General features: G+C 38.2%; 3 protein-coding genes and 3 non-coding genes across 11 annotated transcripts; 2 read left to right on the top strand and 4 right to left on the bottom strand.

Moving 5' to 3' along the window:
• Positions 1–48,406: 48,406 nt before the first annotated feature.
• On the top strand, positions 48,407–64,636 carry LOC141605896 (uncharacterized). Of its 6 annotated transcripts, none has more exons than XM_074424824.1 (8): positions 48,416–48,595; positions 61,190–61,441; positions 61,577–61,644; positions 62,180–62,252; positions 62,539–62,630; positions 62,728–62,835; positions 63,549–63,648; positions 64,317–64,636. In XM_074424824.1, the coding sequence occupies exons 2-8, from the start codon at positions 61,358–61,360 to the stop codon at positions 64,491–64,493; spliced, it is 702 nt and encodes a 233-aa protein (XP_074280925.1). In that variant the 5' UTR covers positions 48,416–48,595; positions 61,190–61,357; the 3' UTR covers positions 64,494–64,636. The 6 variants fall into 6 exon arrangements, with proteins under 6 accessions (XP_074280921.1, XP_074280925.1, XP_074280924.1 ...); XM_074424823.1 differs by having other exon boundaries at positions 61,162–61,441; XM_074424821.1 differs by having other exon boundaries at positions 61,157–61,441.
• On the bottom strand, positions 54,852–56,621 carry LOC141608153 (uncharacterized). The gene is made up of 2 exons (XM_074427513.1): positions 55,840–56,621; positions 54,852–55,500 (listed from the first exon to the last, which is right to left on the bottom strand). Exons 1-2 carry the CDS (start codon positions 56,619–56,621, stop codon positions 54,852–54,854), a joined length of 1,431 nt encoding a protein of 476 aa, XP_074283614.1.
• A 592-nt stretch (positions 64,637–65,228) lies between the features above and the next one.
• On the top strand, positions 65,229–69,556 carry LOC141605897 (CDPK-related kinase 1-like). The gene is made up of 6 exons (XM_074424826.1): positions 65,229–67,201; positions 67,735–67,843; positions 68,101–68,179; positions 68,319–68,615; positions 69,062–69,174; positions 69,428–69,556. The coding sequence occupies exons 1-6, from the start codon at positions 67,179–67,181 to the stop codon at positions 69,551–69,553; spliced, it is 747 nt and encodes a 248-aa protein (XP_074280927.1). The 5' UTR covers positions 65,229–67,178; the 3' UTR covers positions 69,554–69,556.
• A 9,490-nt stretch (positions 69,557–79,046) lies between these two features.
• On the bottom strand, positions 79,047–79,153 carry LOC141609871 (small nucleolar RNA R71). Its single transcript, XR_012527779.1, has one exon. It is a non-coding gene; the product is annotated as a small nucleolar RNA R71 (small nucleolar RNA).
• A 42,925-nt stretch (positions 79,154–122,078) lies between these two features.
• Positions 122,079–122,185, bottom strand: LOC141610123 (small nucleolar RNA R71). The gene has a single exon (XR_012528018.1). It is a non-coding gene; the product is annotated as a small nucleolar RNA R71 (small nucleolar RNA).
• A 13,996-nt stretch (positions 122,186–136,181) lies between these two features.
• Positions 136,182–136,288, bottom strand: LOC141610389 (small nucleolar RNA R71). Its single transcript, XR_012528299.1, has one exon. It is a non-coding gene; the product is annotated as a small nucleolar RNA R71 (small nucleolar RNA).
• Positions 136,289–144,179: the final 7,891 nt, after the last annotated feature.

The following is a 144,179-nucleotide window of genomic DNA, read 5'->3' as shown; positions in this document are numbered from 1 at the left end:
AGGAACCAATTCCTTCAATCCCGGCTGCGGTGAATATTCCTGAGGAACCTAGGAGGTCGGGAAGAGTCTCTATTCCTCCAGACAGATACATTGGTATGGTCGAGGAACATGACATAGATGACGTTCTACTCTTAACGAGTAGTGAACCCGTAACCTATAAAGGTGCCATGACTAGTTCTGACTCAAAGCTATGGCTTGAGGCCATGCAATCCGAGATGGACTCCATGTATGAGAACAACGTGTGGGATATTGTTGACTTACCTGCTAAGGTTCGTCCCCTTTAATGCAAATGGCTTTACAAGATAAAGCATTCTGTGGAAGGTCAACAAGATATCTACAAAGCACGACTAGTTGCTAAAGGTTTCACCCAAGTGCCAGGTTTGCACTACGATGAGATTTTTGCACCCGTAGTCATGCTGCGTTCCATTCGGATTATCTTAGCGATCGCCGCTTTTCATGACTATGAAATTTGGCAAATGGATGTGAAAACCGCCTTCTTAAACGGCTTTTTGGAGGAAGAGTTGTACATGGTACAACCCGAAGGTTTCATCGATCCACAACATCCTAAGAAAGTGTGCAAGCTTAAGCGTTCCATTTATGGACTTAAGCAAGCATCTCGGAGTTGGAATCATCGCTTCGACCAAGTGATTAAAGAAAATGGATTTACTCGATCGGTCGAGGAACCATGTCTTTATATCAAGTCGAGTGGGAGCAAGATTGTCTTCCTAATATTGTATGTCGATGACATACTCCTGATTGGGAATGACATACCTCTCTTAACTTCGGTGAAAGTATGGTTGAAAAACCACTTCCAGATGAAAGATCTGGGTGAGGCGCAAAGAATTCTAGGCATCCGTATCTATCGAGATAGATCACGACGGATGTTATCTCTCAGCCAGAGTCTTACATAGACAAAGTCCTAGAGAGATTCAAAGCATGACTAACTCCAAGAAGGGGTTTCTTCCTATGGCTCCAGGGGTGCATTTGAGCAAGTCTCGGTCACCGGAGACACCGGAAGAGAAAGAGCGCATGACACGGATTCCTTATGCCTCGGCTATAGGATCAATCATGTATGCCATGATATGCACACGTCCGGACGTGGCATATGCATTGAGTATGACAAGTCGATTCCAACAGCATCCAGGTGAATCACATTGGATGGTTGTCAAGAACATTCTTAAGTACCTACGGAGGACTAAAGATTGGGCATTGACTTATGGAGGCGAACAAAAGCTATGCGCAACCGATTCTGCAGATGCTAGCTTCCAAACGGATCGTGATGACTCGAAATCTCGGACTGGATTCGTTTTTACTCTTAATGGCGTTGCGATCGGTGGAAGAGTTCAAAACAAATGTTATAAAGAGATTCTACGACCGAGTCCGAGTACTATGCCGCGTACGAAGCTACAAAGGAAGCGATATGGATGCGTCAATTCTTACATGGACTATCTGTAGTGCCTAGTTCGAATGACCCGATCACCATCTATTGCGACAATAGAGATGCCATCTTCCAAGCTAAGGAGCCAAAGTCTAGCAACAAGTCTAGACATGTACAACGGAAAGCTCATCTAATCCGAGATTACGTGGAGCAAAAGGAAGTAGTGATAGAAAAGATTGCTACGATGATAACATAGCAGATCCTCTCACTAAACCATTACGACAAGATAAGCATGAAGGGCATGTTAATTCCATGGGAATTAAACGTGTTCCTAAGTTTTAGTACTCTTTTATGGATTAGATTCATCCTCTTTTGTACTCTATACGACATCATCGTTTTGATATTTTATATATATTTTGTTTTTCATGTGGATTTGTACGACAAATTTTGAACACCACAAAGTGAACTGAACAAGCATTATATTTTTGGTCCTTAATTACCCACGTGAGCTGATAACTCAAGGTAATTATTTTGTGACGTTGGTTGATGGTGGGTTCAACGAGCCATAAGTCAACAGGTTGACTGACCAATCACAGAGGCGATTTATACGGATATCTCGTAGGACACAATTGTGACATCAACGTGGAGTCCTAAATGTTTTCCAACATTCGATGCCCGGTCGTGGATAGGACCTCCATGGTGATCCTAAGAGTCGATTCTTTTGACTATCGACTGTCTCTTGAGACTAAGGCAGATTTTGGGTGACTTTGGTTTCTTTCTCACGGTCATCCGTAACAGGGGGCCAAGTAGATTGTTTCTGGGTCATTTCATGCTGTGCTTAGATCGGAAGGAGTTCGAGTTGAAGGAAATATTCAGCCTTTATCAGGTACTCGATATTTCTCAGGGCCACTCGAGGAGTCAGAATCGAAATGCATGGCCATGCTCGGATACGGATTCGTTTTATCGGTTAAGTTACTCTCTAGTCGGGGAAACCACTCTAGATACGGATCGATTGTAAAATACGACCTTTGCGGATCCGGATCCGCAAATTGTTTTACATTGAGTGGGAGAAATTTTAAATGAATATGAGAATCGGTTATCGCACATACACTTGTACGGACAAGTGGGAGTTTGTTGAGGCTTGTGTCCTCCAGTTAGTGCGGATAACGTCATTGCACATACACTTGTACGGACAAGTGGGAGCTTGTTGGGGCTGGTGTCCTTTACAGTTAGTGCAAGGACTTATAAATCTCTAAAAGGATCAAAGGGTATACTTTTGTATCATAATCAGTTGGTCCACGTTTATCAATAACGGTTGGCTTGCTAGATAAGTTTGACGTTATTGTCATACAGATGGCGGTGATCAACTGGTCCCTAAAAGTCACACCTATAGGATATGTTTGAGAGATGTGACGGTATGAAAATACAGTCATGTAGATGCCAAATTTGACTAACCAGTTAGTCTGAGTTATTTGACTAATAATTAGTCAAAATGTGATGTTGAGATATTTTATTTAATACGGATTAAATAATAATGGCTAAGGCGAATTAAGCAGTTAATTCGTAAATTGAATATAAGCGATTTATATTTAATTAAATGTATATTGAATATAATTATACAATATCGTCTTTGTCGGACATGTATTAATGTTTCAACTAATCCGTATTATTAGTTGATGCTTTAATAACCGATAACCGATGACGATTTATGATAAAACCGTGTCATATACATTTAGCGCATTTCGGGTCGTACCATGAGTTAAAAATAAGAGAAAGTGGAAAGCCCACTCTCCCCATCTAAAGCTCTCGGCCGAACCATACAAAGAGAGAGCCTCTCCTCTTTTGTAACCTAATTGTCATTTGCAAAACAAATTAGGGTTTTGAGAAAATTGCCTCTCAAAATTCGGATCTCACATCCAACTAAAACTCACAATACAATCCTCTCAATATTGCAAGGCAATTAGAGGATTCATTCTAGCACAAGGGCATTTCTCGGACAATCTTGGGTGCAACAATTAGGAGGAGATCTACTTTGATCTCTCATAGCCGAATTGCACTAGGACCGGAGGTTATTACTTAATCTTTATCGTTTCATTATGTTTTTCGTTTATGACTATTAATCACGTATAAAATTTGCGTTATAATCCTTCAATTTATGGGTTTTATACGGATATTACCCTTCACATCTTTCCAAGCTGCATCAACAAAAATAAACATTGGGCTACACTTACTTGCAAAACCAATAAACGAAAACCAATTTCCATTCAGGCATTCTTGTAATCCTAATCAAAGAGGTCAGAACAAGAGGAAGGCCCATATTTCTTCTCCTGTCGAGTAATAATGCTAGTTAAAGCCAAAGAAATCTCAGAATCATAATCCTCATATTCCCATCATATTAAAAGTTGCATCGCCAAAGCTGACTTTATTTCTAGCGATCCAAACTGCTGCAATGAGACTCATAAAAGAATTAATCAAGAAATCGCTTTCCCTTCAAGTTGAAAGAAAAGAAATCCAATTATGCACCCATTGTTTAAAGGCAATGTTAGTATGTTACTATCCTAGTCTATTTAAATGCCCAAATAACTCGCTTGCCATAGTCATCTGACAGTTTGGCAATCTTTGAATAGGTGATAAGAATCAATAGAAGAATCATCCGAGCATAATTTACACCGTATATCAATATCAATTTTCCTCTTAATAAGTTCGGATCCCACTGAAAGCGTAGCAGTAAGAATTTTCCACAATAAGATTTTCCACTTTTGCGGACAAGGTAAGTTTAATAATTTTTTCTTTATAAAATCCTTACCACCATCAAAAAGATAATGAATTTTGCTCTTAGAGTATAACACAACTAAAATACTTTGTCAAGTCTCTAATAATGAAAAAAAATTGACTCCTAAAAGCAAGGATGTAATACCAGGAGGGGACAGGAGGAATGTAGACCTCCTCATTCCCGTATTTAATAGAAAAATTACATGCCCCTAGTTGTCGCGGGTAAAAGTAAATCCACTTGCTACAGATTTGAATACCTAATATGTCGGCTACTTTATTTCACCATACTTATATCCCAATTATTCTATACCACAAATAACCATTTTCTTATTTTTATCTTTTTTATACAAATACAATCCTTTATTATCTACTATGAGAATAAAGATCCTCAAAAATTAATCCCTCCAAAATTCTCCAATTTAAATATGAAAATTAATTAGATTTTCAATTAATAAACTAACTAATATTTCATTTAAAAAATAACAATTTTTTCATCAACTTATAATATTTTCATCACTACACTTTAAAATTTAACCTTTTAACTAAAATGAAATAAAATTGGTATAAATAAAATTATAACTATACATAACCATAAACTGTTATTGAATTTCGTGACAAAAAAAGAATTTATGAAAAAAATTTAAGAAAAAAATTAAAAATAAAATCACTAGATTTGAGATAATTAAAATATTTTCATAAAAATACACATTTCATGAAATTATTTAATTATTCTGATTAATTTTTAGATTAACTTTTTTTCTCAAGTCAAAATATAATTCAATGAGGAGAAATATGAAAATGAATGACATATTAATCTAAAATGTATAAGTTATACTGTAAAAAGTAAAAAACTTTATATATACTGCGAATATGCGGGCCGGGATTTATATTGGTTAAGATGAGTGTGAATGTTATGTCTAGTGGTTAAAACTTGGGTGAAATTCCCAGAAGACCCAGGTTCAAGCCTCCCCAAGAGCAAAATCTTGTGGAGCATTCTTGGCCCGAGTCCATGCCTAATAGACTTCGAGTCTGTCGCCCTCTGGTGGCTTACCTGGTATACGTGGTTTGCAGGCTATCACGTACACCATAATAATTTATAAGCAAATAAAACAACAGACTTACTAGCCAATCGAGGAATCCACTCGAGTACTATACCTACGCATTTAGATGTTCCTTTTAGTGAGCCACGTCCTATTATTAGGGAAGACATATTTGGTATTGCTACTTCCCGTGTAATAGTTAGTAGTCAATTTACGAGGTTGCCCCTCATTTACACCCAAAAAAAAAATCTTATCTTTATTAATTCAGGTGCATTTCCTAATCAGAGAACGCGTCACGTCATCATGCACAACATTTCTTTTCTTTTTTTTTCTTTTTTTTTGGAAATTCCGTCATTGGTGGGAACCGCCTTTGTGAAGAAGAATTTATTTCTTAAAATGGTCAGCCAATACAAACATGCTACAATTTCCGACTTAGAAATAGTTTTAGTGAAATAATTTAATAAAATCAGAATCAATAAAATTAATTACATATACTCGGAATAAATTACATAATTAATATTAAAAGTACATAACTACGAGAATAAATTACATATTATTACGGGAATGAATTACATATATTATACATAATTACGGGAATGATTAACATACTGAATTACATATAATTCGTACGAATTACATAAATTTATAAAATTAATTATTACAAATAATGTGAATAAATTACATCATTTGTGAAACTAAATCTTTTAAAAAAATAATCCTCTCAGATCTGGCGATAAAGTCGTTCATCACCGAGGATTTATTTACTTAGAGCAAAAATTACGGCAACTTTACTATTAGCTACACACTTCGAATTCGGAAGGTAACAATGATAGGCTATCGAGTAATTTCTACTACGACAAGTAAGTTTTCGAGTCTACATTAATATCGTCATGTTAAATACACTTCAACCGTACAATCTGCAAATAAGTGTTGATTAAATTCAAAAATATATTAATCAGAAAATAAGAACTGCATGAACATCAGCGAAACAGTTATGCTGAAATAATGTCATATGTAGTTAATTCAGTGATGGGGAACAGTTACAGAACATTGCAAGTAGTGGATTAGTGAATTAATGGCAAAGGTGGATAAGTTAGGGTTACAAGTAGAGGTTATTTTGCATTATAAATAGGACATCAAACAACCAGTTTAACTCACACCATAAAAAAATTGCAAAGCATAAAAAAAACATAAGCTAAAGAGATAATAGCACAATTCCAGAGTATTCCCATCTCGACCATCACCAAAGAAACGACGAGGACTGATAAGGGTAAAGTCGTATCACCTAATCAAAGTAAATCTATCTCAGTACTAACAAAATAGCTAGTGGTAAGATAGGTATCGAATCCATAGAGAGGCGGTAATATTCAGTTTGCTAATATTTAGATCGTCTTAAAGTAACAATTTCTTGGGGTTTGTTTGGTTTGTTTTCTAACAACTAATAACAAGTGAAATAAAGATGAATAACAATAATATTAAGAAGCCTAGGGAATAGGTTCACTAGGTCAATTATCCGGGGGTGTATCTTAATCAACTTATAGAACGAATTAACAAACTAAATCGGTGAATAAGGCCTTTAAACAAAGATTAAATGTGACGATGTAAACATGTGATAGAAACAATTAGACAAAATTATATCATCCTAGTTTATCATGTTACAAATACTTTTTATGCATGGCTCCCTTCATTCCCTAGACAAAAGAAACTACTCTAACATAATGTAAATGCAAACTAATTTAATGACATATGAAATGATAAAGATAAACATACTAACTAGTGATGAATAACAAAATAATATTGGAAATAAGATTACCTTAACAATTGGGAATGAACATGGAAATGAAGAACAAATGGAAATAACTTGAAATCTAAATTGTATATAACTTGAATTAAAATTGTTTATAACAAAATGGAAATGCTAAAAGGAAATCTAATCTAACCTAAACTAAGAACTAAAATGGGAGTATAAAAGTGGTGTAGAAAGTAGGTAAGAAGTGTCTAAGAAGTGTCGACCAAAGCTTCTATTTATAGGAGTGAAGGGAGTAACGGAAATAAGCTACAGGGGGTAACCCCGATCGGGGCCGTGACTTTTTCTCATTTTTCTCTTAAATTCGTCTTAACTTTGCACTTATTGATGCGGAATCCGATGCTTGTTTCTTAATCCGTCCGTCTAAGGCATCCTAACTATCATTTGGCATCCAATGCTTACATATGGCTTGGGCTTTTACTTGTATTTCATTTCCTTATATATCCACCGACTAAGATTGGTTTCTTCTTGCTCGGGTTTCCAAATTTCTTCCCAAAATGCCCCTATACTTCCCGGAACTCCTTTGTATGATCAAGAATTGATCTCATTAGCCACGTGAACTCTTGTACTTGCTACTTTGACGGGAAAAAGTTATTAAAAGCTTAATTTTCTACAAAACACAATGGAAAACAAGCAAACACAACTAGAACACGGAATTAGCTCACAAACACTAACATTAGTGCAAATGACATGAAAAATAGAGCTAAAATAGGGGGTCAAAATGTATATAAAATGGACCTATCAAACTCTCCCAAGCTAAACCCTTGCTTGTCCTCAAGCAAGCACACAATACAATGTATGATAAGGACAAGGGTATGAGCAACAATAATCTCATCAAATGCAATTCCCGTTAAGTAACTTTAGAGCACAATGAATCAAATCCCGAAACAACATGGGCATAGGGAAAATGCGACAACATGGATGAGATTTATATGACGGCGTAGCATGATTTCAAATGAACTTTTCGGCCCTTGCATGATCTTTTGACTTTGGACTCTCACGGTACACTCAAGCTCTTTTATATGTGAAAAGATATTTATATGAGTAGCACTCACCTATCCTCGACTCATGAGAGTGTGCCCGCAATCTAATATGGTAGTCATTTCAAATCACAAGTCAAAAACAATCAAAATGCAAGCATGTAAAAGAAGCCAATAGGTAGAAGAAGGCAATATATAATGGGTAAGAAAGGGGAACATATGAATTATGGTATGTGGAGCTAAGTCAAGCTAGCAACAACCAAGTGAAAGGATGCCCAATCTCAAAACTAAATCCAATATTTTAATACAAGTCATAAGAACATTCTCCAAAAGATGATAATAAAACATGAGAATTTTCTTAATTTCCACTTCTTCTTCTTTTTCTTAATACAATTCATGCTTCTTTTTCTTCTTTTTCATTCATGTCATTTTTTCATTTTTCTTTCTTTTCTTTCTTCTTTTTTCTCTCTTTTTTTTCACAACTCTTTTTTCACTTTTTTTCTTTCATTAACCAATTCCGGAAACTAGCAAATCCGACATCACCAAGCTCACAAAGACCAAAAATTAAGTAAATTCCAAATGAGCACCCTAACACCAATGACATAGCTACTAGCTTAACAAGGTAGGCAAGTATGATGTAGCTAGATAAGATGTAAAACATGTGTGAGAAGGTGCTAGAAATGGGCAATAATGTCTATGTGAATGGCTTCAAATGCGAGCATGTAATGAAAGTAATGCTCATAGAGATGAAATTAAAACCATACTTGTGCGTCATTGATATAACACACACCATAAGGAGACCTACACTCACCTAAGAGAGACCGGATATGGATGCATCGGTCTAAGGAGGTCCTACCTTACCATCTTGTGGCTTGCCAAAAGTCAAGATCAAGCCTATTTGGTTCAAATTTTATCCCTCACCCACTATGTCAGGACATCCCCATGTATGCAAAATCCGTCAAAAGCGCGACTCATTAGCTTTAAAAAGCTACAAAATGGGAAATGCAAAGAGGAAAGATATTATGCGTAAGACAAAAGAGTGGACACAACACACACTTTTCATGAAAATTTTCAAAGTTTTAGGTTTTTAGATTTCCCATAACTAGACTCACTAAACCCCTCCTCCAAGCTAGAACAACACATTGTCCTCAATGTGTAAAACAAATAAGGACACCCAACAAGGGGAGATAGGGTGACACATGCGAAAAATAAAGAAGGACAAGAAATCATACTAAAGTGTAGAAGCCTCCCCCAAGCTTGCTTGAAAACGGGGTAAAGTCCAATCCAAGTAGCAAAGTACCTGCGAAAGACAAGCTACTACAAACTAAAGCAAACTAAATGTCTTATTGTCCTAATGATTACATCAAAACTAAATGAAATTGCAATTGTAGATTGTCTTAAAAAGCATAAGTAAAATAATTTTTCCTAAATGAATATCCATCGTCCTTTAAAAAACATGTTAACGCCCTTAGAAGTTGATCATATTCCCGCGCATGAGCAAAACACAAGCATAGGTAAGCAATTGATAAGATATAAGCATGAAAGATCAAAGGAAAGAAAGGATTAATCTTATCAAATTGCCCATGAGAGATTTCAAATAGAACCACCGTACTCCCCTCGTCGGCAAGAGAAGGAGCATCTTGTTTAAGACCATAAAATAACTGTTAGTGCACAAATTATAATCATAAACGGTCTCAAATTGGTGGTATGAAAACTCTAAGTGGTAGGACTCATTAAAAATACGGGGTTCATCCCACTTAACCTTTATATTAGCATCACTAAGTCCCCCATCAACTTCGAATTTGTCTACTACATCCCATGTAAAAGGATTTACAAAGGTTGCAAATGACTCGGGCAAAACCTTATCCGTTTCACTATGGTCGGGCTCAAGCTTATCCATGACACGTGTGTCAACTACCTCCTCCACGAAATGGTAAATTGGAAAGACAATAGGGGCTTTTCAATAATGAAAGTCGGTTCATCATCATCGTCATCCAATAAATCAAAATGGTTAGGGTCAAAAGATTCACATTGGGAGGTTGGGAAAGCATGAGAAGAGGAAATAATCTCACATTGGCTTGCTTCCTTTTGAGAAGATTGTTCCAAACGAGCTTGAAGCACTTTTAGCTCCTCTTGGATACGCCACACATCGAATTGGCGCACTAACTCTCGACATTCGGTGACCATGGAATCTAAGAAATTCCAAAGTTCCGGTCCAATCATGTTGTAGAGACTCCCATTACTCAACTTTAGAGTCAATCCACGGGTCTCGGAATCCATGCCACCAAGCACGAAATGACCCAAGTAATCCCCATCAAGGACATGTCCAAGGAAGATGAGACCATCACAAATGAATGTAGTACATAGGGGTCGAATCCACAGAGAGACGGTAGTTGTTAATTAGTTGTTATGGAGTGAAATTTATCAAGGTCGATTATCGTATAATTGGTTGGTTTGGATGATGGAAGAAAATAATGATAAAGAAATAGTTTAAGAGGTCGGGTCACACATGCAAATTATGTAAATGCTTAAATTAAACATAGGAGTTGATGAATCGTTAATTGTTTAGGCTTAGAGACACCCACTTCACGATATTAGTGTCAACCATAGACCGAGTCCTAGAGAAACGCTCGTTTATGACTAGGTCGTCCTACTACACATGCTTAGTCTAATCCGATTCCGTGCCTCTCAACTTATAGAACGAATTAACAAACTTAATCAATGAATAAGGCCTTTAAACAAAGATTAAACGTGGTGGTGCAAACATGTGATAGAAACAATTAGACAATATTATATCATCCTAGTTTATCATGTTACAAATGCTTTTTATTCATGGCTCCCTTCATTCCCTAGACAAGGTAGACTATTCTAACATAATGTAAATGTAAACTAAACTAATGACAATTGAAATGATAAACATAATGAAATTAGGAATAGAATTACCTTGAAATGGAAATGGAAATGGAATTGAAGAACAATGCAAATATAAATAACTTGAAATGGAAATTGTAATATAAATTAAAATGCATAAAGGAAATTGTTTATAGTAAATCTAATCTAAACTAAACTAAGAACATGAAAATAGTGTAGAAAATACTAAGAAAAATAGGTGTGTATTGTGTCCACCCTTTTTGTCTTATGCATAATGTCTTTCCTCTTTGCATTTCCCATTTTGTAGCTTTTTAAAGCTAATGAATCGCGCTTTTGACGGGTTTTGCGTACATGGGAATGTCTTGACATAGTAGGTGGAAGATGAAATTTGAACCAAATAGGCTTGATCTTGACTTTTGGCAAGCCACAAGATGGTAAGGTAGAGCCTCCTTCGACCGATGCATCCATATCCGGTCTCTCTTAGGTGAGTCTAGGTCTCCTTATGGTGTGTGTTATATCAAAACGCACAAGTATGGTTTTTATTTCATCTCTTTTGTGAGCGTTACTTTCATTACATGCTTGCATTTGAAGCCATTCACATATACATTATTGCCCATTTCTAGCCTCTTCTTACACATATTTTACATCTTATCTCGCTACATCATACTTGCCTAGCTTGTTAAGCTAGTAGCTATGTCATTGGTGTTACGGTGCTCATTTGGTATTGGCTTAATTTTTGATCTTTGTGAGCTTGGTTATGCCGGATTTGCTAGTTTCCGGAATTGGTTAATGAAAGAAAAGAAGTGAAAAAAGAGTTGTGAAAAAAAAAGAGAAAAATGAAGAAAGAAAATAAAGAAAAATGAAAAAATGACATGAATGAAAAAGAAGAAAAAGAAGCATGAATTGTATTAAGAAAAAGAAGAAGAAGTGAAAATTAAGAAAATTCTCATGTTTAATTATCATGTTTTGGAGAATGTTCTTATGACTTGTATTGAAATATTGGGTTTAGTTTTGGGATTGAACATCCTTTCACTTGGTTGTTGCTAGCTTGACTTAGCTCCACATACCATAATTCATATGTTCTCCTTTCTTACCCATTACATATTGCCTTCTTCTACCCATTGGCTTCTTTTTCATGCTTGCATTTTGATTGTTTTTTACTAGGGATTTGAAATGACTACCATATTAGATTGCGGGCACATTCTCATGAGTCGAGGATAGGTGAGTGCTACTCATATAAATATCCTTTCACATATAAAAGAGCTTGAGTGTACCGTGAGAGTACAAAGTCATAAGATCATGCAAGAGTCAAAACGTCCATTTGAAGTTATTCATGCTACGCCGTCATATAAATTTCATCCATGTTGTTGCATTTTCCCTATGCCCACGTTGTTTCGGGATTTGATTCATTAAGCTTTAAAGATTCCTTGACGGGAATTGCATTTGGAAGGGATGGTTGTTGCTCTTACCCCTGTCCTTATCATACATTGTATTTTGTGCTTGCTTGAGGACAAGTAAAAGTTTAGCTAGGGGAGATTGATAGGTCCATTTTATATACATTTTAACCCCCTAATTTAGCTCTATTTTACATGTCATTTGCACTAATGTTAGTGTTTGTGAGCTAATTCCGTATTCTAGTTGTGTTTGCTTGTTTTTCATTGTGTTTTGTAGGAAATTAAGCTTTTAGTAGGTTTTTCCCGTCAAATTAGCAATTACCCAAGTTCACGAGGATAATGAGAGCAAGTCTTTACCATGAAAAGGTGTTTCGGGAAGTATAGGGACATTTTGGGAAGAAATTTGGAAACCCGAGCAAGAAGAAACCAATCTTAGTAGGTGGATGACACGGCTATCGCAACCCTATCAAAGATAAAACCTAACGGTCTCAACTAAAATGTAGCAGAGGCAGTCGAGTATCGAATCCACAGGGAGGTAATGTAATTATCAGCTGTCTAATTCTAGTCCTAAAGTAACAATTGGGGGGTTTGTTGAATTGATTTCTAAACTACAAGATTTAGAGGGAAGAGAAATAAAAGTAAAGAGCAGTAAAACAAGATAAAAGGTTTAAACTATCAAGAGAGAAGGGACATGTCGGGATTTCGGTTCACTGCGGTAGTCCAGTGACTCAGCTGTAAATGATTCAGACGAACTAATGTGAGACGGATGTTGAAAGGTCCTTTCGGTCCACTTTCTATCCTAAATTACCACTAACTTAACTTTCATCCTCATTAGGGTAGTCTACTGTTCATAGCAGGCCTATTTAGTCCAATCTTTCGATCCAGGATTAATTTTAGCCAGATTAAAGGGTGACATAGAAGCGTGCACTCAACTAAGTCGAATAAATACAATTAAATTGCTATGGTGACAGGGTCTCATAATTAATTCATCTAATTCATTCACTACATCGTCACATTTCTACCACAGATCCCCTAATCCGAACATGAAAGGGGTTTAGCTACTCATATCGCTAGTTAAACTAACAGCAAACAATTTTCCAGCAGTAAACATAATGAAATAACCAATAAATCGCATAAAGAGAAATTAGGACAAAAGGAATAATAAGAAAAACAAATAATTAAAGCAACAAAAGGTTAATTATTATTAAAGGAAGAGAAGGAATTACAATCAATGCGATTCCGGCGTAAAGAACGATCGAATCCGAGCAATAATGATTCCAGAACAAAGTTACAGTGAATGTAAAAAGTACGTAGCAAAGTTTACAGTAGCCAAGTTTTTTATAAGATGTAAAGATATCCTTAACCTAGTTAACATAGGTTTTAAATAGAAAAGCAAACAAAGTTTAGCGAAATAATTAACTCACGGGCTGATTAAGCCCATTAACCATCGAAACCACTCGATCGAGTGGATTAAAACCACTCGATCGAGTGGATTAAAACCACTCGATCGACCAACTCTTCAGCAAAATCCACTCGATCGACCAAATAGTTACTCGATCGAGTGAATGGTCTTTCTGCAACTTAAGGATCGAGTACAAAGTACTCGATCGACCACTTCTGGGATGTAGAAACCACTCGATCGAGTGGAAAAACTGCTCGATCGAGTGCTTCATCTTCAGTTCAGCTCAAGTCCTCGCCTAAATGCCTCGTAATGCGTGCCACGACGCTTCCAAATGCAGTATCTCACTCTGGAACAATCCCGTCTCCTCTAAATGCATGCAAAAGGACGAAAAAGGGTACGATTCCACTACTTTCGCGTTCATTTCTACAAAATGGACATAACGAACCAAAGTAGCCAATTCGGGGCAAAATACCATAAAAATAGTATGAAAATGCATAGAAATACGTGCTGAAATAGGCTAAAAAGACTATACATTAAGCACGTATCAAATCTCCCCAAACCGAACCTTTACTCGCCCTCGAGTAAACTCAAAACTATACACTAACGGAACGGAAAAATAACTCAGAGCTAGCTTAACTTGTCTACTTGAACCAGTTAAAACTAAGCAGTCAATACGCAAACGAATTATAAACTGTTCAGAAATATAGCCAACCTATCGACCTTGCAAGACCAACAAAATTGGACTCTCTCGTGGTCACTCTTCTCTCATGAAGCAAAGGGTGAATGTTATATGTAAGCGAGAGAAGAAAAGACAGTCACTCACCTAACTGCGACCTACATAGCGTGCATGCAACAAAAATGAAAGACAATTCAAGTACTAATGCACACATTCCAACCAATAATGTCCGTCACAGCCGAGGGCTTACAAATAGTTTGGGAATAGTGAGGTTCAGGTGAGAAAGGGCAAAACATGTTATGGTAATGTGGAGGTAAAAGCGTCAAGCTAGTTCCTAACAGGACCATAGTAAACTATCCGAATTTCAACTGACTGAAAAACTAAGTACAAGTGCCCTTCAATTGGCACAAAGCTCACTAAACTCAAACACAATCTCCTCAAAAATATAGAATAAAACGGAAGAGTCAGACGGTCACAAACTTCCTTTCTTTAATACCGTCTGAAAGAACTAACTGAAACAAATCATTTTTTTCAAACTTCTCTTTTTTTTTCTTTCTTTTTTTTTCTTTTGTTCCACGTTTTTCAGCTTCTTTCATTTTTTCATTCCTTTTTTTTTCTTCTTTCTTTCACGTTTTTCTCTTTTTTTTCAATACTATTTTTTTTCTTCTCCTCCTTCCATAATACTTACACCAACTCCGAAACAAGAAACATGGACCAAACTGCAATAGAAAATATACCACAAAAGAACATACTAACTAGCTTGACTAGGCAGGCTTAGTTTGGGATGTAGCTAATGGGTCAAAAAGGCAAATTTGGCTAATGTGGGGTTAAATGGGTGAAGAATATAAGGAAAGGGAAATTTGCAAGGCCCTCCCTGCATGTGACACCAACCACAAACCCGAATATGTGCATTTGACTCGAAATTGAATGTCCTAAATGTGCAAAAAAAAACGAACATGCTATGCAAGGAGTACTACTCAAAATTCCTAATGAACTGGTCATGAATGTCACCAGTTATGGGCTCTAATATCTCAGAATTTTTTTTAAGTAGGTTGCCAATTTATAGGTCAAGTCTAAACAGTCAGCTATATTTGAACAGAAACTCGTAGACTATGCGTATGACAAAGCTAATAACTATCAATAAAAGTGCAAAGCTCAAGCAAAAAGACAAGTTATAGTGCATTATCATCACGGAAATCGACCGTTCCGACTCAACCTATATGCAAAAATAAACGTGAAATTTTTTTAATTTTTTGAAATTTTCTATTTTCTATATTTTTTTTTTTTTTTTTGATTTTTGATTTTTTGGATTTTTGATGGAAAAGAAAGAACAATGCGAGCTGAAAAGTAAACGTGAATGCAAAAACAGATGCAGATGCAGACTCAAAAGGATGCAATACCCTCCCCAAACCAAAACGGACAACGCCCTCGTTGTCCTCCAGCATACACCAGCAGATATATACAGGGGAACGGGAATATACAACCAACAAAATAAAAACAATGAAATAAAGGAGACAAAATAAAAGAGTGAAAGATACATACAAAATACGAATTTCCCCAAACCAGCCAGAAAACTGGGGAAGTGAGTAGACCAGTAGCTACTCGTCGTCGTCGTCGTCACTACTCTCACGGCCAACCTCCGCCCTGTACTCCGGGTCCTCCTCCTCCTCTCTCCTCCTCCGCTCCTCAGCGTGAGCTCTCTCCACTGCCACCTCTGGGTCCTCGTCCTCCTCCTCCTCCTCTGACGCCGGGTACCCCTCAGCTGGGTACCTGAAGAAGGAAGGGTGTGGCCAACCCTCCGGGATCGGTCTGTGTCGCCGCAAGTGGTACTCGTACAGAGGGTGTAAGGCAAGGGCCATGTCCCTCTCCATACGAGCCTGACGCTCTGCAATCTCACGCAACAAACCGTAAACGGCGCCCCCTTGGTCCAGGACCGCGGGCGCCACAAAAGGAGGAGGTAGTCTGAAAGTAGCCGGTAAGACCGGCTCAGTCTGGTCAGTGGGAGGTGGAGTAGGAGTGGTAGTAGTAGTGGGAGTAGGGGTCGGATCGGGAGTAGCCGTGGAAGGCTGGGTACTCCCTGAAGGTGTAGACCCCTCTCCAGTCTCAAGTCGCCGCTTCTTGGCGGCAGGTGCATTAGGAGTAGGTCTGGGTGGAAGGTGAAGGAGAGGTAGTGGTGGCAGACGGTGGCCCTTTGCGACAGTAGGCAAGGGCTCAAGACGGGGAGAGTCGACGGGGTAAGTCAACGGACAAGGAGCCGTCTATCTTCCAAGTCCGGTAGTGCGGGGTGAGCCAATCCGTGAGAGCATGGCGTCCGGACTCGCAGCCTCTCTCCGGCCGAGGTATCGCAAGTCACGAGGCCAAACGGGGAAAAGGCGACGGGCAAGAATGGTGGCTATGCCACCGCAGGCAATGGTCCCCGCCTCCTTCTTCCTCTGGCTCAGAAGGTACTGGGCGGTCAAATAGGCAATGTTGAGGGTGAAGGGGCCCTCGCAGTCGACGTTCAGGTAACCGCCCAGGATGGAGAGTTCGTTGTTGGTAATATTGTTCGGCTCCTTTCGGCCGAAGATAGTGCTCCCCATCAGTCTAAGGAAAACACGGACAGGGGGTAGGTGGACCTGGTGGAGCTTTCGCTCTTGACAAGTGGTCTGGGCCAGACACCGCCAAAGCTGACGGTAGACCTTCCTCGGGGCAGCAGTCAAGCCCGAAGAGGAAAGGTCAAGTAACCTACCAAACTCCCCTAGTGTCATCGGAAAGGTCCGGTTAAACAACCGGAAGGACACTGAAAGACTCTCGGGGTCAGCCTCGTAGGCTCCGGGGGAGAAGGTAAAAGAGCTGAGAAACTCGAGACTCAGCTCTAAAAAGGTACGGCCTCTCATAGTGATGAGGCCAGGCATCCCCGTGACCCGTAATAACTCACAAACCGACTCGTAAATGCCGAGTCTCTCTAGTGCCGTTTTCTCTAGAAAACGGGAAGGTACATGCACACACTTAAGCAGGTTATAAAACTTCGTACGGTGTAAAGCGTTGACGAATAATACTGCGGATAATCAGGTGAGGGTCGAGGGAGGTGTCCCCTCGGACCGTAAAGGTGATGAAGTAGAAGCGACGGCGGTTGTAGAAGTGCTAGGAGCGGAAGTAGAGGTAACGGGAGCTGGCGTAGCTCGAGATCATCTACGACCCGGCCCCGGAACTCAAGGCGAAGCTCGTGAAGCGACGGTGTGAGGAACAGGGCTACTCGAAGGCAATTTGCGGCTGGCGAGTCCGCCACAGTGTAAAAACGGGGGTGGTGCAGAGGTAGTGGCTCGTGGTCACCGCCGAAGAGGAACTAGCGGCGGTGCTAGGCAATGTGGTGGTGACCATAGAGGAAGAGGTAGCTGAATCGTGCTAGCGGTGAGCTATTGGAGTAAAAACCGTCCATGCAGCTGAAACAAGGAAAACTGGGGCTGCAATGGTCACTAAAGTAGAGACAAGTGGCAACAAAGCAGGGCCACTGTCTCACTCAAGACGGATTTGGAGGACGAACTAGTGGATGGTAAGGAACTGGAATCCATCCTGCAATGAAATTAAGGGAGGCCGGGGTATGATGAGAAAATAGCGCTAACCGTGGCTAAAACAAAGATGTAAAACCAAAGATGTTACAAAAGATATGAACCCCCTACCAGTCGAAGAATTCGACTTTACAGCACATAAATCCAGCAATTCCTCAAAAAATTTCGAAATTCAGCATGTAAGCAGCAGTAGGGGACGGGATAGCAGTTAACAACAGTAACTAGCAAGCAATTTGACGAATCGCGAAAATTTCGCACAAAACTCGAATTAAACATGCTAAGCATTGACAGGGGTGTGAGAATCAGTCTACAACAGCAGCAAGCTAGCGATAATAAATCTAATTTGACGAATCACAGCAGCAATAGCCAAACTGACAGTCGAAAATTTCGACTGTTCTTGACCCATATCACAAAAGTCATGTAAAATTCAAAAAAGGCATGTGATAAACAGCGAGGAATTACGATTGATCATCAAGCAAGAAGAATAAGGGCAATAAACTCAATTAAAGTCGAAAAATCGACCTACAATGGATATTCAAACCCTAAATTCAATTTTTACCTCATAAAATTCCAAATAGTCGAAATCAAGATACAAAGAAGGTAAAAGAATCGCTTACTTGATGAGAATGATCCTACAATTGCAATTAATCTTCAAATAAACAAGCAACAATAGTGATTTTTCAGTCGATAAACCGCAAACCCGAAAACCCTTTTAAAACCGAGATAAACAACACAAATGAGGGGGAAAATAAGGGGCTTTTGAAGATTAATAAGCAAACAAGGAAATGTAGGAAACGAATTTGGTGATTAGGCAAGAAATAAAGGGGATTTGGGAGAGTTTGAATCGTAATTAGGGTTTGATAGACGAAAATTTAGGGGAAAATGAAGTTTAGAACGAAACAAAAGAGTTTAAGGCAAAATACTCCCTGTATACTGTTCATTTCACTCGATCGAGTGGTTTTAAACCACTCGATCGAGCACTTTTATGCTCCAGTCACTCGATCGAGTAGAATTCTACTCGATCGAGAAGTCTCCCTTTTTGTTCTACTCGATCGACCTGTAGAAGTGCTCGATCGAACAAATTTTCACTCGATCGAGTACAAAAAGTACTCGATCGAGGACTTTTCTCGCGTAAGCTCTTGAATTTTCGTCTTTTCTCCCTTGGAATGCGTGAAACTTCCCCAAACCTGCATAAGAACACACGCAAAAATTTCCCAATATACCAAATACGCATAAGAACAGTCTATACTCTTACGTCTATGCTAAAAACTGTCTAAACTAATTGTCCTAATCAAAAGTAATAAAACAAATTCAACGAAAATTCAAAAATTATCTATTACAAGGTGTTACACGGGGCATTTCCCCGTTTAATTCCCAACAAATTTCAGTAGCCCCTTGGTGGGCTCCTGACTGGAGGACGTCATCTCAGCAACATTGACTGTCCTCTTCAGCTTCCACGAGCATGAATTATCACTTTAAACGGTAGGAGGGGAGTAGTTCACATCCACGTAAGCGCGAACTTTCCTCGTCCTTGCTCCTTTATCACCAGCTTTAGCGTCATCATCTTCAATTTGATTGATAATAATTACACCATGTCCTTTGACAACTCCTTCATTGCTTTCATCTGTACCTGCAGCAAGGAAAACAGACGAACTTTCCTCCTTTTTGCTCTCAATCTGAAGCGGAGGGGTAACAAAAGCAGCACAATTCTCCAAATTTTCATCTGGAGTGTCAATAATAGGATCAATAGAAGAGAGAGCATTGCAAGGCTGGGCTTGCATGGGAGCTCTCCGGAACTTAGACTGATGAAAAATCAGCTCCTCATCCCCTACCTGAAAGGTTAAAGTCTTCCTCCCGACGTCTATAACTGCACGGGCAGTAGACAAAAATGGTCTCCCTAAAATGATAGGGGTGTGTGTATCTTCGGGGATGTCTAAGACAACAAAATCAACGGGAATAAAGAACTTCCCGATCTGAACAGGTACGTCTTCCACTACACCTAATGGTCGTGATAAACTACGGTCGGCCATCTGGACAGTCATGTTGGTGCAACTCAGCTTTGTCAAACCAAATCTCTTAGCCAGAGACAACGGTAAGACACTCACGCTAGCGCCTAAATTGCATAGCGCGTTATCAATCAAATGCATACCGATATGACACGGAATTGAAAAACTACCCGGGTCTGATTGCTTAGGGGGTAACTTGTTTTGAAATAGGGTTGACCCCACCTCAGTCAAAGCTACGGTCTCACTATCATTAATAGTCCTCTTACGCGCTAAAATTTCTTTCATAAACTTTAAATAAGAGGGTACCTTTGTCAGCAATTCAGTGAACGGCACAGTGATTTCCAAGCTCTTCAGAAGTTCGACAAATTTGCCGAATTGTTGATTAGCTTTTGTATTCTGCAGCCGCCTCGGGAAGGGAACCGTGATAGGTATCTCGAGTCCCTTGTTTCTCGCTTCCAATGTATCTTCCGGTGCAAGTTCTGTATCCTTTGGATGCTTCTTACCTCTCGAACGAGGTCTTTCCAGTGATATCTCGCTTAAACGAGCACTAGCAGGCTCTCGAATAAGCTTCCCGTCTTCAATACTACTCGATCGACCAATTTCTTTACTCGATCGAGCATTTTCTCTCTCAGAATCAGTCGATCGAGTAAAATTCCCACTCGATCGACCAACTCCACTCTCTACTTCACTCGATCGAGCAGCAAAACCACTCGATCGACCTGTTTCTTCATCATTTCTACTCGATCGACCACCTGAGATCAGTCGATCGAGCACTTTCTTAGCTGTCAGCTCGTTATTTTAGCCTGAACACTGTTCATCATCAGTTTTGGACTTCCTCGAGTCTGATTTCAACACTTCTGATCCCTCATAAGAAAGACCGCTTCTCAATTCTATCAGATTTACCGTCTCATGTGGATTCTTCTCATTTTGAGTCGGTAAATGACCCTGCTTTCTTGAGGATTGATTTGCGGCCAGTTGGGCAACTTGAGTTTCAAGTGCCTTAATGGACGCGTCCTTTTGTTGATCACTTGAGTTTTTTTGTTGATCACTCAGCTGAAACTGCTTTGTAAGGGCTTGCATCATGGACTTAAGCTCACCAATTTCACTCACCGCGCCGGATGATGATGCACCATGGTTAGGAGGATTGAAAGACGGAGGCTTCTGAAAGCCTTGTTGATTCTTGTGTGGGGGAATATACGGCTGCTGCTGGTGCGGAGGAGCGGTAGGATTGAGCACATTCTGACTAGTCCACCTCAAATTGGGGTGGACATTCGGCTCATAATAACTGTTGTTCTGCCTGTAGTGTTGAAAGGCAGCACATGACTCATAGGAATTGGGACAATTATCTGAAACATGCCCCTCTCCTCCACATCTCTTGCAGTTGAAGGGACCATCTGAAACAGCATTTACATGGTAAATTCCTCCCTTCGAGGCTCCTCCCAGCTCATATTTATCAAACCTCGCCGTGAGAGCCTCTAAAGCAGCTACAGAAGGAGATTCAGCACTCCTCATTTGATTTCCTCTCGAATTCCCATATTCAGCCTTATGAGTGGCCAGATCATCAATGATCTTCCACCCCTTAGTCTCTCCCATATTCTCAGCAAATCGGCCACTAGCTGCAGCATCCAAGATAGCCCTCTGATCATCATACAGCCCGTTATAGAACTGATTGCATAAGCTCCATTTTTCAAACCCATGGTGCGGTATGGTTCGCACCAGCTTCTTTAAACGGACCCATGCCTCATGGAAGTTCTCATCCGGCCCTTGTTTAAAGCTCGTGATCTGAGCTCTAATTGCATTGGTCTTGGAGGCAGAGAAGTACTTCTTGTAAAACGCCAGAGCCAGCGAATTCCAATCAGTTATGCCATGAGCAGCTCGGTCCAGATCTCTATACCACTCCCTTGCAGCATCACGTAGGGAGAATATAAACATAGTATCCTTGACCTGATCAGGGGTCACGCCAGTGGGTGGGGGTATGGAGCAGCAATAATCGATAAAGGTCTCCATGTGCTGAGCTGCGTCTTCAGTTGCAGCTCCCCCGAATTGGTTTCTCTCAACCAAGTTGATATAAGCAGGTTTCGGCTCAAATTTCCTGTCTTCCCCTGGTAATGCGAACCCTTTGTAAAGATTCGCAGCTGTGGGTTCAGAGTGACTAGCTATGCTTGCTTCTTCAGCCATAACTGGAAAGTCCGGAGAAGTGACGGTTTCAACTGAAGAAGTGGAAACAGGAGAAGAATGTGGATCCTCCTCAAATAGCTCGTTTTCAAAGTAATTTGACAGAGTACTCAGCTCTTCCTCTGTCGGCAATACCCTTGATGATCATCTCAACTCACGCAAGGATTTCTCAATCTCAGGATAGAACGGTACTAGTTCACCACCCTGTGACCTGCGCATAAGAAGAAATTACAAAAAAGAATATAAGAAAAGTTTAAGGAACGGATGTCCCTTAAACTATGAAAGACTAAAATTAAAACAACTAGTAATTTAAACAATTGCCTCCCCGACAACGGCGCCAAAATTTGACACGGCTATCGCAACCCTATCAAAGATAAAACCTAACGGTCTCAACTAAAATGTAGCAGAGGCAGTCAAGTATCGAATCCACAGGGAGGTAATGTAATTATCAGCTGTCTAATTCTAGTCCTAAAGTAACAATTGGGGGGTTTGTTGAATTGATTTCTAAACTACAAGATTTAGAGGGAAGAGAAATAAAAGTAAAGAGCAGTAAAACAAGATAAAAGGTTTAAACTATCAAGAGAGAAGGGACATGTCGGGATTTCGGTTCACTGCGGTAGTCCAGTGACTCAGCTGTAAATGATTCAGACGAACTAATGTGAGACGGATGTTGAAAGGTCCTTTCGGTCCACTTTCTATCCTAAATTACCACTAACTTAACTTTCATCCTCATTAGGGTAGTCTACTGTTCATAGCAGGCCTATTTAGTCCAATCTTTCGATCCAGGATTAATTTTAGCCAGATTAAAGGGTGACATAGAAGCGTGCACTCAACTAAGTCGAATAAATACAATTAAATTGCTATGGTGACAGGGTCTCACAATTAATTCATCTAATTCATTCACTACATCGTCACATTTCTACCACAGATCCCCTAATCCGAACATGAAAGGGGTTTAGCTACTCATATCGCTAATTAAACTAACAGCAAATAATTTTCCAGCAGTAAACATAATGAAATAACCAATAAATCGCATAAAGAGAAATTAGGACAAAAGGAATAATAAGAAAAACAAATAATTAAAGCAACAAAAAGGTTAATTATTATTAAAGGAAGAGAAGGAATTACAATCAATGCGATTCCGGCGTAAAGAACGATCGAATCCGAGCAATAATGATTCCAGAACAAAGTTACAGTGAATGTAAAAAGTACGTAGCAAAGTTTACAGTAGCCAAGTTTTTTATAAGATGAAAAGATATCCTTAACCTAGTTAACATAGGTTTTAAATAGAAAAGCAAACAAAGTTTAGCGAAATAATTAACACACGGGCTGATTAAGCCCATTAACCATCGAAACCACTCGATCGAGTGGATTAAAACCACTCGATCGACCAACTCTTCAGCAAAATCCACTCGATCGACCAAATAGTTACTCGATCGAGTGAATGGTCTTTCTGCAACTTAAGGATCGAGTACAAAGTACTCGATCGACCACTTCTGGGATGTAGAAACCACTCGATCGAGTGGAAAAACTGCTCGATCGAGTGCTTCATCTTCAGTTCAGCTCAAGTCCTCGCCTAAATGCCTCGTAATGCGTGCCACGACGCTTCCAAATGCAGTATCTCACTCTGGAACAATCCCGTCTCCTCTAAATGCATGCAAAAGGACGAAAAAGGGTACGATTCCACTACTTTCGCGTTCATTTCTACAAAATGGACATAACGAACCAAAGTAGCCAATTCGGGGCAAAATACCATAAAAATAGTATGAAAATGCATAGAAATACGTGCTGAAATAGGCTAAAAAGACTATACATTAGGCACGTATCAGTTGATATGTAAAGAAATGAAATACAAGTAAAAGCCCAAGCCATATGCAAGCATTAGATGCCAAATGATGCTTAGGATGCCTTAGACGTACGCATTAAGAAACAAGCATTGGATTCCGCATCAACAATAAGTGCAAAGTTAAGACGAATTTAAGAGAAAAATGAGAAAAAGTCCCGGCCCCGATCGGGGTTATTCCATGTAGCTTATTTCCGTTACTCCCTTCACTCCTATAAATAAAAGCTTTGGTCGACACTTCTTAGACACTTCTTACATACTTTCTACACCACTTTTATACTTTCATTTTAGTTCTTAGTTTAGGTTAGATTAGATTTCGTTTTAGCATTTCCAATTTGTTATAAATAATTTTAATTCAAGTTATATACTCCCTCCTATTCAATATAAACTTCCCTATTTCCTTTTCCGTCTATTCACAATAACCTCCATATTTCCTTTTTTAGTAAGTGTTTGTGTGGTCCAAATTTAATTATATGGTGGGGTAGTGTATTTATGTGGTCCAAATTTATTTATATGGTGGGGTAGTGTGTTTTCTTAATTTTTGTGTCAAAATGAAATGGGAGGTTTATTGTGAATAGGAGGGAGTACAATTTACATATCAAGTTATTTATATTTGCATTGTTCTTCAATTCCATTTCAATTTCAAGGTAATTCTATTCTTATTTTCATTATGTTCATCATTTCAATTGTCATTAGTTTAGTTTACATTTACATTATGCTAGAGTAGTCTACCTTGTTTAGGGAATGAAGGGAGCTATGCATAAAAAGTATTTGTAACATGATAAACTAGGATGTTATAATATCATTTCATTGTTTCTATCACATGTTTTCGTTACGTTTAATCTTTGTTTAAAGGCCTTATTCATTGATTAAGTTTGTAATTCGTTCTATAAGTCGAGAGACACGGAATCGGATTAGACTAAGCATGTGTAGTAGGACGACCTAGTCATAACAGAGAGTTTCTCTAGGACCCGGTCTATGGTTGACACTAATATTGTGAGGTGGGTGTCTCAAAGCCTAAACAACGATTCATCAACTCCTATGTTCAATTTAAGCATTTACATAATTTGCATGTGTGACTCGACTTCCCTAGACTTCTTTTATCATATACTCCCTCCTATTCACAATGAACTTCCCCTTTTATTTTGACACAAAAATTAAGGAAACACACTACCCCCACCATATAAATAAATTTGGACCATACAAATATACTACTCCACCATACAATTAAATTTGGACCACACAAACACTTACCAAAAAAGGAAATAGAGAAGTTATTGTGAATAGACAGAAAAGGAAATAGGGAAGTTTATATTGAATAGGAGGGAGTAGTTTACATCTTAATATTTTCTAATCATCAAACCAACCAACAAACCAATTCAAATGTAATCGACCTTGATAAAATTCACCCCATAACAACTAATTTATAACTCTCGTCTCTCTGTGTATTCGACCCCTACGTACTATAATTTGTGTCTAGGGTATTTATTTTTGCATAGGTGTGCGATAGTCTATCAAATTTTGATAGGCTATCGCACACCTATGCAAAGATAATATTTATACCCTAGCAAAACAAATGAATGTAGTACGTAGGGGTCGAACCACAGAGAGACGGGAGTTGTTAATTAGTTGTTATGGATTGAACTTTTATCTCGGTAGGTTAACGGTTGATTGATTGGTTTGGTTTGATGTAATGATAAAACAATAATCAAGAAAATGTTTAGGGAGGTCGGGTCACACATGATAATTATGTAAATGCTCATGTCAAGTAAGGAAGTTAATTTTACGATAAATGTTTAGGCTTAAAGACACCCACCTTACGATATTAGTGTCAACCATAGACCGAGTCCTAGAGAAACTCTCGTTTATGACTAGGTCGTCCTACTACATATGCTTAGTCTAATCCGATTCCGTGCCTCTCGACTTATAGAATGAATTAACAAACTTAATCTACGATTACGGCCAATAACCAAAGATTAAACGTTGTGGCGTAAACATGCGATAAAGACAATTAGACAGTATTAACTTATCCTCATTTTGACATTTACATATTACTTAAACATGCATGGCTCCCCTTACTCCTTAGACAAATGAGACTACTCTAACATAATGTAAATGCAAACTAAACTAATGACAAATTAAATGATAAACATAATGAAAATTTGAATAGGATTACCTTGCAATGGAAATGAGAATAGAACTTGGAAGAACAATACTTGAAATGTAAATTTTAAATAAACTTGAATGGAAATTATATTGAAATGCTTAAGATAAAATGTTTGTAACATAAAACTAAAAGTTCTAATCTAAACTAAACTAAAGACTAAACTATCCTAAGACTTAGAGAGAATATTATGTGAAAAATGTATATGGAATGGTGTGTCAAAGTGTTGAAGTCTACACCCTTTATATTGGAAATGAGGAGTGAAACTTAGAGTAAATACAAGGGATCAACCCAAATATTTTCTCTTAATTGCTTGATTAATTACCAAAGGAATCCTAAGTGAGCCACTAATTCCATCTTAATTCACTTGGTTAAATGTAATATTAACATCCAAAGCTTCACTAAGCATCCAAAGTTTCCACTTTAATTGGACTTCAAATCTTGGGTTGGACTTTGCATAAGACCTTATTTTGCATTTCTCATTTTAATCCATATCTTTAAGCATACAAATCCATATAACCTCTCTTGGTTGGTGCATCATGCTCTTCTATTTAGCCTTGTTTCTAGTGTTTGCAAAATATGTAGAATTATGCTCCTAAAAACTCAAATACCTATAAAAAATGACAAACCATGCAAACACAATTAGAATGCAATATTAGCTCAATAACACTAAGATTAGTGCAAATTAGCATGTAAAATAGAGCTAAAATATGGGGTTAGAGTGTATATAAAATGGAGTTATCAAATTCGCCCAAGCTAAACTCTTGCTTGTCCCTAAGCAAGAAACCATATCCCATCAATTGCAATATCCCAAAACAAGCTATGCATAATGACTTAAATACCCGAAACAACATGGGCAAGGGAATAAAGCAAGAACATGGATGAAATTTACATGACGGCGTAGCACGGAAGACTTTGAATGAACCTTTAAGCTCTTGCATGATCTTTTGACAAATGGACTCTCACGATGCACTCAAACTCATTTGTATGTAAAAGGACATTTTTGTGTGAAAACACTCACTTATCCTCGACTCATGAGAATGTGCCCGCAATCTAATATGGTAAACATTTGAAAACTACAAGCCAAAAGCAATCATATGCAAGCATGAAAAAGAAGCCAAATGGGTAAGAAGAAGGCAATATGTAATGGGTAAGAAAGGGAAACAAATTAATTATGGATTGTGGAGCTAATGTCAAGCTAGCAACAACCAAATGTAAGGATGCTCAATCCCAATTCTAATCCTAAATTACAATACAAATCATAAATAAACTCTCTAAAATATGTGAATAATACATGAGAGTTTCTCAAATCAACTTCTTCTTCTCCTTTCTTTTCAAATCATACTTCTTTTTTCATTTTCTTTCATGCTTTTTCCATTTCTTTTTTTTTCATTCTTTTTCATTTTTTTTCATTTCAATTCTTCATTTTTTTCATCATTTTTTCTTTTTTTTGCTTGAGCATTAAGACCAAGCTCACATGATATTCCAAACTTTGAACCAAATCCCAATTAATCACCCAAACAAAGCTACTAGCTTGACAAGGTAGGCAATTTGTGTATATGTAGTTAGGGATCAATTTTGTGTGAAGGGGTTCAAAGAGACAATTTTAATCATGTGAATGGCTCCAAAATGCTAACAACATATGAATGCATGCTTATAAAGAGATGAAATGAAATACAATACTTGTGCATTTTGATAAAAACACACATCATAAGGAGACACCTACACTCACCTAAGAGAGACCGGATATGGATGCATCGGTCTAAAGAGGCTCTAGCTTACCAATTTTGTAGCTCGCTAGTAGTCAAGATCAAGCCTATTCGGTTCATTTTCCATCTCCCACCTACTATGTCAAGACATCCCCATGTAGCAATTATCCATCAAATTAGAATAAATTATTAGCTATAAGCTATCATTAGTATAAGCAAGAGGGCAAAAAACACATTTTTATGACCAAAGTAGGCTATAAGCAAGCAAAAACAACACAAGTTTCTCAAAATTTTCACATTTTTCCTAAATGCAACTACACTACAATGCAAATGCAATCTCCCCCCAAGCTAAACACAACATTGTCCTCAATGTGCCAACATGTAAACCACCCAACTAAACCATAAAAATGGCTTAAAGCACACAAACAAGAAGGATAAGGGGTCATATTTAATGGGTTGCGAGAAAATAAACTAAAATGCAAAGAAAAGAACACTTACTAGACTTTCTATCCTCCCCCCAAGCTAGCATGTATACGGGGGACTCTTCCATTCATCAATAATTCAAGAAAAGGGGCCAAAAATTAAAAGTTTGATGAAGGAATGATGTTTGCAAGTGATTTGGCAAGCCAAATCACTTGCAAACATCATTCCTTCATCAAACTTTCAATTTTTGGCCCTTTTCTTGAATTTTTGGGCAATAATTCCGTTGGGAGTTTTCTGCCAATTATGCAGTTTGGGCAATAATTGAGAGGAAACATCTAACTGAATAACCGTCAGGAGGTATCATCCTGACGGAATTTCCGTCAGGAAAGTCAACAAACATTTTGTTGACTTTCCTGACGAAAATTCCGTCAGATGTATTCTATCAATTATTGACTGAGTGATTGATTTATTAAGGCTACCTCTGACGGAATTTCCGTCAGGATTTCTACAGTTACTGACGGATTTTCCGTCAGGATATATTGGCGCCTTTGTTTTTTTTAACGCTCCAGTAACCTCTGAAGTATGGTGACAGATATTCCATCAGGATGACGCTTGTGACGGAATATCCGTCACTTTTCCGTCAGTAGTACTAAAAATCTGACAGTTTAATATTTCCGTCAGAATTACCGTCAGTTTCCCGCGTTATTTTTTGTAGTGCATGCTTGCATTTGAAGCCATTCACATAGACATTATTGCCCATTTCTAGCCCCTTCTCACACATGTTTTACATCTTATCTAGCTACATCATACTTGCCTACCTTGTTAAGCTAGTAGCTATGTCATTGGTGTTAGGGTGCTCATTTGGGATTTGCTTAATTTTTGATCTTTGTGAGCTTGGTTATGCCGGATTTGCTAGTTTCCGGAATTATAATGAAAGAAAAGAAGTGAAAAAAGAGTTGTGAAAAAAAATGAGAAAGAAAATTGAAAAATTGTTAAGATTTGATAGGTTATCGCACACCTATGCAAAGATAATATTTATACCCTACCAAAACAAATGAATGTAGTACGTAGGCGTTGAACCACAGAGAGACGGGAGTTGTTAATTAGTTGTTATGGATTGAACTTTTATCTCGATAGGTTAACGGTTGATTGATTGGTTTTCTTTGATGTAATGATAACCAATAATAAATAAAATGTCTAGGGAGGTTGGGTCACACGTGCTAATTATGGAAATGCCCATGTCAAGTTAGGAAGTTGATTTTACGACAAATGTTTAGGCTTAGAGACACTCACCTCACGATATTAGTGTCAACCATAGAACGGGTCCTAGAAAAACTCTCGTTTATGACTAGGTCATCCTACTACACATGCTTAGTCTAATCTGATTCCGTGCCTCTCGACTTATAGAACGAATTAACAAACTTAATCAATGAATAAAGTCTTTAAACAAAGATTAAACGTGGTGGTGCAAACATGTGATAAAAACAATTAGAAAATATTATACTCCCTCCATTCAACTCCACTTTGCAACTTTGGTTTTTACACGGATATTAAGGAGCGGATTAAAAAAAGTATTAAAAATACATGGGGAAAGAGAAAGAAGAGGTTAAAAATATTAAAAAAACATAAAGGTGGGGTTTTATGGTGTGTTAGTGTGGGGTTTGGGTGGCATTTTTTGTAAATAAAGATTTTCAACAAGGATAGAATTGTCATTTTTTTAGCCAAATAAGGAAACCTGTAAAGTGGAGTTGAATGGACGGAAATGGAATACATGTAAAGTTGAGTTGAATGGAGGGAGTAACATTCTAGTTTAGCATGTTACAAATACTTTTTATGCATGGCTCCCTTCATTCTCTAGACAAAAGAAACTACTCTAACATAATGTAAATGCAAACTAATCTAATGGCATATGAAATGATAAAGATAAACATACTAACTAGTGATGAATAACAAAACAATATTGGAAATAAGATTACCTTAGCAATTGGGAATGAACTTGGAAATGAAGAACAAATGGAAATAACTTGAAATGTAAATTGTATATAACTTGATTTAAAATTGTTTATAACAAAATGGAAATGCTAAAAGGAAATCTAATCTAACCTAAACTAAGAACTAAAATAGGAGTATAAAAGTGGTGTAGAAAGTAGGTAAGAAGTGTCTTTAAAGTGTCGACCAAAGCTTCTATTTATAGGAGGAAGGGAGTAACGGAAATAAGCTACAGGGGGGTAACCCCGATCGGGGTCGTGACTTTTCTCATTTTTCTCTTAAATTCGTCTTAACTTTGCACTTATTTTTGATGCGGAATCCAATGCTTGTTTCTTAATGCGTCTGTCTAAGGCATCCTAAGCATCATTTGGCATCCAATGCTTGCATATTGCTTGGGCTTTTACTTGTATTTCATTTCTTTACATATCCGCCAACTAAGATTGGTTTCTTCTTGCACGGTTTCTAAATTTCTTCCCAATATGCCCCTATACTTCCCGGAACTCCTTTGTATGATCAAGAATTGATCTCATTAGCCTCGTGAACTCTTGTACTTGCTACTTTGACGGGAAAAAGTTACTAAAAGCTTAATTTCCTACAAAACACAATGGAAAACAAGCAAACAGAACTAGAACACGGAATTAGCTCACAAACACTAACATTAGTGCAAATGACATGTAAAACAGAGCTAAAATAGGGGGTCAAAATGTATATAAAATGGACCTATCAATTAACGAATAACGATTAATGTACCTTAACAATTAATGAGGAAAGATTGTAGATCCAAAAGTAATGTTAGCCGACTAAACTAAGAGTATTTTTGAGTTCAGAATATAATAAAAGCGTAACCTAATTGTTCTTCCGAGTTTATAATATATAATACAAATAAGACGTATTTTAGGAAAATTCTAGAAAACAATCAGACAAAAAAGGATCCTCGATCGAGCCTGGTGATACTCGATCGAGGACACCTTACGCGATCGAGCCCAGTGCTACTCGATCGAGGAATCCGGTTCCTCAGCTCATCTTCGTCTTAACTTCTCTTCTTATCTTCAAGTCTCCTCGTTTATCATGTCATGCCTCGTGTATTACGCTATGCCATATCCCTAATGTTCATCTTTATTTGATTCACCTTGTAATGCGTCATTTCTGAATTAAAACACAAAGTAGCGGCAGTATCGACATTTCACTATAAAAGGCATATAAATAACATAATAAGCACGGAAACAGTATGAAAATCAACATGAAAGGAGTCATAAAAGTGTATATAAAAGTGATACATCAAGGACAGAGCAACTAACTAACTGTTCGGGTTATGAGATTATGGCAGAAAAAGTCAGAGTCTAAGCAAAATGACGTGCAAGGAGTTGAACTGATTCTAATCGACGAAAATATAAGTATCCTTATTTTTAAGGTTGTTTTGATTATTGGACAAACGTTGAAAAAACATTGAATTAAATAAAAAAGATGTATAAATTAATGCAAATTTATAACAAGTCTTTAAAATGCACGAGTGAATTAATTAGTCAATGCACGAGTAAACAAAAAATTCTGGAAAAAAAAATGGAGCGTTTGTTTCATCCTAACTGACGTTTGTAGTAATTATGATGAAATTGCAATGAAGTACTAGATGTAGTTTAAAAAGTAGTGGGGCATTCTGGACTAAACTGAACTAAGTAGTTATTTTTAAAGTAGTACTAAAGAGGAAGCACAACAATTATGTAACACTGATTTTTCAATCAAACAATTCTCAGAAAATTCTTTTATTAACTACAAATCAATAAAACGAATATGCAATACTTGAACATAGGTGAGGTTGGTAAGCATTTAAGGTTCAAGCAAAGAGACAAGCAACAATAATCTGTCAAGAGTTGCACTTATTTTGTATCATCAACTTGGGAAGCATTAAAATATTGGTGGGTTAAACATGGAAATTGGGAATTCAACAAGAACAAAAAAAAGGGGGAAGACAGTAGGCAACGGACACAGAAAACAGTATGTTTCTTATATTTTTTCTATGAATTCAGAAATGGGTTACAATGTGTTATTGATAACTTAACTTCATGTATCTTTTATCAACAATATGCATGCTTCCATAGATCCAATGACTGATCATATATCCTGCAAGTTAATAAAACAAATTAATTAGTATAAAGTTCATGAGGAATACTTAAAAAAAGAAGTTAAAAAAATATCAATTATGGAACTTAACTTTACCTAGAATTTGGAAGCAAATTCATAATGTTTCTGCAATAAGTCACATTAAGAAATGTGAGTACATTATCTTTGCAGAAAGGGTAATACACAAATGAAAGGTATATTACAAAAAGTAAATCATAAAGGATACTTAACTTTTAACATATGAACATGTCGATATACGATCTGCAAATAAGTGAGGAACAATTGTTAGTCTAATTTTTTAATATTAGATTTGCGCTGACAATTCAAAGTTAAATAAGTTGATAAATTTAACAGCTTGATTGTTAAATTTTGATTGACTCAGGTGAAATACAAGTGTGATAGGGTCTAGAATGACCCAGGTTGTGTTGTGTCAGGTGGGACCAGCTTGATTTGGGTCAGGTGGGACCAGGTTGTGTTGGGTTAGGTGGCACCAGGTTGGGTTGGGTCATGTGGGACCTTGTTGGGTTGGGTCAAGTCAACCTATGTTTGATTGGGTTGGGTCAGGGTAACCCATGGTTGGGTTGGGTTGGGTCGGGTTAACCCATGTTGGTTTGGGTTGATTCAGGTTGAACTGACATGGGATGGATCATCTTAAGACAGGTTGGGTTGGGTCAGGTCAACTCATGTTGGGTGGGGTTGAGGCAAGTCAGGTTCAATTAGGCAAACCCATTTGGGGGTTGGTGAGGTCAGTTGTGATACAGGTTGATTTGCGTCATGACACAATTGGGGGTGATTCAGTTTGGGTAAGGTCCTACCCAAATTGGGTTGTTTAGGTCAAACACAATTTAGGATGGGTTAGGTCAGACTGGATTGGGTTGGGTCAGGTCAAACATAATTTTGTTGGGTCAGGCGACGTAGAATTGGGTTAGGTCAGACTCAATTGGATTCGTACACGGTTTTAATTTCTAGACGGATTAAAATTCTCTACATTGTTCTATAGATTAAGTTAAACAAAAATTAATAATGCAATTTAAATTTAAAAACTCCATTTTGATTTTAACCAATAATAATTGAATAAAAATGGTGAAAGTAATATTAAAAATTACAAAAAATTGAATAACTAATTTATGCAGATAAATTTACAAATTTTTCATATTCATTCATTGAAAACACCAAAAGACGTCTCAAAATACGATTACTACGAAAGTATGGAATCTCAATCAATTGATCTAGGGTTTTTATTAGTAAACACACCATTACACAGCATAATTTTTGACATGTTTTAAAAAAAAATCTCAAATAGCATCGATGTCTATTTTTGTGTGTTTAAAACCATAGATCTATGCCTTTTAACTTGAAAAACATGCAACTTCTTAATTCACAATTATATACGAGTAAAACTAATACAAATAGTAATGTTGTTTAACATAAAATTTTCCAATTCGTCATATTCAATCTTTAATAACACTACTCATTTTTTATCTTAACATTTTCCATCTTTTACATCACTATTATAATATATCTACTATATTATGAACCAAATCGCAATAAATATTAACAAAAAATGATTTAGAATTGTTATAGCAAATGTAAATATAATAAACTCATAGATCTAATAAAATATTATGCTAAAAATTCAATTAATGAAACTTAAACAATTTTACACAAATATGTGAACGCTATCAAGGAATGAAAAGGAAAAATCATGATTTGCATGTCGATTTTTTAATTACCATGTTTAACTCAAATCCGATAAAAGTTATTACATTCAACAATATAAACAAACTAATAACACTGAAGTCGTATCACCTAATCAAAGTAAATCTATCTTAGTACTAACAAAATAGTTAGTGGTATGACAAGATATCGAATCCACAGGTAGGCTGTAATATTCAGTTTGCTAATATTTAGATCGTCTTAAAGTAACAATTTCTTGGGCTTTGTTTGGGTTGTTTTCTAACAACTAATAGCAAGTAAAATAAAGATGAATAACAATAATATTAAGAAGTCTAGGATGCATGCCGGTTCACTAGGTCAATTATACGGGGTGTATCTTAGTCAATTGTTAGGTCAATCAAACTATCTAAGGTCACAAGATTGATTAATTCTATTATGCCCTTTAGATTAAGTTTAACATGGAATCACTATAATTAAACACAACCTATCTAATTATCGGAGCCTATATTAATCCTAACCCGATCAGTGAAAGTATTAATTCGCTACACTAATTATAGATTCAGGCCTTTAAATCAAATAACTGAAATAAGAACAATAATCAAACGATAGTTTAAACGATATTGTTTACAATCATTTAGTAACCCCCCTTCTAATCAACCTAGATCCCCTTTATCCTAGATGAAAGATTTAGCTACTCATACTAATGAGATTAACAACAACAAAGGTAGATGAAAGCATGATTAAAGATATAAAATAAGAACAATTGAATAAAAGCATAAACTTGGTTAATAATTAACGAAGAACGATTAATGTACCTTACCAATTAATGAGGAAAGATTGTAAATCCAAAAGTAATGTTAGCCGACTAAACTAAGATTTTTTTGCCGTATGAAAGTTATATAAAGCGTAACCTAATTGTCCTCATGGGTTTAGAATATATAATACAAATAAGACGTATTTTAGGAAAATACGGAAAACAATTAGACATAAGGATCCTCGATCGAGGACACTTACTCGATCGAGCCCACTGTTACTCGATCGAGAACTCAAGTTCCCCAGCTTGTCTTCATCTTAGCTTCTCTTCTTATCTTCAAGTCTCCTCGTTTCTTGTGCCATGCCTCGTGTATTCAGCTATGCCACATCCGCAATGCTCATCTTTACTTGATTCACCTCATAATGCATCATTTCTCCATTAAAACATAAAGTAGCGGCAGTATCGATATTTCACTATAAAAGGCATATAAATGACATAATAAGCACGGAAACAGTATCAAAACAAACATGAAAGGAGATATAAAAGTGAGTATGAAAGTGATACATCACAAACATATTAGAATAAATAAAAATCATGTAAATATTCAGAGTAAATAACATAAATAAAGTGATGAAGAGCAAAATTACCATGAATAGAAAATCATTTGCTTTACGAAACTAAGAACCACACTTGGAAACCTTCACCATCTTCATTGATGATCATCTACATGTGGGAAAAGGAGAGAGGAGAAGCCATTGTTGATAATCTGCAAGAGGGAGCACGAGGGAGACGACGGGATTGTGTGATTTTTAGTGAGAGACGAAGGATTTTAGTCAGAGAGTGAGTAAGAGAGAAACAAGGAGGCGGTGTAGTGAAATTTAGATGGAAAATTTAGGGTTTGGAGGGGTGTCAACGAGTATATATAGTTCGTCTTAAATTTTAGTGTTTTATTTACATTTGGGCTGGACGTCCAACTAAGATGGCTTGAGCCCAATTAGTAAGTGTGTAAGTCCAATTGTGATATCGTGTGGCCCTTTTATGTATGTTCGGGATTTATTTACATACGGCCCACGCCTTTAACGATTTGAAAAAGTACAAAAAAAAATTCTAATTTGTGATTCAGATATGCGTACATCTACTACGAATCCTAATTTAGTCTATCATGAAATTTTCAATTTTTAAAATAATTTGCATATGTTGAAGTAGATTATTAAATTATATTTCTTTATTCGAGCTGTAAAGTTTTTTATGTATGCAAATTGTATTTACAACAGTATATTACGTTATTTCTTCTTAAACCATTGTATTTGAATACGTATTTGAAACAAGTGTAAACATTAATCATGTAGATCGCTGATTTAGAACTATTAAATAACTAGTTTAGATCCCGCGCATTTAATTATTAGAAAAAAAATTAACTATAAAACTATTCGAAAAATTGAATAATGTCATAAAATGTATATACTTATAAACAAAATTAATGAAATTGTAATTTTTTTATTAGCATATCATATAGTTACGATTTAACATACAAAGAAAGAAGTTTTTATCACAAAAATCTTAGAGACAAATTTTAAATAAGAGATTATATCAAATTAGGAAAGTAAATAAGATATTTGATCAAAATAGGAAATATAGTTTAGGCGGAAAAACTGAAACCTTTCCTATTCTTTTAGTAAATAGGGGATTTTTACAACAATGATTGAGAATTCCCCTTGTTATACGAAGTATATTTTTACATTATATTTTACAATGACATTATTCATTTAGGCGTAACATATATTTAATTATAGCAATGATTTAGGTGTGACATATATTTAGTTATAGCAATAATTTTAGAGTATATTTTTTACTCCTTCTTACAGTATATTTTACAGTGACATTATTCATTTAGGCGTAACATGTATTAAATTATAACAATGATTTAGGTGTTACATATATTATATTTAATTATAGCAATGATTTTAGAGTATATTTTTATAGGTTATAATGTTAGGCGGGAAAAAACGTAGAGACACCTATTCATTTAGTAAATAGGGGATTACAATAAAAATGCAAAAAAAAAAAAAAAAAAATTATCAAAAAACATTCATACCAACCTAAATACATACCCGTGTAATTTTGCACGGGTTTAATATTAATAATAATTTGTAAGTGAATGAACATAAAACACAAAAATGAGACAAATAATCAGCTGACGCATAAAGTCGCACCCGAACAAATTATTTCCAATTTATTTCCCCACGGAAAAATGCATCTCTTAACTAACGCTTTTGATGTCCACTAATTGTTAGAAAAGAACGTCTCACCATAAGAAAGAAAAAAGGTCCATGTTAAAGTTGGCCCAATAGAAATTTAATTTACATATACCGTTAACCTTAAGAACGGCGTTATCTTTTAGTTTATTTTCTCTTTCTTCTCTCTACTAACTGCAAAAATACAAAAACAATGGTAGTGGTTCACTTCTTCATCAGCATTTAGTGGCCAGTGATGCGGCAAAAAATGTGAGTATCTCTACGCGTTCTCTATCTGTATGCATGTATGTCTTCTTGATTTAGTTGGTTATTTGTTAATCAATATATCAATGGTTTTAAGTTAACAAATGATGATTTATGCATGAAAAATATCAATTTTAAGTGGATGTGTGATACCCCGCGATAACGCGGAAAATATAACTAATAAATTAAAGCGGAAATTAATGAGGTTTTAAAAACTGTTTATTTCTAGTTAAATATTAACACGCGGGAGCCACTAATGAAATGAAACAAATACAACAATAGGCAAACTTAGGTTATTACAACCCAAGTCTAGAAAGCGGGGAAAAGATATCCCACGAATAAACAGATATGGGGTTTCTAAACTAGCAAACTAAGGTCCAAGGGTTTAGTTCTCGCTAGCCCACACGTCTTCCCCACGTAAGCATCTTCACAACCTGTCATTCATGTAAACATGAACCCACAGTCAGTGGGGAGTAACTCAAGGTTCTCCCATTCACAATATGTCGAAATGCAAGTAAACAAACACTTAATTAAACATATTGATCATGCAACATATTTGAATAGTAAAGAATAAGGGAATATAATGGATAATCATGATGAGATAGGCATAATGCATTAGAATAAATATGCAAACAAGAAGGTAGAATAACCAAGTCAATCAACTCATATTGACACGACTCACAAGTGTAAGACATAAACAAAGTGTAGACGGAGTATCCGACTCAGAGGTTACCTTTAAAGCATGTCCGAGATACTACACACAAGACTACATACTAGACTCCAACCTCCTAGTAGGACGATGATCATAATACGGTCCTAGTCTAAACCTGGATCCAGACTCTCGGGATGGACGTCACCCGATTCGACATGCGGTGTCCTATCCGCATCCAAGACTCGAAACATGGCACACAGACCGTAACCAAAGGTCCGAAGAGGCGGAAGGATAACCCAATCCGGAAACATGGCACACATATCCGTAACCAAAGGTCCGAAAGGGCAAATAAGGAATGTCAAGTCGTCACACAATGTAAAACGTCACACTTGAGTCACAATAAGAGTAAGAATGATTACACAAATATAAACACGATAGAATGTCATATATCACGGAATCACTAATGTCACATTCATACTTATGGCTTGCATCTCACCATAAGTACGGATGAGAACATCAATCCCGACGATCATATCGCAACTAGAGGGCTTATAGCTCACCTCTAGTATCCGATAGGACCAAGACTCTCACAACCGAGCAATGCAAGACATAATGAAGAATATGACTCTTATAAGTACTTATTTATAGTAAATATCTCATGCTTGTATTATGTTAACAAATATTCTACTTTACAATTTAACATGCCGGTTAAATAAAATATAATACGTGATAATGAATAATTTACGTCAGGTGAAATCTACGGAATAAAATGTGACCAACTCAAGTGACTCGTTTATGAGCCCAACAAATAAGCTATAAGAGGCCCAATAAATTAATCCATTTAGGTCCAACATGTAAAACACAATTAATCCATCATATAGGGCATATTAAACCCCACAAATAGAACATAACAAGCCCAATCATTGAATTATAAGGAATCCAACAAAATAAATATGTGAAGGAACAATATTAACGATTTACGTTATATAAAATATGAGAGGGAAAATAATTATTTCAAATAAACCGAACTTGCGCCAAGAGCACTCATATCACGGCTCAATGGACCGTTTGACAGCCCTAAACACGACACAACAAGCAGCCATACCCGACCCCAATCAATCCCGGTTACTACCCAAAACAGCCACCATTCAATTCACCACTAGCTACCAAAGACCCGTCCAAACAGCCACCCAAACATCGCCCAATCAGGCAGCCACGAGCAGCCCAACAACAGGTCGTGGCAGCCTGTGTTACAGCCCCCAAAACCGAGGTAAGCCTAGACCAAAATATGGTTTTTCAAGCGGGACAACTCGAGTATACATGTGACGATGTTACACTAAGAGGGCAAGCATATAAACAGTCCCGACAGGTTACCATATCCGTCCCAAAACGACTTGTAATACGACCTCTAAAACGGAGCCCAAAATAGGTCGTGTCATGTTACCCATGACCACCACTTCGACCACTAAAACCGCCATTTCGACTACCGAAAAGCATCCCCAAAAGGGCTACATAAAGCGGCACCACCAAGGCACAAAACGGTCTCAACAACAGCACGTAACCCGTCTATCACGGCTCCAACAACAACACCCAAACAACCCTCACTACCCTTACTCCGACTGCCCAAAACAGAGGACCAAACCGTCCCAAAACAGTCCATTTCAGACACTAATATAAGACGAAAGCTTACCATACACATGAGACAAGTAAAGAACCAATCTTTATCAGAAAAAGAACATACAAAACGACCCATAAGACGGAAATTTCGACATTTGTCGAGTAACCTATCACCGTTACTTTTAACTTCTCGAATTTCCGAGTAAAAACGTCAAAAATGGCACGAGCTACTCTCCGGGCTTTAAGCTTGACAACTAGAAGGAAGAAAAACGGGTCATTTGAGTCAAAAACCGAGTTGTCTTTAAGACGACATTTTCGAAACCTTAACCAAAACCGAGACTTTCTTAACTAGAAAGGAGGAGGAAGAAGAGAGGAAGAGAATGGTGTGAAAATTAGAAAATTTGGTAGAGAATGGGGGAAGAAATCTGGGTTTGAAGGGTCGACTAACATGGAGGTGTACGGCTCTGTGTTTGTTGTTGTTGCTGCTGTCTCATTCGAAAGAGAAGGAGAAGAAAAAGGAAGGAGAGATGAAGGGGGTGGGGGTACACGTGAATAATAATAATAATAATAATAATAATAATAATAATAATAATAATAATAATAATAATAATAATAATAATAATAATAATAATAATAATAATAATAATAATAATAATAATCTTTCTCCTCCATTACAACTTCATCTTCCTCCTCCTCCATTACAACAATAACCATGAAGCCTTCCCCAGTTTCAATCATTTTTTCCTTACCAAATAAATAAAAAATCCAAACACCTATACTCCATACACAAATTAAAACCAATACGCATTGATCCAACCTTAATTAATATCTCCTCCATTTTACTTCTAATTATTTCCCCTTAATGAAAGTACCCCTCTTTCCATTAATTCCCGTCTTTATTGAATCTGCACACCAAAAAACCGTAAAAATCAAATCAATGGCAAGAATGGGTAGTGGCTATACTTTATTTTGTAGATTGTTTTTTGTAGAACATGAAAATAATAATTGAAATCAATGGCAACCGTAAAAATCAAACTCCATTTTGTAGAACATGTGATTTAGAGGTATTTATTTGGCAAATGTATTGGTTTTTAATAATTTGGCTATGTGTGTTTGGTGGGACTTGTAGATGTTCACTATGATTTAGTAATCAATGGCGCATGAAAAAAGATGGGTACTGGATTTAATCGAAATGACAAGCTTTGATAAATGTCGTTAATGGTGTTTTTGAGAGGTAAAATAGAGTAAAGGAGAAGAAGGTGGGTTTACTTAGTTTGGAGTATGAAAAAAAATTATAAGAAAGGTAACCTATTTAATAAAAGAACAAGGGCAAAATCGTCATAAATTTAATGTTTTAAACAAAAAAATTTGAAATTTGACAGAAATGTCGCCGGAATCCGATATTGGGTGCAATTTATAAACTGAGCTATTAACTTGGGTGTAATTTATAAAAAAAAATTGACGTGGGAGTAAATGTAAAAAAGTGCATTTGACGTGGGTGTAATTGATAATTTACTCTAATAATATTAATAATAAAAGAATTATATAAAATATATAATAATATATAAAAGAGATATTTAAAGGTAGGGTGTAAGAGGGTAGGTGAGTGTGTTGTCGATAGGATAGGTCGAGAAAAGATTAGTCTCACAAGTGGAAATGTGACGGTCTATAGCTAGACGGAAATTAAGACGGGAATTATTATTATTATTATTATGGTCATTATTATTGTCCGACCAAATATATACATACATATATTCTTATATAAATTATGCCTTAAAAATATAATTTAATAATACGTCTTTTTATATAAATGAGCTTTTATATATTACTTTTATAAAAATCGTGTTTGACATAAAATTAATTAAATTGAATAATTCAAAAATACAGAATAAAGTAATCAAACGGTTTAATAAATTTTAAATGTCAAAATGGGAAATTCGCGGGTGTTACAGGATGACTTTAGGGTTTTAATTGAATTGAACTTCAAAATTCTTAATTTTAAGTGAGAATACTTTTTGATGGGGCATATTCTGCACCCGCTGACCAAGTCAACATACTGAGCAAGGTCAAAGATATCCACAAGCAAGTCAACGACTTAGACAGCCTAACCGACGCAGCCTGTCGGCTGTCTCTTGGGTCCGGCCGGCAACTAGCCATAGGGGCACACATCCGCGAACTCATATCCAAGACCCCTCGGCGGCGAGTCAACAGGGCCCGCCGGCCTGCCATGGGTCCCTCGGCCGAGGGTAGATCAGTCTTTCCACCTGCTAGCCACTTGGCCACTACGTGACAAAAGGTGAAAGTCTATAAATACTCCTCAACTCTCATTGAGGAAATGATCCACAATTTAACCTAAGAATCACTATTCATCTGGTAATATCTTCCTTATCTCTCTACAAAATATACTTCGCCAAGTAACAACAACTTATCTCTCTAAGTTTACTGACTTGAGCGTCGGAGTGAGTTCGCTCGGTCCAAAGCCGAGCCCTCAGTTTGTTCATTGTTTCAGGAGACCGAAAGGAGGATTCAACCAAAGACGTCATTCTACAAGCACGGGTGGTAACAAATAACTGCTCTGGAATTACACCCGGAACACTTTTAACTCCTTACTTTAAAACTATTGTTTTTTAGGTAAAAAAATTTGTTCTTTAATCTGGATATATGATTGATTCTTTTCACTCTGATTAGAAGATTGTCACAAATAATTTATTGACCCTGTCATTTGATACAAGTGAAAATGATTTATTATTCTATGTGGATAATTGAAGGTTTCAATTTGACTACTACCAGACACGACAATGTTTGTTTGTTGCTCTGAACTCCAGTTTTTATGGTTGTTAATTGATGGTTATAAGATAAATGCTGCTATTTTTATATGAGTATTAATAACTCCTTTTATGCTGAAATCATAAGGTTTTAGTCTAATTATTATAGTTTTTGTTTTTTTGTTAAGGACATAGATTTTCAGCTTGGAAACTAACCTTTTAGGTTTGATTGCTTGCATATCAAATTTGATAATTAGCTTGGAAAATTGGTATCAATAACAAAAATGAGTGGTTACTAGAAGCTAATGACAATTTATGTTGATTTTTTTGCTGGTCTTTTATTATTAGATTGACAAGTTAAGGATATTCTGGTAGTTCGTTGATGTCTTTTATGCCAGGAAATCTATCTTACGAGCTATGTATACAAGCTAAGGTGGGTCAATACGAGTTGGAATTGTGATCAGATCGGAACTACCGACGCGCTTGAGGGGATATCAGCTCATGGCTGCATTATCTGGGGTATATATATTTGTGTCAAGGAAAATGGTCTAGTGTGGGTTCATTTCCATCAGATTTATCTTGTACCGAGCCAGAGTCGTAGTAGAAAATCCATCACGTACTACACAATGACATTGATCAGCTATTCAACTCATTTCGCTTCCAAATACACGCCCATGTTAGAAAGGACGATGAAGACCGGCAAGAACGTCGAGGTGTAACGATAAATAGCAAGAAAGAAACAATAAGCAATAATCTATTACGATAGTTATTTTGATCAAGGGTGAACAAATTAATAGGATGGAGTTTGTAAGGTTTAGGATTTTTCTTCAACTTAGTCCACCGTATCACAATTATTGATAATTGTTATCATGAAAATGTGCAACTTAATGTGTTGTTCGTTGATCTTTTAATTGAATTAAACACTTGGCGTAAAATGTTTGTAAGTTAATGTTCGGGTTAATGCAGAATAAAATCGTTATTGTTAGAACGGATGATTATCGATTACCGCGGCAAAAAATTAATCTAAGTCAGAAAATGATTTTTTTTTCCTCAAAAAAAAAAAAATATTTTCGTCCGGAAAAAAAAACAATTTTTTTTTTAAAAAAAAAATCCGGACGAAAAACATTTTCGTCCAAACGTGGGTGGACGAAAAATATTTTCAACCGGAAAAAATAATTTTTTGTTTTTTGTTTTTAAAAAAAAACTTTTTTGGATGAAAATATTTTTAAAATCGTTCCTAACTTGATCGTTGTTACTGTATGTTTAAAACCGTTTTAATCGAAAAGTTCGTAAATTAAATTACGATTTTTTCCGAAAAACCGTCTTTTTTTGTTTTAGAAAGATTAGGGAAAGAGATAAGGGGAAGTTAATGGGGGCAAAATTGAAAAAATGTGTTAATTGTCGACGATCAATATCAATATCAATATATATATATACTTAAAAGAGGAACTTTTCGAGCGATTTCATTGGCTATTGCTTTTGTTCAATAAATTATGTTTATAAAAAAAATACATTAAAATAATTATTGTTAAGTCTCCTACTCCAAAATAATAATCAACAGAATTATATTACGTTTTTTTAATTATAATGGCTAATAGAAAAGTTATCTATTTTATCTAAGTGAATAAAAAAATATAGGACAGAGTCTTTTAATCAATGCCTACATTTAGTTTATTCCAATCTTATCTATATTAATACAAAAGACAATACTCAACCAAAGTTGGCTGGTGTGAGTGGTAAGGGCTCTCATCTCTTAAACAAGTGGTCAGGGGTTCGATTCCTGACTCTTGCGAATGAAAAAGCCAAACTTGGGAGGGGTCAACCCATTAAATTGTCTTTAGTACCCCGAAGGAGATTGCCCCAGCTGTCGGTAGGGGATACTCCTGGTCAACACCAAAAAAAAAAAAAAGACAATACTCAATCCTCCGCGCGCCACGTCATTAATGCAGTTTTTTTTTTTTGGAAAATTCATGTTATGGTGGGACCCGTGAGTGTGCAATGTATTTATTTTTTTAGATTTCCGTCTTTTCAAACATGCGATAAATTCCGTCTTACAACAAATTCTATGAAATAATTTTATGAAAAAATTCTATGAATTAATATTATGAAATAATTTTATACATTCCGTGTAAATAAAATTAATAACATATACGCAGAATGAATTACAAATGCGAGTAAAGGAAACTGAATTACATAATTTTTAAAACAAAATTACATAATAATAAAATTACATAATTTCAAGAAGGAATAACATTTATATACGGGATCAAACATAAAACACAACATATGTTAAAGTTGATTATATTAGATTATACTAGTTTTAAACCCGTGCAAAATCGCACGGGTATGTATTTGGGCCGGTATTAATGTTTTTGGATGTATTTTTTTTTTTTTTTGTATTTCTATTGTACTTATCCAGTTGGTCTAAATCAGCGATCTACATAATTAATGTTTAAACTTGTTACAAATACGTGTTCACATGCAATGGTTTAAGAGGAAATAACAAAGGATATTTTTTTTAAAAAAAATATATCGTACTATCTAGTTTTTAAAAATTATGCATGTAATTTATTCGCATTATATGTAATTCAATCCCGTAATTAAATGTAATTCCTTCTCGTAATTATGTAATTTTATTATTATTATTTTTTTTTTAAAATTATTTAATTCATTTATTTGTAATTAGTTTCATTTATTCCGATTTGTAATTCATTCCGCTTATATGCCATTAATTTTATTTATTCGGAATGTATAAAATTATTTCATAATATTTGTTCTAAGACGGAATTTGTCGCATGTTTGTATAGCCGGAATTCTGAAGAAATAAATACATTGCACACTAACGGGTCCCGCCATAACATGTATTTCCCAAAAAAAAAGATTGAATTAATGACGTGGCACGCCCTGGATTGAGTATTGTCTTCTGAATTAATAAAGATAAGATTTCTTTTATCCAGATGTAAAGTTTTTTATGTATGCAATTTTTATTTACAAGAGTAGATTACGTTATTTCCTTATAAATCAGTGTATGTGAACACGCGTTTGTAACAAATTTAAACATAAATTATGTAGATCGTAGATTTAGACCAACTAGATAAGTACAATAAAAATACAAAAACAAATATACATCCAAAAACATTAATACTGACCAAAATACATAGCCGTGCAATATTTTACACGAGTTTAAAACTAGTATAAGATAATTGCAAAATCTACTCCATGTATGTATAAATACTCATAACTTGACGATCATTATTGTAATTGTGGTCTTTCATGGCCTCACAATTTACGCTTTTGATTGGTTTTCTCTTGTGATTGTTTCCATGCACTTGCCACTGAAGTACACATAGCTTTATCATATTGTTAGCCATAGTATATGTTACCTATAGTTACGCAATTTCACTACATTTTAATAAAACGACACTACGACACTCTGAATGTTAATTAAATCGAAACATTGGTAACAATGACAACATTCAAGGAGAGCCAAAAGGGTGTTGTGGAAGTGGAATATGTCATGGTGTTCACTTGCCAAAAGAAAGACCAGAGCTTCTCAGTATGCAGCAATCCTAGCGATTATTTATGGTTCGACACAGCACACACAACAGATAACGCTAACTAGCAGTTTGCTAAGGAATTCTGGGTTGCTTCATCCCCAGTTGTCGCTCCTCATAATTTGCATTGTTTATTATATATTTATGTCTTTCATGATCTGATTTTTAACGAGTAACTTTTTATGTAGGATGTAAAGATTATTAAAGGGACGAAAGCGGGAAAACGAGAAGGTGCAATTGTCAAAGATTCAAAATTAAAAGTAAAGTCTATGTAAATCGTAAGGTTTTTGTTTCAATTTATTGATTGATTGAGTTAACCATGTAAATTGTAGATGCTTTGTGTGCATTTATGGTGTACTTCATACTATTTGACCACTCTTTCCTTTTTTTTTTTTTTTTTTTTCGCATGCATCCTAATTCTAGATCGAAATTTTAAGATCGAAATTTCAGAAATCGACGTATTTTGTGCAAAAAAACGTATGATAGTCATATAAATTAATTCATCAGACAAGAATGATTGTAAAGAAATTTAAAGCTATCATAATTTATCTAAACCAAAGCACTAAACCAAATCAAAGTGGTAATCAGTGATATACTGAACTTAAAACTATGAGCTAAAGTGTTCACAAGTCGCCTAAACCAATTTTTTTTAAAAAAAGTTGTTTATCTTTCAAAAAAACAAAAAAAAAAAACTGTTGAACGAAGCTAGCCTTGGCCAATTAGTATAATAATTGTTAATATATAGAATTACGAGTACAAAAATAGATAGTAAAAATGACCATGGATTCGCTTTATAATTTTGCAATCAAATGCGTCGGGCGTGAGATTTTAATTAAAGTCTTCTTAGTTTATAACACGGAGGAGAGATAGATGCCTTATGAATATTAGTAATTGATATTGTTAACTCCTTGGTTTGTTTGGTACACAACTTATATACGCACATGCAACTCATATCAAGAGTCTATTTTAATTAAAGTCTTTAGATTTTAATTAAAGTCTTCTTAGCATATGTACATCTTCATATTTGGTATCAAGAGTCATAGTTTCACAAACTAATTGAGAGAAGAATTTGTATTTGTTTTGCTTTAGGATTACTGTAAAATTTTAAATTAATCAAAAACTTATCATATAACCGTGTCTCATAATCAATATTATTATATTGGTTCCGAAAAGTGGCATTTAGCCATTAAATATGTACAATTAGCTTTTATCTTTATCAACGTAAATTTGAGATTAAGTATTTTTTTTGGTACAAAAATTCGAAATAAAGTATGAGGGTTCATCTGTGTATATTTCATTAAATTTCAACCTCATATAAAATTTTATCCATTAAGAATCCTCTCTAAAAAAACGGAGAAGACAAAAAAAGAAAATACTCGTCTGAAAATTTTGAGAATCCTATTCTACTAGAAACATAGATTTATATACATATCATGGATGAATATCAAACACTTAATTTAATTGAAAACTTGAGAATAGCTATAGTGAGTTGGCAGTGAAAAATAATGAGAGATGGAAAATTGAAGAAGAAATGGTTATTATTGGGTAAGGCAGTTTTACACTAATATAGTTGTAAAACGGATTTGAACACAATCGCATTAGTGGTGATAGTTGTTATTGAAAGATCCTGTTTTATTATAACTTTGTGTAAAACCGTCTTACACAAATATTTTTATTGTTGAAATGGTCTTATAAGAACAGAAGAGCTTCATAATCTGTATTTTATTTGCACATGTTTTAGCATAACATTGGTTCTATTAAAAGAAAAACTATTTTAAATGATGTTCATTGTAACGACACTACCTCCAATTCGGAATTCATGCGAATGACTTTAACAATTCATAAACATATATTCTTGAAAAGAAATCTCTTAGTAAGCATTTCGAAATCATTGTTTAGATATTACCCGGGCAACGCCCGGGCATGAAATCTAGTAATTAGTAAAAGTGTCGACGATCTTTAGCACGACTCTCACACTACAAAAAGAATCAATGCTAGCGACGGATTTTTTGCGATGGAATCAAAATCCATCGCTAATAGTCACTTTGCGACGGAAGATCTTATATGCGACGGACTTTGCTACGACCATCTGTTGGCGGGGAAAAATTTCAATGGCGCCAAATGGTTGCGATGGATTAATTTAATTAATTTTCAAAGTACCATTGAACTGGAGAAAAAGGATTGTACATCGGATGTACTACATCATATTTAATGACTTTTTGAGTTTTTGTGTATTTTTTTTGAGTACTGTAGAGTTTATAAATTACATTTTAGTTTTATGATGTTAAAAATCAATTTTTTTGAGCTTATATGTAATTATTTTGAGTTATAATGTAACTTTTTGAGATTAAAGTTTAAATGAATAAACTCAAAAACTTTAAAATAAGACTAAAAAATTTTAGATTAAAACTCAAAAACTTTATCTTAATGCTAAAAAACTATACCATCTAATGTACTACATCAGATGTATAATCCACTTATTGATTAAACTGCTCTAATGATTTGCTTAATTTTTTTTATTTTTTGAGATTGCGACCATCTAACTAATAATAAAATATTAAAATGTAAATTACACTATCCATGGCAAAATGACTTAGTCCGTCGCACAAATAAAATAAAACCCCATCCACCCCCTAAATCATCCACCCCCAAATCAATCTCAAATACCCAAATACGTTCTCCCAAATAAACCCCAAATCAATCGACGGAATTCACTTTCTCCTCCACCGTCATCAACCGCTGCGCCCTCCGCCTTCGGTCATCCTCCGCTGTCGTCTACCACGGTACTTCTTCTTTTCTGTTTTCCTTCCCGGGTTTTCCCTTTCTATTTCCCCCAAATCCATCCCACCATTCATTTGTCTATTGTCATGTTACTGCTCGTTTTTAGTTTTTTTTTTAGACAAAAGTTGCTCGTTTTTAGTTGCTTATAAACTTGTTTGGGTTTTCATCCATTAATTTTAATTATCACCCCTAATCTCAATCAATTATTTATATAGTTTCTACTTCGATGCCTACTAATGGTTTTTCTTTTCTGTTTTCCTTTTCGTTTGAGGGAATACATTAAAATGTTATGTTAGTCAAAAGTAGGAAAATTATGATGTTATGCTAGTCTAATTGATATATCTTGTTGAATCAAACCTATCATTTGCATCAAACAAGGGTATTGTAAGTTTTATGGTTTCCGTTATTCTACCTGTTGCGTTAGTTACTAGCATTCTCATCTTCGCGCGTCTATGGATAGCTCGCATCAGTGGTTGGTAGTGTCTTTTGCATAGGCTCCAATTCAGTTTCTACTTCGATGCCAAGCTGACTTTTTCTAGCAATGACATTCCTAGAATGGGGTCATTTACTTGCCAATTAAACTTCATCAGTAACTAGTTGTTTAAGTTCTTTCCGCAAGTTACGGAATTAGTCTTGAATGATTAGTAACTAGTTGTGGTCTTCGACTAACTCATATATTCTCCAAAACAAACAATTTTGCATTTACAAATTCCAACTGCTACTTCTGAATAAGTTGTAGACAAAAGAAGATAAAGTCGACGTATGACCCGAGACATGACACAGCGAAGCCATTGCGTTTTGTCAGCTGTGTCCTTTGAGGAATGCTTCTCTTCATACTAAGAAACATAACTGCTTATACTTTAATACTTTATAACTATTGAATTATAAACTTTTGAAATTCATTGTTCTCAATTATAAATTATATCAAACTCTTTCGTTATTAAGTCTTTTGTAAAACGGTCTTTGAAGTATGTTTGGAGCACCATTATAGTTGATGGTTAAAGGGTCGCTTGTTATGTCAAATAGTTATTAACTAAACAGATTAGCTCCAACATAAAAGTATACAAATTTTAATTGTCAAATTTATAGTAAAGTAAGTATACATTCAAGCTCTTTTTTTCCCTGTGTAAACTTGAACTCCGTTGCCAAAATTGTAAATCTGCAACTAACTTGGTGGTTTTATAGTGCCTTACTCAGTTACTCTTAACTACTACAGAGTACTACATTGTCTACCTATATGTTTTATACTATGTGATCAATCCTTATAAAAATTGATTTCATTCTGTTTTCTTCCTCAATCATAGTTATGGAATATCATTATCAAAATACTAGTTTTATTACTACATCCAAAAGCAATAATAATAATAATAATAATAATAATAATAATAATAATAATAATAATATTAACATTATTCTAATTAAGTCGTCATAGTTTTTAAGTTTTAGCGGAACACCAAAATTTCACTACTAATTTGACATCTTTTGGGTAATGAATTTCCGCACCCCCACCATTAAAATCCTAGATACGCCACTAATGGCTGGTGAAGCTTCAATAATAGGACATTGGGAGTTGTTAACATGGGGCCTCATAATTAATGGTATTTGATTCTTCATGCTGGCGTTGCCACTTCATTTGCGTAGAAGCAAACCCAACTTTAGAGACCCAAGAACCAAATTCTTTCTCAGTTAATAGAGTCGAGGCTAACAGTCCATGTATGTATTCACCTAGAATTTCGGACCCTGAATCTTTCGGTCTACTACTGCTGATTCTGGATTACTGGTGGAGGCATACTTTTCAGAGTGGATCATACTTACTATGTTATGGTGGTAGGAGATGATACATTGGTATCGATGAGAAGTATGGTTGTGGTTGGGTTTAGGCGAGGAGTTGTTCAAGGGTGGTTGTTGTTGACTCATTAAACTGATTGAGTTGGTTTTTGTTGTCGAAATTGGGGGTCAGAGGCTAGAGGCAACAAGAACGCGGCCTGGTTATGCCGCCGTTGGTCGGAGGTACTGATGAGAGGTGACTGAGCATTGGGTTTGGGTATTGACCTGGGTTTACTAATTAATCTTGCCATTTTTATCACATTTTCACAGTTTTATTTAGCATTGTGTTTGCGTCTTGGCCTGGGTTTGGGAATAGGGAAAATGAGGGTTTTTTACAACTGTTTTTTTTTTTTCTAATATCCATGATCTTATTTTCAATTTATTTTTTGTAATCAATTGTAAAGGTTGCACCTTTCTTCTTTCCACCCTTTGTTGCTGCTCCTTTACTCATTTCCCCCCTTTTTGATTGTAATGAAAGATAATTAGAAGATAATGGAGGAAATTTTAATTAAGAGTGTAAATAATGATGGAAAAAAATTTAAGGAGAGAGGAGAAAGAGGGAAGATTTCAGGAACACAAATAGAGGAGGACGAAGATGAAGTAAAAAACAAAAGAAGCAAAAGTGGGACCTTTAAATGCACTTAACCGGCTATCTCAGGTTAAAAAAAATAATGGTGTTCTATTAGAAGATGAAGGCTGTAATCGCAATTCTATTATACTAATTATTTATTAAAGTATGTTATTTATTTGTTGCTTTGACATTTGTTGATTATATTATTGCTTAGATTTGTAATGAAGAGGCAAGGGCGAGAATGGATGTATGAGAGGCTCGATGTTAATAAAAGACTTAGAATTGAGTATGCTAATGGTGTTAGAGAATTTATTAGTCATGCTAAAGAACAAGATTCTTCTCAAAGGAATAACGGGAAAATGAGGTGTCCATGCGCCATGTGCAACAACACAAAGTTTTTAAATGAGGCTCAAGTTAAATCACACTTGCTTAAGAAAGGGTTCTGTGTTAACTATTATAATTGGGTGTGTCACGGGGAGGATTTTCCAATTGATGAACCTGATATTCCTACGAACCCTTATCAAGATATGGTAAATGATGCATTACGTGATAGAGTGGACACTATAAGGGAGGAGGCCCTTAATGCTATAGAAGTAGACGAAACTCCAAATCCTGAAGTACAAGCTTTCTTTGAAATGTTAAAGAAAGCAGAAGAGCGTGTGTGTGAGGGGAGCGATGTGTCTGTATTACAAGCTGCTTCTAGATTGTTAAGTTTGAAATGTGAATTCAACTTGCCTCATAAATGTGTTGATAGTTTCATTAGTTTCGTCAGTGATATCCTTCCAAAGAATAATCTTATGGCCACAAACTTCTATGAAACCAAAAAATTGCTAAAAGCCCTTGAACTTCCCCATGAGAAAATTGATGTTTGTTCTTATGGGTGTATGCTTTTTTGGGAGGAAGACAAGCATCTTGTTAAATGTAAAAAATGTGGGCAAGATAGATACAAACCCAAGACAAATTCAAAGGGTAAACAAGTTGCACATAAAGTTTTAAATTATTTCCCAATCACACATAGACTACAAAAGATTTATGCGACAAAGCATATAGCCAAGGAAATGAGATGGCACGCAGAGAATCCCCGTGCAAGTGGTAGTCCTAGAGCTGGCAAAACCCGATCCGACTAGACAAAACCGATCCGACTCACCCGAGATCGAACCCGCCTGGCACCCGAAAATACAAAAAAATCACAACACCTGAAACCGACCCAGTCCGATCTGACATAACCCGATTCTTAATAACATCCGATAACCGATATAACCCGGACCTCATGACACCGAAGCCGACTAAATCCGACACGGAAAAAACCCGACCCGAGTAAGACTCGACTAACCGTTACAAACCCGAATAAGTCTATGTCTAAGACGACTACTAACGTTAAATTTCTAAATTAAGAGTTTTGTGGTGTAATTTGTTTTTATCGTTTGTCATGTGAATGTGTCTAAAATATACGAGTCGACTCGAACTTTACTAGTGTTAACATTTAGTTTATTTTAACTCTTAGATCTATGATTTTGACTAAATTTATTATTCAATTTTAATTGTGCATATTTAAATACTTTATTTTTGTTGGATGTGAGAGATTAATGTAATAATGTTATACCAAAAGACATAACTATTTAATTTGCATTTTCCTAATTTGTAGTCTAACGTGTGTTTGTGGAATTGTGGGAAAAAGCCACTTATCCACAACTCTTAGAACCATTTTGCATAAATAGAAAATGGAGAATGTGGCCTAAGTGGGTGATTAGTGACTTAATTAATACTATTTCTTATATTTTCCACTTTTTTAGCTAGAACATTGGGTGATCGACAATCACAGATATTTGAGTAAGACGGTTTTATACAAATTTATTTAATATTGGTATATATTAAAGTTTATTTGACTACAGTCTTACTCTTTTAGACCGAAACGAATACGAGCTGAGCTAAACTTTACTGAACTTAATAGAACAAAACTGAACCAAAAGAAGTTGGACGAAATTGAATCGAACATAATTGAGCTAAATTGAACTCATTGTAACTAAACTAAACTTAATTGAGTTAAACTGAACTAAATGTAGGTGGACTAAATAGAATTGAACTTGATTGAGTTAAATTAAACTGAGCTAAACTTAATTGAGCTAAATCGAGGTGCATTGAACTAATTGTAGTTCAACTAAATTTAATTGAGCTAAATCGAGCTAAATTGAACTGATTGTAACTGAACTGAACATAATTGAGCTAAATTGAACTAAATGTAGGTGGATTGAATTGAATTGAACTTGATTGAGCTAAGTTAAACGGGGTTGAACTTGATTGAGCTAAATCGAATCAAATTGAGCTGATTGTAACTAAAGTGAACTTAATTGAGATATATTGAGCTAAATTGAATTGATTGTAGTTGTACAGAACTTAATTGAGCTAAACTAAACTAAATGTAGTTGGACTGAATAGTATTGAACTTGATTGAGCTAAATTAAACTGAGTTTAATTGAGCTAAATTGAACTTAACTTAAGTAAATCTAAATTTGCATTTAACTTAGCTAAACGTAATTTAACTTGGACTTAACTTAAACTTAAAACTTTACTTCAATTAAATTAAGATAACAAACTTAATTAACCTAAGATAATTCAGCTTAACTTAACTTAATTTAATTCTTAAAATTTAACTTAAATAAATTTAATTTACTTATAAGCTACATTTTCAGGTTCAGGTCAAATCGAGTTCGGTTAACTATAGTTAGTTTCATTCAAATTTACGTGAATTCAACTTCGATTGATTTTGAACTTGAATTCACAATCAAGTCAAAATATAATTCCCATACCCTCTCATTCAATATTATATAAATAAGATACTTAGTTTATAAATTCATAATCAATCCACCAATGCTAAATAGTCTTAAATTAAAAATTTGAAAATAATATCTTATATATTTTTTAAAAAACTATGTACACTATCGTATAATATTAAAGAACGACCTAAAAATTGACAAATTAAGACCCGTTAATTTAGACCTGGCAAACAAGTCAATCAAGACCTCGAGTTGGAAGTCGAGTTCTAGATCCGGGTTATTCAGGTCGGGTTTGGGTCGGGTCGATTTTGTCTGGTCTACCCGATAAGAGTTAGTATTTATTTTTTTTGACCCGAAATGAACCGCTACATGATTTCTAGCCGAACTGACCCGATCCATAACGAACCGTCACCTGACAAGTGTTCCACATTTCGACCCGATACCCGAGGTCAGTCATAACCCGAAATAATCCGACCAGATCCGATCCGACCCAAAAATGTTCACGACTCGAATCAATCCGACATCACAGTAACCCGAACCTGAAATAACTCGACTCGAATCCGACTCGACCCACCCGATTGCCACCTCTAAGTGGTACACTGGCTCACCCCAGTGACGCCGAGTCTTGGAAGCATTTTGATGCACTACACCCGGATTTTGCAAGCGAACCTAGAAATGTACGACTAGGGCTATGCACAGATGAATTTGCACCCTTTGGTCAATTTGGCAAGGCGTACTCTGATAGCCAAATGATATGGTTATTTATGATAGTTAGGATTGCTGCAAAGAAATAAATTTGATGATGTTAGATTTCTGCAAATAAGAATAAAGCTGTTCAATTTCACAGAATTGATAGGCTTAGCTAGAATAAGAAATGGAGCAACTGTAAATATAGAAAAGTTGCCTGACTTCTTACCAAAAAGTGACAGAGGATTAAGGAAGGAAAATGATGTAAATTGCATTCATAATCTTGCTTCATTACACTTAACTATTTATAGGAAGGAAATACTTGGGGAATAAGTAAATTAACCAACTAAATAAGGCCTTCTAATTATTCTGAGTTGCCAGCTCCACAAACTGCCAAATTCATGTAGTACTAATTTCATGTGCAATTCCAACGGATTCATTCCCTCCCATAGATGTCATTAGAGCTTCCTTGGTGACTAATCCTTCATGACTCAGCACTTTCATGTGATTATCCATATGCTCATCCTCCTGGGCCCCTCCTTTTACCTTCTTACAGTTATTTCCCTCCATATTTAAATGTGACAGTTTGGCGCCATCCTTTCCAGTACTGATGCTCATTGCTGCAGGTTCTTGGCTTGCATCATTACCCCTCCCTTCTAAAGATCCTTGTTCCCAAGGATTAAATTTAGGATAGGTTTGCAGTAAGTCATATAGGAACTCCCAGGTGGTATCCTCTATTTCAGAGTCACTCCACTTAACAAGCACCTTAGTAGCTGAGACCCTTCCTCTTTGAACAGTTTTCTTAGCTAGGATCAGCTCTGGCTCCTTTAATGCACCTGGTTCAATTGGTTCAATTGGAAAGCTGGGTTCTTCAGGAACAGACCCATAACACCTCTTCAATAAGGACACATGGAAGGTATGATGGATTCTTGCCTTAGGAGGTAGTTCAAGCTTATAGGCTACTGCACCAACCTTACTCAGAATTTTATATGGACCATAGTACTTTCTGGCCAGCTTTTGATTACTTCTATGGGAAATTGATACTTGCCTGTGGGGCTGTAACTTTAAGTATACAAAATTCCCTGGCTCAAATTCTCTCACTCCTCTTCTTATCAGCTAATTGCCTCATTCTATTCTGTGCCCTTGCCAAATTCAATTTAATAGTCTGTAATGCTTCCTCTCTGTTAATTAGACATCTCTCTACAGCTTCGACTTTGCTGTCTCCTGGCAAGTATGGGATGTGTATGGGTGGGGGTTGGCCATACAAAACCTCATAGGGAGACGTTTTCAGACTTGTATGATATGATGTGTTGTACCAGTTGCAGCCCATTTACACCAATCTGTTGGGGTTTCATGGCAGAAACATCTCAAATAGGTTTCAAGGCACCTGTTAATCACCTCAGTCTGCCCATCTGATTGAGGGTGGTATGCAGTGGACATGCTAAGGTTCACTCCTTGAACAGCAAAGAGTTCTTGCCAAAAATTACTCAGGAAAATGGTATCTCTGTTAGACACTATGCTTTGGGGCATCCCATGTAACTTGTAGACAAAATCAAAGTATGCCTGAGCCACTATTGCAGCTGAATATGGGTGCTTGAGTGGTATAAAGTGAGTTGACTTAGATAACCTATCCACCACTACCAGTATTGAATCGTTCCCCATGGATTTTGGCAGCCCATCAATAAAATCCATGCTCACCTCAGTCCATAGGGCATTAGGGATAGGCAAAGGCTGCAACTTGTCAGGGTAGGCTGCAGCGTCATATTTACATTGCTGGCAAGTGTGGCAGTTATGTATATAGCCTTGCACATCCTTCTTCATTCCCTTCCAGTAGAACCTTTGCCTAATCCTTTGGCATGTAGCCTCAATCCCTGAATGGCCAGCCTGTAGATTATCATGCATCAAGGAAATAATTAGAGTTGGTAGCTGGTCATGATTCCCAACTACTAATTTCCCCTTCCTCTTCAACTGTCCCTTAACCCAAGTATAATGTTTGTGGGAATTGGGATCTCTCATTAAATCAGCAATTAAGCTCACCAGGTGTGGATCTTCCTTCCAAGATTGTTGCAGCATTTCAAACAAATTGGTACTGATTGTACTAATTTGTAGTGATCCTGGACAAGGCATCAGCCACAGTGTTTTCCTTTCCCTTCTTGTATAATATCTCATAATCATAGCCTAATAACTTCGCCAGCCATTTCTGTTGTAAGGAGTTTGTTATTCTTTGATCCAACAAGTACTTGAGGCTTTGGTGATCAGTTTTAATTATAAATTTCCTCTCTACCAAGTACTAACTCCACTTAGTGACAGCATGTATAATGGCAAGTAACTCTTTTTCATAAATGGACATGGCTTGATGCTTAACGACAAGGATTTGCTGATATATGCTATGGGATGGTTATCTTGCTTAAGCACTGCCCCAATTCCTTCTCCAGAGGCATCTGTTTCTATGACAAAGGGTTTAGAAAAGTTAGGCATGGCCAATACTGGTGCTGAAGTCATGGCTTCCTTCAATTTTTCAAACGCCAGTTCAGCTTCCTCACTCCATAAAAATGCATCCTTCTTTAGTAAGTTGGTTAGAGGCTTACTAATAAGGCCATACCCCCTTAAAAACCTTATGTAGTATCTGGTGAGTCCCAAAAAGCCTCTTAGTTTCTTAACACTCGTAGGAGTTGGCCATTCCCTTACTGTAGCGATTTTTGCAGGGTCTGTGGCGACTCCTTCTTTGGTTATAATATGCCCAAGGTACTCCAATCTTTCAGCCCCAAAGCAACACTTGCTGGCCTTGGCATACAAAGTGTTTGCCTTCATAAGTTCAAGGACCAATTGTAGATGCTTGAGGTGCTCCTTCCATCCTGGACTATAGATGAGGATATCGTCAAAAAATACTAGAACAAATTTCCTCAAGTAGGGCTCAAAAACCTTGTTCATTAAGCTTTGGAAGGTGGATGGGGCATTGGTTAGGCCAAATGGCATGACTAAGTACTCGTAATGCCCATTGTGAGTCTTAACGACAGTCTTATAAACATCTTCAGGGGTCATCCTAATCTGATGAAAACCAGCCCTGAGATCTATTTTGGAATAGAATTGAGATCCATGTAACTCATCCAAGAGCTCGTCAATTAATGGAATAGGGAATTTGTCCTTAACTGTGTTTTTGTTAAGGGCCCTATAGTCTACACACATCCTCCATGACCCGTCCTTCTTCTTTACCAACACCACCGGTGAGGCATAGGGACTAGTGCTGTACCTTATGACTCCATTCTCCATGAGCTCCTTGGTCAGAGACTCAATGACATCCTTCTGTACCATGTACCATGGGGAACCGGTAAGGCCTGATATTCACAGGTTCTGCTCCATTTTTCAGCATTATCCTATGGTCATGCCCCTCTCTTAATGGTGGTAGACCCTTAGGCTCCTCAAAGACTTGTGAGAACTGTTGTATCAAGGCCTGGATTTCCTGGGTACTATCCCCATGTGCCAACTGTAATGAGAAAAATTCAACTGTGGGTGTATTTGGTTGCACCAAAGCTAACTGAGCTGCAGTCTCCAAATCCTTCCCCATCTGTTTCTGTAATTTCATGGCAGCTGGCTGGGATCCCTTTAAGACATGTTTCCTCCCCTCAAATTTAAACTCCATGGTTAATTGCTTGAAATCCCATGTAATAGGTCCAAGGGTCTCAAGCCACTGTATTCCCAAAACTGTATCACAACTTCCCAAAGGAATGACATAAAAGTCTGCCCAAAATTCGGTATTCCTAATTCTCCATTTAAGGCTATGAATTGCATGAGAACACATTAATTTGCCACCATTTGCAACAGAAATATTGAAGCTTGGAATTGCTTCCATTCTTAGTCCTAGCCTCCTAGCCATGCTAGCATCAAGGAAGTTATGTGAACTCCCACTATCCACCAGTATACTCAAGGTTCTCTTCCCTATTTGACCAGGAATCCTCATTGTTTGACAGTGAGATTTTCCTGCCAAAGCATGATTGGATATTTGAGCAATTTGAGGCTCCTCCACCTCTTCTTCTGGCTCCCCGTCTCCTTCATCCTGATCTTCCTCGAAGTCTTCTTCTAATACAAAGAGTTGCCTTTTGTTTTTACACACATGTTGAGGAGTGAACTTCTCATCACAATAAAAACACAGGCCTTTGGATTTCTTTTCTTCCATCTCAGCATTAAAAGGTCTGTACTTTGGAACGGGTAATTTTTGTGAAGGGGAAAAAGGTGACTTTTTGTAAGGGGTAAATGGTGTTTTTTGTGAAGGGGTATTTTTTGGTGAAGGTAACAGGGGTGGTTTGATGTTATTGTGGGGAGTCGGGTTCTTGTAGCTGGTTGTAGACTGCAATGAAAGTGCTGTCTCCTGTAACTTTGCTAGACCGTATGCTTCTGGTATTGTTTTGGGTTTTAGCAACCTCACCATCGCAGCTATGTTACCCTTGAGTCCAGTTACAAAACAACTTAAAGCATAATCAGGTTGAAGGTTAAGTTTGCTTAATAGTATGTCAAAAGCATCATGATAGGACTGCACAGGTCCAGATTGTTTGAACACTAGTAATTCAGACATAGGGTCCTCATATTCATTCCCAAATCTAGCCTTAATAACCAATATCTTCTATTTCAGTACCATCAAAAGTAGGGAACTTTATGGTAGGTGATCTTACCATGGTACTCATGTCAGTGAAATTCCTTCCTCCTGGTTGTAAGGATAGAGTTGATAGAGTTTGTACCAAGGTTGCCACTTGCTCCTTCAACTGTTGGACATCTGCGTGAAGTTCTTGATCTTCCATGGTGTTTTTTCTTTTTGTATTTTTGGTATAAAGGAAAAATGAAGAGTTGAATATTTTTGTGTTTTTCTTGGGGGTTTTTCTCAAGTTTTCTCTAATTTTGGGATTGTAGTATGCACAAGTGTGGAGGATCTAAGCTCTGATAGCCAAATGATATGGTTATTTATGATAGTTAGGATTGCTGCAAAGAAATAAATTTGATGATGTTAGATTTCTACAAATAAGAATAAAGCTGTTCAATTTCACAGAATTGATAGGCTTAGCTAGAATAAGAAATGGAGCAACTGTAATTATAGAAAAGTTGCCTGACTTCTTACCAAAAAGTGACCGAGGATTAAGGAAGGAAAATGATGTAAATTTCATTCATAATCTTGCTTCATTACACTTAACTATTTATAGGAAGGAAATACTTGGGGAATAAGTAAATTAACCAACTAAACAAGGCCTTCTAATTATTCTGAGTTGCCAGCTCCACAAACTGCCAAATTCATGTAGTACTAATTCCATGTGCAATTCCAACGGATTCATTCCCTCCCATAGATGTCATTAGAGCTTCCTTGGTGACTAATCCTTCATGACTCAGCACTTTCATGTGATTATCCATATGCTCATCCTCCTGGGCCCCTCCTTTTACCTTCTTATTGTTATTTTCCTCCATATTTAAATGTGACAGTTTGGCGCCATCCTTTCCAGTACTGATGCTCATTGCTGCAGGTTCTTGGCTTGCATCAGATTAGCATCCCACATTTTTACACAAAAGATAAAAAGTAGGAGTAAATAATTGCAGAAATTTTGTTAGGTTAACATGATTCTAGCACGAAGCACAACGCGAGCTGCACGGTTAGTAATCCCACACTACTTGTCCACCACCACGCCAGCAACCTCCTCTGGCATCCTTGGAACATCTCATTGAGCAAGATTTTGGGTTTAGCAGATCATGTGAGTGGAGGCGAGGGGAGTCACGTGCGTGGGCTTCCGGTGAGGTATAAGAGCACGGCGGCCCTGACTGACGTGGCTGACAAGGTTACTAATATGCAGCCTGTAAATTTTCCCTTTGACTATTCGACGATGCCTTCTAATGCTGCCGAGTTCGTTTTCTTGGCCTCTTTGGTGTGGCACATGAATTCTGGAATCCTAGATATTTTAGCAGATTATGTGCCTCATGAAATTACCCTTAATTTTACCAAGATTAATTTGACTGCACTGTCTATTATTGTCTTAAAAGACTTGGTCATTTAAGGAAGAAACCTATCCATGAAAAGTCTTTTTTTCCTTCTCTTCTAGGTGTTGTCTCTCTCTCTCTCTCTCTCTCTCTCTCTCTCTCTGTGTGTGTTTTATCAATAAGTTTGTTGTATTGCTGCACTCTAAGATATAATAATTTCAGACTTCTATTTTGTAAGCTTAGTAGTTGTGTATTGATGCTATGATACATTATCAGTATATGTGCCCCCAGCTCATTGTATGAAGAGGAAGGTCCTCCAGGAAAGCTTTGAATTTCACAAATTTACCGTTTCATTCACATTTTTTCTTCTCTTTCTGCTCTGCTTGAGTTTATTTCTTCTCCTCGATTTCATGGCTAGGCTGAGGGGAAGGTTAGTTGGAAAGTTGTGCAAGCTAATGTTGAGCTACCAGTTGTAGTTGTTGGGGTAGTTTTGTCTTTTGACTCCGTTGCTGGTTATGTTTAGTGATGTAATAGATGCTTTATGATCTGAATCAAAATCTGTTTCGTTGGATTTGAGCGATATTTAGATAGGGATGTTTTATGTAAATAAGGAATTTTGTTAATGCAATTGGTTTTATTAGCGAACCTTCTAAAGGGCATATCACTAATAGCAGTACTGGCATTGCATTCTCAGTTACTGCTTCGTTTTATTGCTGTTAATTGCCTGCTTTATATTTGAACGGAAATAAAAGGATAGTATGTGAAGTTGCTTTCAACCTCGCAAGGATTTAAGCAAGACACACGATTCAACCTCGCAAGGAAGAATTAACACTATAAACTCGCAAGTTTAAAGTGAAGGGTTGCTCGCTTTTTAATGTGCTTTCGCAAGTATACATATATTAGTTGTATATTTGGGAGTGTGAACTATCATAAAATACGTACTGTGTCTTGGAATGGGGCTGAGCAAAACTGAGATAAATTTTAGAAGGCTACTTGCATCGGCACCTCGGCAGCAAAATCAGGCAAAACTAATCCATGTATGTAAGTTCGAAGAACTTTCTCTTTATTCCCGCCCTCTCAAATCTCATCTCTTTCTCTTATAACATGTCGATATACTATTACATCATTGCCACTTCTGTATGGGTACTTATATCTTGAGGACAATGATGCAGTATGTAGCCACACTTAGAGAATTGTTAGAACAGCTCACTGAAGAGACTACTCTAGATGGCTTACCCAGGTGTGCACTATTTACTTCTCAGTTTTTGATCAATTTATAAATTTTTTTTATGCAATGCTAAATGGTGTCAATAGTTTTAGCCCAATGTGATGAAAATGTGGAATTCAGGGGTGTGGTTGTCTGGAGCAGTTGCTATATGCCGCAATCTAGCTTTTCTATTTCCCACTTTACCTGCATGACCATCTTATGTAGTAGGCTCTTGTTGAGAGTAGACTTTTCAACTGCCAAAGGCTGTGGGTTTTCTTCTTGTTAATTAGCATGAATGTTGGTGAATTAGAGAATTGGGATTGGGATAGATAGTGAAATAGCTAGAACTACATCTACATTTAGTTCGGTTATTATTTTCTGGGCAGCACAGTCAAATTTCTAGTGTCGTGGTTCTGTTCTGTTCGAAAGTATTTCCAGTAGTTTGTACGCGTGTCAGCTTGTGCACTGTGTACTGCTCTGTTAGAGTTTTATCCTGATTGGTGTGACTTTGTTGCTTTGTTGTCTCATGAGTCCTGATATTATTTCTTGTATGAGTTTTTATTTGTAGGGTCTCAAAAGCTAAGGTGAATGATTATTCTGAGAAGATAGAATCTATCGCTTCACAATTAGCTTCACCGGTGGTGAGTTTTTTGTTAATGCATTCTAATTTACAATTCACCAAGTTAACACTGGTTTTGTTGTGTTCAACCATAGTAACTACTAATTACTGCCAACAAACGCTGATTAGGAACTATGTGTCCTTCTACACTTATCTTACCATCTTTCAATTATCCTTTTATCGTTGTGGATGGAGAACTCAGAGTTGATTTGCATCTCTATCATAGATATAGGGCTCTTATAGTGTGACTCTGGATTGGTCTTGATGGATTGATTCAGTTTCATGATAACTTTGTACATCAATGGTAGGAAATCTTTGTAGAGACAACAACTGAGGAAATCCCTACACATATCGAAGAGGAAAAAGTAGTATCCCCACCTGGACTAAGGAAGAGGCCTGTGTAAGTTAGCACATGAATAACTTTAGTGGCGTTATATGTGCTTGTCAAGTCCGTTGAAGGTAAAGGTAAAGTAACCTGAGGAGTTTGATGAATGCAGGCCATCCTCGTTTGTAGAAGATAAATCTCATGATAATAATATTGGTGACCAATCCTCAAAGCATGTCAAATTGGATGCGGCTGCACATTCGCATATTGATAAGCACAGGTATTTGCATTTACAACTATAAATTATTGGTCTGCTTCAAGTTGTGTTTTTTGTTTCCCTAAATGCACCATTTGCATTAGCCAATAATTGAGAGGGGAGAAACAAGGTGGGTAACATCTGAGAACTTATACCATCAGTCTCTGCATTTTGTCCTATTTTGTCCAATTCTATTATCAAATTTTGCCCCAGGACGGAAAATTGCATTTTGTCCTATTTTTGTGTGGAAAAATATCAAATTCTATTATTTTTATATAGTAATAGTAATACTCTCTCCAACCGTTTGGTTCTTCACACTTTCCTCTTTGGGGTGTTTCCACATATTCTTTAGGATTTTTTTTTGGGGGGTAAATTCTATGCAAAGCAATGATTAAACTAGCTCCACTCGATTCACCCATTCAGCCCTTCTTTATCCCAACCGAAAAATAGGTTCCACCATTGAACTAACATGCCTCTTTTGAATCAGAAGAATCATGCATTGAAACTTTAGCAGCTCTCCATTCAATCACAAGCTAGAGTAGTAAACTAGTTACTAGTTTCTGATAACGATCTAGTTTTTGGTGAAAGTTTTATTAGTTGCGTCGTTTATGTTCTTCAAAGAAAATGTAGAAGCCATGTAAGAATTTTCTTTTAATAATTATAGCACTTAATTGAATTTGTTGTTTGTACTTCAGCAATGTATTGTGTCACGAAACCTCACCTCACTTTTTCTACAGAAAGCTTCAAGAAGACTTGACTGATGAAATGGTTCAAATGGCTCGGCAGCTAAAAGAAAATAGCCTTATGATGAATCGCTCAGTGAAAAATGCTGAGAAGGTATGATGAACGGTTGTTCCTCGGAACTGTCTTGACCTCTTTAAGTGTTTGTATCTGATAGATAGATACACGATGGATTATTTTGCTTTTTTCAGTTGTACCTACCTCCCCTTCTCTTCTATACTTTAGGCAATCGTCTTGCATTCCAAACTTGGTGCTTTAAAATTTATTCCCGGCTCAAATTGATTAGCTTTCAAGACGATTAATCTTACCTATGATTGGATCAAGTTTTGCTCTGAAAATATGACTCAAATGCTTTAATTCAAAACCATGCTGAAGCAGCCATCTTACACCCTTAGACACAATTCACAAAGTCACAACTTAAATGTTTATAAGTGGATATATGTGATTTGTGAACTTTTCTGAATTGTTGATATATTGTGACGCAGTATGTCTAGGTGCGTTGCTTTGACAATGCAGTGCCATATCCCTGAAGTCGTGTCAGAATAATGTTTCCTAAGTGATGAAACATAAGCACAAATTTATATGAATCGGCTTTTATCTGGGTAACTGAACCATAATCCCTGTAATAAAATGAGGAATATATAAGGATGGGTTTGGTCTCACTTATAAAACTGTCTCATATGTGGTTTTGTACATGTCTGTCTAAAGTGTGTACAGTTAATAATTATATTGTTTCTTGTCATTGCCGTCCTGGATGAGTACAGATACTTGATTCGACCGAGCAGGCAATTGAGCACAGCTTGGCAAGCACAAGCCACGTCAATGTTCGGGCAACAAATGTGTTTTCGCAAAGTTCAAAGACGTCTTGTTTTACATGGCTTGCTATGCTTGTCATGGTGATGGTGTTCATGATGGTAGCTCTCCTTATCAGAATCACCTAAGCTTGCACTTGTTATCTAATGGTGGACATTGCCAACTATGTATAGACTAATTTATGTAGAAATATTGAACAAATTTTGTATGATGCATAATCTGGTAATGTTGTTTTTGAGTCCATGAAAATATAGCGCTTCCCTTTTACTCTTAGCTAGTTTTAATCCCGTGCAAAAAATTGCGCGGGGTCGATTTTTAGATTATGATATACGAAATATGTATTTAATACTCTACAATTTAGTTTTACGCAAAGTAATATCAATCATATATAATGGGATGTTTGTAAGTTATCCAATTTAGTGGATAACGATACTGTTAATCAGAGTATTATTCCACTGCCACATAATGATATTCCAGATATCCTCCTTTGGGGGTTGTCCTTGGTTAGTGCAAAGTTTGTTTAAATTGGTTGGCCCTTTGAAGCTTGAATTAAAAAGGAAAATTAAATTTTGACTTTTGTGCCTTGAGGTTTCGACTTTATTTTTGGTGAACTAAAACATGTAACAGTCAATTTTTATCTTAATTAATTATATTTTCAGTAAAGTCAAGTCCAAAATTGGATATTAAACTACAATTGGTCTCCATTGTGACGGGTTACCACTTATGGTGAATGTTTTGTGAGATAAAATGGTAACAAAATGGGTTAGTGGAGAAAGGGGGCCACATAAATAGTGTTGCAGAGAGAGAAATAATAAACATAAAGGTATGAAGTTTGAATCCATGGGGAGGAGTGGGTATGAGATTCCAACGGGTTATAATGGATTTAGAATCCATTCCAAAATCCTCCAATCAAACATTGGAATCGATCAAATCCATTTCAATCCATTCCAATGATGCCAACTAAACACCCCCTGAAAATATTATGTAGGTCACTAAAGTGGAAAATAGTCTAAAGTTTAAGGCACCAAAGTGGATTTATACAAACCTCAAAACAATAAAGTGAAATTTTTATTTTTTTATAAAACTGATTAAATTATTAAATTAATTTTCTTATGCTTTGCTTTACTTTACAGGACCTTCTTAACTTTAGATGTCATGCGTACTAGAAACTTTTGTTCCATGTTTCAAGATTGGAAAACCCGAGCCATTGTTCGACACAATTTTAACAAATATTTTAAAATCAACCCAAAACGACAAATAATTTTAAAATCAAACCCAAATGTAAACATTCGCCCAGTTGTTTGAAACAAATTCCCGCCTAATTCTAAAACTGCAAAAATCACAATTTCCCCCCAATTTCCAGGTCTCTTTCTCTCCGTTACTATCATATACGAAGTCGATTTCATTCAATTACTGAAAATTTACTTATGATTTCAGCTTGTTAGAGGAATTAGGGTTAGGTTACGAGCTACGACGAGAATGTATTACGGAAAACCCGATTCATTGAACCATAGACTGAAAAACCATGTTTGGATGACCGTTGTAAATAGGGAAATTTTATAACAAGAGTGAAAAACCATCCAAATCCAACACTTTTTTTTGTGGGTGACGGTACATACTGCATACCACCTCTTCGTTGTAACTTACAACGATTATAAGCAAGATTAATTGTTAGGGGAATTAAGGCACTTGTCTGAAACAGTGGAAATGGACTGTGGACAAAATTAGTATGGTGTATGATTTTAGGATGCGCTTGTTAGATTTGCTGCGACTTAATCCGGCAGGTTCTCTACCTCGCTTATTTGAATTCACGACTTTTATCGCTTTCATGGATAATGGGTTTAGTGTGCTTAGATTATACTCCTCTCCGTCCTAATCATTGTTTACCTTCAATAAAAATATCAGCCGCCAAAAATAAAAAAAGGTAAACAAATGATCGGGGTAGGAGAATTAGGTTATATCCTCGATATATGATGTAGTTAGGCAAAAAGGAGCAGATGCTTTTATGAAATTCTTCAGTTTTATGGATGTTTATGAATTATAATAGGGTTGATGTCCTCCAAATACCTGTGTAAGGCGGTTTACAGAAGAATAGTCGTAAAAACACATTCTATGTTATTGCATTTTAGTTCAGTAGCCAGTAACAATATGAAACCATTCAAAAAAGTTGAGAAACATAACCTGGATGTACAGTGTGTCTGCTTCATTGAAACCGCAACGCCACCATCCATTCTAGATTTACTGTCTGTTTGTGTTGTACATTCTGCTCTTTGAGTTCATTTAGCGTTAAGTGGGACATTCTTTGAGTCGTCATTCATCCTGGATTATTGACAATCTGAGCTTAGTCGAGTTGGGATTTTTCCTAACTATGATCCGTTTCAGGGTTTGACAAGATTGCATCTTAGGCTCTCTGGCCAACAATGGGTTTATGTTGTGAACCAACTGTCTCGAAAGCTCGAACAAGCAGTGCCACTCTTCCTAAAGATTGCTTCTTAGGCAAAGATTTGGCAAAAACAATGGAGAGAGTAATAGTCAATCAATGCGATTATGACACAGTTTTGATTATGGGTCACCCATAGACATCCTTTCCCTATTGTCGGATTTGTAACTCTTAGGCAAAGATTGCATCTTACGCTCAGTTTTCTCGGATTTGTAAGACTCTTACACGGCGTCTCTTCTCGTACATTTTGGATGGCATGAGCTACTTAAACTTGACAAGTGACACCAGTATATAACTATATATGGGCAGACTTTCTAACTACGGAGTATGTGATAATCAGATTCCGCACGTTTGAACCACATTGTTGCTTAAGATGGAAGATTTTCTCCATGGAAGGTATGCTGTGAAGGTTACTTCGTTGTTAACCATTGTATGATGACACACAATGAGTTCAGAGATGTTATAATGAACAATCTTTGCCTTAATTCTGTCTCAATTTGTTACATTCTTTTCTGGGTTTTTTAGCTTCTGTCCATGTTTTCCTCATATAAGTATTTTGTTAATCTGTCAACTGTTAGGTTACAGATTAAAGACGTATAGAAGACAGTTAGAATATTGAAGCTGTTTGATCAAATTTTGTGACAGCATTGTTGCCTCAATGAATGTCAGCTAGTTTAGTCGGGCAACTCACTAAGCGGTTGGTTGCATTATGATTAGATCTGAATGTATTTTAAGGTAAACGGGAAGGGGTCCTCGTCTTTTCTCTACTAACTTTGTAAATTCATTTGAGTTTCTTAGACGTAGAATATAGTTGCATTGAGAATTGCATTTTAAAGGAAAAATCAAAGGACTCACAGGCCACAACCACAATTAATTAAAGAACATGGAAGGCTTACATTACTCGTTACTTTGGCCTGTGTGTTATTCAGAGGTGGGAAGTATCCGGAAGACGACGCAAAGGCGGTTATGGTTCAGATTCTCAGTGTGGTTGCCTACTGTCATCTTCAAGGTGTAGTCCACCGAGATCTCAAGCCAGAGGTAATTGGGCCACACTTTGGTGTACTCTGTTTTCTTTTTCCTAGGCAGTTCCAAATAGCTCCAATGTATATGATTACCTTGTCTGGAGGTTGTTTTGACTTGACATTGGGATTGTTATTCAGTGATGATAATGAATATTTCTTTCATTTTGTCTTTCTTCCCTTGTTTACTCTTGTATCTATTATCTAACAGTCATAACTCATGTATAGATTTTTGATTTTCTTCCTTGATCCTGATTCATGAATCCTTCACTGCAGAACTTTCTATTTACGTCCAACGATGATCATTCCCCTTTAAAAGCCATTGACTTTGGGCTGTCCGACTATGTCAAGTCAGGTATGTTCACTACCTTGAAGTCCTGCACAACGCATTTGGAAACTACAGAGTATTTAAAAGCATTGGCCAGCTCAAACTTGACACTTCTTATCGGTTGAATGGGCTTATAATCGTTACGTCATCTCCGTGTTTTCTGCAGATGAGAGATTAAATGTTATGGTAGGAAGTGCATATTACGTGGCTCCTGAAGTCCTCCACAGGTCTTATGGAACTGAGGCAGACATGTGGAGCATTGGGGTGATTGCTTATATTCTTCTATGTGGAAGCCGACCCTTCTGGGCCCGCACAGAGTTTGGGATATTCCGGGCTATTTTAAAGGCGGACCCCACTTTTGATGAAGCCCCTTGGCCATCATTATCACCAGAGGCAAAAGACTTTGTCAAGAGATTGCTAAACAAAGATTACCGCAAGAGATTAATGGCTGCTCAGGCACTCAGTAAGTGCGAAATATATTATTATTTTTTTCATTATGTTGTCTTATGCTATGTTACTTCGACTCTCTTCACTTCTCCACTCTGGAATTTCTCAAAAATCCGAAAAGAGAGACACGTTTTCAAAGCAGAGGTTAAGACACATATGCAGCAACATTTTATACGATATTATTTAATGATTATAAGACTTAGTTCTCGAACATCTCCCCATTTCACTTGGAGAACAAAAATATATTTCAGATTTTCAACTACATTCCCCCACCGCTGTCCTTTTTAAGGGAAGGTTCATTGACGAACGAGAGTCCAACACTTGGATGCGTACTGTATTCCACACCCGAGCCCGAGTGACATAGGTCTTATGTTGTTTAAATCATATTTTGCGATAAGCCGCTGTACTTTTTATTTTTGAAATTGAGTAGTCTGAGTATCATTCTGCATTATATTTGTGTAGGTCATCCATGGCTTTCTGGTTTTCTAGACATCAAGATCCCACAAGATATGATAGTGTACAGGCTTGTAAGAGCTTATATATGTTCATCTTCTCTACGTAAAGTAGCTCTAGGGGTATGCAAAACTTTCTACTGATTGTATTAGTGTAAATTGAGTCGAGTAATAACACTTCGTTGACAGGCCCTTGAAAAGACATTAACAGTACCACAACTAACGTATCTTAAGAAGCAATTCCAGTTGCTGTCTCCTAGCAAAAATGGTTACATATCACTGCAGAATTTTAAGATAGTAAGTTCTGATTTTGGTTGGGGTCTTGCTCTTCGTTTTTATGGAACCCATTCTAATGCTTGGTTGCTTGATTCTATAGGCAGTGGTAAGGAATGCTATCGAGGCTATAAAGGACTCTAAGGTTATTGAATATGTCAACATGGTATATATTTTTTTCCATACATCTTTTACCCTGTTAACAATGGCATATATTTTTTTTTTCTAAAAGGGGTGGTTAAAAAAAACTGTATTGTTATACAAGACTTAAAGCTTTTTTTTTGGGTTTTTTTTATTGTTTTTATCTTGAAAATTGCTAATGTAACACACAAAGTTCCACAAATTTTCGAATGAGACCGTCTTACAGCTTACAACTGCCTTTATAGTCGCTTATGCACCACATTTATTGTTATCATTCAGTGAGGAATATGATTAAATGGCTATCTAGGGGTCGTTGTACGCCGTATAACTATAATAGGAGGCGACCTAAAAAAAGTTTAGTTTTTACGGTCCCTGAGAACCTCGGATGCTACAACATGCATATGCCCGTGCATGTGTGTCTTACCCCGTAAGTTCCACCAAGTCTTCTTGAACTGTTATCCTCCAAATATTTAGTGTAATGTAGGCCTATATGTGATGCAGGTTAGCTCACTTCAGTATAGGGAAATAGATTTCGAAGAATTTTGTGCGGCAGCGATTAGTGTGCATCAGTTAGAAGCAATGGATACGTGGGAGCAACATGCACGACGTGCTTACGAGCTGTTTGAGAAGGATGGAAACAGACTAATACTGATTGAAGAGTTTGCTTCGGTAATCTTCAATTTTTGGTTGTTTTTCCCAAGTCTTTGACAGTGTTGGCATTAAAAAATAACCTTGAGCTTACATCAGACCATCAGTAGCTGAAAGAATCTTTTCAGTCACTTTGCTTTTCTCTTGTGGTGGTGCCTACAATGTGGGACTTACATCAGACGTCGTCTCTGTGTTGTTATAACACTTAACAGAGGGTCATAGGGTAAGTGTATGTATGATACATTTAACCCCCTACCCCTTCTTAGGCGGGATGCAGGAGTCCTGAAAGCATTGGGGCATTATATTTCTCATCACTGATATCACATTTCTTGTAATAGAACCTCAATGGTTGCCATTTGCCATTAAAATGAATTCTAACACTAACCCAAGGCTCCCACCAGGAACTTGGACTCAGCCCAGCAGTGCCCGTCCACGTGGTTCTTCAAGATTGAATTCGACATTCAGATGGGAAGCTCAGTTTTCTCGGATTTGTAAGACTCTTACACGGCGTCTCTTCTCGTACATTTCAGAAGGCGTGAGCTACTTAAGCTTGACAAGTGACACCAGTAAATATGGTCAGAATTTCTAACTACGCTATCATCAGATTCCGCACGTTTGTACCATCTTTGCTTAAGATGGAAGATTTTCTCCATGGAAGCTATGCCGCGAAGGTTACTTCATTATTAACCATTGTATAATGACACACAATGAGTTCAGATGTTATAATGAACAATCTTTGCCTATATATCCGTCTCAGTTTGTTATTTGTTTCTGGGTTTCTTTATTTTCCTCATATAAGTACCTCTGTCAACCTGTCAACTGTTTGTGGAGATGATTATCGATCAGAACTGTACAGGTGACAGAAGACACTTAGAATACTGAGATTTGTTTGATCAAATTTTATTAAAACGCCTCAGCAATTCAAAAGCTCATGGACCTTTCTCAACTAGTTTAATCGGGAAAGTTACTAAGCGGTTCTGCTATTACTAGACCCGAATATATTACTACTATACTTATACTCTATCTACACAGAATAAGTAATGGTCAGAAAAAAAACTTGTTTGTTTTCCTGGGTTACCGCTACCATTCAAAAAGAAAAACAACTCGATATCTTGATAAAAAAATCGAAAGGCAAAGCCAATTCAAGGAACAGTTTGAGTTTTCAAATGAATGAAAGAATAAAAAAAAAAAGAAAAAACAAATCTATACTTATACTCTATCCACAATGAAAGAAAGCAACATCGAAAGGTTACAAACAATGAGGAAGAAGGATTACATTAATCGTAATTTTCAAATCAATACAATAAAGAATCATATCATATCTAAACTAAATTGAGTTTAGACTAAAGAAGAATACAAAATCTGACTAATTAATCAAATCAATACAACTGTAAGCAACAGTCATCTATATCATCATTAAACCCTAAAATTCCAAATCATCAAGGCTAAAATCGTCAACGTCGAATTGAATCAAGAGCTTATGAAGATCATCGTCGACATGAAAATCCAACAAACTGTGACAATCGGCTACATTACCGGAATTAACTACTTGGAGTTGAGCAGTGTCAACATCATCAAGATTGAAACAATCATCATAATCAATCAAGGGCATATGATGAGAATCATCTAAGTGCTGTAATCCCATCTCCAACATCATACGATCGATTTGACCGTTATACCCCTCAGCCTCTATTTGATTACCAGAATTAACAACCACATCATCAAGATTCAAACTTTCATCATATAATAGACTATCCCACATCCCATCATACTCAGAAGCCTCGGTTTGATTAACCGTTTCGCCCACATCTTCGACCCTCCCCTCATACCCAAAATTACCAAAATTCAAAGACTCAGTAACTTGAGTTACCGTTATAGTAATTTTGGGAAGCCATGACAGCAGCCTCCTTGGTGAAATTAATCCTGTCATTCACATTCTGGATCTTTCCCTCCAAAATCCCCGCTAATTTCTTCAAATCCTCGATACCCAAATCCTTAATAAACTCGTTATTATAACCCCTTTTAACCTTATTATGATGATGATTCAATTCTGTCTTTTTCTCACCATAATACCTAGTAATTAATTCGTTGGGGGCATCGGGTTTAGAACACCAGAATTGAGGGACGTTAGGTTGATCAGCCTCGTAGAAGATGAGAAGTAAATTAGTATCACAAAGGATAGAAAGCTCTTTATCTTTCTTAAACACCGTCGATTTCCGCTCCTTGAAACCCTTCTTCTCCTTGATCGCTTTGAAAACCATCTTTGATCTTTTTAGTTGTTGTTTTTTTTGTTTGTGTTGAAATTGGTAGTGAAATTGTGATGAACAGTAATTGTAATTGTAGATTGATGGAGGGAAGCAAGTCTGTCTGTATATTATAGTTGAATTTGAGATTGAATTGAAGTCGGTTATTAGGGTTAAACGGTAATAATAAGGCGGGAGTGGGAGGAAAGAAGCGCGCTCTTTGTTTTGACAATTACTGTACAGCTGTACCTGTTAATTAAGTCGGTTGATTCGTATTACCCTTTCTGGGTTTATTGCTTACATTGGGCTTAACACTTATTTTAAACCATGTTCTTTGACCTGTTTATAATTAAAAGAGTTTTTTGATAACTGCTACCACAAGTAACTCATTTCTTACCAACTGCAACCAACATAATTTTTTTTTTAAAAACTGTTACCAAAATTGTTGGTTCGGTTTAATGCTAACTACCCAATGAGGACGAAACTCCTATTTGCGCGTGAAAAGACCATAACACCCTTATTTACACTCCCTCACTCATGTCATCCTATTACCCAAAGTTTATCCCCCTTTTAACCTAATCAAAAACAAAACCGTTTAAAATTCCACATTTGCTCCCAATCAAAATCAGGAAAATCATCTACATTTCTTCCCCAAATGAGCTAAATCCCAGATTATTTAGGGTTTACATAAAATCAAAAGAAGCAAATGTGTTCCAATCTCAGGTACGTTGTTATATTCTTCCCCAAATTCCAGATTATTACGGATTATTTAGGGTTTGCAGTTTATCATTTTTAATTGTAATGTCTGTTGGATTCACCTTTGTTTAATTTCATTGTTTATACTGGGGATTCTGAAAACCTCATTGTTTATTCACATTGTGTATTAGATTGCTTCTCTGTCTTATTTTTATATTCTTAAAGCTTTTTGATTTCCTAAATAAGGTTATTCTATAATCCTTCTTTCTAGGAACTTCATATCTGCACTTTGTTTAATAATCAATAAATTTTGTACTTTTTAGGTTTATTTGTGTTTGAGTCACTCTTGTATGTGTACTTTGTAGGAAGGCACCTCCTTTTAATGTAGATGTCAGGCTTCATGTTGGTGGACGGTTTGAGAAACATAATGGGATAAGTGAATATATTGGGGGGAATCTTATATTGATGACTGATATTCCGAGCAATAAATTGACTTATTGTATGTTAGTAAATGAAGCAAAAAAGTGGTTGGGGATGATGTGAGCATCTTTATATGGTATAAAAGACATGGGATGTCTATGACCATTGGGAGGAACATTATATTGGGTGACAGTGATATGCATGCTTTGTTAAAGTCCAGGGATAAGGATAACAAGTTGGATTGCTTTGTCACTTTAAGGGTTATGCCTTTTGCAACTACCCTCTTTCCCAACACCAATCCCACTGTCACTTCATCAAAACATTATCCCACTTCCACTTCATCAAAACTTGGGCCTTTAAAAAAGCTATCCTCTACAGTAAAGCCCAATCCCATCCCAATAAGAAAGAGTCCAAGGCAGCAAAGGCCCACTGCTTTTAATGAAACTGAAGTGATCACCCCCTTGACATACCAGCATTACAAGTTATTCACCAAAAGCCTTCAAAATATCCCATTTAGGAGACCTGAGCTTGGTGGATCTGGTGTTGAGCAGCCTGAGGTTGGTGGATATTTTATTGAGTAACCCGAGCTTGGTGGATCTGCTGTTGAGGAGCGTGAGGTTGGTGGAGTTGGTGTTGAGCATCCTGAGGTTGGTGGAGCTGGTGTTGAGCAGCCTGAGGTTGGTGGAGCTGGAGGTGGGTAGATATGGTTGTGGTGAGAAGGGTAAGAAGCAAGTGAATAAGAAGGGTAAGAAGCAGGTCAGTGGTAAAAAGCAGGTGGCTGTTAAAAATAAGGGTAAGAATCAAGTTGTTGGCAAGAAACAAGGCAAGGTTTCAAATAAAAAGGCTACTAGAAAGAAGGTGTTGGTAGAGGAAGAAGAGGTTGATTCCTCAAGTGAAGAAAGTGATGAGGAGTCTGACCTAGCAGATTCAGATTTTATGGCTGATGAGGAAGATTTTGTAGCTGAAGATCTGTTTGAAAGCAGAGAAGAGGAGGAAGGAAACAACAAGAGCAATGCTGACTTTCTAGAGGAATTAGAAGAAGATTTGGAGTTGTCTGATGATTTGAAAAGTCTTGAGGGTTCAGATGATGAGGGAGATGGTGGTAGAGTCTTTAACCCTAACACTAATTTCAAGAAAAATGTGCATTTAGAGGTTGGATTGAAGCTCTCTTCTGCTGATATACTCAGGCAAGCTCTGAGAGCACATGCTATTGGGAACAAGTATGAGTACTATTTTTTACATAATGGTGGAGCAAAGGTGACAGCTGATTGCAAATACAAGTGCAAATGCCCATGGGACACGGTCAGAAGTAAGATTAGGTGTGTTTGTAAAAAGTATTTATGTCCATTTAGGTTTTATGCCACTGGAACAAATAATAGGGAGTTCATTGTGATTAGGTCAATGAATCTGACTCACAAATGCTCATTTAAAGGTGTCAATAGTAAGGTTTCTTCTGAGTATTTGGCTGAGAAGTACCTTGAGGAGTGGAGGGAAAACCCTGGTTGGGAATTGGATAAGTTTGTGAAAAATGTTACATGAACTTTGGGGGTCAAAATCATTTATCACCAGGCTTGGTTAACTAGGGCTAGGGCCAGATTGATGATAAATGGTGATGGTGCTGAAGAATATGGTAGGGTGTGGGAATATGCTAATGCATTGAGGACCTATAATCTAGGTTCCACAGTTATTATTGTTGTGGATAATGTGGAAAATCCACCCCCATTTTTCAGAGGATGTATGTGTGCTTTAAGGCTTGCAAAGTTGGATTATTGGTTGGTTGTAGGCCTGTGATTGGGGTTGATGGTTGCCATCTTAAGGGCTCATACCCAGGAATGATTTTAGTTGCTGTGAGTATGGATGCTAACAATAACATATATCCTGTGGCATGGGCTGTGGTAGAGGTAGAAAATAATCAAAGCTGGACTTGGTTTTTGACCCTACTCATGGAAGATCTGGTGAAAGTTGATGGTGGAGGACTGACTATTATGTCAGACATGCAAAAGGTATGTCCCTCATTCTTATATATCCTATACCTTTTCATGTTATACTAGGAACTGATACACTTTAACATTTAAACTGATATATTTTATGGGGTGAACAGGGTTTATTGGAGGCTTTGAATAAGGTCACTCCAAAGGCTGAAATTAGATTTTGTGTGAGGCATATATGGGCTAAGTTTAAGCTTCAGTGGCCTGGTGGATTGTTCAAGGAGTCATTCTGAAGGGCAGCAAGAACTACTTCAGAGGTTGAGTTTAAAAGGGAGTTGGCTGGAATCAAGTTCCTGAATGTTGATGCATATACATACCTGAATGCAATACCACCCAAGCACTGGTCAAGACATGCATTCCCAACAACCAGCAAGTCCAATCTGTTGTTGAATAACATGTGTGAGTCCTTCAATACAGTCTTAAAACCCGCAAGAGATAAGCCTATCATCAGTCTAATGGAATGGATAAGAAGATATGTCATGAAGAGACATTATGAGAAAAGGATGGGAATTCAAAGCTATGTGGATAGATTGATGCCATTTGTGATAAAGTATTTGAAGTGGGTGGAAAATGAAACAAGATTCTGCTTCTCTATTCCCTCTTTCAGTGGTGAGTTTGAGGTTGATCATAAAGGGAAGTAGAAGGCTGTGAACCTGGCTTTAAAAACATGTAGTTGTAAGAGTTGGCAGCTAACTGGCATTCCATGTCCACATGCAAATTTTTGCATAAGAGAGCAAAAAGACGAGGTGCTTGACTATGTTGATGAGTTTTATACCAAAGATAAATATCTCAAAGCCTTTCAGCACCCTATAGCAGCCATGCCTGGTTATGAAGACTGGGAGAAAGTTGACCTCACACCCCCTGCACCACCACCATATAAGAAGCTACCTGGAAGGCCTAAACTGAAAAAGAGGAGAAGAGAAGCAGGGGAGGGGAGCAGTGGACAAACCAAGAGACTGAAGCAGACTAAGACCTGTAGCAAATGTGGAATGAATGGCCATAACATGAAGACTTGTAAGAATCCTCCTATGATAACAGTGAAGGAGAAGGTGGTAGTCACAAGGGGAAAGAGTAAATCAGCTTGGAGTGCTAAGGTGAGAGAGGGGTTGCAAGAAGGAAGGCCAAGAAGGCACATGATGCTACAGTGGTGAAAGGACTATTTGGCCCTTCAATTAGTCAGCCACAACCTTTTCAAGAGAGTCAGGCTAGTGTCAACAATGCTCCATCTAATGCTCCACCTACTGGAAATCCAAGGAGAAAGCTAGGTTTTGAGGATTAGTAATGTGTTGTATTTTGATGAACAATTATGTCAAGTCTTTAATTTTCTTTAACTTATGTTTGTAAGACAATTTTTCTTATGTTCGTAAGACATTTTCTTCTTTTCTTAAGTAATTTGAAGACCCTTTGTTCAACTCATTCTTGCTGTCAATTTCTGTCTGTTGGTGTTACTGTTGGTGTTGCTGATGTTGCTGATCAGAGATATGCAAAAGAAGATTGGTTGTTGTGTGTTGTGAAGTTCTGTCAAATTTTATCAAATTTTCCTGTCAATTTCTGCCAGTTTTTTTGAATTTAACCTATCAGTTTTTATCAATTTTTTCATGGTCAATTTCAGCAGTGTATAACAAAATGCATTAGAAAAAAAATGAGGTACATGATACACCACTTTTATATATACTTTTATAACTCCTTTCATACCATTTTATGTACCGTTTTCGTGCCTTTATGTCTTTTATATGCCCTTTTATAGTGAATAGTCGATACTGCCGCTATTTTATGTTTTAATGCAGAAATGATGCATTACGAGGATAATCGAGCTAAGATGAGCATAGCGGATATGGCATAGTGGAATACACGGAGTATGGCACGAGGAACGAGGTAGCTTGAAGGCTAGAAGTGAAGGAAAGAAGAAATCAACCTGTGAAGTTGGTTCCCCGATCGAGTCCCCTGAGGCTCGATCGAGTAATCGTCCTCGATCGAGTCCTGCTAGGCTCGATCGAGGAACCTCTCTGGCAGATTTATTTCCGGATTTTCCTAAAACAGTTATTTTGTATTATAAATTCTAAACTCGTATGTTATTATTAGGGTACGCTTTATTTTGCTTAGAACGGCTGAAAACTCTCTAGCTTAGAATTCCAGTTCTTAATCTTTCCTTGTTGCTACGATATTAATGATTCCTCAATAATTATTCATTCCAGTTTATGCTCTTAATTAATTGTTTTTATTTCATATTGTTAATTATGTCTTCAATTATCATGATTGCTATTGTTACATTAGTTATGAGTAGCTAAATTCCTTATCTAGGATGAAGGTGATCTATGTAAATTAGAAAGGGGATTATTAATTGATTGCTAGTAATATCGTAAAAGTTATCATTTGATTATTGTTCTTCTTCTAGTTAATTAACTTAGGTTTGAGTTGTTAATTAGTGTAGCGAATTAGTCCTTTCACCGACAGGGTTAGAATTAATATAGGCTGCGATAATCAAATAGATTGTATCTAATTATAGCGATTGCATGTTAGAATCGATCTAAAGGACATAAACAGAATTAATCAATATTGTGACCTTAGATAACTTGATAGACCTAGCAATTGATTATGAGACCCCATATAATTGACCTAGTGAACCGGAAATCCTAGACTCTTTATATTATTGTTATAAACCCCTTTAATTACTCGTTATTAGTTGATTAGATAACAAACAAACCAAAACCCCCAAGAAAACGGTTACCTTCAGACGATCTAAATATTAGCAAACTGATTATTACTGCCTCCCTGTGGATTCGATACCTGTCTTACCGCTAGCTATTTGTTAGTAACTGAGATAGATTTATTTTGACTAAGGTGATACGACTTTAGCCCTATCAAATTTGGCGCCGTTGCGGGGGAGGCAACAATGGTTTAGATTGTTTCTGTTTATTTTGTCCTTTTGTCTCAGGGAACCTAGTTCCTTGAGACCGTTCTCACACTTTTCTTGCTAGTTTCGTGTATGCCCAGGTCGACTAGGTCCGAGATTATTCCTTTTGATCCTGAACCAGAGAAGACTTTTCGCTGCAGATGGAAATTTCAGTAAGAAGTGGGTCAAGTAGAAGACTTGAGTATACTTGACGTCGAGACGGCGAGCTTAGAATTTTCGGCCGATCAGTCCTACGAAGAGGACGAAGTTCCCGAACTTAAAATTCCTGTCGAAATTCCCACTCCTAAGATTACCATCATGCCTACTCTAGCCAGTCACTCCAAGCCTACCTTGGCTTCCATCCCACAAGGATTCAAGCTGCCCACTACTGCTAATGGAACTTTTGAAATCCGTCTATCTTACATCAATTTGGTGGAACGAAATTTATTTGGAGGGACAGCTGCTGAGGATCCTGCGACACATATAGAGAAATTTGTCACTTATTGTTGTTTTATCCCTTTAACAGCTGGAGTGACACAAGATCAGATAAAGCAGGTGCTTTTTCCATTTTCTCTGAAAGATGGAGCCGCAGAATGGTTGAGGGATTTAGACATGGAGGGTGAAGGCATTACTGACTGGAATACTTTAGCTCTTGCTTTCTATATGAGGTATTTCCCACCTCAGAAGACTAATGCGCTGAGAAGTCAAATTACTAGTTTCAAGCAAGGAGCTACTGAAGATTTGAATGAAGCTTGGATTCGCTTCAAACATTTGGTCCGATCAGTTCCCCATCATGGTTTCCCAAAGTGGTTTCTTTGCAACCAGTTTTATAACGGGTTGTATGACGATCATCGTGCCTTGTTGGATTCCTCAGCAAATGGGAGGTTTCAGGACAACACCAATGATGCTACTGCGTGGAAGTTAATTTATCAGATTGCCACTCATACTGCTAAGTATGGAAATCCTAGAGGAAGCACGCGGGGAACTGGTGGAGATAGTTCTCTTGTGGCACAATTAGAGGCTATTAATGCTGAACTTGCTGAGATGAAGACTACCCAATCATTAGGTAATAGAGAGAGAGAGAGAGTTCATGTTATGAGTCAACAACAAGAGGAGTCATGTGCTAGATGTGTTTTAGACGGTCACAATGCAGTTTAGTGTTTGAGCACATTGGAGCAGGTTAATGCTTTTCAGTTTTACAGACAAGGTACACCCTTCTCCAACTTTTAAAATGAAAGAACGAAGGAACATCCTTTCCTTCAATGGTCTAGTCATAATGTGCAAAACCCACAACAACAACAAGCGCAAAAGAACACACATATCCCTCCCAACAACCGTGGTAATCAGCCACACGGAGGATATCAAAGGCAATTTCAAGGAGGTCAACAGTTTAACAATAAATATCAACAACCTCCTCAACAAAATACTCAACAAACTCCTCAACAAGCTCCAAATAGTGAGATGGCAGAGTTGCGCAATCTTTTGCAACAAACTTTGTCAATGCAGCAAAAGCAGACGGCTCAAATTTCTGAGCTGATTGCCCATAATAAGATGCTAGATAATCAGGTGGTTCAGATGGCACTTCAAAATCCATCAAAACAGGCCGGAGGTCTACCTCCTCAAGGTAAAAAAGCTCACGAACAAGCTAATGTCATTCAATTAAGAAGCGGTACCACGTATACAAATCCGGATCTGCAAAGCCATGATAATGAAGTGCCCACTAATGATGATGAGGTACCTTATATGCATACTAAAGGATTGGGCAATTTAGAGCTTAGTGATGATGAAAAAGAAGCTGACGAAGTTGAAACACGAGCTGAAGATAAAAGCGATAAGAACGAAACAGACGAACCTGCTAAGGTTCCTCGATCGAGTCCACCCAGGCTCGATCGAGGAACTTCTGTGCTCGACCGAGTCCTACCAAGGCTCGATCGAGGATCCTTTCTGGCAGCCGACGGTGTTTCGAAAGTTGATAATAAAGCCAAGCAAGCCGAGCCCATTACCATAGCACTACCTTTTCCTCATCGCCAGAAGAAGTCTAAGCTAGACAAGCAGTTTGGTAAGTTTATGGAGGCCGTGAAGAACTTGCAGGTAAGTGTTCCTTTCACTGAATTAATTACTCAAGTGCCGGCTTATGCAAAGTTTATGAAGGAGATTTTGACAAGGAAGAGATCCTTTGATGCGGTGGAAACTATTGCTTACACTCAGAAGTGCAGTACCATGTTGCCAATTAATTCACCACCTAAATTAAAGGACCCAGGAAGTTTTTCTATCCCTTGTCATATTGGTCATCTTGCTATTAGTAAAGCTCTTTGTGATTTAGGAGCTAGCGTTAGCATCATGCCTTATTCTATTTGCAAGAAATTAAATATGGGTCAGCTGACAGTTACTAATATGACTTTACAGATGGCTGATAGATCTGTTAAGCACCCGCTGGGGATGTTGGAGGATGTTCCCGTTCGAATTGGGAAATTCTTCATTCCCATAGATTTCGTTGTCTTAGACATGGTTGAGGACAAACAAATCCCCATCATCTTAGGAAGACCATTCCTTCACACGGTGGCGGCGGTTATAGATGTTAGGCAAGAGAGACTGACTTTAGCTGTGGGGGATGATACTATTGTTTTTAACTTAGAAAAAGCGTTAAAACATCCCATGATAGAAGAAACTTGTCATAGTATAGATGTTTTCGACTTTATTATTGATGAGTGCCTTTCTGTGTGTTTGGACATGGATCCTCTGGAGATTGCCCTGATTTCTGATCCAGCTGATCAGACGGGTTTATGGAGTCCAGCAGTTTATGAGATTGAGAGGCTTCTAACTGGAGAGGAATGCCCCCATCAAAAGGTATACAGTTTGGGTATCGCACCTAAGGTAACTGAGGTAAAGAATCCTGAACTAAAACCTCTTCCCTCTCATCTTAAATATGAATTTCTTGATGACTGTGAGATGAACCCAGTAATTGTCAATGCTAGCCTAACTGAAGGTCAACTATCTGCTTTGTTGATTGTTTTGAGAACTCATAAGAAAGCCATTGGGTATAGCATTGATGATTTACAGGGCATTAGTCCTGACTTTTGCATGTATCGTATTCACTTGGAAGAAGGCCACAAGCCTAGTGCACAAGGTCATAGACGACTAAATCCTCCAATGCAGGAGGTGGTAAGAAAAGAGGTACAGAAATTACTTGATGCTGGCATTATTTACTCTATATCTGACTCTAAATGGGCCAGTCCTGTCCAAGTTGTACCCAAGAAGGGAGGTACCACAGTAGTAAAGAATGATAAAGATGAATTAATTGCTACTAGACTTGTTACAGGGTGGAGGATGTGTATTGACTATAGGAAGTTGAACGTAGCTACCAAGAAAGACCATTTCCCACTTCCTTATATCGATCAAATGTTAGAGAGATTAGCATGCCATATCTATTTCTATTACCTAGATGGCTACTCCAGTTTCTTTCAGATACCAATTCATCCCGACGATCAGGAAAAGACCATTTTCACATGTCCTTATGGTGTATTTGTTATAGGAGGATGCCCTTTGGTTTATGTAATGCCCCAGCTACCTTTCAGCGTTTTATGATGGCCATATTTTCTGATTACATAGAGTCTATTATGGAAGTCTTTATGGATGATTTTAGTGTTTATGGTACTGACTTTGATGTTTGCTTGAGAAACTTGACTAAGGTTTTGCAGCGCTGTGAGGAGAGAAATCTTGTGCTCAATTGGGAGAAGTGCCACTTCATGGTTACTGAAGGGGTTGTACTCAGTCACTTGGTGTCAGGTAAGGGTATTCAAGTGGACAAAGCTAAGGTTGAGGTAATTGAGCAACTCCCATACCCGGTTAATGTTAAAAGTGTGCGTAGTTTTCTTGGTCATGCAGAGTTCTATCGCCGCTTTATTAAGGATTTCTCTAAAATTGCTCAACCTCTAACTCAGCTTCTTCATAAAGATACACCTTTTATCTTTACTGATGAGTGTGTTAAGTCTTTTGACAGGATTAAACAAGCTCTTATCTCGGCTCCCATAATCCGCTCACCGGATTGGAGCCTTCCTTTTGAGATTATGTGTGACGCCAGTGACTATGCAGTTGGAGCCATTTTGGGTCAGAGAAAGGACAAGGTGTTACCTGCCATTTACTATGCAAGCAAGACTGTTGATGATGCACAGATTAACTATGCTACTACGGAGAAAGAGCTTCTTGCAGTTGTCTATTCTTTAGACAGATTTCGAGCTTATCTTGTTGGTTCTAAAGTTATTGTTCATACTGACCATGCAACTTTAAAATATCTTTTAACTAAACAAGAGGCTAAACCATGACTTATTAGATGGATTTTACTATTGCAAGAATTTGATTTAGAAATTCGTGATAAGTCTGGTGCTGAGAATGTTGTTGCAGATCATTTGTCCAGATTGAGATTTTCAGGAAGAGAGATTTTGCCCATTGGTGACTCTTTTCCGGATGACCATCTTCTAGCTGTAGCTGCAAATACTTCATGGTTTGCCGATTATGCCAATTACTTGGTAGGAGGTATGCTTCCTCTTGACTTATCTTATCAGCAGAAGAAGAGATTTATGCATGATGTGAAGCGATATTTCTGGGACGATCTATATCTGTTCCAGGAGTGCGCAGACGGTATCTACAAACGATGTATTCCAGAGGGTGAGGTACATGCCATCCTTTCTCATTGTGACTCTTCTTCCTATGGTGGTCATCATGGTCCTTCTAGGACATTTGCTAAGGTAATGCAATCGAGTTTTTATTGGCCTACTATCTTGAAAGATACTACTACTTTTGTCCGTTCTTGTGATGCGTGTCAGAGAACTGGCAATATTTCGCAAAGGCATGAGATGCCTCAAACTGGAATCTCAGAAGTGGAGATTTTTGATGTTTGGGGCATTGATTACCAAGGGCCATTCCCTACTTCTCATGCGAATCAATACATATTAGTAGCTATAGATTATGTTTCTAAATGGGTGGAGGCAATTACCACTCCCACTTGTGATGCTAAATCTGTTGTTAAGATGTTTCAGAAAATTATCTTTCCACGGTTTGGAGTGCCTCACGCGTTGATAAGTGATGGAGGCAAGCATTTCAATGAGCGTCATCTTAATTCTTTATTGAAGAAATATGGCGTTACACACAACATAGGATTTGCATATCATCCTCAAACCAGTGGACAAGTGGAGGTTTCCAACAGAGAATTGAAATAGATCTTAGAGAAGGTAGTGAGCAAGAATAGAAAATATTGGAGTCGGAAGCTTGATGACACCTTATGGGCTTACCGTACTTCATACAAGACACCGATTGGAGCATCACCTTACCGTCTAGTCTATGGCAAATCTTGCCATTTACCCGTGGAGCTTGAATATAAGGCTATGTGGGCCATAAAAGAGCTGAATATGGATCCCTCACTGGCGGGTGAGAAACGATTGATGCAAATGAATGAGCTCGATGAATTTCGACTGCATGCCTATGATATTGCTCAAGTGTACAAGGAGCAAACGAAGAAGTGGCATGACAAGCATATTTTGCAAAGAGAATTTCATGTCGGTGAAAAGGTATTACTATTTAACTCTCGTTTGCGCTTGTTTCCAGGTAAGATAAGGAGTAGATGGTCTGGACCGTTCACTGTAGTTGATGTGAACAAATTTGGGCCAGTTACACTGCAAACTGACAAAGGTGAGACCTTCAAAGTGAATGGGCAACGATTGAAAATCTACTACGAAGGAGCTCACGTTGGGGTAATAGAGGCCGTTGACCTCTTTACCATTGATTCCTCTCACCTATGAGGTAATATGGTCGTGCGGGACCGCTTAAACCAGCGCTACCGAGAGGCAGCTCGGAAATTGTAAAAAATTATTTTGTAATTAGGATTTCAATTTAATTGTCATTTTATTATTTTATTAGTTTTCTCGAGTTTTGAGAAAAGTGAGGGAGGGAATTTCATATGCTTCAAGGATATTTTGTGCAGGATGTGACGGAATTTGAAGCTAGGAATCACAACAACGAAAAAGGAGGCAACCAGCAGGTTCCTCGATCGAGTCAAGCCAGGCTCGATCGAGGCACCAACGTGCTCGATCGAGTGCACCAACGTGCTCGATCGAGGCATCAAGTGGATAATTAAAATCGTGTTAAAACAAAAGTTGACATGCTGGGATTTTGGTTCCTCGATCGAGTCTACCCAGGCTCGATCGAGGCACCAATATAGACCGGGTTCCGCGTTTCGAACCGGCCGGTTTTCTCCTTTAATTGCTTCTAATATTTCCCAATCTTTCCTATAATCCGTCACTCTTGTTTGCTTATTTTCGACTGCTCTTCTCGTTTCTCTCTCAATTTATCCACATTCATCATCTCAATCTCCAATTAATCTTGTGTTTCGTTGCATATTTAGTGATTACATCAATCTATTGTGCTTATTTTCAAATTTTCATTGCTATATTTGGTAAGGTAAGTCCCGATTTATGCCTCTTTTGGTCCGAAAATCTGAACTTTTGTGCTCAAATCTTGTGTTTATTGCCTTGAATCTTCCATTGTGCATATACAATTGCTATTTCCTTGCTTATTAGCCCTTTATTTGATGAATTAAATACCTAATTTGCTAATTTGGGAATTAGGGTTCTTCAAAATCCGGGTTCGATTTTTGCATTAAATTGGATAGAAATTGTGTTCTTATGCTTGGATTCTTCACTAATTGACATATAATTGCAATTCCCTTACTTTCTAGATGGTTTCTATGTGTTTTTCGACCTAAAATCGAATTTCTTCGACCCGTATATGCTGAAAACGGGACTGTTTTCCTATAACAGTCGGGTTGTGATTTTATACTTGTATTCTTTGCAGGTAATGTTGACTAGTGGGCAAGGTAATAAAAGGCCACGGGAGAGGCGCACTCCCGTTCGTCAGCCGGAGGTGGTAGAGTCTTCCGAGGAGGAAGATGAGTTATCAACGATCGACGAATTCCCTTTTATCGAGTTTCGTGACAAAGAGCAGCGAGATAAGTTCGAGTTCTTGATGTCTAAAACTATGAATGCCACTCGGTGTGTGGATCGGAAAATCTTGCGTACTTTAAAGATTGATGAGATTATGTTTGGTATGTTTGTCGAAATTGGTTTGCAGGGCTTCTTTCTGTTGCACGAGTTATCATATCGTGCCTTGACCCTTGAATTTTTGAGTTCATATGCTTACTTTCCATCAGACCATCTTATCCGCTTTAGATTGCTTAATGAGGAGCGGTCTTTGACTTTTGACCGTCTTTCTGAAATTTTGGGAATTGATAAGCATACCGAGGGTGATTTGTATAATGGTTCTGGGATGTCTGCAGTCCGATTCTTTCCATTGTTTACGGGTTATGCGGACGCAGACGTGAGTAGTATGTCTTTACTTGATGTTCAGCATGTTTGTCTTCGGCTTTTCTTACGGTATCTGAGTTATTTGCTTTATGGGAGACATGATAGGAGCAAGGCCTCTTCTTTGGAGGTCTTGATATTAGCTAGCTACCTCAACCCGTTTCAGGAAGCTACTTTTCAGTTTTCTCCCCCTGCACTCGTTTGCCAGGCCTTTGACCGCATGACTGGGCGGTATGCTGATTTAGATTGCGGTGCTATCAATACTAGAATTGCTAGAGTCTTGTGTGATTTTGAGGGGAATGACCCTTATGAGCCGATGGATGACCATGAGCCATTAGTAGATGATGACCACCTCCATTATGACATCTCTTACATTGACATTCGGGGCGGGAAGGATCATTATTGGAAGGATCATTATTGGAATGATCGATTACCGGCCATTCCGCCTCTTGAGAAGAGTACAGCCCGAGTGAGACCTGCCCCACTCACCTATCTCATTCCTGAGGAGCTTCTGGTTACTTTTCCTAGCTCTAGTACTACTACTACCACTGGTGGGCATCGGAGACGTCGTCAGCCTACCACTCACTTGCCTGGTTCTTTCTAGCCCACTCCTCCTCCCCCTCCTCCTACATCCTTTCCTTCCCATGGTTATCATTTTGACCCGGTCCTTGCGAGAGAGGTGAGGTTCCATGAAGGCGTAAACACCGCTTTGACTGAGCGGCGTTTGTGGGAGTAGATGGAGGCTGTTAATCTTACTGCGGGAGGGGGGGGGGGGGGGGGCAATACACGGGCACTTCTACGAGCTACTACACCACAGCTGGTGACGATAGCCGTGTTTTCCACCTTTACGGTGTCACCCCTGCTGAGTTTAGGCAGTTTAGTACTGAGTATGGTGCTCTGGGCCGTCCCTTTTACACTCCTGTTCGCCCTCACCAGCCTACCAGTGTCTTTCCAGAGGATATGGGTGTTCCTTTATCGCAGCGAGGGCAGTTTGGTCAGTTTGCAGCTTCTACTTCTGCTGCAGCAGCTTTTCCTGGTGGTGGCCATTCTAGAGGCCGTGGTCGACGAGGTGGCCGTGCTAGAGGCCATGGGGGTCGAGTTCCGGACCCTAAGCTGTTGGCCATGTATGCAGAGATTGATGGCTTTGATGAAGCCGATCTTGATGATGATGATGGTGGTGCACAGTAGTGACAGCTGGTCACCACCTCCCTCACTTTTCCAGCTGGTTTGGGGGAGACGTTGCTACACAGCTGGTATTATCTTTCTTTGTTTTTATTTATTTTATTGCATTTCTTATTTTCCCTTCTTCCCTGTGTTAGTAGTGTCCCATAGGTTGGTGGATTTTCTGTGTGATTGCTATGCTGTAGGCGTCACAATGGGGACACTGTGACATTTAGGTTTGGGGGAGAGTATTTATTTCTGTTGTGTGTTTATTTATCGTTCTGTGTGTTATAAAAACAAAAATCCATAAAAATTAAAATTTTTATAAAATATAAAAACATGTTTTTATTATTTAGAGTCGAGTCTTGGTGAATTGATTAGCCATGTTGATAATTTGCTTTGTCTTTGTATTTGAATCCCGTTTAGCTATCCATGTACATTGTTTTGACCTATTAGCTATGATAAACAAAGCTCTTAACTCAAGTCTTGATCGTCACAATATGCCTTATGCCGAGTAAATTTGACTATATTTTGTTGGTAAACCACTTAAATTTCTGAGGTCTTTAGAGCTTCCTAGGCCGGGAACATTAATAAACCGGTCTTATTTGTTATTCAGGCTGAAGAATGTGGTCTCCTTGTGGAATATGTAATATCAAACTGCATAATCGTGACATTAGTTTCTTAGCTTTTTGCGCATTCATATGATTGAGTGCATGAGGAAAGACAGTTCTTATTGTTCAAATATGCCATACATTACCCTGTTTTGTTAGCCCGTTTGAACCATGTAGCCATCTCATATCCCATTTCTTAGCTACATTCCAGAATTTGACTACCTTTTCAGGACAGTCGTAGTTGCTTGGGTCTTATATTATTTTAGCTACTTTGGTTGGGTTGGGACTTATATGTCATGTGGGTAGTAGCTTTTATTTTTATAAGCAATTGTGTGATCTCCTATGTTGAAAAAAAAATATTATGAAGCAAAAAAAAAAAAAAAAAAGAGGAAGAAAAAGAAAAAAAAATTGCTTCATCGAGTTTTGTTAGGAGATCATGAGTGGTAATTACTAGAGTCTAATGCACTTTTGGAGAGTCTTTTCATTCTCTCATATGTTGTCAAAGTTGAGATGATTTCTCTAGTTGAATGGTTGTATTGTTTATTATTAGATTTGGCTATTGGTCTAGCGCTGCGACTACCTTCTTAGCCTCACATATCCATACATGCTTTTGCACAAGCCACTTCTATACCCATGCCTCTTTACCACCATTTTGTCCTTGATACATGTACTTTGTCTATGTTGTGAGTGCGCGTTAGTTGGAGAAATTACTATCACATTAGATTGCATGCATGTTTCATAAGTTGAGTGAGTATCTTTATTTTTTTCTATCTTACATATATCTCACCCCTTATGAGTTCATGAGTGAAACCGCGAGAATCCAACAGAATTGTCTTGCAAGGTTGAAAAGCATTTGGCTGAGTCTCGGTATCATGTTACATCTTGAGTTGAGCTGCGTTAATCTATTGCCCGTACCTTTGGATTTGTTTTATTGGTACACTTTTTGGTCATTGCTTTGTTATAGATATGGTTAGCTGGGATTTGTATGTACCTAGACATTTGCTCTGAGTTATTCATTCACCATGTGTTTCTTAGTCTTTTGTGTGGTTTGATTGCTTTGCTTGAGGACAAGCAAAGGTTTGGTTTGGGGGAGTTTGATACACCACTTTTATATATACTTTTATAACTCCTTTCATACCATTTTATGTACCGTTTTCGTGCCTTTATGTCTTTTATATGCGCTTTTATAGTGAATTGTCGATACTGCCGCTATTTTATGTTTTAATACAGAAATGACGCATTACGAGGATAATCGAGCTAAGATGAGCATAGCGGATATGGCATAGTGGAATACACGGAGCATGGCATGAGGAACGAGGTAGCTTGAAGGCTAGAAGTGAAGGAAAGAAGAAATCAACCTGTGAAGTTGGTTCCTCGATCGAGTCCCCTGAGGCTCGATCGAGTAATCGTCCTCGATCGAGTCCTGCTAGGCTCGATCGAGGAACCTCTCTGGCAGATTTATTTCCGGATTTTCCTAAAACAGTTATTTTGTATTATAAATTCTAAACTCGTATGTTATTATTAGGGTATGCTTTATTTTGCTTAGAACGGCTGAAAACTCTCTAGCTTAGAATTCCAGTTCTTAATCTTTCCTTGTTGCTACGGTATTAATCATTCCTCAATAACTATTCATTCCAGTTTATGCTCTTAATTAATTGTTCTTATTTCATATTGTTAATTATGTCTTCAATTATCATGATTGCTATTGTTACATTAGTTATGAGTAGCTAAATTCCTCATCTAGGATGAAGGGGATCTAGGTAAATTAGAAAGGGGATTATTAATTGATTGCTAGTAATATCGTAAAAGTTATCGTTTGATTATTGTTCTTCTTCTAGTTAATTAACTTAGGCCCGAGTTGTTAATTAGTGTAGCGAATTAGTCCTTTCACCGACAGGGTTATAATTAATATAGGCTGCGATAATCAAATAGATTGTATCTAATTATAGCGATTGCATGTTAGAATCGATCTAAAGGACATAAACAGAATTAATCAATCTTGTGACCTTAGATAACTTGATAGACCTAGCAATTGATTAAGAGACCCCATATAATTGACCTAGTGAACCAGAAATGTAACACCCCCGTACACCGGGAGGCCTTACCAAGGACCATTCCAGTATATGAAGGTGTTACCATCTTGGTTACCCGAGGTAGTAGATCAAATTGACAATAAAAGAACATTTATAATATATATTTAAGTACTCTTTACAACCATATACACAACCGATTATAAGAATGACATGTTGGAGCTTGTGTCCTCCAGTTAGTGCGGATAACGTCATTGCACATACACTTGTACGGACAAGTGGGAGCTTGTTGGGGTTGGTGTCCTTAACAGTTAGTGCAAGGACTTATAAATCTCTATAAGGATCAAAAGGGTATACTTTTGTATCATAATCAGTTGATCCACGTTTATCAATAACGGTTGGCTTGCTAGATAAGTTTGACGTTATTGTCATACAGATGGCGGTGATCAACTGGTCCCTAAAAGTCACACCTATAGGATACGTTTGAGTGATGTGACGGTATGAAAATACAGTCATGTAGATGCCAAATTTGACTAACCAGTTAGTCTGAGTTATTTGACTAATAATTAGTCAAAATGTGATGTTGAGATATTATATTTAATACGGATTAAATATCATGGGCTAAAGGCGAATTAACCAGTTAATTCGCAAAATTAAATATAAGCGTTTTATATTTAATTAAATGTATATTGAATATAATTATACAATACTGTTTTGTCGGACATGTATTAATAATTCAACTAACCCGCATTATTAGTTGATGCCTTAATTTCCGATAACCGATAACAGTTTATAATGAAACCGCGTCGTATACACTTAGCGAGCTATGGACCGGATCACGAGTTTAAGTGAAGAGGAAATGAAAAGCCCATTTCTCTCTTACTCACTCGGTTTGGCCGAGCACTACATAGACAAAAGGAGAGCTTCTCCTCTTGTCTAACCTAACAATTCATTTGCTAAAAATTATTAGGGTTTTGGGAATTGTGCCTCCCGAATCCCGGATCTCTCATCCAACACAAACTCACAAAACAATCCCCTCGATATTGCAAGGCAATTAGGGGATTCTCTCTAGCACAAGGGCATATCTCGGACTATCTTGGGTGCATCGTTTAGGAGGAGGTCTGCTTTGATCTCTCATTGCCTTTTGCACTAGGACCGAAGGTTATTTCTAATCTTTATCGTTTCCTTGTTATTTTCGTTTTATGACTATAAACTACATATAAATTTTGCGTTATAATCCTATAAAGAAAGGGTTTTATACGGATATTACCCTACAAGTGGTATCAGAACGAGGCCACGTAAATTTTTATATGTGTTTTTCATCAAACGATTGTTGAATCGATAATTTTTGGTTAAAAAAAAATGTCACGGCTCAATTTTTTTTACTCGGCAGAATTTTTTGTTTTTGCTGCGTTTTTTTTTGTTGCTTTGTGCCTTGGGATCCGTGTCAAGTTTACACGGTGATGTTTGTCTTTTGTTTCGTGTTCTTTTTCGATCTTTGCATATTGTATTGTAATCGATATTCATTGCAATATGTTAAAGATCGATCAAAATGATTGAATAAAATTTCGTGTGGCTAATTTTTTTTAGAAAACCGTGTGGCCTTCTTTTTACACGGCCTGTTTTGTGTTTTTTTTGCATCGTTATGCGTGCCACAAAATTTTGTTAGATCAATCGATCTCTTGTTTTCAATCGTTCTTCACATGTTGTAATTTTAACCGATAATTATTGCAATATGTTGAAGATTAACAATTGTAATTTGATTTCTATACGGATTAGATTAAAATTGCAATTGTGTTTTTTTTTCTTCAAACCGTTTTGTTTGAACTCTTGTTGCTCTCGGTTTTAGCCGATTTTTTTTTTTGGCCTTAAAGGCTCTCGGCTTTTCAGCATTCAATAAAAAAAAAAAATTTTTTTTTTTTGGCCACTGGTACTGTTCACGTACAGCAGTACAGAAGAAAAAAAAAAAATTTTTCTGTTTTTTTTTTCGGCCCCCTTTTAATGCATAAAACGGTTTTTATGCTCTCGCTTGTTAGTGAAACGGTTCACCCACGTAAATTAAAGTTACTTTAAAACGATTTATTGTAACGGATTATCTCGGATTAAAATTAACTTGACTAAAGCGGTTTTGTCATGTAATTTTAATTATCTTTGGTGGTTTGGATAAAAATTTAACATAATTACGGAATTATGTCACGAATATATTTAATTTTTAGTTGATGCATTTTAATTTATCGTTCTTGTTTATATTTTGAATGTTTTGAATGCCTTTTAATTACGTATTTAATTATTTTGCAAACAGTTGTAACTTAGTGTGGCCTTAGTAGAACGTGTTACCGTAATGATGGAACACGGTCTTGGTTGTATTTTGAGATCTCGTATCTCCATTTTATTTCTTTTAATTACAGTTTTTATTTAGAATGTAAATAGGTTTATATTTGTAAATTTTAAATTGTAATTTTTGAGAAGACTAAAGATGGAGACCGGATGCTCACTCCCGCTACATGGACAAAGATGGAACACCAAGACAAGCTTTTCGGGTCCAACGGTGGATTCCAAAGTTGTATTTTGTTCTTTTTACTAGGATAGGCCACACTAGGAAATTTTATTTACGTATTGCATTCATTTATTTATTTTATTGTAACGATAGTATGCATCATATTCCGCCTAAAAACCAAACCACCTAATAATTGCATGAAAACTGACACATATAGAGGTCACGAGTTAGTTTTCTTTGACATTCGCATGTCACACGTTTTTAAGCCATCACCCAAATTAATTCATTCACGCAAACGCTAGTTATCCGTTCACTTAATATGAATTATAATTTAGTTGATGGGATCTTCCTCGTATAAACAAAAATTGAGACTAGTCTTTATAGGTCAAACTCCAATGAGTCCCTTCTTCGTCGGTAGGCATAATATGACCCCTTCTACGTCGGGTAAGTTGGAACCGATTGACCTATTTTATCTCAACACTATTGTCACTCGTACGATCCTGTGACGATGGTGGACTATAGATAGGATTTACGGAAATCTATCGACCAAGAGTTCTTCCAGAAGAATTAGCTAAACAGTTGGCTTATCAATTTACAGAAATTGAGTCTTGGGATCACTTGTATCATTCTTGAGGGAGATCAATTATGCAAGTGCATTGAGTCTACACGTTAAAATGAATTTTAAAATAGACTTAAATCACCTCGATGAGTTGCTTATTTCGTTTTGTTTTTCTTTCTTTTTCAGTGTAGATCACGAATTTTTAAACTGCAAATAACAAATGGTGGTTCTCTTGATAACCCAATGCCAAGTGCCACATTGGACCGTGAGTCCCGGCTTCGGATCTTCATGAATCGGATGAATCGGTCTACTCGATCGAAGAATGATGGATCCAACCGAGAGGCGGGAGGCGGCATTACGGAATGCCGCCGCCGGCGACGGAAGCTCGGATTTCGCTTGAGCCCATGCCGTCACACCAGGCCCCACGGCCGGAGTTAACGAGATCGACAAGTATAACGATTTCGCCTTGGAAGCGGGTGCGATTAAAAACGTACTCATTTTTGCAATGGAACCCAATTTGCAGAAACGCTTCATAGCCCAAGGTGCAAACAAGATTTTCACCACGCTCACCAAGGAATTCTCGAAAGCACCGAGAATCGTGACCTATGAGCATACCACTCGCTTCTTTGATGCGAGACTCCAGAAGGGCCAACCGGTTAGCCCACACATTCTCAGCATGATTGAGAATGTCGAGAAGCTGGAGACCTTTGATTGTAAGATCAGCGAGAACATTGTTATTGACCGCATGCTTCACTCACTCCACGATGGTTTTTCGCAATTTAGAGCGAATTACTATATGAATGATTTGAAGAAAAGTCCCCACGAATCGCACACCCTTCTCGTATGCACCGAGAAGGACATGAAGTTCAGTGGGAGCATGAAACAGGATGTTCTCGTTGTGTCAAACAAGGGTAAGGGTAAGGGCAAAGTTCAGCCGGGCCTAGCAAAGAGAGGCAAACCGAAGTTTAAGAAGTCGGGTTCGGGTAAGAGTGGGCTGGTGAGTCGAGCACCTCATCGGGCACGACAAAGAGCAAGAATGAAAACATGGAGTGCCATCATTGCCACAAGACTGGGCATTGGAGGCGTACATGTCCTGTTTATCATGAGGACTTAAAGGCGGTCGTGTTAAACCCGTTGGTATGTCTTCTCTCTCTTCTACTTTTATTCATATGATTGAGATTAACCACGCAAGTTACGGAACTTGGGTACTTGATCCTGGTTGTGGTTCTCATCTGTGTAATCATGTGCGGGGGCTCCGAAACATCGAACCCCTCGTAAAGGGTGAGGTGGACTGCGTGTTGGGAATGGAGCAAGAGTGGCGCCATCTCAAAGGGGACATATGTGATCCGACTTCCTAGCGGATTTGAGTTGTCATTATATGATGCTATTATGTTCCTAGTCTTTCGAAAAACATTATTTCAGTTTTACGCACTTGACAAAATTGGTTTTTCATTTGTAATAGAAAATAATGCTTGCATTTTCTCTTTACACGATATGATTTATGGCAAGGCGGTCTCCATGAACGGAATTTATGTTTTAGATCAGACGACCGAAATATTACACGTAATGAATAAAAAGTTAAAGGTTGGTGACAAAGATCAAACGTATCTATGGCACGGCCGTATGGGACACATTAATGAGAACGCGTAAAACACTCATTAAAAATGGAGCTATCTCGGCCTTTGATTTTCAATCATTTGGCACGTGTGAATCATGTCTCATCGGTAAGATGACTCGTATTTCCTTCAAAGGTGTTGGAATGCGCGCTGCTGACCTATTAGGGCTCATACACACGGATGTATGTGGTCCTATGTCAATCACCGCACGAGAAGGCTATAGGTATTTCATCACTTTCACGGATGATTTAAGTAGATATGGCTATGTCTACTTAATGAAGCACAAAAGTGAATCCTTTGAGAAATTCAAAGAATACCAAAATAGGGTACAGAACCTACTTGGTAGAAAGATAAAAACACTACGTTCAGATCGTGGTGGCGAGTATCTTTCTCACGAGTTTGATCAACACCTTAAAGACCGTGGGATCGCCCTACGTTAACTCCACCTGGAACACCTCGGCTGAATGGTGTGTCCGAACGGAGAAATCGAACACTACTTGATATGGTTCGATCCATGATGAGTCACACGGTGTTGCACGACTCGTTGTGGGGTTATGCTTTTTGTCATTTGCTCTAATACTTAACCAAGTCCGTCTAAAGTGTTGACAAGACTCCATATGAACTATGGAAGGGAACGGTCCCTAACTTGTCCTTTATACGGGTTTGGGGGCTGCGAGGCTTATGTCAAGTGGAGACATGAAGATAAGCTCGGCCCGCGATCGGTCAAGACATACTTTATAGGTTATCCTAAAGGAACACGTGGTCATTACTTCTATTCGCCAACCGAACAACGTGTTTTTGTCGCGGCTAGTGCGACATTCTTAGAGAAGGAATTTCTCGAGAATGCAAAGAGTGATAGAACCTTCGACCTGTCGGAGATTCCAGAACCAAATACCGAGCAACTATTGGAGGAACCTATTCCTTCAATCCCGGCTGCGGTTAACATTCCTGAGGAACCTAGGAGGTCGGGAAGAGTCTCTATTCCTCCGGACAGATACATTGGTCTGGTCGAGGAACATGACATAGATGACATTCTACTCTTAACGAGTAGTGAACCCGCAACCTATAAAGGTGCCATGACCCGATTCGACTCAAAGCTATGGCTTGAGGCCATGCAATCCGAGATGGACTCCATGTATGAGAACAACGTGTGGGATCTTGTTGACTTACCTCCTAAGGTTCGTCCCCTTCAATGCAAATGGCTTTACAAGATAAAGCATTCTGTGGAAGGTCAACAAGATATCTACAAAGCACGACTAGTTGCTAAAGGTTTCACCCAAGTGCCAGGTTTGCACTACGATGAGATTTTTGCACCCGTAGTCATTCTGCGTTCCATTCGGATTATCTTAGCGATTGCCGCTTTTCATGACTATGAAATTTGGCAAATGGACGTGAAAACCGCCTTCTTAAACGGTTTTTTGGAGGAAGAGTTGTACATGGTACAACCCGAAGGTTTCATCGATCCAGAACATCCTAAGAAAGTGTGCAAGCTTAAGCGTTCCATTTATGGACTTAAGCAAGCATCAAGGAGTTGGAATCATCGCTTCGACCAAGTGATAAAAGAAAATGGATTTACTCGATCGGTCGAGGAACCATGTCTATATATCAAGTCGAGTGGGAGCAAGATTGTCTTCCTAATATTGTATGTTGACGACATACTCCTGATTGGGAATGACATACCTCTCTTAACTTCGGTGAAAGTATGGTTGAAAAACCATTTCCGGATGAAAGATCTGGGAGAGGCACAAAGAATTCTAGGCATCCGTATCTATCGAGATAGATCACGACGGATGCTATCTCTCGATCGGGAGTCTTACATAGACAAAGTCCTAGAGAGATTCAGCATGACTAACTCCAAGAAGGGGTTCCTTCCTATGTCTCCAGGGGTGCATTTGAGCAAGTCTCAGGCACCAGAGACACCGGAAGAAAAAGAGCGCATGGCACGGATACCTTATGCCTCGGCAATAGGATCTATCATGTATGCCATGATATGCACACGTCCGGACGTGGCATATGCATTGAGTATGACAAGTCGATTCCAACAGCATCCAGGTGAACCACATTGGTTGGCTGTCAAGAACATTCTTAAGTACCTACGGAGGACTAAAGATTGGGCATTGACTTATGGAGGCGAACAAAAGCTATGCGCAACCGGTTACGCAGATGCTAGCTTCCAAACGGATCGTGATGACTCGAAATCTCAGTCTGGATTCGTTTTTACTCTTAATGGCGCTGCTGATCACTGGAAGAGTTCGAAACAAATGTTACAAGAGATTCTACGACCGAGTCCGAGTACTATGCCGCGTCCGAAGCTACAAAGGAAGCGATATGGATGCGTCAATTCTTACATGGGCTATCGTAGTGCCTAGTTCGAATGACCCGATCACCATCTATTGCGACAATAGTGGTGCCATCTTCCAAGCTAAGGAGCCAAAGTCTAGCAACAAGTCTAGACATGTACAACGGAAAGCTCATCTAATCCGAGATTACGTGGAGCAAAAGGAAGTAGTGATAGACAAGATTGCCACCGATGATAACATCGAGATCCTCTCACTAAAGCATTACGACAAGATAAGCATGAAGGGCATGTTAATTCCATGGGAATTAAACGTGTTCCTAAGTTGTAGTACTCTTTTATGGATTAGATTCATTCCCTTTTGTACTCTATACGACATCATCGTTTTGATATTTTATATATATATTTTGTTTTTCATGTGGATTTGTACGACAAATTTTGAACACCACAAAGTGAACTGAACGAACATTATATTTTTCAGTCCTTAATTGCCCACATGAGCTGATAACTCTGGCAATTATTTTGTGACGTTGGTTGATGGTGGGTTCAACTAGCCATAAGTCAACAGGTTGACTGACCAATCACAGAGGCGATTTATACGGATATTTCGTAGGACACAATTGTGACATCGACATGGAGTCCTAAATGTTTTACAACATTCGGTGCCCGGTCGTGGATAAGACCTCCATAATGATCCTAAGAGTCGATTCTTTTGACTATCGACTGTCTCTTGAGACTAAGGCAGATTTTGGGTGACTTTGGTTTCTTTCTCACGGTCATCCGTAACAGGGGGCCAAGTAGATTGTTTCTGGGTCATTTCATGCTGTGCTTAGATCAGAAGGAGTTCGAGTTGAAGGAAATATTCAGCCTTTATCAGGTACTCGATATTTCTCAGGGCCACTCGAGGAGTCAGAATCGAAATGCATGGCCATGCTCGGATACGGATTCGTTTTATCGGTTAAGTTACTCTCTAGTCGGGGAAACCACTCTAGATCCAGATCGATTGTAAAATACGACCTTTGTGGATCCAGATCTGCAAATTGTTTTACATTGAGTGGGAGAAATTTTAAATGAATATGAGAATCGGTTATCGCACATACACTTGTACGGACAAGTGGGAGTTTGTTGGAGCTTGTGTCCTCCAGTTAGTGCGGATAACGTCATTGCACATACACTTGTACGGACAAGTGGGAGCTTGTTGGGGTTGGTGTCCTTAACAGTTAGTGCAAGGACTTATAAATCTCTATAAGGATCAAAAGGGTATACTTTTGTATCATAATCAGTTGATCCACGTTTATCAATAACGGTTGGCTTGCTAGATAAGTTTGACGTTATTGTCATACAGATGGCGGTGATCAACTGGTCCCTAAAAGTCACACCTATAGGATACGTTTGAGTGATGTGACGGTATGAAAATACAGTCATGTAGATGCCAAATTTGACTAACCGGTTATTCGAGTTATTTGACTAATAATTAGTCAAAATGTGATGTTGAGATATTATATTTAATACGGATTAAATATCATGGGCTAAAGCGAATTAACTTGATTAATTCGCAAAATTAAATATAAGCGTTTTATATTTAATTAAATGTATATTGAATATAATTATACAATACTGTTTTGTCGGACATGTATTAATAATTCAACTAACCCGCATTATTAGTTGATGCCTTAATTTCCGATAACCGATAACAGTTTATAATGAAACCGCGTCGTATACACTTAGCGAGCTATGGACCGGATCACGAGTTTAAGTGAAGAGGAAATGAAAAGCCCATTTCTCTCTTACTCACTCGGTTTGGCCGAGCACTACATAGACAGAAGGAGAGCTTCTCCTCTTGTCTAACCTAACAATTCATTTGCTAAAAATTATTAGGGTTTTGGGAATTGTGCCTCCCGAATCCCGGATCTCTCATCCAACACAAACTCACAAAACAATCCCCTCGATATTGCAAGGCAATTAGGGGATTCTCTCTAGCACAAGGGCATATCTCGGACTATCTTGGGTGCATCGTTTAGGAGGAGGTCTGCTTTGATCTCTCATTGCCTTTTGCACTAGGACCGAAGGTTATTTCTAATCTTTATCGTTTCCTTGTTATTTTCGTTTTATGACTATAAACTACATATAAATTTTGCGTTATAATCCTATAAAGAAAGGGTTTTATACGGATATTACCCTACATGACAAAGACTACACTATTACTCATATCTCTGCATATCGAGACCAGAAGCGTGACAACTCGACTCCCTCCATGCCCAGTAGCAACAGACCAACTGCACCTTCTAAGCCAACTGCTCACCATCCCCGAATGGATCACCACAGTTTTAAAAACATAACACGGGGTCAGAACTGTATAATCAAATAAGACAAACAAGATAAACAACGCTGATCATCCACCATCTCCGATCTCCATAATCACACACAGTAACTGACTACACACCGAGGTGTGTAGCCCTGCCAGATTACCCATCGCAACAGGTAATCCTCGCCGTCAGTGGGGGACCGCAGCCAATCCCCACCTAAACCCCGCTCATCAACAAGCGATATCCGTGTCCCTTAATGTGCACATCCCCTCCCGTGGCGGGTTCCACGAAGGGCGAACTAGGGTGTGAAGACACTCCCGCAAGTGATTCCACCACAATCATCACAACACCATAACATCCACAATCATCACAACACCACAACATCACAACCATAATCACAACACCATCACTCCGATGATCAGCAGATAACAACAGTTACAATGCACAGTACAACAAAATATCTCAAATCAATTAAACAGGAACTGAGTTGGGAAACCCTACCTCACTGCCAATCACGAAATGCATCCACATATATCCAAGTAGGACTCCGAAACGCATCCTACAAAGATGACCACATCCTATTATACAACTATTCCTAACAATCTACTGAGAGGGACTACAAGACAGTGGCTTACCTAAAAACGCGGACCGACGGCGACACGGACGACGACCACACACGCATCCTTCCTATGCAAACCTCGTCCTTCCCGTGGTTGAGGTGTAGGCGACATACTTAAGAATATATGGAGTGTAGAGGTGATAGGAGAGAAATAGGCTAGGGTTAGAGGAAGAGGAACTGTCGAGAAATGAGAAATGAAATGAATCTCGCGAACTTGCGTTTTTATATTAACGCGTCAACAACAGCCATACTCAGTCGAGTACTGGCATACTCGGCCTAGTAGGCTCTACTTGGTCAAGTATAAACAATACTCGGCCGAGTAGCCGCTGCTAGGTCGAGTAAACACTCCGGTAAGGTACCTATTCTAACCTAGTCTCTCACCTATTCCTTCCTAAGGTCTTTCTAGGTCAAAAGGGTCGGTCACAAGAGTCCTTAAATATCCCGGGTATTACAGTCTTCCCCCCTTAAAAAGAACTTCGTCCCCGAAGTTCAGCCCACACAACTCCAACAGCGAGGTTAAGCACTATGAACACGGTCAACATACATAAAGAAATACGATCTTTGGCCATTACTTATACCACCACCACCTCACATTATTCAGACAAACGTCCCCACGATCATGAAACTATACTTTCATGCATTACCGGCCAACGACTATCACTTACAAAACATACCGCGTAATAATCCTATCATAGATTCATAGCAAAATATGTTCCTATCCCATACCACCTATGTTTCATTATACACAATTCCATTACCCGTACCACACTATCTTGTTAGAAGCAACTCAAACAACTGGCCAAAGTATACAACATGCTATAAGCTATCCACCACGATCACATAAAGCTGTTTAAATACTCGTTCACCTAATTCAAAATGCCACCCAAAATACCAAAACACTATAATATTTATATAATTTCAATAACATAGATAAAATTTTATCATTTGCTTTCGCGACATTACTCTTCCCCTCTTAAAGGAACTTCGTCCCCGAAATTCACCCCTAAACAACTTCCCCGTTCCCAAAATCGACACATATATCCTAATACTGACATTACTCACATACCGCAACCAACATTGATTCATGCTGACGGAACTTAATCTATGACATTACACAACCACGACCCGTATCAACAGAATCTGACGGAAATTAGGTAGCATATCTCCCGATATGTTATATATTGCTACTAGTAACTTTATCAATTATCTGCTATTTAGCCACATAATTCATGTTACAACATTATAGCCATTGAGTTTCACTTATCCAATTTGACTTGTTATAACTATAAGTAACACAGACACCACCGAAGACTGCGCTTGTTGACCCAAAATATATATATATTCGACTCGTGACAGCAACGATACTCTCTTGTCATTACATAATCATGACCCACACAACTTATATGTACACCAAATTGCAGCACCTTGAACGATGCCATAACATTCATGTTAGCCATGGCAATGTAATCTAACATTCATATTTTGACATGTTATCTAAGTACGTACATACATATAACATGACCGCACTTCATAATAGGGCAATCGTTCGCGCTAAGCAACACTACTGAGTACCTACAAAACATTTACATATACATATCCAAAGAAATCCGATGATTCAAAAATCTTAAACACGAGAAGTTCCCGTAACAGTAATAATCGGCCGAGTATGATAGTCTACTCGGCCGAGTAAGCTATACTCGGTCGAGTTTTTTACGGGCAGAAAGCTTTTCTAGTATTAAACACAATTCACCCACGAATTCACCTGTAAACAAACACGACTACCACACTACAACGCATGTCCAAGTCAAACAAATCACCACATAGTATGCTAAAATAAGTAACGGCCTTATGGCCGAGTACAATCATCCAAAAGTAAAAGATAAATCCGAAAGATAAGTATCCAACACAAATGAAACAAGTCCAGAAAATACGACAAAAGATCAAAAGCTAGGACCCTCCTCCATGTCCTCATCACCACCTGCACCAGAAGGACCAACTCCCTGAAAACCTGTTGCTGCTGAGTAGTCCCCTCCTAGCTGGCTGCCGTAGTTGGCTCCCTACGGTCCCGCGAGGCAGCCAAACCCGGTCTCCTCAGATGGCCTCCAAAAACCGGGATCAACTCCGTAGCTATGAAAGACTCCCGTGTCCACTCCAAGTCCCTTCCACCAAACAGGCTGTGCCAACTGAGTCCCAATGCCCTGATTCAGGGCCATCTCGTGCATGTTGCGGAGCACCAAGGTGGTGGAGATCCGCTCAGTCAAATCACTCACCTGCATCCTATGGTCATGCACGGTGGGATAGGGCGAGTACTGGTGAGGGTAGAAGTCAGGGGAGGAGTAAGAGGGCTTAGGCTCGACCGGGTCTGCCCTAGACTGCCTGACCCTACGACGCTCACGAGGTGGGGGAGGTGCCTGCCGTCCCTCAGGCACTGTGATAGGCTCAGGTAGGTCCAAGAGAATGGTAGGATCAATCAGATAGGTCAGGGGCTCAGGTCTAGGTACACCGCAAGGCTCCCACTCAGCTAAGTGGTCAACAACAAGGAGATGGGCAGGGTCGGGAAGTACCATCCACATAGATCCTCTCACTCTCCAGGCATAAGACCCATCAGCCATCTTCCTCAACCATCTGTTCTGGCACTAATACTTGGCGTTCATGGTAGGAACGGTCTCGACATACTCATATCCCGATGGGGGTGGGGCTTCAAAATCAGTCAGACACTGACTTTGTCGTCACCAACAATGCCGATGAATATGAAGCATGCCTCATCGGCCTACAAGCAGCCATCACACTTGGCATCAAGAGACTGAGGGTCCACGACGATTCCTCGCTCATCATCAATCAGGTGTCCGGATCATGGAAAATCCGAAGTGACAGCTTAGCTCCCTACCGGGCGAAAATTAATCAAGAGGCTGAGTTCTTCGACCAAGTTGACTATTTCCACCTGCCACGAGAGGAAAATCAATTTGCTGATGCCCTGGCAAAACTTGCCGCGCTCGTTAATATACCTGACGACATGACATCGATGCCCCTATGTGTCAAGAGAAAGAGCGAGCCAAATCACATTTATGCCATCAACAATGGCGAGGAAAGCCATGATGAACCTTGGTACCAAGCCATCCTCAACTACAAAACCAAAAATGAATTCCCTCCCAACTCTGATCAAAGGGGACAAAGAGCCATCCGTTTACTTGCATCACAATTCGTGATAAACCAAAATCAACTATACAAAAGAACACCCCAAGGAATTCTCCTCCTTTGCATTGACCATCACAAAGCCAAAAAAGTCATGGGAGAGGTTCACGACGGAGAATGTGGCCCTCACATGAGCGCGATGATGCTTACTCGGAAAATCATGCGGCTAGGTTACTACTGGACCACCATGGAAGCTGCCTGCCGTAACTACGTCAAACATTGCCACAATTGCCAGATCTTCGCCAATGTACAACACATACCACCATCCCTTTTATACACCATGACATCACCCTGGCCTTTCTCAACCCGGGGCATCGACATCATCGGGAAAGTCAATCCGGTAGGCACTAAGGGGCATTGCTTCGTCCTCGTCGCCATCGAATACTTCACCAAATGGGTGGAAGCGCAGTCATATGCAATCTTGACCGCCAAACAAGTGGCCAAGTTCATTCAAAACAACTTCATCCGCCGATATGGGGTACCCCATGAAATCATCAGCGATCAAGGCTCACACTTCCGGGCGGAAACTCAAGCTTTGCTGGACAAATACAAAATCAAACGACAACGATCATCCCCCTACCGTCCCCAAACCAACGGAGCGGTGGAGGCAGCGAACAAAACTCTTGTCACCATTATCAAGAAAATGCAAGACAACTACCGCGATTGGCCGAGCAAACTCCCATTCGCACTCTGGGGATACCGAACCTCTATTCGAACACTGACATGCGCCACACCCTTCTACCTAGCATATGGTATGGAGGCGGTTCAACCGGTAGAGTTAGAGGTCCCTTCTCTACGCATCCTACTGGAGAGTCAAGTCCCCGAGGCGGAATGGACCCGTCGAAGGTACGAGCAACTCACTCTTCTAGACGAACGGCGACTCAACGCCTTTCACAACGTCCAGCTATACCAACGACGTATACAACGGGCATTCAACAAGAAGGTTAAACCCAGGAACATCCAGGAGGGCGACTTGGTCCTCAAGTCAGTTCGAGCACCATTACCCGTCGATCCGAGGGGGAAATTCAAACCCAACTGGGCCGGGCCATACCTGGTAAAGAAAATACTTTCGGGGGGCGCAGTGAGACTGAGTGACCTAGATGAGGAGGATTTTACAAACCCGACTAACCTAGACCAACTCAAGAAATACTACCCTTGAACCATAGCAACCAACGACCTCCGCCTAGTTTTACAACTAGCAACCACCTCAACCCCTTTTCAAGTCAAGTTTCTCAACATGTTCTGATTTGAAATTGCATGTTTTATCGAGTCTAAGCTGTGGCACCTTGCCCGTTTCGAATGTCCTTTGATCTGTCAAAGACAACATCCATTTACACTAAAACAAAAACCCCTGAACTACGAGCATGGTTTGATTTCACCTGTTCAGGTGGATACGTAGGCAGTCCCTCTTATGCATGAGGGATACAACCACAAAACCCAATCAAATTTACAAAACATTTCGAACTACGATCATGGTTTGATTTCACCTCTTCAGGTGGATACGTAGGCAGTCCTTTATTACACAAGAAGGATACAACCATTCCCACAATCAAAAAACAACCATTTCCACAATAAAAAAAACAACCATTTCCACAATAAAAAAACAACCATCCCCATAATAAAAAAAATATCACCCACATACAAGACATCCCCATCAAAAAAAAAAAGAGGAAGGGAAACCATTCCCCTTCCAAACAAAATACAAAAATAAGCCTTTCTCCCTTTCCAAAAAATCCCACTTTCCCAAGTACAAATGTTTAGGACAATTCAAATCGAATTGCCTCCACCAAATGGATGGAAGAAACAAGCGTTCATAATTTTCGACACGGGCAATCCTCTTATTTAATTAATAATGGGAGGGATTACAATTCCAACAACAAATAAAGCTCGATGAGTCTAGAACTTATCGAAGCTAAGGTGTCAACTAAAACACCTCACATAATAAAACTAGCACAAAACACACAATAACTAGCTAGTACAACATAATAAAAACTCACAACAATAATACAACATAATAATAAAACGGGTAATGGAGGTCTTCACTCTTCCATTCTACCCTTGCCTTTTCCCTCAGGGTACATCTTCCCCTTGTTCTTCTTGTTGGCCCGCCTAGCATGGACTTCCTCCTCGGAACCGATCCTCAACGGATCTAAGACGGCGACGGCCTCCGGTCTAGCACAAGACCCCATGTTCGACCCAAAAAGGGCCAATGCACGGCCCACCATATTCTTGGGGCCGGAACTCCTCCTCTTCGGTGGTCTCATCACATCGGGGGTCGCTCCATCAACATACTCCTCAAAGAAGGCATGGTTGGCCTTGCCAACCTCTCGATACTTCAAGTCGACAACCTCGTCCTTACGGAATTTGGACCTCTCTTCCAAGGACGGAGCTCACGACCACTTGACATAAGCGGGAGTCACCCATGACGTAGCAACGGGGTTTGGTACCTCCCAAAGCGGCCGAGTGGCCCACCATCTTTCGAAGACCTCCACAAGCTCGGAGTTCCGGAAAACATTCTCTTGGACAAGGGTATCTTGAGCGGGCACCTTTTGTTGACGCCCCATTTGCCTCATGAGCCTTTTGGGATAAATGAAGGAAGCAACCTTCAAACCCACCACCATCAAAGAACGAGGACTAGCACCCGAAGCGGGCAACTCCGTGAAGGACCTCAAGTGCCACTACGACACCACCCAACGGATGTGAGGATCACCTTCCTCCACCAATCTTGCGGCCCAATAAGCCTCGCTAGAAGCAAAACTATCCGGGTACAACTTCTTCCTCATGGTAAGGTGACGAAAGGAATAAGAAGAAGAATCAACCGGAGGCTCTACATACCTTAGCCTCTCCAATAGCCACACTTGGAGGATCCTTGGGGATCTGAATGAGGGAGATTCTCCACAAGAGCCTTCCTTGTCCAAATCTTGGATGATCTCTCCAAGCACCAACCATGATGGATCTCTACCATGCTCCATTTGCTCGACCACATGAACAAGGGCCATGCTACAATAGCATTTCGGCCCCTCCTTCTTCAAAACATCAACAAAAAGGTACACATGGACAAGGTAAAAGGCAAGAGCACTTCTCCTAACCACTTCCGAGACATTGGCATCTAATCGGTTTGAAAAGATGTTGATAAGAGCCAACATATCCACACCATGTGGAGCAAGAAGAAAGTTGACTTGACTTGTCGACAAACCCAACATGGAACGGAATTTATCCTTTTAGCACAACCGAGTCGGAGGAAGCACCGGAACACAACCCGGCCACCCACCAATGGCTCCAACTTCTTCGGCAAGAGGACAAATCTCACCCTTCGGGAAAACGAAAACATGGTGTTTCAAATCCCAAAACCGAGAACATGCTTCAAGAAATGAAGGTTGCACCTTGACTTAACGAAGCACCAACAATTGACCAACTCCCATGCAAATGAGTTGATACTTTTCGGGAGGCGACAAATCCCGGCACCATTATCGCAATGCATTCTCAAAAGCGTCCATGAAATATTTTGTGGAAGAAGAAGAAGAAGTTTTGTAGAGATTTTTTTGTGTTTCAGATGATGAAACAATGAACCGCAAACATCACTATTTATACAAAAATGATCAGCGCATTTTCCAGAAAAAGGGGAGAGCCGGCTTCCATCGCCAGGCTGCTCGCGCCTCTTTGAGGCTTCGCCAGTATTCCCGCTTTTGACTTGTCTCTTTCAACTTGTGTTTTCTCCTGACACCTCAAACCTCCCGCCCGGACGCTCGCGCCTCTTCGGGATGATCCAGGACATTTTTGTGTTTCCTCACACTCACATTTCCTTGTTTTCGCGTTTTACGAAATCCGACACGGTTTCCATGACGCAGCTTTAAACATACGGATTTTTCTTTCTTTTTTTAAGGGGGGAAGGCCTAGTCGCCCCGATCCGCGACGGATCGTTTTCATGTCAGTCGATATTATGAAAAGTTTTCGCTTTTTCGCAATTTTCCATCAAAATAAAAATCGAAAATTGATAACACGACGTCAATTTTCCTCAAATTTCAAGCACTCACAAATTCGACTCTTGACCTCAAAAATCAAATACACTCGTGAAAATCTCCTCTGAAATTCATCCATGACGGTTTGAGTTTTAATTTTTCGAGTCGCAATTCAATTTCAATAATTTCCGATGCAAATCAATTCTAAACACGAGTTACTTGCTCAATTTTCTAATTAATTCCTTTTGGAATCCAAACGTGACGACTTGTCGCGGGATTTTTCAAAATTCATTTCATTTTTCAAAATTCAATTTTAACTTCAAGTCATCTTGGTTAATTTTGTTTTCAATCAAATGCTTTTACGTGTTTACGTTTATGCATATGTGCTACCCGTTGCCTGTTTTTCTACACTAACGATGCAGGGGCTAGTGCGAAGCAAAAAGGAGAATTGACAGCCGACAGCGCTCCTCTGAAACACAACACATAAAGCCAAAAGTCACAAAATGAACCACAATCCAAAAACACATATATACAAACCGCCGCACGCAAAATACATCGACACACGTTTGATACGGACAACTGACCGTACAAACAGGTCCAGTACAGATATCTATCATACAGAAACTGGCCTAAAACAACTATCTATCATACAGACACTGGCCTAAGACAACGAACTGGGGGCTATCCGCCACCTACCGAACTAAGCACTCTCTATCCTCTCAAACAGAAAAGAAAGAGAGCAACATAAGAGACAGAGGAGCAACAACGGAGGCAAAGGTGGTTACCATGACGATAACCCCGCGTTCCTCCTCCGTAACAAAAAGAAAAATGGTGCCTGGCAGATTTTGGACGACGCGATAACCGAGGATCGTAACTCAGCGCGTTACCCCGACATTGACCTCCAATCGTCAGAATTCAAGGGTGAAAAGAGACCAGGACAACGGATACTACCCCGATATTGAATCCCAATCAGCTGAATTCAACGGCGATTGGAAGCAGCAACATGGGACAATACTCTCGTACTGAACCCCACTCATCGGACATCCAAACCTCTGCAGACAACGACCAACGATCGACGTCCGATCATTGGCCGGGAAAAGGCCGCCAGGGAAAAACACAACTAAGCCTGTAACAAAAAACAGTCGACCCTCCCCCTCCAGGATCATCTTCCTCCTCCAAAACCTCAAGAACAGACCCCATAGGTCCCAAATGGTACCCTGCGAGCAAAAGAGTAAACAAAAAACGTCAGCCAAAATTTTGGCATTATGACGGCGTAAAATAGACAAATCCAAAAAAAAACAACAACCACCTGCAAAAGCAAAGCAAGGGCAATCCCGCCCAAAATCCAACCAAACAAAACAAAAACAATTCACGAAAAACGCACAAAAACGACTCGCCCTTCTTTTCAAGCAAAAGACGAGTAAAAACAAAAAACAAAAAACATGGCATTTCAAGACCCATACAAGGTCCGCCAACAACCCAAAATACGTTCCCAATACAATGAGAAATTTTTCTACGGCTAAAAAAGGCAATTCATACGCCAATTTGAGCACAAACCGGTCAAAAATTCAAAAACGACCGCAAAGAGGCAAACATGATTTTATCACGCCTCAAGGTGACCTCAACTACCAATAAGGTCCATTTTAAGGCAAACTGACTCAATTCAAGATCAAACGGGCGCTTATTTTGTCAGACATAAGACCGTCACAAAAGGCAAAAATTCCAATTTTGCCCACAATACCCAACAAAGGTCCATAATGGCAAATATGGTCTTTCCCGACTACAATGCAACCTAGTGGGACCCATTATCCAAGCAAATAAACTTGGCATTACAAGATGAGACGGTTTCTCACCTCACTCACGTTTTTCGAGCATAGGGAGCAGGAACAGGGACCAAAATGCAAACTAAAAGCACCCCTATACTCCTAATCAGGTTTCTAACCTGATGCAACCATCAATTTCACTCGAAATGGGCTCAATCAAAAACGCCCAAATCGATTTTCTAGGGTAAAAGTTCGCCCTAATTCAATTAAGCTAAAGACCAATAAAAACAAATGGATTCAAGAGGAAATACATACCTTGAGATGACATTGTGGTTGATGGCACAAATGGAAGCTAGCAAAAGTCCAACAATGGGGGATGGTATGCAGCCAACCCTCGAGTCTTTTACAGAAAAAAAGGAAGCGCCTTTGGTTCGCAAGGTGGCTCGCGCCTCAATCATGCCTCCCTTTGCTTTTTCACCGAAATTTGGGCTTTGGCCCAATTTCCCTTATTAAACTTCGAGTTTTCATTGACGGCATTAAGGACCGTCATTTCTCAAATACAAAAACAAATAGTGAAGTCAAGATTCACTATTTTCCTTCAAAAATTTCAGACAAACGGCGATCAAAACCGCCATTTTTTCCTTCAAATCTCAAAAACAATAGTGAAAATTCAAAATTCACTATTCTTCCAATTTCAAAAATAATAGTGAAAATTCAAAATTCACTATTTTCTTCAAATGTCAAAATAATAGTGAAAATTCAAATTCGCTATTTCTTCAAATTTCAAACAACGGTAATTAAAATCGTCAAATTTCAAAAATAATAGCGAAAATTCAAATTCGCTATTTCTTCAAATTTTCAAACGACGACAATTAAAACCGTCATTTCCAAAATTATGGTTGGAAATTAAATTCCACTATTTTCACCACACATGTCAACGTCGGCACATAAACCCTCACTTCAATCAGTAGTGAAGATTCCAGATTCACTATTCCCATCAAATGTCAACGACGGCATATAAAACGTCACTTCAATCAGTAGTGAAGATTCCAAATTCACTATTTCCATCAAATGTCAACGGCGGCACATAAACCGTCACTCCAAGCGTGATAGCAAAATGTAAAATTTGCTATTTCCTTCAAAATTCAAACAGACGGCGATCAAATCCGCCACTTCAAAATTCAAAAAAAAAAAAAAAGAAAAACGAATGGTGAAGATTCCAAATTCACTATTCCTTCAAATACCAGCAGGGGGCTTCCTCGCGTAACCCGCTCATTTCAAAAACAGTGATAGTGAAAATTCGACGTCACTATTTCCACGGCGGCATCATGAGTTCACTACTTTCAAAACAAGCCCATTTGACGCGGCTATTCTCACGGTCCATTAACCGACCGCCCTATGGCTGGCGAGCCTTATTACACCTCATGGCTGGCGAGCCTTATTATGCCTCATGGCTGGCGAGCCTTACTACGCCTCATGGTTGGCGAGCCTTACTACACACCATGGCTGGCGAGCCTTACTACGTACCATGGCTGGCGAGCCTTATTACGCCTCATGGCTGGCGAGCCTTACTACGCCCCATGGCTGGCGAGCCTTACTACGCACCATGGCTGGCGAGCCTTATTACGCCCCATGGCTGGCGAGCCTTACTACGCCCCATGGCTGGCGAGCCTTACTACGCCCCATGGCTGGCGAGCCTTACTACGCACCATGGTTGGCGAGCCTTATTACGCCCCATGGCTGGCGAGCCTTACTACGCATCGCGGCTGGCGAGCCCTCCTCATATACACACCACAGCTGGCGAGCCTTTGTCCGCAAACGTGCAAGGACATATCCGAAGATGCCTCAGGTATGACTCCTTCCTATGGCTGGCGAGCCTTTGTACATAGTCTAATGGACTGTAAACGACCCGCACGGATAGTCGACAGAATCTAAACTGTTCCCGACGCCAGGTCCTTGACTCGTACCCTCGAGTCGCGTCGGCGTCGCCCTTCCCGACGGCAGGTCCTTGGCCCGAATCCTTTCGAGCCGCCTCGACATCGCTTGGGTCTATAGGTTGTAATCTTCGATTGACCTGGGGGCTCTACTTTGACTTTCGCCCTGTCCAAGCCTCGGTCAAAGTGGGGGCTCTGTATATACCCAGTATCTGCTGAGACTCCAACAAACACCCGATGATTATCGGACTATAACATGTTTTGGAATCGCAGCGTTTGATCGACAGTTTGTGTACAACTTCACGTCGGAAAACTTAAAACGATTTCGAAAATAAATCATTTCAAAACATTTCAAAAAATACCTGGAGTGTTTAATGCACGACGACGGGGTCGCAATGACACTAACTAGAGTCAAAACCGACACCGGACCAAAGACCGACTCAAAAATTCAAATCCCGACTCCAACAATGAGTCAAACGAGTCAACCACCAAAAACAAAACTTTTCAAACCTTCTACCTTAAGTTTTCCCGGATTCATGAATGGTCAAGTACCAAACATGTGACTACAAAACCTAGGATAGAACAAATCATGATTGCATTTGTGTGAAAACGACAAGACACCTCCAAGAACCGCGACGTGGCTCGCGCCTCTTTGAGCAGCCCAGGTGGCCACGTCGCTCAAAATTCACACAACCACTCATTTCCCTATCAATAACCCTCAAATGCCCCCCATTTGAAACTTACGCGAGCTTCCGTCCCTTCACCTCTCCCTTAAACTTCTAGACTCGACTTCCTAAGTCACAAAATCGACACGTGTTTACGACCTACCGATCGTAAACACACGCCTTACACATATTGTTTGGTACCGTCGCCATGCATTCGACCGACCCATTTGACCAAATCAATTCATCAATCAACATGTTTTAATTAACATATTTTCAACTCATTTTCAAACAAAATCCTTTTTTAAGGCACTCTTTTAAACTTCTTGATCGTGAGTAGTCGCTACGAGCAAACCGTCTCTAAAGTCGTCTACATCGCAAAATATCAATACACGTAAGTTTGAGGGTGTAAACAACTCACCTATTTCATGTCTTTACTGTTTTTATGAGTTATATGCATGGACAATGCATAACACGATTCAAACATAGGTTAGACGAGCCAAAACCGAGTTTTGGCCTGAGACAGAAGCTCCTTGCTATGTAGGGAGGCTCGCGCCTCATGTAGGTGTCCAGGCCAGACTCATCCGTGTTTGTTCTCGTCTTTCCTCTTTATTTCGTTTCTTATTTGAAATCGGTTTTTACCGTTTCAAATGTTTCAAATCATTTCTATGACAAACTTTCTAACCATAAATCATAATCACCCTTGGTTCCATATATCATGACGGTTAAATCCGTGACTCGGTGATATTAATTGGTTAATTACATTTTAAAGGAATTTCTATTCTTTTATTTACCATTTTAATTCATTTTTATGATAAACATATTTTGACCATTATAAAAATCATCCTTGGTTCTTTATACCATGACGGTTTATTCCGTGACTCGATGATATTATTGGTTAATTACATTTAATGGGTATTTTAACACCCTTTTCTTTTATGTACCATTTTTCTCATTTATTTACATTTGTAAATATATTAGTCATAACTCATAATCATCCTTGGTTCTTTATACCATGTCGGTTTAATCCGGTACGATGATTAACTTGACTAATTACAAAGAAATGAACTTAACATGACTAGTTCAAATCAAACATTTTACATTTTTATTTGTAGACTATGCTTTTCAAACATGCAAATCCAACAACGAATATTACTAACATAATATTAATTATTCCGAGTCACGCAAACAATACTTGCAAATTATTTAATCATAAATACGGTTTTAAATAACTTTTTCAAGAACCAGGAGACGCCCCCTTAGGTCGGCTCATGGCTCACACCCCAAGAGGCCGCCTGTTTGCATCTTTCAAAACTTGGGCAGAGCCCTTTCCCTCGCCAATAGGCTCGCGCCCCAACGGGGCTGCCTGACACTATTCTGCCTCGTTTTTAGCACTTGTCTAGGACGATCCCGATTACGGTTAATCCGAATACATGACGGATCAGATTGACAAGTTTATGTTTTTACACTTTGTCATTTGACACACTTTTTTTTCAAACAAATGGATCGTGTTAAGCATCATAACCCGAACTTGGTAAATGGATGTTTAATTTCCGTTTTCACATGCAAATCAATTTAAATCCAACTTGACATCTTATGCCTGATACTTGGATTAACAAACCGACTTAGAAAGCTCACATGTGAGGTTAAAACTTTTGGATGTGCATTCATGCATTTTCACCGTTTTATCAACTTTTGCACTTAAACAACCACGATCGATCAGTAGAGGCCGCTAACGCGGGCGGGATTGGGTGTCCGATTAAAGGGCTTCCCAATACATAGCCTCACCTCTTACTCAGAAACTTTGGATAGTGGATGGCCTTATCCAGGGCGTACGAGAGTCATTTTAGGCATATAATGCTAAAAGGGGGACGAATCCTTATCTTTAGTACCTATGTCAAACACCGCTTTTTGCCTTGGTTGACCTAGGTATAAAGTGGATTCGAACGGGTTTGAAGCATCCCACAAATGCTTGGTGGCGACTCCGAACATCTCTAATCGTTTGGAGACCTTTACCGAGACGAAACCGACCGATCTAAAGCGATCCGGTCGAAAGCATTTTTATGCCACCGAGCGTGGCTTTCTAGACCGCTGCATGTCCATAGATTGGCTTGGCGTGCAGGTGGCCCGTGAATACGGACCGGTAGGTGGCCCAAATCCACAGACCGAGACGTGGCCCATGTCCATAGAGTTGTATCTATTAGAGATTATATATTTTTGTCTTTGACTTATTGAGACTTTTGTCACTGGAGTTGATTGCAACTTTGACTGGAATTTTTGTTGACTTGTGAGTCTTTGGTGTGAGTATTTTTGAGCTTGTATTGGAATTTGGACTCACATCTTGATTTCATTTTGAGGGACTAGTAGTCACCTATAAAACAGCACGGAGTGCGCGCTCCCGTATCTTATTTGATATGTTTGGACACGGGTGTACTGAGAATCTAGTTTGAATATGTTCAAGCTAGTTTTATAGCACCAATGGGAGTGAATGATAATATTTTCAAAAATGGTCGATTATATGAGTTTGTGTGCTCATGGTCATTTAAGATATGGAAAATTGACAAATTTGGTAGAAACCAAGTTGTACTCATTTGGTAGTCATGAAAATTTGACGAATCAGATACATAGAGAGTTGTGCTCATTTAGATTAGTAGTCATATGAAATATGGAGAATTTGACAAATCGAGTAGAAGATGGAGTCTCCGAACCTAGAGGTCACCTAGAGACACGGCGATCAAGGAATTATCACACCACAGAAGATGGAAAAGGTGGTCATAGTGCACGCCCTCGTTTAGGCTGACTCTAAGAGGTCGACTGATCTACACTAAAAAGATACAACCTAAAGTATTTCAAATCTATTCTACTAGTTAAGGGTAAAAAGTAGAACAAGTGACTAATAAAAATGACATATGCTCTTTGTTTCATATTTTATGCAACTAAAAAAGGACTAGGATGGTCCTATATTTGGCGAAAGCTCTACAGAATTCCTATGACTTCCTATGACTGTGTCACTACGTCTTACATACGACAAAGTAATTATGACCTTTTTAGTGTAATTGACTGAAGTTCAGTAGATCTTTATTCCCTTAACTCAATATGGCTAGACAATATGTACTCAATAACGTGCATGACTATTAACAGGTATAACTTTTTTGTTTGGATTCTAGCATTTTCTGTAATAGTACCATATTTTGAGGGAGTAATTTGGTAGTGGTTTTGACTTTTTTTTTTCTTTTATATAATTTAAAGAGGACTAGGATGGTCCTAAATTAATTAAATTTTGATGGAAACTACATGTCAGCTGGTATTACTTAGTCTTCTTGTACCCTTGTTTCGTTCCCAAGCTAGAATGGCTATTAAAATTAGGGTCTCGTTTACTCCTCCCTATCCCAGATCATGACATCTTAGCTTTTAGAAAATGATTTTATTTCCTTTATAGGAGACAGGACTAGAAGGGAGTAATATACTGAGTGCTCATGAAAATCTTATTTGCCTAATGCTGAACGAGATCTGAATGCAAGTAATGAGCAAAGCTTTTATTTTTACCGTGTCATTGCTGTACTGAACCTATTATATGCAAATGCTGAATGCTGAATGCGTGTTCACTGGCCTAGATATGAGACATAAGGTAATGCATGCTCTACATGAGACTTCGCCTAAGAATGAAACTTACTATGTTGAATGCATATGTCTAACCACCTAGGATGCTGAATGCTGAATGCATATGGGATCTAATGCAAGGCTAACAAGTGTAATGACCTACTGATAATGCTATGTGTAGATGCGAAATAAAAGTATGGTCAGAATGTTGATGCTCCGTAACTTCCTATTTGAGACTTTGTTGTACAGGACTGATGGGCTATGATAGGCAAACGATATGATACTATATGCTTATGCTCAGAGGGGTGTGGTCACGTGCAGATGCTTTTTATATTTACAAGATGAAAACCGGAGTGTGTAAGGACTCAATGCAATATTTAGACCAATTTATTAATGTATATGTATATCTAGAGGACGGACTGACTGACGCACTGACAACGCACCGACACAAGATGTGAGTTGTGTAGATATAAGTGATGCATGCTATACTGATGGACATCATGATGATATGAGACCAAATGCTGAAAGATGCAACAGAAACGTGTGGTTACGGACTATAGATGACGCTATGCGTGGATGCAAAATAGAAGGACTGGCACATCTTTTAATTATAACCGCACTCTAGTTACTCAACCTAAGGTGCTGGCAATGCAATCTCAATTTCATAGGATTAATGCGAAATATGCTAGTGCAGGACTATCTTATCAAAGGATACAAAGACCCATAACTAAACTTTTACCGTTAGCCCCTGTTATACTACCCACGGAAATTTAAGAATTATCTAGAAGACCATTAAATCTCCAGCACAATTGCAAACAATCAAAATTAAATATATACAAATTGCCCTAATCAAAGGTTCTACGGGCTCTATGGTTAGGTTTACGGGTTGGAAATTTGGGTACTCACGACATTAAAATACCTGAGGGTATCTCTCGCTTTTGTGCCCATCCAGTCATATGGACCAAGCGAGTTGCCAAAACACGACGTCATGAGGTGGAAAATACGTGTAAGGCCTAGACGGTCGAATGGACCTTCTAAGTATACAACGTACTTTACCGAGGATGAATTAGGGTAGCTTAGATGGCATTATATTGACTTATGGAGAGACTATGGCTTTTTTGTCTTAAACATATAAAATATACAAATATACGAAAGAGAGAATTAAAAGAGACAAAAAAAAGACCACAAATTTAAAGCTCAGACAAGAAAATATACGAGTTTGTAATAAAGACCATGTAACACCATTCGAGAAATTTGACACACATGATAAACACAGGAGTAGAAAACAATCTCACCTTTGCCTAGCTGAGACTCTGAGAGACGCACGATCCACGAGTCATAATTATGGAATTTGTCAAATTCATAGTACAAAGGCATGCATACGTAGTCGGTTGTTAATAGAAAACGAACTTTATACCGAGCTCGCGTCCTCTACCGGAGTCAAATATATATTTTTACAAATAAATTTCAAGTCTTACCCTCTTATTAGGTCCCCAGCGGAGTCGCCACTGTGAGATCCCTGAAAAAAAAATCTCCTTTTTCGAAATAAGTAAATAGTATGGAGTCGCCAGTAGGTTTTATAAAAAAACATACAAAAATAAGTTAACGGAAAAGGCCCCTTTTGATCCCTGGAATGGGGATTGATCCGTCACTCCGGTCTGAACCAAAGATTGCGGATTCGGGGGTAATGGTACGGTCAGGGAAGGTGTTTGGCACCCGGACCGCCCATCAAACTGACGGCCTCTACTATTTATTTGTAACATTATATGTTTGACGAAATTAAGAAGAAAAGAATAAGAAAAACGATACAAATTATATACAAAGACAAGTTGAATGAGTTAGTTTATACACAATTATACGATAAATAAAGAAATAAAGAAAAGATGAAATAAAAGAGTAAAGAAAACTTATTTGATATCGGTATCCTCAGGCCTATGTGGATGTTGACTATTAATGAATTTTGACTTTGTCGTAAATTAACGGCTCTTATGCGCTTATATAGAAATTGGGACGATTTATTTGAATGGTTTGATCTTGAAACTGGTATATTTGAGACGGGTGATATGAGTATTGAATTTCTAGATCTGGTCTTAAGACGAGATGTGTGTCTTTTATATTTTGTCAGTATGTTTTCCCTTTCCCGTGTATTTGTGGGTGTTTATATAGCGTCAAGATGAGAGGAAGTTAGTTAAGACTCGTATTTCCGAAAGATAGAATTTATGGCTTAGCCCGTTGAATATGTTAATATAGCTGACACCGGATCTTGATAGAAAAATACGTACGAATCTTATCACTTCGATGTTTTTGTATTGCTCTTGCACTAGGACTTTACAACTTGTTTCATGCTGCTGTATAGCATGGACATCAACTTCCGTACAATTTAGTGACTAACAATTATATTTCCATTGGTTTTTGCATGGAGGTTGTGGGCCTGTAACACGATTACTTCTCATTTGGTTTTGGGCTAATAATAAGTCACTGGAATCATTTTCATAAATAACCACTTCAGTTTATCAAATGGTCATAACACGAAATGGGGTTAGATGAGAACAGAAGGCTTTTCGGTGGGCTCGTGTCATTTTTAGTAATTTCTCGGAAAATAAGTGTAAACAGCCTTTAATTATAACATTGTCAATTTCCATTTAGTCATTTAATTTTAGCCTCATCATCGGTTACCCGCAAGGCTAGGTAGACATTTTGAGGTGTCTACAGAAGTGTAGTTTTTCTACTTCCCACTTTTTCTGCATGACTATCTTATATGTGCCTGTGTAAGTTAGCACATGAATAAGTTTAGTGGCGTTATATGTGCTTGTCAAGTCCGTTGAAGGTAAAGGTAAATTAACCTGAGGAGTTTGATGAATGCAGGCCATCCTCATTTGTAGAAGATAAATCTCATGATAACAATATTGGTGACCAATCCTCAAAGCATGTCAAATTGGATGTGGCTGCACATTCGCATATTGATAAGCACAGGTATTTGCATTTACATCTATAAATTATTGGTGTGCTTCAAATTGTATTTTTTATTTCCCTAAATGCACCATTTACATTAGCCAATAATTGAGAGAGGAGAAAGAAGGTGGGTAACATCTGAGAACTGATACCTTTAGTCTCTGCATATGCAAATTATTCAGTTATTTGGCTTAAGAAAGGATTACTTTGTCTTGACTACTGAATGACAGAAAAAAACAGCATAGTAGCGGATCCATCTTATATGATCCTCACATATCGCTGGACGGAAAATTGCATTTTCCCCAATTTTTGTGTGAAAAAAATATCAATTCCATTATTATTATATAGTAACAGTAATACTCTCTCCAACCGTCTGGTTCTTCACGCTTTCCTTTTTGGGGTGTTTCCACCTATTCTTTAGGATTCCTTTTTTTGGTAAATTCTATACAAAGCAATCATTAAACTAGCCTCACTCGATTCACCCATTCAGCCCTTCTTTACCCCAACCAAAAACCACCTCCAACCCTAAATTACCTACCCTACCACCGTTAATCACTTAACCACCCATGCTGGAATACCCTTTACACTGCGTGATTTTCCCAAATCACGAACAACTCCCCCACCATGTCAAAACAGCCCACCTCCAACCTAAAACCCAAACGCCACCCATAGATCCCCTTTCCCTACCCTCAAAAACCTTAGATATAGGTGGGTCGCGAATTTGAGGAGGTGAGAGAGGAAGTTGGTGGGTAAGGTTGTTCTTAGGGTGGGGGTTGGCTGTTTCAGGGATGGGACAAATTTTATGATAGTGGGTGAAGGTGGCGAGTAGTTGGCGATGGTGATGGGTGACCGAAGATGGGGTCCTATGATGTGTGGGTGGATGAAAGGGGTTTTCTGGTGATGCGTGGTTGGAGGTGGTGTATGGCTAAGGGTAGTGGTCTGCTGATGGACGGCTGAATCAGGTGGTGAGTGGGTGGTGAGTGGTTGGGTAGTTGAGCTAGTGAGTTAATGAAAAGGAGGGAAGGGTTGGGCAAGGGTAAATAGCTACTTGTACCTTTTCTTAAAAAATCGATTCAAAAGCAAAAGTAAAGGACAGATGGGTCGGTAGGAGTATATCTTTGAAAGTATTCACGACAGGTAAAAAATAGGTTCCATCATTGAACTAACATGCCTCTTTTGAATCAGAAGAATCAAACATTGAAACTTTAGCAGCTCGCCCATTCAATCACAAGAAACAAGGGTAGTAAACTAGTTACTAATTTCTGATAACAATCTAGTTTTTGGTGAAAGTTTTGTTAGTTACGTCATTCATGTTCTTCAAAGATGATGTAGAAGCCATGTAGGCATTTTCTTTTAATAATTATAGCACTTAATTGAATATGTTGTTTGTACATCAGCAAAATATTGTGTCATGAAACCTCACCTCACTTTTCTACAGAAAGCTTCAAGAAGACTTGACAGATGAAATGATTCAAATGGCTCGGTAGCTAAAAGAAAATAGCCTTATGATGAATCGCTCAGTGAAAAATGCTGAGAAGGTATGATGAACGGTTGTTCCTCGGAACTGTCTTGACTTCTTTAAGTGTTTGTATCTGATAGATAGATACACGATGGATTATTTTGGTTTTTTCAGTTGTACCTACCTCCCCTTCTCTTCTATACCTTAGGCAATCGTCTTGCATTCCAAACTTAGGTGCTTTAAAATTTATTCCCGGCTCAAATTGATTAGCTTTCAAGACGATCAATCTTACCTATGATTGGATCAAGTTTTGCTCTGAAAATAAGACTCAAATGCTTTAATTCAAAACCATGCTAAAGTAGCTATCTTACACCCTTAGACACAATTCACAAAGTCACAACTTAAATGTTTATAAGTGGATATATGTGATTTGTGAACTTTTCTGAATTGTTGAAATATTGTGATGCACTATCAACTTAAATAGCCTTATAATGTTACTTTGACAATGCAGTGCCATATCCCTGAAGTCGTGTTAGAATAATGTTTCCTAAGTGGTGAAACATAAGCACAAATTTATATGAATAGGCTTTTATCCGGGTAACTGAACCATATTCCCTATAATAAAATGAGGAATATATAAGGATGGGTTTGGTCTCATGATGTGACCATTATTTGAGCATATTTAGTCCCCGAATTAACCTTGTTCCCATGCTTTTTAGTGCATATTTAGGTCATTTATTGTCTTTAGTCCTTTGTTTTGCATATTCTTTGAGGTTTTGATCCCTTGGTAGGAAAGGAGTGCAAACCTTACATTTTCATGGCAAAATAGAGCTAAATTGATTGAATTCAATGAGCAAGCATCAAAGAGAAGACAAGACTAGAAGGCCTTTGTACATATTGTAGTAGATGGGCAATGATGATAAAAGATCCTTGCATCTCCGATGAAATCCCCAAGGATTGTATGAAGAAGAAGGAAGAAAAGAAGAAAGGAAGAAGCTGAATCAGAATCCGAGCGGATTTCCCTCTGGACGCCCGTCCAAGACAAGGAATCCGATCGTCTTCCTCAGAGGGACGCTCGTCCAAAAGCCAGAGAATCCGCCCGTCCAGCCCAAGAATCCGCTCGTCCAATAAAAGCCAGACAATCCGCTCGTCCCGTGCCCTGGATGCTCGGATTGTGTTACAACTATTTTGTTTTCTTCTTATTCTATGAAGGATGCGCATACCTCGGAAAGACTAGCAAAAAGGAGACTCGCATATTTTTCTGAGAGGAGCGATTCCTCAAGGACTTAATCGTCATTTAAGCCCTTAGTAAACCCTAATTTGTGTACCTAATCCCCACTATAAATACCCCATTAGTCTAATTAGATAATCATGTTCTTCTTATCAATCTTTAGTGTAGTTTATATCAATCTAATCTCTCTTTAATCTTGTAATCAACTTTTAATCAAGTCTTAATACAAATCTCATTTCCTTAATCTCTCTTTTGTTCATCTTTCATTTTGGGTAATTGAAGATTATTTGGGTTATTATTGGGAGATTGACAACCTTCCAATCAATCATCAAGTACTTCTATTATCCTTTGCTTTATTATTGGAATCATTAGTAGGTATAATTCTCTTAATCCCTTTTTAATTATTGTTAATTATGTTCATTTATTCATCATGTTTTACTTTGTTGGTATGATTGACAACCTTGCTAGCATGTTCAACATGATAATGAGTGAGTAGTTTCCTTAACTAGGGTTGGGTAATTAGGGGAAACCAACATGGGGGATGATTCATGCTTAATTTAATATGTTTTAATAGTTTATTTGCTTGCTTGTTGTGATCTCAACTTATGCACATGTTATGTTTAATGAAATGCGAGCCTATGAATCCTTGCATTTTTTACCCATCAATTATCTTTTCAATGAGACTTGTAAGACATAAACCAACTCGAGTCTCATTAGACCATGCATATAGTTGAGTAGGGAAGATTAAGTAGACTTGTAGGTGTTGTACAATCTAATCGATTCGGCTCCGGGACCCAAACTTTCCTAGGATTGTAAGATATAAACCAACTCGATCCATCACAACAATAATTGCATGCTTATAATTTGAGAATATGTTTGTATGATCAATTCCTCTGAATCCCCTATGACCCCATGACACCCTAGTGCCTTTTATCAATTGTTTACATCCTTTTTTTTAATCATCTTGCTTGTTTACTTTCATTGCTATTTAGTTTAGTAATCTTCTATTCCAACCCCAAATTGTGACACCCCTAGACACTGCTACTTGCAATTGAAAATCTCACTTCAATGCCCGTCCCTTGGGATCCGACCTTTACTTGCCTCTTTACCAATAGTAGAGTTGTTTATAGAGTTATAAATATTGTTTTGGTCTAGGTGCTCCTAACGACAAGTACCGAAAACTAAACCTCTCAAGTGAGTACGACCAAAAATGGCGCCGTTGCCGGGGACGGTGTTAACTTGATTTAGATTTTCTTAGATTGTTATTAGTTGTGTCTTTCTTTGCCTTGGGGAAGTAAAACTCCTCAAGGTTTGTTCTAATTATTTTCGAGTTGTTTGATATTTTGCATGTCTAGAAGATCACAAGGTAACTTGTTACCCTTTGATCACGAAATTGAAAGGACTTTGACAAACAATAGAAGACTTGCTAGAGGAACTTTGAGAGGTATTGGTGAGGTTGTAGATATTTAACCAAACAATATTGAGTTCGTCAACCCTTTTGCAAGAGAAGGTGAGGAGAACCCAACACAAAATCCAACACAAAATCAACCCACAATGCCTAAATTTTCATCACATTCCGTACCAACCGAGGAGAACCTACCCAATGGTACTCCCACACCACAACACTTAACCGGAAATTTCATTGCCAAATCCGCATTTATACAATTAGTCGAAAGAAGCCAATTTGGGGGGATGCCTAGTGAAGACTCTCACTCTCACATGAAGACTTTTTGTGACTATTGTGATGCGATTTCTCAAACCGGTGTAACTCAAGACCAAATTCGATGGGTCTTATTTCCTTTTTCTCTAATTGGCACCGCAAAACAATGGTTGAAAGGCCTTGATAAGGCTACTCTCGGAATTGACTCTTGGAAGAAATTGGCTCTAGCTTTCTACAAAAAGTTATACCCACCAGAAAAGACTAACATGCTAAGAGCTCAAATTACGGGCTTTAAGCAAAGAGATGAAGAATCTTTGTATGAAGCTTCGGAGCGGTTCAAGGGAATTTGTCGCTCATGTCCTCATCATGGACTTAGCGAGTGGTTCTTGGTACAATAATTTTGGAATGGTCTTTATGAAGACTCAAGAAACATTCTCAACATGGGATCAAATGGTATGTTCACCGAAGTTGACGATAATCAAACTTGGAACAAGATTGAGGAAATGACGGTCCATAATTCACAATATAGTAGACCTCGCAAGGCTACTAGAGGAGGAAAGCATGAAGTGGACTCTATTACTCAATTGGGTGCTCAACTTAGTGCTCACATTGATACCATCAATTTGAAGTTCGAAAAAGCTATGGCTAGACTTGAAGAAGCCTCAAAATCACCAAAGCAACATGCTAATGCCTTGACGGCATCTTCATCAATCCCAAGCGGGATATGTGAGAATTGTGGAACTTTGGGACATGACCAAAGTGAATGTAGGGGAACAAATGAACAAGTAAATGCTTTTCAAGCATACAAGAGTGGTACCCCTTATTCAAATTATTACAATGAAAACACAAAATTCCACCCAAATCTCTCATACAAAAGCCAAAATGTTCAAAACCCTCCACCAACATACACCCCACCTCCCATGAGAAACCAAAATCAAAGACCCTTTTACAACCAAAACCAAGGTTACCAAAACCAAACTCCATACAATCAACAAAATGACCAAGGTTTTGATGTTCAAAAAGCGGTCCTCCAAATGCAAAAGAATCAACAAGAGTTTTTCACCCAAATGCAAAAGGATAGTCAAGCAAGAGAAATCACCATCAACAACATCCTAGCCCACACCAAAATGTTGGAAACCCAATTGACTCAACTAGCATCTTCAAGTTCACAAAGACAAAAGGGGCAATTACCACCTCAAAGTAATCCCCCAAGACATGAAACGGTTAGTGCCATTCACTTGAGGAGTGGTACGAGGTATGAAGTACCAAAGAAGCAAGTTGAGGATGAAGTTGTGGAAGCTAGTGACAAAGAAGAAGTTGTGCAAAATGCCAAGGATGGAGAACCATCAAAAGAAGAAGTTTCAAAGAGAAATGAAGACAAGGCCAAGGAGAAAGAACCCATTGTGATTAGACTTCCTTTTCCAAGTCGTCAAGCTAAGCCCAAATTTGATGACCAACTTGGAAAATTTATGGAAATTGTGAAGAATTTGGAAGTGTCGATTCCTTTCACGGAATTAATCAATCACGTGCCGGCCTATGCAAAGTACATGAAGGACATCCTTACGAAAAAGAATTCGATCCGGGAGCTTGAGACTATCGCCTTCACTAAGGTGAGTAGTGCAATCCTTCAAGGGAGTTCACCTCCGAAACTTAAAGATCCGGGAAGCTTCTCAATACCGTGTACCATTGGCGACACAACGATGAACAAAGCCCTATGTGATCTAGGGGCTAGTGTGAGTGTTATGCCGTATTCGGTGAGTAAAAGGTTAGGGATGGGAGAGCTTAAATGTACCAATATCACACTCCAAATGGCCGATATATCGACGAAGACACCATTAGAGATATGAGAAGATGTTCCCGTAAGAGTTGGGAAATTTTTCATCCCGGTGGAATTGTCATTGTTGACATGGAAGAAGACTCCAATATTCCAATCATTCTATGTAGACCTTTCTTGCACACCGCGGGTGCGGAGATAGATGTGAATCATGGAGAGCTCACTCTAGAGGTTGGAGATGAGAGCATAACTTTCAATCTTGACAAGACCATGAGAGCTCCCCGTTTGCATGAACCATGTTTTATGGTTGATTATTATAGCCAAAAGGATGATAGGAAGAAGTCGGAATTCCAATGGAAAAAGAAAGTTGATGTTGCTCCATCAAAAGAGCAAGAGAATAGCAACAAAGAGAGCTTAAAAAGCTCACCCATGAAAAGTGAATAAGATGGCCTCATTGGCCAAATCAAGAAAGGAGGAGAGTTGTCTCTATCAACTCAAGAGATTTTTAATGATCAAGTAGACGAAGTTTGTGGTCTTTGGGACGATGAGTTTGAAGGGATTTTAAATCCCTACATTGGTAATGCTATCGATCAAGACCAACATGAAGGACAACAAGTGCAAAGATCTATTGAGGATCTTTATCATGATAATGAACAAGCTTTTGACTACTTCTTCAAGGTGTTGAGTAACATCAACAACACCTTGAACATGCCCCCATGACATCTCACTAAGGATGAGAGTTTGGTGGAGTCCTCTCCAAACCACCATTTGTAAATATTTCTAACTCCCTAACTTGCATTTTAATTCTTACATTGCATTTTTTTGTCATTTATGGATTTTTGTGCCCTGATCAAGATATTCATCATTTTTGAGAGAAGTGAGGGACGGACTAATGATTTTATTGATGTGTAGTGCTTTAACTTAGTGTGGGGATAACAATTGCCTAGGCTATTCATGCCTTTGTAGTGCCCCTACAATGAAGAACACGAGATTTGAAGAATGAAAATGACACGGGTTATGCAAGTGCACGGATGGACCTGAATCTGGGTAGACCAGGAGGAATCCGAGCGGCTTAAGGGTAATCCGCTCATCTTACAGGAATCCGAGCGTCTGTGGAGGAATCCGTCCATCCAAATGAGCTGCAAAATGAAAAATTTTGGTCTGTAAGAGAATCCGAGCGTCCAAGCTGAGAAGACGCTCGTCTGAAACTGGCCGCTCGTCTTTGTAGAAAGACGCTCGTCTTTTTGCTAGTGCAGATTAAGCAAAGTTCCTGTAAGAGAATCCGCTCGTCTTTGAGGAAAGCCGCTCGTCTCACATTCAGAATCCGCTCGTCTTCACTGAAAGACGCTCGTCTTTAAGCGAGTTTTCCTGAAGCCCATTTGAGCAGAATCCGAGCGTCCCGACAGGAATCCGCTCGTCTTCTCCTGCTGTTTTGATTTTTTCGGGTGTTTTAATACACCTTCCCACATTCATTTCATTCATTCATTCAAACACTACCCATAAACCCCAAAACCCCAAAACCCTCATCCTCTCCATCACCAAAAACAAGATTTCCTTAACCAAATTCCACAAAATCAAATTCAAACTTCCTTACAACAACAATTAATCACTCCTTTTGCAACAATAATCAATTCAAGCACCAAAATCTTCAACCTTTGAGTCGATTTTTGAAATACAAAGTAAAATCCTTCCATCTTAAATCGATTTGGGTATAATTAGAAATTGAAGATTTTCAATCTTTTCTTGGTATAATCAACAATGGCAAGGACAAAAGGAGCAACAAAGGCACTCAAGGCAAATACACTTTCGAAAAGGCAACAAAGCCTTCAAGCAAAGAAAGCTTCAATGGCTATGGTGGTTTATAGTGCAAACTTGGAAGTTCAACAACAACAAGATCCTCCCTTGGAAGCAACAACAACAACAACTCCGGAAATCGCTCAATAATCTAACTATCCGGGGGTAATTTTCATTTACAACTCCCATAGGGATACATTTGCCGAGTATGCTAAGAAAGCCATTTTGCCCACCAAATTCATTTGTGAAGATGCCTTGAACAAATTGGGTGTCCATGAACAAACAAAAGCCTTCTTTGAAGCCATGGGTTTGGGTAAATTGTTCACCATAAGAGAATTGACATACCCCTCCCTTACCTTGGAATTCTTAAGTTCATTGAAAGTGACTAAGGTAGAGACTAGAGAATACATCGTGTTTCGTCTTGTGAATGTGAATAGGCGCATCACCTTTGATGTTTTGGGTAAGATATTAGGCCTTAGTGATACACCATATTATCACAAGATGCCCGAAAAGTATGACCCTGCACCTCTTTGGGAGGCAATTTTCGGGAAGAAATTTGTGAGCTTTCATGCTTGTCGCGCTCTATTAGTCCACCATCCGGGCATTAGAGTGTGGCACAAGGTCATCGGGAATAATATAATAGCAAGAAAAGGCATTAATCAATTCACCAAGCTCGGTTGTGTTCTACTTGAGTCGGCCTTAAATGTAGGATGAGAATTCACTAAGCCCTACAATGCTCTAAGGATTTTGATGGAAAGATGGCTTAATGTTGATTGTGGTAAGGAAGGAACCCCTCATATTGTAAATGGAGGTCTAGTTACTCTCTTGGCCAAGCACTTTGACGCAAATTTCAACAAGCATAACACCTATTTGGCGATCAAAGGGGGTCATCTCATTGACATGGACGCCATGATTAACAAGTATAAGTGGGTCAAGCATAACTCTCTTGACACCAACTATGGGTGGCTAACCAATGATGCTAGATCTTTCACTTTGCCTTCCAAGATATGCCGATTAAGTGCCCACCGAACAAACTACCTTCTTCCACTCTCCAAGGGCGCCGAGTACATCATCCGTCAACAAAGGGGCGAAATTGAAGAGCCATCCTCCTCCATTGTCACACCACCCTACCCATTCAAATACCAAGAGTTCAAACCCATATATGTTGAAGTGGGCAATGATTACATGACTCTCCTCATGAGAGAGATGCATAAACAAGCTTATAATGATCGAGTAGATGCATACTTGGCCCAATATCCACCCCTCCTTCATTTAGCTAGGCAAGGACTACTTGATCCATCATGTCCTTTGCCTAGTTGGGCGGATAGGGAAGTTTTCTTTCCATGTACATCTAGGGGTGAAAGGCCGGGTGAAGATGAGAATGTCGATGATGAGGTTGTTGATGATGAGGGTGTTGATGAAGAGGTAGATGAAGAAGAAGAGGCTAATAAAGATGATGAAGGAAGTGAGCAAGATCAAGGAAGTGATGATGAGAGTGGAGATGATTCCACTTCCATGGAGGAAAATGATGACAATGACAATATGATGGAGGATTAGCAAACTTTGGAGGCTCCTACCCTCTTGAGGTTTGTCTACTTCTTTCTTTGTTTTCTTTATTTTATCTTGATCATAGTTTGGAGAGTCCTAGTAACATGAGGACTAACACCTCGGCCCCATTGAGGTGTTCTTTTTATTATTCCCACATGAAAAATCCAAAATGACAATATATAGTTTCATACATTGCATTTCGTGTGCATGAACTACCCCGGAATTTAAGACATTAGAAATAATGTCTATCTTGGTTTGGGGAAGTACATGCATACGCAAAGGGAGGTATCTAAATTACGCTCTCCATCATAAAAAAAACCCATGCATCATGTAGTGTAGTTTAGTATAGCTAGCATTTAGTATAGAAATCATGCATCATACTTGCATAATTTCCTATCATATTGGCCATTGAGGACAATGCCCATATTAGTGTTGGGATGGGAAATTCTAACTTAACTTTTATTCAAAACTCCAAAAAAATCAAAAATTTCGAAAAAAACAAAAAAATTGAAAAGTTGAAAATCCAAAAACAAGTTCATTTCCTTTGTAGTGTAGTCTTGTGTATATATTGTTTGTATATATTATGTTTGTCTATCCTTGTTCACATTGATCGACTACGCCACATCCGAGACATGAGGATATTGAAGACCGCATGGTATGTTATTTCCAATCTCCTTTTTCCTCTTTATGTTAATGACTATGTGGCTTTTTTTTTATTGATGCAGTATAAACAATGTGAATTTAGGACTTGCATTTAGATTATTTGGCATATTAGTTGGTAGAATCATATGGATTAGGATTTATATATGTTAGTTGCATCATGGCATGTAGTTGCATGTTAGAAACATTTTGCGAAACCGTCTACTTGGGAAGTTTGACAAGTGTATATAGGCCCTAGTAGATGCTTTTTCTTCTTAAGACTTTGCCTGTTAGAATACTTGTAAAACACCCTAGGATGTGTCATGCTAGTATCCTTTGACCTATGGATTAAGGCCTAGTCAAGAGTACCTTGTGGTGTGATAACTCCTTGGCTACCGTTTATTCCAAGGTGACCCTTGAAACCATGCAACCATCATTCATCCATGTTCTACCATACATTTTGTCATCAAAGGGAATGGGCACAAAATGAAATTTATTTGAGTTCAAGAAATGAAATGAAAAGTGAAAGAAAGTTTGCAAAATGCATCAAAAGAATAGAGGAGTAACAAAAATGAAAAAAACACTCCTATGCTTCAAATATAAGGCACCCTCGTTACTAATTGGGGTGACTTTGAAAATGTTCAAAAGAAAAATGCAAAAAGTTGAAAAGTTGTCAAGTGTTGAATTGCCAAAAATCAAAAGAAATGGCAAAAGAAAGTGTTCTCAAATGTTATATGCCACAAGAAATTGGGGGGAAAAACAACAACAAAAGCAAACTCCCAAATGAAACTCAAATATCTATTGATCCGTTTATCCATCGTATCCATTTTTGTGCATGGTAGAGAGGGGACGACCCTTCTTCTTGTCTAGGTAAGAGGGGGAATTCCGCGATCCTCCAGTGTTTCTAACACCATAGGGAGTCTATTCTTGACAAAAGCATTTAACGATAGAGGACAAAGGTACCCTAGTTTGACACAATTTGGAGGTGATTTATTGGTATCCTTCTAGGCTTAGTAGTTTGAAGAAATTGCATCTATGAAGGAGTGTGTAGCCTTGAATTGCTTCCCTTGTAGATAATTTCCGCCACTTAGATGAGGAAAGTGGCTATTCTTTTGTAGATGCATCCATTACTTGATTTTGTGCGCTTAATGTTTGGATGTGTCGCCATTTTGGCAAGACCCACCTTGCCTTGCAAGAAGGCATCCTACCTCATGGTTGTCTTGTTGTGAGTTGAAGGGGTGGAGTGAGACCCGCTAATTGTCTCATATCGGCTATGCTATTAGGTTAGTTTAAATAACGGTCCTAGTTTTTGTCACCTCTTTACTCGGGACGAGCAAAGGTTCGGTTTGGGGATATTTGATGTGACCATTATTTGAGCATATTTAGTCCCCGAATTAGCCTTGTTCCCATGCTTTTTAGTGCATATTTAGGTCATTTATTGTCTTTAGTCCTTTGTTTTGCATATTCTTTGAGGTTTTGATCCCTTGGTAGGAAAGGAGTGCAAACCTTGCATTTTCATGGCAAAATGGAGCTAAATTGATTGAATTCAATGACCAAGCATCAAAGAGAAGACAAGACTAGAAGGCCTTTATACATATTTTAGTAGATGGGCAATGATGAGAAAATATCCTTGCATCTCCGATGAAATCCCCAAGGATTGTATGAAGAAGAAGGAAGAAAAGAAGAAAGGAAGAAGCTGACTCAGAATCCGAGCGGATTGCCTTATGGACGCCCGTCCAAGACAAGGAATCCGAGCGTCTTCCTCAGAGGGACGCTCGTCCAAAAGCCAGAGAATCCGCCCGTCCAACCCAAGAATCCGCTCGTCCAAAAGCTAGACAATTCGCTCGTCCCGTTCCTGGACGATCGGATTGTGTTACAGCTATTTCGTTTTCTTCTTGTTCTATGAAGGATGCGCATACCTCGGAAAGACTAGCAAAAAGGAGACTCGCATATTTTTCTGAGAGGAGCGATTCCTCAAAGACTTAATCGTCATTTAAGCCCTTAATAAACTCTAATTTGTGTACCTAATCCCCACTATAAATACCCCATTAATCTAATTAGATAATCATGTTCTTCTTATCAATCTTTAGTGTAGTTTATATCAATCTAATCTCTCTTTAATCTTGTAATCAGCTTTTAATCAAGTCTTCATACAAATCTCATTTCCTTAATCGCTCTTTTGTTCATCTTTCATTTTGGGTAATTGAAGAATATTTGGGTTATTATTGGGAGATTGACAACCTTCCAATCAATCATCAAGTACTTCTATTATCCTTTGCTTTTTTATTGGAATCATTAGTAGGTATAATTCTCTTAATCCCTTTTTAATTATTGTTAATCATCTTCATTTATTCATCATGTTTTACTTTGTTGGTATGATTGACAACCTTGCTAGAATGTTCAACATGATAATGAGTGAGTAGTTTCCTTAAATAGGGTTAATGGGTAATTAGGGGAAACCAACATGGGGGATGATTCATGCTTAATTTAATATGTTTTCATAGTTTATTTGCTTGCTTGTTGTGATCTCAACTTATGCACATGTTATGTTTGATGAAATGCGAGCCTATGAATCCTTGCAGTTTTTACCCATCACTTATCTTTTCAATGAGACTTGTAAGACATAAACCAACTCGAGTCTCATTAGACCATGCATATAGTTGAGTAGGGAAGATTAAGTCGACTTGAAGGTGTTGTACAATCTAATCGATTCGGCTCCGGGACCCAAACTTTCCTAGGATTGTAAGATATAAACCAACTCGATCCATCACAACAATAATTGCTTGCTTATAATTTGAGAATATGTTTGTATGATCAATTCCCATGAATCCCCTATGACCCCATGACACCCTAGTGCCTTTTATCAATTGTTTACATCCCTTTTTTTAATCATCTTGCTTGTTTACTTTCATTGCTATTTATTTTAGTGATCTTCTATTCCAACCCCAAATTGTGACACCTCTAGACACCGCTACTTGAAATTGAAAATCTCACTTCAATGCCCGTCTCTTGGGATCCGACCTTTACTTGCCTCTTTACTAATAGTAGAGTTGTTTGTGGAGTTATAAATATTGTTTTGGTCTAGGTGCTCCTAACGACAAGTACCGAAAACTAAACCTCCCAAGTGAGTACGACCATCTCACTTATAAACTCTCATATATGGTTTTGTACATGTCTGTCTAAAGTGTGTACAGTTAATAATTATATTGTTTCTAGTCATTCCCATCCTGGATGAGTACAGATACTTGATTCAACCGAGCAGGCAGTTGAGCACAGCTTGGCAAGCACAAGCCACGTCAATGTTCGGGCAACAAATATGTTTTCGCAAAGTTCAAAGACATCTTGTTTTACATGGCTTGCTATGCTTGTCATGGTGATGGTGTTCATGATGGTTGTTCTCCTTATAAGAATTACCTAAGCTTGCACTTGTTATCTAATACCACACCTACCAACATAATGGTGGACATTTCCAACTATGTATAGACTAATTATGTAGAAATATTGAACAAATTTCAACAAACTTTGTATGATGCATAATCTGGTAATGTTGTTTATGAGTCCATGAAAATGTAGCGCTTCCCTTTAGACTCTTAACTAGTTTTAATCCCGTGCAAAAAAAATGCACGGGTCGATTACGATTAGATTATGATATACGAAATTTAAGGAGTACAATAATTTGATGTATTTAAAACTTTATATACATTAGTTTTAAGCAAATTAATATCAATCATATACAATGGGATCTTTGTATGTTCTCCAATTTAGCGAATAATGATATTGTTAATCAGATTACTAACAGTTTACTGCTATATAATGAGATTCCAGATATCGTGTGACTATATTTTCATACTCACTAAAAACTTTTGTTTCGTGTTTCAAGATTGGAAAACCCAAGCCTATGTTCTACACAATTTTAACAAATATTTTCAAAATCAACCTAAAACGACAAATACCTTCAAAATCAAACTAAAAACATTCGTCTTGTTGGTCTGAAACAAATTCCCGCCTAATTCACAATGTCTCCCTAATTTCCAGCCTTCCAGGTTTCTTTCTCTTCGCTACTATCATATAAAAAGTCGATTTCATTCAATTACTGAAGATTTGCGTTATGATTTTCCAAATTTATTTTATGTAGCAGTACTCTTCATTTCAATTATGTTATTTTTTGTCATATTCGTTCTTCGATTTCTGCTGTTCGAAATTATTAATTTCAGCTTGCTTTACTGTTTGATTGCGAATTGTCCAATTTTTGTCATCTATATAACAACTGTTTTGGAGCATTTAATTGCAATGTGATGGGTGCGCTTCATTATTCGGAGGTTTAAAACTTGTCTGTTCCGTCCCGTCCGATCATTTAATCGTACTAAATCTCGAAATGAGGTTTAAAATGTGCTGTAACTGAAGGATATATTACTTTATGTTTGGATGACGGTTGTAAAATGGGAATATTTTACAACGAGAGTGAAAAACCATCCAAATCCAACACTTTTTTTGTGGGTGACGGTGCATAATGCATACCACCTCTTCGTTGAAAGTTACAACGGTTATAAGTAAGATTAATTGTTAGGGGAATTAAGGCACTGGTCTGAAACAATGGAAATGGACTGTGGACAACATTAGTATGGTGTATGATTTTAGGATGCGCTTAGATTATACTCCTCTCCATCCTAACCATTGTGCACCTTCAATAAAAATGTCAGCCGCCAAAAATAAAAAAGGTAAACAAATGATCGGAGTAGGAGAATTAGTTTATATCCTCGTTATATGATGTAGTTACGCAAAAAGGAGCAGATGCTTTTATGAAATTCTTCAGTTTTATGGATGTTTATGAATTTTAATAGGGTTTCTGTCCTCCAAGTACCTGTGTAAGGCGGTTTACACAAGAATAGTCGTAAAAACACATGCTATTGACACAAATAGCCCATATAAAGACAGTTTCTGATAACTACCATATGGTATGATATGGATATAATCAAAGTTTATGTTAATCCATCAATTGTGTCAACACATACTCAGTTGTTTTATTGCATTTAGTTCAGTAGCCAATTAATAATATGAAACCATTCAAAAAAGTTGAGAAACAACCTGGATGTACACTGTGCAGTGTGTCTCCTTCATTGAAACTGCAATGCCACCATCCATACTAGACATTTACAGTGTGTTTATGTTGTGTGATACATTCTGCTCTTTGACTTCATTTAGAGTTAAATGGGACACTCTTTGAGCCGTCATTCATCGTGGATTATTGACAATCTAATCTTAGTTGAGTTGGGATTTTTCCTAACTATGATTAGTTTCAGGGTTTGCCAAGATTGCATCTTAGGCTCTCTGGCCAACAGTGGGGTTTCTGGTGTCAATCAATGCGAGAGTCGTTCAAACACTACACAATTGTATTTCTTATCAATGATCTCACATTTCATGTAACCTGTAAAGCTGTAAGCTTTATGAAATCCCATAATATAACCTCAGTGGTTGTCATTCGCCACCAAAATAAATTCTACCCCAATACTCCCACCAGGAACTTGGACTCAGCCCAGCAGTGCCTGTCCATGTGGTTCTTTAAGACTGGATTTGACATTCAGATGAGAAACTCACTTTTCTTGGATTTGTAAGAGGCTTACACGTCGTCTCAATTTGTCACTGTTTTCTGGGTTTTTTTAGCTTCTGTCCATGTTTTCCTCATATAAGTATTCTGTCAGTGTGTCAACTGTTATGTTACAGGTTAAAGATGTACAGAAGAAAGACAAAATATTGAAGCTGTTTTATCAAATTTTGTGATAGCAATGTTGCCTCAATGAATGTCACCTAGTTTAGTCGGGCAACTCACTAAGCGGTTGGTTGCATTATGATTAGATCTTAATGTATTTTAAGGTCAATGGGAAGGGGTCCTCGTCTTTTCTCTACTAACTTTATAAATTCATTTGAGTTTCTTACACGTAGAATAAGAAATGGTCGGATGTATATAGTTGTGGTCGGATCGGTTTTGTTACTCGTCGTCAAAAGTTACCTAGACCAAAACAATATTTATAACTTCACAAACTACTCTACTCTTAGTAAAGAGGTAAGTAAAGGTCGGATCTCAAGGGATGGGTATTGATGTAGGATTTTCGATTGCAAATGGTTGTGTCTAATGGTGTCACAATTTGGGTTAAGGTAGTTATGTGACCATTATTTGAGCGTATTTAGTCCCCGAATTAGCCTTGCTCCCATGCTTTTTAGTGCATATTTAGGTCATTTATTGTCTTTAGTCCTTTGTTTTGCATATTTTTTGAGGTTTTGTTCCTTTGGTAGGAAAGGAGTGCAAACCTTGCATTTTCATGGCAAAATAGAGCTAAATTGATTGAATTCAATGACCAAGCATCAAAGAGAAGACAAGACTAGAAGGCCTTTGTACATATTATAGTAGATGGGCAATGAAGAGGAAAGATCCTTGCATCTCCGACAAGATCCCCGAGGATTGTTGGAAGAAGGAGGAAGAAAAGAAGAAAAGAAGGAAACTGACGAAGAATCCGAGCGGCTTGACCCTCGGGACGCTCGACCAAGAAGGCCAGAATCCGAGCATCCGACCACTGAATTCGCTCGTCCAACAGCCAGACAATCCGCTCGTCCCGCTGCCTTGGACGCTCGGATTGTGTTACAGCAACTTTTGTTTTCTTCTTGTTCTATGAAGGATGCGCATATTTTGGAAAGACAGGCAAAAAGGAGACCGGCATCTCTTTTGAGAGGAGTGATTCCTCAAGGACTTAATCGTCATTTAAGCCCTTAGTAAACCCTAATTTGTGTACCTAATCCCCACTATAAATACCCCATTAGTCTAATTAGATAATCATGTTCTTCTTATCAATTCCTAGTGTAGTTTATATCATTCTAATCTCTTCTTAATCTTGTAATCAACTTTTAATCAAGTCTTAATACAAATCTCATTTCCTTAATCTCTCTTTTATTCATCTTTTATTTTGGGTAATTGAAGATTATTTGGGTTATTATTGGGAGATTGACAACCTTCCAATCAATCATCAAGTACTTCTATTATTCTTTGCTTTATTATTGGAATCATTAGTAGGTATAATTCTCTTAATCCCTTTGTAATTATTGTTAATTATCTTCATTTATTCATCATGTCTTGCCTTGTTAATATGATTGACAACCTTGTTAACATGCTAAACTTGATAATGAATGAGTAGTTTCCTTAACTAGGGTTAATGGGTAATTAGGGAAATCAACATGGGGAATGATTCATGCTTAATTTAATATGTTTTCATAGTTTATTTGCTTGCTTGTTGTGATCTCAACTTATGCACATGTTATGTTTGATGAAATGCGAGCCTATGAATCCTTGCATTTTTTACCCATCACTTACCTTTTCAATGAGACTTGTAAGACATAAACCAACTCGAGTCTCATTAGACCATGCATATAGTTGAGTAGGGAGGATTAAATCGACTTGTAGGTGTTGTATAATCTAATCGATTCGGCTCCGTGACCCAAACCTTCCTAGGATTGTAAGATATAAACCAACTCGATCCATCACAACAATAATTGCTTGCTTATAATTTGAGAATATGTTTGTATGATCAATTCCCATGAATCCCCTATGACCCCATGACACCCTAGTGCCTTTTATCAATTGTTTACATCCCTTTTTAATCATCTTGCTTGTTTACTTTTATTGCTATTTAGTTTAGTGATCTTCTACTTCAACCCCAAATTGTGACACCCCTAGACACCGCTACTTACAATTGAAAATCTTACTTCAATACCCGTCCCTTGGGATCCGACCTTTACTTGCCTCTTTACTAATAGTAGAGTTGTTTGTGAAGTTATAAATATTGTTTTGGTCTAGGTGCTCCTAACGACAAGTACCCGAAAACTAAGCCTCCAAGTGAGTACGACCAAAAATGGCGCCGTTGCCGGGGACGGTGTTAACTTGATTTAGATTTTCTTAGATTGTTATTAGTTGTGTCTTTCTTTGCCTTGGGGAAGTAAAACTCCTCAAGGTTTGTTCTAATTATTTTCAAGTTGTTTGATATTTTGCATGTCTAGAAGATCACAAGGTAACTTGTTACCCATTGATCACGAAATTGAAAGAACTTTGACAAACAATAGAAGACTTGCTAGAGGAACTTTAAGAGGTATTGGTGAGGTTGTAGATATTCAATCAAACACTATTGAGTTCGTAAACCCTTTTGCAAGAGAAGGTGAGGAGAACCCAACACAAAATCTAACACAAAATCAACCCACAATGCCTAAATTTTCATCACATTCCGTACCAACCGAGGAGAACCTACCCAATGGTACTCCCACACCACAACACTTAACCGGAAATTTCATTGCCAAATCCGCATTTATTCAATTAGTCGAAAGAAGCCAATTTGGGGGGATGCCTAGTGAAGACCCTCATTCTCACATGGAGACTTTTTGTGACTATTGTGATGCGATTTCACAAACCGGTGTAACTCAAGACCAAATTCGATGGGTCTTATTCCCTTTTTCTCTAATTGGCACCGCAAAACAATGGTTGAAAGGCCTTGATATGGCTACTGTCGGAATTGACTCTTGGAAGAAATTGGCTCTAGCTTTCTACAAAAAGTTCTACCCACCGGAAAAGACTAACATGCTAAGAGCTCAAATTACGAGTTTTAAGCAAAGAGATGAAGAATCTTTGTATGAAGCTTGGGAGCGGTTCAAGGGAATTTATCGCTCATGTCCTCATCATGGACTTAGCGAGTGGTTCTTGGTACAATAATTTTGGAATGGTCTTTATGAAGACTCAAGAAACATTCTCAACATGGGATCAAATGGTATGTTCACAGAAGTTGACGATAATCAAACTTGGAACAAGATTGAGGAAATGGCGGTCCATAATTCACAATATAGTAGACCTCGCAAGGCTACTAGAGGAGGAAAGCATGAAGTGGACTCTATTACTCAATTGGGTGCTCAACTTAGTCCTCACATTGATACCATCAATTTGATGTTCGAAAAAGCTATGGCTAGACTTGAAGAAGCCTCAAAATCACCAAAGCAACATGTTAATGCCATGACGGCATCTTCATCAATCCCAAGTGGGATATGTGAGAATTGTGGAACTTTGGGACATGACCAAAGTGAATGTAGGGGAACAAATGAACAAGTAAATGCTTTTCAAGCATACAAGATCAGTGGTACGCCTTATTCTAATTATTACAATGAAAACACCAAATTCCACCCAAATCTCTCATACAAAAGCCAAAATGTTCAAAACCCTCAACCAACATACACCCCACCTCCCATGAGAAACCAAAATCAAAGACCCTTTTACAACCAAAACCAAGGTTACCAAAACCAAACTCCATAAAATCAACAAAATGACCAAGGTTTTGATGTTCAAAAAGCGGTCCTCCAAATGCAAAAGAATCAACAAGAGTTTTTCACTCAAATGCAAAAGGATAGTCAAGCAAAGGACATCACCATCAACAACATCCTAGCCCACACCAAAATGTTGGAAACCCAATTGACTCAACTAGTATCTTCAAGTTCTCAAAGACAAAAGGGGCAATTACCACCTCAAAGTAATCCCCCAAGACATGAAACGATTAGTGCCATCCACTTGAGGAGTGGTACGAGATATGAAGGACCGAAGAAGCAAGTGGAGGATGAAGTTGTGGAAGCTAGTGATAAAAAAGAAGTTGTGCAAAACTCCAAAGATGGAGAACAAACAAAAGAAGAATTTTCAAAGAAAAGTGAAGACAAGGCCAAGGAGAAGGAACCTATTGTGATTATACTTCCTTTTCCAAGTCGTCAAGCTAAGCCCAAATTTGATGACCAACTTGGAAAATTTATGGAAATTGTGAAGAATTTAGAAGTCTCGATTCCTTTCATGGAATTTATCAATCACGTGCCGGCCTATGCGAAGTACATGAAGGACATCCTTACAAAAAAGAAGTCGATCCGGAAGCTTGAAACCATCGCCTTCACTAAGGTGAGTAGTGCAATCCTTCAAGGGAGTTCACCTCCAAAACTTAAAGATCCGGGAAGCTTCTCAATACCGTGTACCATTGGCGACACCACGATTAACAAGGCCTTATGTGATCTAGGGGCTAGTGTGAGTGTTATGCCGTATTCGGTGAGTAAAAGGTTAGGGATGGGAGAGCTTAAATGTACCAACATCATACTCCAAATGGCCGATAGATCGACGAAGACACCATTAGGGATATGTGAAGGTGTTCCCGTAAGAGTTGGGAAATTTTTCATCCCGGTGGACTTTGTCATTGTTGACATGGAAGAAGACTCCAATATTCCAATCATTCTAGGTAGACATTTCTTGCACACCGCGGGTGCGGTGATAGATGTAAAACATGGAGAGCTTACTCTATAAGTGGGAGATGAGAGCATAACTTTCAATCTTGATAAGGCCATGAGAGCTCCCCGTTTGCATGAACCATGCTTTATGGTTGATCACTATAGCCGGAAGGATGATGGGAAGAAGTCAGAATTCCAATGGAAAAAGAAAGTTGATGATGCTCCATCAAAAGAGCAAAAGAATAGCAACAAAGAGAGCTTGAAAAGCTCACCTATGACAAGTGAAGAGGATGGCCTCATTGGCCAAATCAAGAAAGGAGGAGAGTTGTCTCTATCAACTCAAGAGATTTTTAATGATCAAGTAGACGAAGTTTGCGGTCTTTGGGATGATGAGTTTGAAGGGATTTTCAATCCCTATATTGGCAACGCTATCGATCAAGACCATTATGAAGGACAACAAGTGCAAAGATCTATTGAGGATCTTTATCATGATAATGAACAAGCTTTCGACTACTTCTTCAAGGTGTTGAGTAACATCAACAACACCTTGAACATGCCCCCATGACATCTCACTAAGGATGAGAGTTTGGTGGAGTCCTCTCCAAACCACCATTTGTAAATATTCTAACTCCCTAACTTGCATTTTAATTCTTACATTGCATTTTTGTCATTTTTGGATTTTTGTGCCTTGATCAAGATATTCATCATTTTTTAGAGAAGTGAGGGAGGGACTAATGACTTTATTGATTTGTAGTGCTTTAACTTAGTATGGGTATAGCAATTGTTTAGGCTATTCATGCCTTTGTAGTGCCCCTACAATGTAGAACACGAGATTTGAAGAATGGAAATGAAACGGGTTATGCAGTGCACAGATGGACATGAATCCGTTCTGTCCAAGAGGAATCCGAGCGGCTTAAGGGTAATCCGCTCGTCTTGCAGGAATCCGAGCGTCTGATGAGGAATCCGTTCGTCCTGTTTAGCTGCAAAAATCAAAAATTTGGTCTGTAACAGAATCCGAGCGTCCCACCTGAGAAGACGCTCGTCTGATTCTGGACGCTCGTCTTAAGGATAATCCGCTCGTCTTTTTGCTACAACACTTTAAGAAAAGTTCCTGTAAGAGAATCCGCTCGTCTTTTTTAAAAGACGCTCGTCCCACATACATAATCCGCTCGTCTTCACTAAAAGACGCTCGTCTTTTGGCGAGTTTTCCTGAAGCCTATTTATACAGAATCCGAGCGTCCCGTGCCTCCAGCCGCTCGTCTTCCCCTGCTGTTTCGAAATTTTCGGGTATTTTAAACCCCTTCCCTCATTCATTTCATTATTTCAACATTCAAACACTACCCATAAACCCCAAAACCCTCATCCTCTCCATCACCAAAAACAAGATTTCCTCAACCAAATTCAAATCAAAACTTCCTCACAACAAAAATTAATCACTCCTTTTACAAAATCAATTGATTCAAACACCAAAATCTTCAAAATTTTGAATCGATTTTTGAGATACAAAGCAACATCCTTTTATCTTGAATTGATTTGAGCATAGCTAGAAATTGGAGATTTCAACCTTCCTTTGGTGTAAATCAACAATGGCAAGAACTAAAGGAGCAACAAAGGCACTCAAGGCAAAGACACTTTCAAAAAGGCAACAACCCCTTCAAGCAAGGAAAGTTTCAAAGGCTTTGGTAGTTTCTAATGCAAACATGGAAATTCAACAACATGATCCCCCTATGGAAGCAACAACATCAACAACTCCGGTTATTGCTCAATTATCCGACTATCCGGAGGTAATTTTCACTTCCGATTCTCATAGGGATAAATTTGTCCATTTTGCTAAGAAGACCATTATGCCTACAAAATTCATTTATGATAATGCCTTGACAAAGTTGGGTGTTCTTGAGTAAACCAAAGCCTTCTTTGTGGCCATGGGATTGGGTAAATTGTTCACCATGAGAGAATTGACATACCCCTCCCTTACCTTGGAATTCTTAAGTTCATTGAAAGTGACTAAGGTAGAGACTAGAGAATACATCGTGTTTCGTCTTGTGAATGTGAATAGGCGCATCACCTTTGATGTTTTGGGTAAGATATTAGGCCTTAGTGATACACCATATTATCACAAGATGCCCGAAAAGTATGACCCTGCACCTCTTTGGGAGGCAATTTTCGGGAAGAAATTTGTGAGCTTTCATGCTTGTCGCGCTCTATTAGTCCACCATCCGGGCATTAGAGTGTGGCACAAGGTCATCGGGAATAATATAATAGCAAGAAAAGGCATTAATCAATTCACCAAGCTCGGTTGTGTTCTACTTGAGTCGGCCTTAAATGTAGGATGAGAATTCACTAAGCCCTACAATGCTCTAAGGATTTTGATGGAAAGATGGCTTAATGTTGATTGTGGTAAGGAAGGAACCCCTCATATTGTAAATGGAGGTCTAGTTACTCTCTTGGCCAAGCACTTTGACGCAAATTTCAACAAGCATAACACCTATTTGGCGATCAAAGGGGGTCATCTCATTGACATGGACGCCATGATTAACAAGTATAAGTGGGTCAAGCATAACTCTCTTGACACCAACTATGGGTGGCTAACCAATGATGCTAGATCTTTCACTTTGCCTTCCAAGATATGCCGATTAAGTGCCCACCGAACAAACTACCTTCTTCCACTCTCCAAGGGCGCCGAGTACATCATCCGTCAACAAAGGGGCGAAATTGAAGAGCCATCCTCCTCCATTGTCACACCACCCTACCCATTCAAATACCAAGAGTTCAAACCCATATATGTTGAAGTGGGCAATGATTACATGACTCTCCTCATGAGAGAGATGCATAAACAAGCTTATAATGATCGAGTAGATGCATACTTGGCCCAATATCCACCCCTCCTTCATTTAGCTAGGCAAGGACTACTTGATCCATCATGTCCTTTGCCTAGTTGGGCGGATAGGGAAGTTTTCTTTCCATGTACATCTAGGGGTGAAAGGCCGGGTGAAGATGAGAATGTCGATGATGAGGTTGTTGATGATGAGGGTGTTGATGAAGAGGTAGATGAAGAAGAAGAGGCTAATAAAGATGATGAAGGAAGTGAGCAAGATCAAGGAAGTGATGATGAGAGTGGAGATGATTCCACTTCCATGGAGGAAAATGATGACAATGACAATATGATGGAGGATTAGCAAACTTTGGAGGCTCCTACCCTCTTGAGGTTTGTCTACTTCTTTCTTTGTTTTCTTTATTTTATCTTGATCATAGTTTGGAGAGTCCTAGTAACATGAGGACTAACACCTCGGCCCCATTGAGGTGTTCTTTTTATTATTCCCACATGAAAAATCCAAAATGACAATATATAGTTTCATACATTGCATTTCGTGTGCATGAACTACCCCGGAATTTAAGACATTAGAAATAATGTCTATCTTGGTTTGGGGAAGTACATGCATACGCAAAGGGAGGTATCTAAATTACGCTCTCCATCATAAAAAAAACCCATGCATCATGTAGTGTAGTTTAGTATAGCTAGCATTTAGTATAGAAATCATGCATCATACTTGCATAATTTCCTATCATATTGGCCATTGAGGACAATGCCCATATTAGTGTTGGGATGGGAAATTCTAACTTAACTTTTATTCAAAACTCCAAAAAAATCAAAAATTTCGAAAAAAACAAAAAAATTGAAAAGTTGAAAATCCAAAAACAAGTTCATTTCCTTTGTAGTGTAGTCTTGTGTATATATTGTTTGTATATATTATGTTTGTCTATCCTTGTTCACATTGATCGACTACGCCACATCCGAGACATGAGGATATTGAAGACCGCATGGTATGATATTTCCAATCTCCTTTTTCCTCTTTATGTTAATGACTATGTGGCTTTTTTTTTATTGATGCAGTATAAACAATGTGAATTTAGGACTTGCATTTAGATTATTTGGCATATTAGTTGGTAGAATCATATGGATTAGGATTTATATATGTTAGTTGCATCATGGCATGTAGTTGCATGTTAGAAACATTTTGCGAAACCGTCTACTTGGGAAGTTTGACAAGTGTATATAGGCCCTAGTAGATGCTTTTTCTTCTTAAGACTTTGCCTGTTAGAATACTTGTAAAACACCCTAGGATGTGTCATGCTAGTATCCTTTGACCCATGGATTAAGGCCTAGTCTAGAGTACCTTATGGTGTGATAACTCCTTGGCTACCGTTTATTCCAAGGTGACCCTTGAAACCATGCAACCATCATTCATCCATGTTCTACCATACATTTTGTCATCAAAGGGAATGGGCACAAAATGAAATTGATTTGAGTTCAAGAAATGAAATGAAAAGTGAAAGAAAGTTTGCAAAATGCATCAAAAGAATAGAGGAGTAACAAAAATGAAAAAAACACTCCTATGCTTCAAATATAAGGCACCCTCGTTACTAATTGGGGTGACTTTGAAAATGTTCAAAAGAAAAATGCAAAAAGTTGAAAAGTTGTCAAGTGTTGAATTGCCAAAAATCAAAAGAAATGGCAAAAGAAAGTGTTCTCAAATGTTATACGCCACAAGAAATTGGGGGGAAAAACAACAACAAAAGCAAACTCCCAAATGAAACTCAAATATATATTGATCCCTTTATACATCGTATCCATTTTTGTGCATGGTAGTGAGGGGACGACCCTTCTTCTTGTCTAGGTAAGAGGGGGAATTCCGCGATCCTCCAGTGTTTCTAACACCATAGGGAGTCTATTCTTGACAAAAGCATTTAACGATAGAGGATGCCTTGAACAAATTGGGTGTCCTTGAACACCAAATTAATTTGTGAAGATGCCTTGAACAAATTGGGTGTCCTTGAACAAACAAAAGCCTTCTTTGAAGCCATGGGTTTGGGTAAATTGTTCACCATAAGAGAATTGACATACCCTTCCCTTACCTTGGAATTCTTAAGTTCATTGAAAGTGACTAAGGTAGAGACTAGAGAATACATCGAGTTTCGTCTTGCAAATGTGAATAGACGCATCACCTTTGATGTTTTGAGTAAGATATTAGGCCTTAGTGATGCCCCGTACTATCATAAGATCCCCAAAAAGTATGACCTTGCTCCTCTTTGGGAGGCAATTTCCGAGAAGAAATTTGTGAGCTTTCATGCTTGTCGTGCTCTATTAGTCCACCATCCGGGCATTAGAGTGTGGCACAAGGTCATTGGAAATACTTTGATAGCAAGAAACGACACTAATCATCTTACCAAGCTCGATTTTGTTCTTCTTGAGTCAGCCTTGAACATAGGAAGGAAGTATACTAAGCCATACAATGCTCTAAGGCTTTTGGTTGAAAGATGGCTTAATGTCGATTGTGGCAAAGAGGGCACCGCTTTTATTGTGAATGAAGGCCTAGTTACCTATTTGGCCAAGCAGTTTGACCCAAACTTCAACAAAGACAAAACTTATGTAGCGGTCAAAGGAGGCCATCTCATTGATATGGACGCCATGATTAACAAGTTTAAGTGGGTCAAGCACGATCCTCTTGACACCAACTATGGGTTGCTAACCAATGAAGCTAGATCCTTCACCTTGCCTTCAAAGATTTGCCGATTGAGTGTTCACCGAACAAACTACCTTCTTCCACTCTCTAAGGAAGCCGAGAATATCATTCATCAACAAAGAGGCGAAATCGAAGAGCCTTCCTCCTCCATTGTCACTGTGGGTAAATATCCGTATACTACCCTTTAAATTTAGGACTATAACGTAAATTTAACATGCGAATATCGTCATAAAACATAAATACAATATAGAAACGATAAGGAATTAGAATCAACCTCGGGTCCTTATAGTGCGGCGTAAAGAACAGAAATCAAATGAGATTCCCTCCTAATTGTTGCACCCAAGACCTTGTCCGAGATATGCCCTTGTGCTAGATGGTGTTCTCCGATTGCCTTGCAATATTGGGAGAACTGATGTGAGGTTTTTCGAGATGTGAGATCTCGGTTTCTTCAGAGAAGAATGCTCTTCGAAACCCTAGTTTTCTGTAAAATGAATTGTCTAGGTCAAAAGGAGAGGGAGCCTCTCCTTTTGTTCTGTTCGGCCGAGAGCTTTAACAGGGGGAGTGGGCTTGTCCACTTCCTCCTTATTAAACTCGTGGTCTGACAAATTTCGCTAAAATGTATATGACGCGGTAATTATAAATCGTCATCGGTTATCGGATATTAAAGCATCAACTAATAATACGGATTAGTTGAATTATTAATACGTGTCCGACAAAGACAATATTGTATAATTAAATTCAATATACATTAATTAAATATAAATCGCTTATATTTAATTTTACGAATTAACTGGTTAATTCGCCTTAGC

Source organism: Silene latifolia, chromosome 10 (assembly GCF_048544455.1).
Source record: "Silene latifolia isolate original U9 population chromosome 10, ASM4854445v1, whole genome shotgun sequence".
NCBI lineage: Eukaryota > Viridiplantae > Streptophyta > Magnoliopsida > Caryophyllales > Caryophyllaceae > Silene > Silene latifolia.
The sequence above is the reverse complement of the archived record's forward strand: the minus strand, read 5'-3'. Positions and strand labels throughout refer to the sequence as shown.

Excerpts from the sequence above, each read along its gene's own strand:
- LOC141605896 (XM_074424820.1), top strand. The coding sequence starts at position 51,213 with ATGAAGAGGCAAGGGCGAGAATGGATGTATGAGAGGCTCGATGTTAAT.
- LOC141608153 (XM_074427513.1), bottom strand. The coding sequence starts at position 56,621 with ATGAGATATTATACAAGAAGGGAAAGGAAAACACTGTGGCTGATGCCT. Across the intron at positions 55,501-55,839 it reads CAGACTGAGGTGATTAACAG|GCAAGTATCAATTTCCCATA; the intron begins GTGCCTTGAAAC and ends ACAGCCCCACAG.
- LOC141605897 (XM_074424826.1), top strand. The coding sequence starts at position 67,179 with ATGGAAGATTTTCTCCATGGAAG. Across the intron at positions 68,616-69,061 it reads AATGGCTGCTCAGGCACTCA|GTCATCCATGGCTTTCTGGT; the intron begins GTAAGTGCGAAA and ends ATATTTGTGTAG. Across the intron at positions 69,175-69,427 it reads TACGTAAAGTAGCTCTAGGG|GCAGTGGTAAGGAATGCTAT; the intron begins GTATGCAAAACT and ends TTGATTCTATAG.